This window comes from Macrobrachium rosenbergii, chromosome 12 (assembly GCF_040412425.1).
Source record: "Macrobrachium rosenbergii isolate ZJJX-2024 chromosome 12, ASM4041242v1, whole genome shotgun sequence".
In the NCBI taxonomy this organism is placed as follows: Eukaryota; Metazoa; Arthropoda; class Malacostraca; order Decapoda; family Palaemonidae; genus Macrobrachium; species Macrobrachium rosenbergii.
In genome coordinates, this window is record NC_089752.1 from 114,273,923 (window position 1) to 114,418,101 (window position 144,179).

The 144,179-nt window shown below is 37.0% G+C and overlaps 2 protein-coding genes and 1 long non-coding RNA gene across 7 annotated transcripts in view; all 3 read right to left on the reverse strand.

Annotated features, from left to right (window-relative positions):
• Positions 1-57,548: 57,548 nt before the first annotated feature.
• On the reverse strand, positions 57,549-68,749 carry LOC136843912 (uncharacterized). The gene is made up of 5 exons (XR_010854724.1): positions 68,592-68,749; positions 64,596-65,281; positions 64,069-64,261; positions 63,564-63,695; positions 57,549-59,500 (listed from the first exon to the last, which is right to left on the reverse strand). It is a non-coding gene; the product is annotated as an uncharacterized lncRNA (long non-coding RNA).
• Positions 68,750-76,808: 8,059 nt separating this feature from the next.
• LOC136843913 (sodium-coupled neutral amino acid transporter 7-like) lies at positions 76,809-106,630 on the reverse strand. 2 transcript variants are annotated; one of them, XR_010854725.1, is made up of 12 exons: positions 105,513-106,107; positions 101,927-102,048; positions 100,596-100,676; positions 99,658-99,775; positions 97,915-98,047; positions 89,012-89,123; positions 86,276-86,380; positions 83,077-83,273; positions 81,314-81,523; positions 80,444-80,525; positions 78,945-79,062; positions 76,809-77,166 (listed from the first exon to the last, which is right to left on the reverse strand). XR_010854725.1 is itself a non-coding variant. In XM_067112823.1 (11 exons), the coding sequence occupies exons 1-11, from the start codon at positions 105,832-105,834 to the stop codon at positions 76,976-76,978; spliced, it is 1,581 nt and encodes a 526-aa protein (XP_066968924.1). In that variant the 5' UTR covers positions 105,835-106,630; the 3' UTR covers positions 76,809-76,975. The 2 variants fall into 2 exon arrangements, 1 of the variants encoding a protein (XP_066968924.1); XM_067112823.1 differs by lacking the exon at positions 81,314-81,523 and having other exon boundaries at positions 105,513-106,630.
• Positions 106,631-110,431: 3,801 nt separating this feature from the next.
• The window catches only part of LOC136843914 (gametocyte-specific factor 1 homolog), a 451,321-nt gene continuing 417,573 nt past the window's right edge, over positions 110,432-144,179 (reverse strand). For 2 of the 4 annotated variants that reach the window (XM_067112826.1, XM_067112824.1), the window contains 7 exons: positions 134,964-135,073; positions 132,826-132,952; positions 131,023-131,176; positions 128,243-128,329; positions 127,914-127,999; positions 125,382-125,473; positions 110,432-110,736 (listed from right to left, as the gene is read on the reverse strand). In XM_067112826.1, the coding sequence (XP_066968927.1) occupies positions 110,524-110,736; positions 125,382-125,473; positions 127,914-127,999; positions 128,243-128,329; positions 131,023-131,176; positions 132,826-132,952; positions 134,964-135,068 (864 nt within the window). In that variant the 5' untranslated portion in view covers positions 135,069-135,073 and the 3' untranslated portion in view covers positions 110,432-110,523. Of the gene's footprint in view, positions 110,737-118,702; positions 119,317-125,381; positions 125,474-127,913; positions 128,000-128,242; positions 128,330-131,022; positions 131,177-132,825; positions 132,953-134,963; positions 135,074-140,402; positions 140,538-144,179 lie in introns of those variants that run through there. The other 2 variants (XM_067112825.1, XM_067112827.1) reach the window with 2 other exon arrangements.

Genomic DNA, 144,179 nt, shown 5'->3' on the forward strand with positions numbered 1-144,179 from the left:
AAAGTTGATCACATGACAGATTAAGTAAATAGAAATTAAATCGTAAAATACAATATTTTCTAAATCTTATCATAAGACTAACCCGGCTCGCTCTCTCTCTCTCTCTCTCTCTCTCTCTCTCTCTCTCTCTCTCTCTCTCTCTCTCTCTCTCTCTCTCTCTCTCATTTATCTATGTATGTATCTTATTTGTCAGGGAAAAAGACACATGGGAAGAAAGGGGATAATAATTTAAGAAAAGAAGAAAAATATATATAAAAAAAAAGAGGGACTATGGACAGTAATGTTGCTGAATCATCACATAATACTGTAGGCATTACTTAGGCTTCTTTGCAGCGTCCCTTAGGCCCCTAGCTGCAACCCCTTTCATTCATTTTACTGTATATCCGTTCATATTCTCTTTCTCCCATCTTACTTTCCACCCTCTTCTAACAGTTGATTCGTAGTGCAGCTGCGCGGTTTTCCTCCTGTTACACCTTTCAAACCTTTTAACTGTCAATTTCAGGTTCAGCGCTGCATGACCTCATAGGTCCCAGCGCTTGGCCTTTGGCCTAAATTTTATATTTTATCTATCTACAGACAGAGAGTAAGTGGCAGCTGATCTTGACATAGATACAAATTTCAGAGCCCAACTTGAGAGACACTGCAAAGAGAATGTGGACTGAATAATGGCCTTTGTTATTCATTTGCCACACTTTTCAATCTTTGTGTACCCCATGTATTGCTATTCATTTAATTAATTAGCGAGGTTCAGACTCAAAGCCATTAATGATTGAGACAGCGAATATAACGTATACTTCAAATGAACCCACATCAGGAAGTATGCTACAAGACAAAGAGGAGAATAATTCCATCAAAATAGTTTTGTATATTCGTTTAAGCATTCGCCAGTTCACAAAAAGTCCAATACAATCTGGAATTCCTTCTACCCCCCCCAAAATGGGGTGGGGGTGAGAGAGAGGGGGGAAGGGGACTCTGCCTGGAAAATACAAATCACTGAGACTCTAATAGGATTACAGTCAAATCTGAATCGGATGTCCGCTTGCGAGATTAAAATGCCATGCGGCAAATTTATGGAAATTGGCCAGTTGACATTTGCTGCCATGTTCCATCTGACATTCTCACAAAGGTCGTGTAGCTTTCAGTCACGTTTCCCTCTCCGGCCTTAGAGGATTCTTTCAGGCCTAAGACTGCCAGGAGGCTTTTTTTTTTTTTATTTACACTTCTTCTATGGAGCGGCGCCTGACTAACTTCAAGATACGAGTGAGAAACCATTCGGCGGTCAGGAATTAATCAAATGCCCGTTTATAAATCTTTCATTGAAAGTATTGACGTGTTTCTCCATTTAAATATGTTTTTTTTTATTCGTTATTGATTTTATAACGCTTCCCGTAATCAGAGAACCTTCCCCACATAGGGGGGGCATTGCCGTCAGTGAACCTTATACAGTGCACAGTAGGCATTACTTAAGGCTCTTTGCAGGGTACCTTCGGCCTCTTAGCTGCAACCCCTTTCGTTCCTTTGACAGTACCTCCGTTCATATTCTCTTTCTTCCATCTTACTTTCCACCCTCTCCTAACAATTGATTCATAGAGCAATTGCTAGGTTCTCCTCCTGCTAACACCTTTCAAACTGTCAGTTTCCGTTTCAGGGCTGAATGACCTCATAGGTCCCAGCGCTTGGCCTTTGGCCTAAATTCTATATCCATTTCATTTTAGTTCAGTTCAGAGAACCTTCCTTCCAAACAGGAAATGCATCTGAAGGGTTTTGGTCCTATCGTTCGATCTAGTAAAGTTGTCGATTATCATCAGATTTTTATCATCAGATCTCATCTTACTTTACCACAAATGAACTTCTCTCAGACCGGGATTTTCATGTCATACAATCTTGGAAGTAATTAGCATGCAGTTAACTGCCATGAAACTCCCAAGACCGTCTGCATTCGGCTTCATGTTACTTAGTGAGCATTGTTGCAATGACCAAATTATCCGGCAAAATTCTCAGAAACTTTAGTTGGAGCTTCAGAAGTGCAAGCGAAAATGCAATGCATTACTACCCTAATACTATTCTTCTTCTTGCATTTTAATAGATTTTTATATATTTACCTATTTATTCATTTTTCTTTTTTAATAAATGGGATCTCTTCTCTCTGTATTTCTCTTTGCTTCCTCTTACTTCTTCCTAATGAACACCTCAATATTCTTTGGAAGCTTGAATTTCAAGTCAGTGGACCCTTTGGGCGGCTTGTTCCGTATGAATAGGGTTCATCTGCTGAATAATGATAATAATAATATTAATAATAGTGGACTTTGATTCTTATGACTTTTGTTGTTTGAGGAGACAGCCATTAATATATTGGCTGTCATCGTCCCTTTAAAAAGTATATATCGTAGGTGTCATCTTCGTCAAAGATGAAAATGAAGATAACTAGAAATTCACGAGTAGCATTTTAGTCCGAAGTACGAAACCCGATCTATCGAATTACCGTTAGTTAGAATGAGGCGCAAGCAGATTAGACCACTGCTCGGGTAATCATTGAAGCAATTCATGAAGAGATAGAGCAGGTGCGATTCCACAGGTGATTTTAATTACGAAAACCTTGCGACAAATGAAATCGTATTAGACGGAATAAACGGAAGTCGAGGTCAAAGATTGAAAGCCCAGTAGGGGGTTAGTTCCGTCAGTGCACCTCATGCGGTGCACTGTAGGCACTGAGGTTCTTTTGTAGAGTCCCTTCGGCCCCTAGCTGCAGCCCCTTTCATTCCTTTTACTGTACCTCCGTTCTTGTTCTCTTTCTTCCATCGTACTTTCCACCCTCTCCTAACAATTGATTCGTAGTGCATTCCTCCAGGTACACCTTTTAGCACCATTTTACTGTGAATTTCCGTTTCAGCACTGAATGCCCCCATAGGTCCCAGCGCTTGGCTTTTGGCCTACATTCTACATTCTATTCGAATTCTAGGGAACCATTGCAAACCAGCTCTAGGATTCTTTCGCTCTTGTTTTTTTTTCACAGAAAATGAAAAAACATAAAGATGTATGTAATCAGAATCAGCTCCTATTTCTGTTATGAATTATCTGTATGTTATGATTAGATGCGTGAATAAACTTTGGCATTGAAAATCAAAGGGAGCAGTGCAGGATGAATTCGAATTGATTTGAAAGCATTCTGAAATACTTCAAAAACCAAAATCAGACCTTGTCGAGAAATGATATCAGATATCGGTTGCAGATTAGATTTCAGACCTGTTGGATACCAGATACTCTTAACGGTTTTGTCATTGAATTTATGAATTATTGTTATTATATATATATATATATATATATATATATATATATACATATATATATATATATATATATATATAAAACATATGTGTATATACATACACATATATATATATGTATGTGTGTATGTACATACATACATACATATATATATATATATATATATGTATATATATATATATATATATATATATATATATATAACCCCAATTCATAAATTCCATAACATAATCGTTAGGGTATCTATCTATCTATCTATCTATAAATATGAGCAGGCACATTTGAGTCCCCTTAAGTCTCATTTCATAGTTTACTTGTTATATCTCATGTTATTCTTGTGTATTTCCCGTATTTCGTTTATCTTTTACTTCGGTTTTTTTTTTTTCCTGTACTGGGCTGCTTTCCTCGACGGGACCCTTTGATAACATTACTCTCTCTCTCTCTCTCTCTCTCTCTCTCTCTCTCTCTCTCTCTCTCTCTCTCTCTCTTTCCCCAGGAGGCCGAAACATCACATCACGTTCTATAGGGTACAGAGTCGCTGAAAAACATAGTTTGATAGAGGCTCTGATCTCCCAGAATGTAATTTTGACGAAATCGTTTTTTTTTTTTTTTTCATTTTCCTTTGAAAAAAAGAAGTGAAATTGAGTTGGACCCCCCAGGGGGGAGCGCGTATTGCTGGCTATGCATCGTAAGGCTTCGCCTAAATCGAATATTTCCCGAAAGGAAAAAATATCGGAAATAAATTGTTTCGAAATTGTCAGCCATTTAATGTTCTTTAATCACACTGGCGTATATTTTTTTTTTTGGCAGAGTATATTTTTAGGTTGCGTATGTTGCAGGATCAAACTGAACTACCACTGAAAACATATATATATATATATATATATATATATATAGTGTGTGTGTGTGTGTGTATACATACATACACACACACATATATATATATATATATATATATATATATATATACTGTATTTATATATACATGTAACGTGTATATATATGTATATATATTTATACTTGCATATGTACAAATATATGTATAGTATATTTATATACATGTATAAAATTTGTATACATATATATTATATAATACATATGTACATAAATGGAACAAAGACTTAATCTTCGTTTCTTTATCCATCAAGTACACTTTGAAGAACGTAGAAGATTTAGAAAGTATTGTGAAACTAATAGAAAGTTGATCAACAACCAAAAAGCCACTGAATTCAACGAAATCTGCATACGAGAAAAACTTTGCCCCAAAAGCATATATTATATATATATAAACATACATACACATATATACATACAGTATATACTGTATATACATATATATATATATATATATATATATATATATACGCAAACTAAAATATTTATACATCGCGTATGAAGATGATATCCAACCGAGATGAAATGTGTACCTTTCAGGATCTCCCTCCTTCCCTTGTTTTATCTCTTCTTTTCGGTCTGCAATTCTGCAACGATTCCTGTATTATCAACCTCTCTCTCTCTCTCTCTCTCTCTCTCTCTCTCTCCTTTTGCAGATGTCCACTTTCCCACGCGTCGCTAGCCTCCAGTGTGTATCTACTGGTTTCATTAATCCTTTTCTTATCTAGGAGTCGTTATCACTCGCTCCCCCGTTTAGTCCTAACCTAATTATTTTAATCCTTCTCTCTCTCTCTCTCTCTCTCTCTCTCTCTCTCTCTCTCTCTCTCTCTCTCTCTCTCTCTCTCTGGCCAATCCTCGTGCAAAGATAAGCGTCTTAAATAACGGTTATTTCGGTCTATCTCTCATGGCGATGAAAATTCACAATAAACTACGTGGGAGACGTGGAGCGGAAAGCATTACTCAGAATTATTTTGGCGTGCGAAAGGAGGAAGACGCGAAAAGAGAACAATGTGATAAAATGGGAGGTGTATCTTGTCAAATGAAAACATGTAGTTGGAAAGTCCAGAAATATACATAAACAGATCTATAAAAGCACCTATACATAAAATTGCCTCTTAACTGTTACACCCTTTTATTGTTATACAGCAGGTTTATCAATAAATGGATAATTGGATAAATAGGTTTACAGTAAATCAACTAATTTTAGGGGGGAAAAATTTTAAAAAATTGGTGAATTACGACAAGCAGAGGTCAAGGATCTCTGATATATTGTGGAGTTTTTGTAAATAAAATCAGGAAACTAGAGAAATTCTGTGACCTCAACTTATTGATATGCAGAAACCGCCCCATATCCAATTCCAGTCTTCTGTTGGCCAAGTGGCTAAATCTGTGCACATTTCAAAAAGATTCACGTCAAATACCGTTCCCCAGTTTTCCCTAGATGGTTAAAAAGCTTCTGTCAAAATTGTTGTTGATTTTATTCAGAAGACGAACCCTATTCATACGAAACAAGCCCACCAAAGGGGCCATTGACTTGAAGTTCAAGCTTCCAAAGAATATTGTGTTCATTAGGAAGGAGTAACAGAAGGTGATGGGGAATACAGAAAAATAGCAAATAAATAAATAAATAAAAATATAAGTAAAGTATTAAAATAAAGCCAGCCGTGTGTGTGTGGCTCTTTCACAGTACGAGCAGCTACTGCGTGCAAGACCACAACATTTACAAAATCACACCTTGTGTTTGTGTAACGAAGTACAGCCAACGTCTGAAAATATAATTACGAATTGATGAATTGATTAATATATAGTAATTAGTTCCTCGCTGGGTGAGCGGGTTCCGTTCCCAGCTACCACTCTGTTGGTCGCGAGTTCGAATCTCCGACCGGCCAGTGAAGAACAAGAGGACTTTGTTTCTGGTGATAGAAATTCATTTCTCGCTATACTGTGGTTCGGATTCCACAATAAGCTGTAGGTCCCGTTGCTAGGTAACCAATTGGCTCTCAGCCACGTAAAATAAATCTAATCCTTCGGGCCAGCCCTAGGAGAGCTGTTAATCAGCTCAGTGGTCTGGTTAAACTAAGATATACTTAACTTTTCTTAGGGCATTGATGAAACACCGATCCTGAAACCTTCTTTGATAGAAAATATAATCCTTAATCGGCCTTCCTTCCCCTCTGATAAGCGAAATGATGAGAGAGAGAGAGAGAGAGAGAGAGAGAGAGAGAGAGAGAGAGAGAGAGAGAGAGAGGTTACTCAAACTTCAGTGGTCGCGTTCCTTTGCTGTCGGTTCCCACAGACGCTTTGTACTCATGCGAACCTCCAGAATTCCCTTGTACTGTATTTCCAGATCTTCATCTCCCCATTACTGAAGACGTCAGCTGCCGTATATATGTCAGAGTAAATAGCTTCATTTCGGCAGTCGTGGAACACCTGACCTCGACACATTAACGCAAATACGAACTGACATAAATCTCTGCAATTCTTTGTTGCGTTTTGGATCAGTACTGAAACTCGATTCTTCGTCAGTCGAGTTTTATCTTGCCTTGTTTGCCATAAGGATTTCAGTTACATAGCGAGCTTAAAGGTACAAGTTCTTATTTACAAGTGCACACACTCGCGTACATATATATATATATATATATGTGTGTGTGTGTGTGTGTGTGTGTGTGTGTATATGTATAACTGAATCACGAAAATATGGAACGTGATGATGAATATATAAATAAGGATAAAATCCACGAAGGAAAGGGAAACACTGGAGTGCTGCGAGGCCTTTCGACTGTCTGTCGTCCTTTACTTAGCAGACTGAAGAAATATAAAAGTAAGTTTACAAAGAAAGGTCGTACAAATGACAGATGGGGATTACAAAGGAAAAAAATGTACCTGGAATCCAACACAATTGAAGAATTAGTAGAACTGCCAAAAAAGGGTTAAATATTTATATAATATACATATACATATATAAATATGTGTGTGTATGTAATCATATTGATACATATGGACTTAATATTTAAAGATGTTGACTGCTAACTCCTGTCTTGACAGATACTCCATACGAGAGTCAAGTATACCTTAATTTAACCAGACCACTGAACTGATTAACAGCTCTCCTAGGGCTGGCCCGAAGGATTAGACTTATTTTACGTGGCTAAGAACCAATTGGTTACTTAGCAACGGGACCTACAGCTTATTGTGGAATCCAAACCACATTATAGCGAGAAATGAATTTCTACCACCGGAAATAAATTCCTCTAATTCTTCATTGGCCAGCCGGAGACTCGAACTCGGGCCTAGCGAGTGCCAGTCCACATCTCTACCAACTCACCCAACGAAGCGCTAGAGAGAGAGAGAGAGAGAGAGAGAGAGAGAGAGGGAGAGAGAGCAATATATTTAATGGACTCTCGGCGGTATATCATCTGCTTCCGATGATTGTTCTCCCCTCCTGCCATCATCGAGATTAAAAGTAGGAAAAGATAACGCGTAGAAGAAACCAGGAACTGAGAGAGAGAATAAGATGAAGGCGCCTGAACGAACCGACGAACAAACGTGTACTCAGACATTAATGTTTTTACCGTAATAACTCCAGCCGAAGACACTGGGAGGCTCTGGGGGAGGGGGTGGTCAGGTATATTGACAGGATCTACTTTAATGTCAGCAGTTACTTAACCAAGGCGGAAAATTACTAACGTATTTTGTTACTGCGTAATATCTTTTGTTAAGTCCTTATTTACTTCATCTCATTCCTGGCAGGGAGTATATTTCAGTAATGTCATTTTTACAGTCACCGGTGTGACATTTGACAGCTCTTGGGCAAAAACACAGACCAGAAATGAACAAAACAATTGGGGTTCCCTTCCTCCAAACACCTCGTGTTAGTCTGGAAATCGATGAGGGGGCTGCTTCTTGTTCCCTCCCCTGTGAGAGTTATTTAGCAGAAAACTCATAAACTCGAAGACAGGCCGTAGTGAATCGACTCTTTTTTTTTTTTTTTGGGGCGCCGCCGGGGAAATGTGGCAGGTTCATAAAGATTAGGAACACTGGGATATTGACTGGTTCCAAAAATGTGAGGTGGGTTTTGAGATTCATGTTCATGATAAATAATGTTCAGTGGAGGTCGTCGTCTAGGCTTTAATCTTGCTCTGTTACTTTTTTAATTATTACTATCGTACATCTTTGTCAGCCCAGTTTTAGTAGCGAGCCTCTGAACCCTAGTAAATCAGTTTTTAGAGAAAAAAGGTTTCCAATTCTCGCCACTAGGAGGAAAAACCCCATAAAAAAAGTAATAGCTCTGACAATACGTGTCAAAAATTCACCTGGAAAAAATTAGCACTTCAGAATATCATGTAAACCAACAGGGGCTGTCGGGACTTTCTTAAGCCCATGTGTTTTTTTTTAAATAGTCAAAGAAGTTTTCAACTGCCAAAGAATATTTCAATGCTACATGCTAATATAATGATAATGAAAATAATTAAGTAATTTTATTCGGAATTTGCGAAGTTGGTAAAGAAACGCAGCCTTTTACCGCGTCTAGAACTTCTGCATTGGTCATATCTTTTGGCTTGGTTGAGCCCAGAAGTTCACACTAGCCCTCCTAGTCCCTTTCACAGTCCGTAAGGCAATGACCAGTTTAATCTGAGCCAAACGCCATTTAACAGCAGTCAGACGTTCGTTCAGCTGTTCGTATGTATGCATAAAACAAATGCATACATTTGTGTGCGTAATGTATGAGTTTTCACTAGCTCATATGTATGAACATATTCGGAGGGTATTATCAACCAAAAAACTGACTTCTTTGAAAACATCATCATTCCAGAAAGCTGTCTTCTTTCAGAACACCATCAACAGAAAACTGTCTTCTTGGACAAAATCATCGACCAGAAAACTCATCTTTGAGAACATCATCAACAGAAAACTGTCTTCTTTGAGAACATCATCAGACAGAAAACTGTCTTCTTCTAGAACATCATCAACCAGAAAGCTGTCTTTTTTTAGAACATCATCAACAGAAAACTGTCTTCTTTGAGAACATCATCAGACAGAAAACTGTCTTCTTCTAGAACATCATCAACCAGAAAGCTGTCTTTTTTGAGAACATCATCAACAGAAAACTCTTTGAGAACGTCACCAACAGAAAGCTGTCTTCTTTGAGAACATCATCAACAGAAAACTGTCTTTTTTGAGAACATCGTCAACCAGAAAATTATCTTCTTTGAGAACATCATCGACCAGAAAACTCTTCTTTGAGAACATCATCAGACAGATGACTGTCTTCTTTGAGAACATCATCAACCATAAACCTTTATTCTTTGACAATATCATCAACAGAAAACTGTCTTCTTTGACAATATTATCAACCAGGAAACTGCCTTCTTTGAGAACACCATCAACAGAAAACTGTCTTCTTTGAGAACATCATCAACAGAAAATTGTCTTTTTTGAGAACATCATCAACTGAAAACTGTCTTCTTTGAGAACATCATCAACAGAAAATTGTCTTCTTTGAGAACATCATCAACTGAAAACTGTCTTCTTTTAGAACATCTTGAATCATAAATTGCCTTCTTTGAGTACATCAGCAGAAAACTGTCTTCTTTGAGAAAATCAACAGAAAATGTCTTCTTTGAGAACATCATCAACCAGAAAACTGTCTTCTTTGAGAACATCTTGAATCAGAAATTGCCTACTTTGAGTACATCAGCAGAAAACTGTCTTCTTTGAGAAAATCAACAGAAAATGTCTTCTTTGAGAACATCAACAACCAGAAAACTGTCTTCTTTGAAAGCATCGTCAACGGAAAACTGTTTTCTCTAAGAACATCAACAGAAGGCCCTCTTCTTTGAGAACATTATCAACAGAAAACTGTCTTCTTTGAGAACATCATCAACCAGAAAACTGTCTTCTTTGAGAACATCATCAACCAGAAAGCTTTCTTCTTTGAGAACATCAATAACCAGAAAGCTTTCTTCTTTGAGAACATCAACCAGAAAACTTTCTTCTTTGAGAACATCATCAACCAGAAAACTTTCTTCTTTGAGAACATCATCAACCAGAAAGCTGCCTTCTTTGAGAACATCATCAACCAGAAAGCTGTCTTCTTTGAGAACATCATCAACCAGAAAGCTGTCTTCTTTGACAATAGCAGCACAGAAAACTGTCTTCTTTGAGAACGTCATCAACAGAAAACTGTCTTCTTTGAGAACGTCATCAACAGAAAACTGTCTTCTTTGAGAACATCATCAACAGAAAACTGTCTTCTTTGAGAACACCATCAACAAATAAACCTGTCTTCTTTGACAATATCAGCACAGAAAACTGTCTTCTTTGAGAACACCATCAACAGAAAATGTCTTCTCTGAGAACATCGTCAACCAGAAACCTGCCTTGCTTCGGCTGACCATCAGATCGGAGTGAAAGAGGGGTCACCAGCCAAATCGAGACCAAAACGCGAATCGTTAATCAAATAACAAATAAATCGAACATTTCATTGCAGAGAAATCACCCGAACAAAATGAATCATCTCCAAATGGAAGATGATTGAAGCCGAAACTTCGTAACAAAAGGGGCGAGAGACAAGGACGGGCGTGGGGGAATATGTTATGTCATCATGGAAACTGCAATCAGCTTTGTATTCACGTATATCGGGATATGGTATTTGCATCTAAACCTTCCCATCTGTTACATGTTTACTCTGTTCTTTGATTCATTTTGTCTCTTTTTGAAGACTCGACCAGTTTCCAACATTTGGAAGATGGCCTAATGGTTTATATTTATTAATTACTGTTTTATTAAAAAGTTCATCTTAGAAGCATATTGGTCTGTGGAGAATGATATCAAAACGGTTTCTTAAAACTCTTTGCAGAAATTAAAATAACAAAATATTTCCATATGGTTTACCAATTACATACGTCTTAATGCTCCTTAAAATTTGAACGAAAAAGTTTTTTTTTTTTTTTGTTATTACTAAATTTGCAAAATCGCTAAAACAAGATATTTAAGATGGCCTAATTACTTTTAACATTTTATTAACCACCGGAAACTAATACTTAAATCAGGCGAACCATCTCAGTAATAATTATATCCGACGAACCATTGCATTTACAAATTCCTCAGTATTTGCAAACGCGTTCCTAGACTTGATTAGCCCCCGCTAATTGCTAATTAGTGCTTCTCATGACCAGCCACTAAATTTTCCAGGTGTCAGCATTTTTCCAGAAAGTGGAAAGTCAACGGCATCCCCGAGTCAGCTCACATAGCCTCGACTTAATCATTTATCAACTGTACGTTGGTTTCATTTACTTCCAACTTTTCTACTTACTTCTACGTTTGAGATGATATTAGGAGTTGAATTGAAATGAATACAGAATTTAGGCCAAAGGCCAAGCACTGGGACCTGAGGTCATTCAGCGCTGAAACGGAAATTGACAGTGAAAGGTTTGAAAGGTGTAACAGGAGGAAAACCTCGCAGATGCACTATGAATTAATTATGATAATAGACTCCAATGAAAGATTAATTAGTGAATTACTTAGTTAATTAATTAACTGAAAAGGATTATAGAGCCCCGCAGCCTAAAATTCAAGAAAAACATCCCCAGTAGGAACATTGGGTATAGTTTACGGAACGTCATAATTTTAAGAAACGAAAGATTGCCTCGAGTGTAAAGCTCATTGAATTAATAGGAGAAAGGCTTAAACAGAAAATGGAATCGTCCCAGCCATGACGGTAATTGCGTGGAAATATTCAAATTACAATTTATATATCATACGGATATTCACGATACGAAACATGATAATGTTACAAATGATATTCATAGATTTTTTTTCTAGCACTTTCATTTATTTTTTGAACTTGGTATTGTGAGGTTTTTCTATTCGAATGTTCCTTAGGAAGAATATGCAAGTCAAAAGCGGAGCAGGAAGTTGGATTAGAGCAGACAGACAGATTTCCATCCTAAATATGAGGAAAAAAATCTTTAGTATACAGATTTGGAAAGTTGCTTGATATAAAAGGCATAATGTTGACGATAAAGAACGAAGGTATATGAATATTTCTTTCCAAGATGGGTCACATATTTCCCGTTGAACCTTTCTAGTTACGAAACCTGTCGCCACGGGGCTCTTCGAGAAACAATCTCTCGCGATCTTTTAAGGATGCAGGATGCAATTGCCTGATGTCTCGGGGGATTCTCTCAGATTGCACGTGGACCTCAGGCATGGCAATGGCTTTGAGGAGTGAAAATGCCGCAATCAGATTTCTTGGAATAGAATGGCACTCTGCCTGTTTTTGTTAAAAAATGCCCTTATTCTTATCTCAAAGTCTGAAGGTGAAGCACAAATCTTTTTTTTTTATTTTTACTAAAACGTGATATGAAAATCATGGGCGGTATTTTCGTTGAAACGAATCAGTTATTTCATCCATGCTTTCAAAATCGGCATGAAATTTGTTTCAATATGCCAACTAAGTTCATGTTTTCTTGATACACAATTTGTTTCCTCTCAATTCCCCATCTTCAGTGGGACCATGCTGAAGTAATTTGCGGTTCCATTTTGTCTTTGTAAAAGCACTAGACGTACCTCCAAGCATAATTTCGATCTGACTGCTTTTGAACAGAAAAAAAAAAAAGATTTCCTCATCCTAAATGTTCATGATATATTTGTGGTAAACGGCACCGTAGAGTTTATTTGTGAGACATCTTACTTTTTGTGGTAGCCTATGTGGCAATGCGCAAGGTCTAAAGACCTTGACAATGAGTAGATTAAACTTAACAGTATATTCAGCAAAGTTATGTAAAATGGTGATATAGAAGGATATGACAGAAAGGAGGAAATAATGAATTAACGAAAAGGAGAAAGTGCACATTAGTATTAGTTTTTTTAATTTCATTTTTATATTATTTCAGCTTTCATGTTCATCTGTGTGATTTTGCATGCCGAGTCATATTTGACGGAGAAGAATAACTACTCCTTCATTCAGTAAACTAGTTCTAGTAACTAATCGTGTTAAGCGTTGTGTATTTCTCTTGCTAATCTCTGCTAATTCCATCCTTTATCTTGGAACGGTTGGCGCAACAAGCTTTTTCAAACAAAATAATTCTCCTTCTTACGGAATCGTGACATAAAAGAAAATGGGATTTTTAAATGGGGTAACTTAACAAAACCATTGGTTATAACTTCGAGATTGCTTTCTCAGAAACTTTTTTTTTTCATGGGCTTTCAAGGAGGAAGAAAGCCGTGTAAAATAATAGATCAGGGACGCCCCTGTCTTACACAATGACTAATATTTCACAGTAAGAGGACATCTAATGGCACTTAAATCTTTAACTTTACTCGTTTTCGGTAATGAATGAGTTGAAGTTGACGGTCGAGAGAGAGTACGCTGCTTGCATGAATATATACATTCATTCATAACGAGTAAGTCTCCACAAATTTTTATGCTCATGGTAAACTTTTGCATAACTCCCTGACGTACAGTATTTTACGAAAAGGAGCGGCTATTGCCGGAAGCCTTCCAGCCTACAAAGTTTGAATTTTTTCCCCTAAAAAGTCACTAGATTGAAGAGCGAGTTCATTTATTCTATCAAAAATTATGAATTTGAATGCAGGGTGGCGAAAGTTCCTGCGCAGAAATCCAGGTAAAATATTTTCGGATACATGCCTACAACGAGACAAAGTTCATGTTATACCACGCACACGTACACAAATATTATATATATATATATATATATATATATATATATATATATATATATATATATATATATATATATATATATATAGGCTATTATATATATATATATACATAGCCTATACATATATATATATATATATATATATATATATGTTTATATATATGTATATATATACTGTATATATGTCTCTCTGTGTGTACATATATACAAATATACATTCTCGCGAGGATTTGTAAACGGCTTAAACCGAAGAACCTCTCCAAGCCTCACTTATAAAATGTAGCAAATCCCAACTTATCCAGTCTCACAAATAACGAGAAGCATGAATAGCCCTCTTGAACTCTGAAAATCCTAAATCCGGGAATGAAAACCGCTATCCACGGATCTTGAGTGAGCTGGCGTTTCCTCAGTACATCAAATCTCCTGAAATCCCGAGTCTCCTATTGACCTGCTTCCCTTTGACTGAGGAAAAAACTGTCTTCAGAGTAATAGCTTAGAGTGCATTCGGGATCTTTCTCTGTATTGTAATTCAGACTGACCTTGTGATTCAGACTGACGTTGTGAAATGCTCCATTTTATGCCGTTGTATAAATTAATATTTATAGGGAAAAGTGATCAAGGGCAAGTGTAAAGTGACAGCAAATGAAGTGAATTAGTAATTAGTATTTCGATGATCGAGAAGACCTAAGGGAAGATTATGTACCAAAAGAGATATTCCCAGCTCATAAGCGTCTGCAAAAGTGATTAACTTAAACTCTTACCCTGTACCGTTCACGTTTCCTTTCGTGAATACAAAAACGCTAATGGTAAAGTTGCGAGAGTGCTTTGCATAATGTACGCTTTCTTTAACAAACAGCAGGAAACTGCCATTTTTCTTTATATTCAGTGTACATCAGCAATAATCAAATCAGTCTGAAAAAAGTTGTAAAACTCTATTTCATTATTTTTCACCTATAGCAAACACGTCATAAGAGAAAACTTGTAGAGATGAAACCGTGAAATTTGATTATATAGTCCTGAGTGCGTTATGCGAAAAATCATGAGCAAAATTGCAGTCCAGTTGTGGTCGTCAATATAATTCTAAAATGATTTAACTTCGGTCCATCCCTTGTCGCTTATTGAACATTTCCTGAATCTCTGAATTTCCGGGAACTGCATAGCAACTATTTCACGGTATTAAAATAAAAGCAGAAGTTTTATGTGACCCCGTCCTTATTGGATTAAAGAATTCCATTCACAATGGGCTAATGAATTAAAGAAGTGAATTTTAGAATAGGAAAGAATAGCATTTATTCTACAAAAGAGGTCGCCGCAAAGGTATTGCCGTATTCTTTCAAGTGTGATATATTTTCCTGCCCGATTTATTTTGCTTGCTTAATGAGTTATAATAATTTTATAAATGCGCGTACACAGTTGTATGGCATTATGCAAACGCATACACACACACACACACACACACATATATATGTGTGTGTGTGTTAGTGTGTGTATAGATAGAGAGATAGATAGACAGATATATGTGTATGGGTTTGGATAATATATATATATATATATATATATATATATATATATATATATATATATATATATATATATATATATATATATATATATATATACATACATACATACATACACACATATACACATCAAAGCTACTTTCATTTACAAATGGTGTAAGGTTGCAAACCTAACCCCTCCTCCCCTTTCATGCCCAGCGTAATGGAAGTCACTTCCCATGATTAACTGATAGCTGCTTTACATCTCTGGGAAACCCGAACCGACCTTTCGGTTGGCCTTGGGAAGCAAATGCCAAGGTCCATAGATTGGGAAGTATACGCCTTTGCGTCACTCGCTCGAGTCTCGCGTATGTCGAAAGAGTGTCTGTGATTCCCGATAAGTCAGTGGTTCTTAACCAGGGGTACTCGCACCCCTAGGGGGTACGAAGCCGGTACCTAAGGGGTGCGAGGATGACTATGAATAATTAAAGAAAAATGTATTTTTATATACGAGTGTTATTTTATTCTGCATAAAATAAAATAAATAATAATGATAATAATAGTAATAACATTATTATTATTATTATTATTATTATTATTATTATTATTATTATTATTATTATTATTATTATTATTGCTTCAGCAGTGCTCTGAGCTATAGATAAACCTACGCCTAATATCCTAATGAAGTGGCAACGTTGTATTTTAGCTTTTTTTTTCATTTCAGCAATTCAGTGGGTGCGAGAACTGACTGGTGATGGTTAAGAACCACTGCGATACGGAATAAAGATTTCAGCTCAGAGTCCCGAAGTTATGAATTCAGAATTGCTAAACGAAGAGCAACTCACTTCTGATTTAGCTGCTCCGAGGCTAATTGATCTCCTTGATGAATAGATGAAGAGCGTCATATAAGCGCATTAAATTGAAGAACTGGGTATTTCAGTGTATATTCACGTCAAATATAGAAATTAAATCCTGCTGGGATTTATTTTGAATGATTTAGTGAGATTTCGCCCTGGCAGTTGAACGGGAACTTTTGTCCAATATTCCATGCTAACCATTATCTGATGTTCCATGCTATCCATTATCCGATGTTCCATGCTGACCATTATCCAAGTTTCTATGCTAACCATTATCTGATATTTCATGCTAACCATTAGCTGATATTCCTTGCTAACCATTATCTGATATTCCATGCTAACCATTATCCGATGTTCCATGCCAACCGTTATCCGATATTCCATGCTAGCCATTATCCAATGTTCCATGCTAACCATTATCCGATGTTCCATGCTAACCATTATCCGATATTCCATGCTAACCATTATCCGATGTTCCATGCCAACCATTATCCGATATTCCATGCTCACCATTATCCGATGTTCCATGCTAACCATTATCCGATGTTCCATGCCAACCATTATCCGATATTCCATGCTAACCATTATCCGATATTCCATGCTAACCATTATCCGATGTTCCATGCTAACCATTATCTGATGTTCCATGCTAACCATTATCCGATGTTCCATCCTAATCATTGTCCAATATTCCATGCTAACCATTATCCGATGTTCCATGCTAACCATTATCCAATATTCCATGCTAACCAATATCTGATGTTCTATGCTAACCTTTGTCCAATATTTAATGCTAACCATTATCCGATATTCCATGCTAACCATTATCCGATGTTCCATGCTAACCATTGTCCAGTATTCCATGCTAACCAATATCCGATGTTCCATGCTAACCTTTGTCCAATATTCCATGCTAATCATTATCCGATGTTCCATGCTAACCATTATCCGATGTTCCATGCTAACCATTATCTCCATGCTAACCATTAGACGATGTTCCATCTTAACCATTGTCCAATATTCCTTGCTAACCATTATCCGATGTTCCATGCTAACCATTATCCAATATTCCATGCTAACCAATATCCGATGTTCCATGCTAACCTTTGTCCAATATTCAATGCTAACCATTATCCGATGTTCCATGCTAACCATTGTCCAGTATTCCATGCTAACCATTATCCGGTATTCCATGCTAACCATTCTCCAATATTCCATGCTAACCATTATCCGATGTTCCATGCTAACCATTGTCCAATATTCATCTGTGTAAAATTAAATTAAATGAAACGAATTATACCAACTTAAACCGAATCGTCGAACAGGTAAAATCACTCACGCACTTGAAAAATCAGTTGAACGATGACTTTTCTAAAGGAATACCTTCAATAAAAGATGAAAGAGAAATTTTTGACTGAGAGAGAGAGAGAGAGAGAGAGAGAGAGAGAGAGAGAGAGAGAGAGAGAGAGAGAGAGAGAGAGAGGCTTCTTTAGAATCTCGAAGATCTTGTAACTCTAAGAGCAAAGATGGAAATACTGATCTGGTCGTACTTTCATTCTTCTTCTTCCCGTAGAGTATTAATACTGTGACGTCATCGAGACATCCTCACAAATACGTTCTGAAATTATTCTTTTCTAAATTTGTGTGTTATCGACTGCTTCCTCTCTTCCACCTGAAGACTTGGAAAGTTTTTTTTTTTTTTTTTTTAATTTCATGATATCAACAACGTTCTTTGTGTGTGTGTGTGTGTGTGCGCGTGAAGAGAGTTCTGAATTTAGCTTTATTTTACTGGAAAACAACCAACATTCCCAAGTTAGCACTTTGATTTTTGCCGATTCTCAGTTTAGGAATTGCAAAAATAAAAATGTTCCACAGTGATAATTATACTGTAGAGCATAAAATTCACGCCTTTCAAGTCTCACTGTGAGACTTCGTTTTTTGTTTTATTTTATTTTATTTATTTATTTATTTATTTTGTAAACCGTGCTATATTATTTCCTCTTAAGTTACGTACTAGCGAGACCGTTGTTTGTAGCTCCAAATCTAATATAATTCACGTTTTTAGCTCTTTGTCCGCAGTATCAGATTATTGTTTTGTCTTTTAGACCATTTTCAAGATTTCTTAAAAAAGTAATTCAAGTTTATGAGGTTGGAGGATGACCCAAGGAAACAATGATTCCATTTAAGGAAAAATATTTCCAGCGGATTTAAAAATTTTATTTCATTCTTGCGTTATTTAGATTAAGTGTCGTAGTTTGCAGAAAATTCAAATTGACAATGGAGGGAGTCGGCACTTGCTGGGTATTTTATAGTTATGACTGGTAATGAATATTGTCAAGGAATTTTCGTGCGCTGAGAATGATTCATAGACTTTTAGGGATAACTTTCTGGTCCACATTTCGCCATGATATCCTTTGAATGAAACAATATTCAGCTGTCAAAGATATATTGCTCCGCTTCTAATGCTTTCGTCATATTCTTGCGTATTCATACTCAAATTATGAGTATGATTTTTACTGACGCTCGTAGGTCAAAAACAATGACCAATTATCGCAAATGTTGAGCAAAGTTAAAAGAAGAAGGTCTCTCTCTCTCTCTCTCTCTCTCTCTCTCTCTCTCTCTCTCTCTCTCTCTCTCTCTCTCATATAAAACTGTAAACTCTAATTGACAAAGCCTTTAAGCCCCAGCAAAACTGCGTTTCCGCTGACTTCTGTAAAAGTATTGTGTTCGGCTCAACACGACAGGCGTCAGAGGCCTCGCTAGGAAAAATTATAACTTGATTTGCGGTTATTTTTCAAAATACATTTCCACACACACACACACACAGCATATGCATGTATGTATGTATACACTATACACGAGCGTATATCGGAAAATCCTCTCTTTCAAATCATGATTAGCAGAGCAATCAGCATTTCATCGACAAGTATCAAAAGCAGTTTTGTCAAAGGTAAAACGGGTATTGTAGTGAATCAGGGAATTAAAAGGGCTCAAATGCAGTTATTCTACTTTATGTGACTTTCTCGCAGGGTGAGGTAAATGTATTTCTCTTTAGAATATATTTATCTTTAGTGTACTTATCCTAAACTTTATTTGTTGATGGCCATTGTATAAGGTAAGCATTATTTTGAAATCTTTCCCCGCTCCTACCACTATGAAAGGTTGGAATCTGGAGCATTTTTGTTTATTTTTTTAAATTAGAAATGAGATTTTAACCACTAGCCATGATTAAGAAATAGGTCATCCAAAAACTTTCCTCTCAACAGCGTATGGAACAGAGGGCAATATAAAAACAAGTGAGTTACCCCTGTAGAGGTGATTGGAAGAGAAAACGGCATATCTGGAGAGACAGACGAAAATATTTACAAAAAAAAATTAAGTAACGATGTTTTTGAAACCCGTCACCTGACGGGGAAAGGAACTTGTCCCATTCTGAAATCCTATCGTTCATCCATCCCGTTTTTATATCAAATACAAAGCCAAGACAAATCTAACCTAACTTAACCTACCCACAGTAAACTCGAAGTGCTAGGTATGAATTTTATGAACAAGGAAGTTTTTTTTTTTTTTATTCTAACGTTAAAATAAAAACTCGAGCGTTCTGTCATTGGTACTTGATGTCCTAGGTATGGACAGTTATGTTGTGAACAAAATATTTACTGTCATATAACGAAACTTACTGGTGCAAGTGGAATTCCTATCTTATTTCTACAGCTTTTCCCGTCTTTGGGAAGACAGTAATCTGATGTGAATGCGTTATATATATATATATATATATATATATATATATATATATATATATATATATATATATATATATATATATATATATATATATATGTGTGTGTGTGTGTGTGTGTGTGTGTGTATGAATGTAAGCACTTTTGCATGTATGCGTTTATTACCATATCGCCCGATGTATTTATCATACCTGCGGGCAAAACTGAAGGGGGTATGCCAGGAATTTATCGTTGCAAAACAAAGAGAATTTACATATGAAATGTTGCACATAATCAAGATTACCGCTTTACGAGGGGATCAGGCACAAAAAGCATTAAAGTGAAATAGCTTCGCACTACAAATACATCCCTTCGGTAATTCCTTCTTAGGTCGTTTTCCGCTGGCGTCCCGAGGCTCTGCTTTCATTACCAGTGAATATATTGACAGACTTTGGAATGTATGTCCTTTGTATATCGCGTGATTCCCTGGTGTTTTAACGATTTGGCATCCATGAACTTCTGTAAAAAAAATAAAAAATAAACATAAAAAAGTGGGCACGTTTACGAAATTACTATTGCTGTTGGTCATTTGCAGTGATCACTGTAAAATTCAAAAGTTCTGTAATCATTTTTGTTCTAGAGGTTTTAATTCATGATCGGGTCGATTATTTGTCTGAATTACTATAGCTGTGAATGATTTCCAGTGATCACTGTAAAATTGAAAAGTTTCACAATGACTTTTTTTTTAGATGTTAATTCATGATCGAGCCGATTATTTGTGTAGCATTGTGATGAAATAGTTGTCTTAGGTACCCCGACAAATTCAAATTTGGGATGAAAATATGATAAAAAGTCAGTTTTACGAATACGATTCGCACTTTTAGCCCTGAATATTTCTGTTGCTGTAATAACTCGTTCATTAGGGTAAACTCGCTTCCCACTAGCCCACATATTATAGATCCGATAACGTTATTCTTTTCCTATTAATCTAGAAAAATATGGAACCCCTTTGAATAGCGCAATCTGAGAAAAGTGCGAAATACTGTAATGGCGTTTATCAACTAAGAATGACTTTCCATGAAGAGGGGGTTACTTTGTTTTATACATTCCTCTGCTTTTTTTTTTTATTAACATTGTGTTTTATTTTTTGTTTCAAGGGATTTCAAAATGTGCTCTCTCTCTCTCTCTCTCTCTCTCTCTCTCTCTCTCTCTCTCTCTCTCTCTCTCTGTGTGTGTGTGTCATCGAATCTTCCATCAACTTTGCTGTATACAACATTATTTGATATAGGTATATGTATGTGTATATATATATGTGTATATGTATACACACACACTACATACATATACATACACGTACTCGCACTTATATATACTGTGTGTATATATATATATATATATATATATATATATATATATATATATATATATATATATATATATATATATTAATATAATATATATATATATATATATATATATATATATATATATATAGATAGATAGATAGATAGATAGATAGATAGAGATGTACGTGTAGGTGTGTGTCTGTGTGTAACCAGACAGATTGATTGACAGATAATCAAGGGAGCAAAATAATTACCTAAATCATCTCCGTTCCTCCTTTGTTGCGCGGCTGCATCACCCCTTCCCACTTCACTTACCCTCCAGAACGTGATCGGGGCGCATGAAGATGCAGCCTGACAGGTGTTACATTGATTGGACAGGTAAAGCGAAAGTTAGTGGAGACATGCATGTGGAATTTCTTTCGAGGTCCTTGCGACGGGAGTGAAATTGGGGGAAAATATTTTAGAAAATTCCCCGGCATTTTGTTTCATCAGTTGCAGGTGACCAGCCATCCATTAGGATGTCTTCTTCTTCTTCCTGACACGGTTCAGCATTATCTGTGAAAAGATGCAGGTGATTTTCTTCCCATTTACATCTTGCTGTTGTTGACGTCAGTGCTGTTGATGATACCTGACTCATAGGAGGTTGAAGGAATATGTGTTTATATATATATACGAGTATATATATATATATATATATATATATATATATATATATATATATATATATATATATATATATATTATATAAATATATGTGTGTATATATATATGTATATATATATAAATAATCAACACAGTGACGTGTGGAACAGAAATAAATTGAAAGAATTAGGTTCGATCCTGAAGTGAGTCAAATTTATTTATATACATGTGTGTGTTACCTGTGTAAGATTATGCAAGTAATGTATAATGATGATTTCATGTAACGAGTCTTATAAATCAATACAAAAGTGCAACATGCAAAGCACAAATTAGCTGTGGACATTGCATGGTACTCATAAGCCCGATTATATGTTATAATTATGATTTTATATTCCATATGTGAAACCGATCAATGCTGAACAGTGTAAAAGAGATGTTTTTCTCAACCAAGGACTGGGTCCAACCACATCCTTACTTCAAAAGTAGCATATCAGAAATTAGTGTAAGAACTTTCCCAGTATTTAGATGTTCAGTAACTCATTTCACTATGTGAATCATGGCTGCTTGATAATCCAGTGTGGTAAGATAACAGAAGGTGAGCTGGTGGTATTTGTTAATGTTTTGGCCTATCTACCTTCTTGTCGAATGTTTCCTTAACTATGAATTTTGTTTATTCTAGCTGAAAGAGCTCATATATATTCCCAGCACTTCATAAAAACCCTTTCTGAGTGAAGTGGGGTTGGTTATAGAGACTGAGGCATTCTTTTTGTCATCTTAAGGACATCTGTGTGCTTTGATGGTAACTGCCTTAATGTCTATGGTTTTGGATGACTGTGTAGTGTGAAAGTATGCTTCATAACCTTACATTCTGTGAAAGGATTCCTCAGAGGTTTTGGTGGAATTATAATTGATTAAGAAGAGCATCGTGTATGTGCATATCGAGGACTAGTAAGTTTCAAAAGCTTTGCAACTACAAAAACTACAATAAACTTATTGTTTTGTTTGTTTAAAAGCATTAGACTTACCCCTTGTAGATTTTCTGGCACTATCGTTGAACTAGAACTCTCTAGGCTCATATTTACAAGGACCAACAAATGGCTGTAAGCTTCAGTGTCTTGGTAACTCTCTGGAATGCCTCATAGATGGGTACCGCTCATAATAGTAAGCCTTGCATGTAACACTTTAGATGATACCAAATCTTAGGCTGCCATCAATATGATCTATTTGTTTCTAAACGAACACGCTCTATCTTTTGGTCTGCCACTGTAAGGCTGGAAGTGTTGGCCATTTGCTATGGCACCTGTATTAGGTTGCACAGAACTAGGTTTAGGAAGTACTGTACTTAGAAGGGTAGGTGCCGGCTGTTGTCACTTATTAGTCGGATTTTTTGACCCCACGTGGTCAAAAAATATATTGGTTCATTGGCCCGAATAAAGCTGACATATGCCAGCATAGATTCTTGCCTTAAGACACCCACAAATATGGGTAGTTTTTGAGTGTAAAGGAGGCTTGGTGTAAACCATTTCTATGCATACTGATCTCTCAATTGTGGTTATGTATCGCTATCTTATTTCTCTGTAAATTTGATATTCCTTTTATCCTATCATGAGACATAAAGAGTGAATCTATATATGACAACTCTATTTATAAAAAAAAAATCCCTGTCTGTGGGCCATATCAGAAACTGGACAGTGTGTTGTATGACGTCACTGTTGCACGCCGTATGGTTTTTATCAGTATCAGACGTTCAAAATATTTTATTTAGTAATGTGTTTACGCTCTCATTTTTCGTAAAGAGTGAGTACTGTACTAAAATAAAGTTTATGTACTTATATGTTTGGGTATCAGAACCATTGTTTAAGTTCCGTTTGAGTTGCCAAGAGCCATTTTGAAAAACTTTACTATCTATTGGATATTTAAATAATCCCGCGAAAATACGGGAAAATACATTGGAATGTAACTTGAACAAATACTTAATAATTCATTCCACTTTCAGATATGCGATCAAACAAATATTCGCGTGCGGTTTAAGTAAAAAAATTTTAAAAAACTATAAACTGGAAACTCAATTTTTTTTGCCTTGACAAATGGGAATATGGTAACCAAATCTTGAGGTCCGCTCAGCCGCCATGTCGTACTTTTCACGTGCATGAAAACGAACATTTCTTGGTAAGGACAAGCGTTATCATTATCTTTTTAAAACAATAACATTAATTTACGGTAGGCGTTTGGTTATTTAAAAGTCAGAATTATCTGAGCATTAGTAATTAACACAGTTTTGTGATTACGCCTTCCTAGAATCTCTTGTCCTTGGGACCATACCAGACCAAGTTTTCAGTCATTTCTTCCTATTTTCCCATGTCTGTTAACTCCGTCAATATTTCTACAAAGTTAATAGTGAATAGCCATCAAGTGTAAGCAACTAATACCCTAAGGGTAAGGGAAATGTCGACACTGCAGAGCTTAGGGTGTGGAAACAATGTAGGCCAGAACCTTGAATTTGCTTGAAATGTATTTTTTCAAGTAGCCCAAAATATTTTAAACTTTTTTTTTTTTTTTTTTTTGCAGACAGGCTAAGCCTACAGAAAACTTGAAAAGGTATATTTGCCCACAAATGAACTTTCCAAGAATCAGCTTTGGATTTTGCAACTAATATTGCCATTTGTTTCCCCACCAGCTTAATATTTTGGCTTTAAGGGTACAACCAGCCATATGCATAATACTGCAACCAGATTATGTACTAAATTTTGTGGCATCTGTATACTACTGCACAATTGGGTGCTTGAGTTATATCCTACCCTGGTGATGACTATTTGCTATGCCATAGGCTAGGCTCTTAGCTAGTTGGTATGTGGGTAGATCTAAGCCGGCTGTCCGCAGTGAGCTAGCCTATGGCAGTTGACGTTTTTCTGTAGAACTTTATCTGCTGAACAAGAATTCAAGGTAATAATTTGGCGGCCAAAAGTAAATGAGCTGTACTTTACCTTAGACATGTAGCCGACGGTAAGAGGGACCTGTTGGGAATCTGGGTTTTGGGTGGGTGAAAACACTTTGAAGAATAGCTAACGGTAAGGGGGACCCGTTGGGAATCCAGGGTTCTGGGTGGGGTAAATAACTTGGGAAAAGGTTTGGGCACCTTACTGTTGTGTTTCCTGTTATATATGCCATTTGGAACACAAAAAACAAGCATAAAAATAAGGCTGAATAAATTGGTAGCGGAGCCGTTCCAAAGGCACTTCACGCATGCGTTGATTTACAGGGGGCTTTCGGTTCACCCCATACCCCTAACTGAGAGAGTAGTTGGTGGGTGTTTTGGGGGTTGGGCGTACTAAACCAATCACGGTTGTAATAACTTTTTCTACAGTTTTTTGGTTGCTAATTATGAATTTACCTTTAAGTTTTGGCGCTTGAGTGTGATTAACCTGTGAAGTCCATCCAACAACGGGTTTCCATACGCGATCTTCACAAGACAGAGCAAGGGTACGTCTGTTTCAAACGGTTCATATCCCGTCCAGCAAGTGCAATAACTTGTTAATGTATGGGTAACCCCCCCTGGGCCAGTACTAAACACGGCTAAGGGACATTCCATTTGGCCGACAACAAACAGATGCACCGCCAGTATCAGAACCCCTAAAAGTGTAGAAAAAACCAGTTGAAAAGGTAGTATATATATTTACCATTGTGTTTTTTATATGGAAGCGTTATTTTTTTGGGGTAACTGTTATTTACTGCCACATCTCTACGTAAGTCCTACGTCACTTTACTAACTCGTACTTTCTGTGCAGTGCCATAACCCCATCCCCCTCTGCTGAACACATGGCTCCCTAGTGGTTACGTAACCCAAGATGGCGGCTTTGTATACCTGTTAAGTTTCTTCCCCCTGGTCACAAGCAACGAATAGTGTCCAGTTGAGCTAGACTATGGCAGTTGACGTATTTCTGTGTTGTTTTGCTTGCCTTACATGAATTTAGGGTAACATTTTGCCGGTAGACTGCTGCTAAGCTGTAATTTACCCTTGAGCTGTATGCGACCCACGCTGTAGATGTGCAGTTTTCAAGGGTCAATTACATTTTAGTTACAGCCGCCCGCCAAAATGTTATTTTAAATTCTTGTTCAGCACGTCAAATAACATAGGAAAACGTCAATTGCCATAGGCTAGCTCACCGCGGACAGCCGGCTTAGAATTACCAAACTAGTAGAAACAGTCGCTATTGAATTACCCAAAGAAAAAATTAAAACTTAACCTAATATATCAGTGGTTTATAAAATTTTCTGAACAGTAGGTAGCTGTTCATTCACCTGATGATAGTTCATTGTCTGTGACAGTTTAATTGATTGTATAAACTATTATTAACATTTCTCCATTTTATTAAATTGAAGTCATTAGTCAAGGGGGTTATGTAATCTATCTGTTGTTTCTTGTGTAATTGTTAGGAGTATCGGTAATGCTGTTTGTGGCAAATGGGTCAACTACAGTGCCATAATTAGATTAGTTATTTAATACTTGATGTGAAGACTAACTTATTTTAAATGTACCACAGCAGTCACCGTCTTGAGTTCCCACACAAGGGTAGGCTACCAGTAAGCTTTGCACTGTAAAAACTAGTCGTATCTGTTTCAGTGTATTAATTTATAAATAGTGATGCTGGTCACTGAAGTGGAAGAGAACGATGTTTAACATATATGACAACAAGTAATTTTTAACTGAATATATGAAACAAATTTCCCTCAGAACTAATTTTGGTAATTTTTCGGAAGACTCCAGCCAGCAGAAGACTCCAGCTAGCCATTTTTGCATGAAAAACCAATTTGGGTTTTTCATGGACAAATGGCTAGGAAATGATAGGGCATTAAAAGAACCTAAAAATACCAACCTAACGTAACCTAGGGGTACTTACCGGTTACAGTTTTGCTGTATTAGTTATGGAGGGGGTGGGGGGGGCAGTATTGTCTTACCTTATAAGTCGTAGTTTGGTTAGTTATTTTTCTCTGTTATTGAGCATTTGTGAAGGGTGTGTGTTTAGAAGAAATTTTTTGTTTTGGTGTGTTTTACCCAAGAAAAATATAAATTGTGATGTGGGAGGTGGCTGGAGTCTTCTGAAAAATAACCCTAATTTTGATGAAGGGAAATGATGATGACCTAGTTAATTGTTTTGAAAGTAGTTTTTAATAGTAAAACATGAAAGCATATGCAATCAAATGCTAAGGTTGTCAAGGTTATGCCTTGTCAGATGTGGGAATAAGAGGATGGTTGAGTCTACTGTTTTCCCCAGGTTTTGGTTTTTGTGTAGCAACATCACAGTGGGCCAAACATGTTGTTTTGAATCATTTTTGCTTTAGGCATGACTGATGATTGGTTTCATTAGTCTTTGGAGTGCTGGTGAACTGTGATTTCAGATGAAGAGAAATAGCCAAATTATGAAATTGGGAGCAGAAGGTGCAGGCTTTTCTACTGTGAATTTTGGCAATTTGACTCTTGAGGGATGACCTTGAAATTTCTATCTGCTTTTTTGAAGTTCAGATTATTTTCCGAAAAGGGTATGATGGAAAAGTTACAGTTGTTTGTACAGATGTGTGTAGTTGGAATGGTTTTCATCAAACTTATGTACTTTTAAGATAATTACAAATCCTAAGTAGACCAACCCATCCCCTCTCATCCTTATGGCCAAGCCTGTTAGACTTCACCAAATAGCCTAAGTGCATTTGACTCATTTTAGGTAACAGATGAAAACGTATCTGCTTCTGAACTCAACATCTTTGCTAGTGATGAGCAGCAGCAAAATTTGTTTTGTGTATAGTGTTCATCATTCATATGATTACATGGTGGCTTGGAAGAGTTCCTTCTACAGGTTAGGTTTCCTGCCATATTGTTTGAGATTTATACGTGCCAGGGAGGATAAGAGTAAAATCATGATAGGACAAAAGACGTGTAATATCTCTTCGTAAAGTGTTTTTACATTGGTATAAATCTGTTTCATGGTCTTTACTGAGACCAGCATTATCACCTAAAGCAGTTTTCTGCTCCCATAACTATCTCTGCCCAACAGTTACCATACAGAAAAGTGGCAGAATGGTTTACTCTCCAGTCTTGAGAAATTTTCAGGTGCTCATGGTAGTAAATTTTTGGTCCACCATTGCATAGTGACCATCTCATCTTGAATGCTAACAGTGGCATGTTTTTCTGAGAAAATGGATACTTAGATTCTTTGAGACATTGTTCTTATATTGTCACATCATATCTCCAGCAACAATGATAATTTTCATTGCAGTGGCAGATGGTATAAATTACTGTATAATGTTTCATAATTTGCTCAGAAGGAAACCAAGTGAGTTATGTTAATTACACAAGAATGATTTTTACTATTTTCTTTTTCTTACCAGACAGCAATAGTGAACTTTTTGTGTTTGTGTGTGCTTTGGATGTTTTTGTGTTTTGCATTACATTACTGCATTTTGGGCTGACATGCCTATTTTAAAATGTACATGACATCAGTGTACAGGTAACTGGAGGCTGAACATTGAGTTTAACATGAAAAAGGGCTCTTCATAATAGGGTATTCCTGTATGAGTTGGTTTATTTCTAACATTGATCTTTGGCTTTTAACCCCAAAATCTGTAGGCATTCTCCTCCTCATGTAGCATTATTGCAGTAAGAATGAGACTTAAATTTCAAAAGCTACTCAATATGGTATCCACAACAGTATTGTAGATTTGTGTGCGTGTATGTGTACATTTGAGTTACTATATCCTTCTCAAATTTGTTACAAAGAGGAAAAGAACTGGCTGTTTTCATTTGTTCTGGATGTTGCATCTTTCTTATTTGTGGGTGTCCTTGAATCCAATTTGTCACAGTGCCCTTGAAGCTGGTGTTTGCAAGATTAAGAGGTTGTAATTCTGCCATCAAGTACCAGGTTCCATTTCTGGTATTAATGTAAGTTTCCCGTGCTTAAATAAATCTTTTAAATTACATGGTAAGTGTAAAGTACAGGTTAGTTTAGGTTAAGAACTAGGTGGAATTGCTGTTTGCTCTAAGATATCGAGAAAAATATTCAAGTGTAGGCCATAATATAGAGTCTTTGTTACTTATCAGAAAGCAACACCATAAAGCATGTATTAAGTTGAGGTGCTACTGTATAAGGCAATATAACCAGCCCATTTAATGCTTCATTGATACTCTTTCTGCTTATTGAAATTTCTGCTTTACACATGTGGTAACAATTGACAGGTATACACAGGGTACGGGGTTTATTTGGGTTCATTTTCTGCGCCACATGTATGACTTACTTGCTAAAGGCTATAAGTAGGTGTTGGCCCTGTCATATGTTGTCTTCTTTAGAAATTGTATGAGGATTGCTTGTCTCTGCCCTGAGATTTATTAATGCAAGTTGCAAGTCATGTTTGTAGAGCGTTAGGCCTTCCTCTATAAGAAGTTGAACCTCTTGATTCTCTTGTTTAAGGAAAATTCTTCCTTTACTATGGTTAGAGTTGAAAAAAGTTCTGTTGTCACTCCATCTGACGTGTGCTCTTTCTGCCTGAATTCTGGTCGGGTGTGCTTTTCATATCTCGCCCACTTTTAAGTTCTCAAACTTCAACTTGACCCAGCTCAAAGTTTGACTACTTGGGGTGAGCCTTTTGAGAGTGAATGTGACCCTGTAGTCTTGGTAAACTATTTTGATGAGATTTATTCATCACTTCTTGAATGGAATTTAGTTGTAGAATAAAAACTGAGTGATTATCTTTGTTAATTTTGAAGGTAGTTGGTTTTCATTTCATTTTAAGATGACATAGTGTTTTCCTTTTCCATTTCAGGTGATGTCTTGCAGCAATACCTTTATGTTTTATGGACATTTGTTGGATGTGGGCAATGTCTGAAAAATCAAAATTTCTCCGTCTAGAGCATAAGAAATGAAGTTAGATAAAATTGTTTGTTACACAGCTTCAGCCATGTTGTCCATCAACAGGATGAATGGATAAAGAGAGTGAGTACATGTGTAATTGTGTTTTATAATATTTTGCTTTGAAATGTATGTCTCACTTTTCAAAAATTCATGTCGGTGGAAAGATGCACTGGTTATCTTAGACTTTTATATGTTGCTTTTTTAGTCAAGTCAAAATTGCCCTGTGCCTATACTGGAATTTTTGTCTTGGGGTCGTGGAATATGAGGAGAAGTATGAATTGCAATTGGATGTTAAGTATGGCATAGGTGTTAATTGAAAACTCCTCAGCACATACAGTATGTGTTTTGTTTTGACAAGTGATACAGTATATACTTGAAATAGTTGCAGGTAAAGAGTAGTCCATCTTAAATGTGGGATAAAGGTATACAGGTCCACTTGGTGAATGGAAGCTGTAAAATTATTTCAAGCTTTTTTCTGAGTGCTTAATTTTTATATTAATGAGTTTTCCTAAAAATTTGGTGTGCATTTTTGCAAATATTAGTGATCCTAGTTCATCTTACTATTGTGGAAGGTGACAATAATCCAATGAAAAACCTTTTGCAAACTAGAAAACTCCTCAGAATATGAGAGAGAATTTATTCATCAAAACAGCAGGATGCTCTTCTGCCTTATTCACTATTGTATAATGATGAAGATTAAAATTGTTTGCACATATGATGAGAAGTGGTTTGGGGCATTTGGTCAGGAAAGCAGTACATGAGAAATAGGTGGGCAGAGACCAAGTAGATGGCATGGTAGGTCATGTAGAAGGCTTAGATTTAGACAAAGGCCAGGCAGGAAGAAAGTGCTCAAGATAGGAGACTGTGTCTGACCCAGTGAAGTGGGTTCAGACAAAAATGTTCATGAAAATTATTTAATAAGAAATCATTTGAACTATGAGGCTAGAGAATTTATATAGTTTTAGAATTTGGGGGATGTTGTGATATTGCAATATTGTCTGTGGTGTACCTGTTATGAAATCTCTAATGTTTTTGAAATGCACCAATGGAAGGGTGTTGCCATGAAGTTGTGATTACTTGCTATGTCACATGAAAGTTTGGAGATATTGCTTCAACTGTACAGATAATAGCATTTGCCAGTGAAGAGATCTTCTGTTGCCTTGGGGCTTAACTGAGAATTACAAAGCATAAAGTGAATCAGAATAAGAGAGAAATTGATGTCCTTGGTTGAGGTCTCATCAGCAATATCTAGTATTTTGACACAGATAAGGTGTGTGAAGGGAACAGAAGTTGGTGTTATTACCCTCAGTGGAGAGATTACCTTCTCTGATAACAGTAGTTCAATGAAGGATGCTAACATCATGAGTGATTTGTAACTTACTGTATTATGAAGAAAATTTACTACTTTGAAAAGACTGAAACATTTTGTCTTTAAGTGTACCTTATAAATTTCTGCCATTATCTGGTGTTTAGTGAATTTTTGAAGTTTGGTGATGAGTTTGTGTATTTTGCTGCTGTGTAACAGGGTTTATTCACCATACTCTTTGGTTAGCAGTTTTGATTGCACAGAAGCAAATTAATTTTATTTTTAATTTTTCCAGCATTTTTTAAGTTTTGAATGTAATAAAATTCAGGTTTGAGGGTTGTTTTATGTGCTATGTGGTTAAGATAGGAATTGTATTTGTTTTGCCCTTTGGTAGAAACAGTTTATCTTTTATTGCGAGAGAATCTTGATTACTGTGTGTGTGTGTTTTTTTTTTTTTCCTCCCTGTGCAGTACTGCAGCATTCCTCAATAGAATTGAGGATACTTGGGTTTCTGCTCAACCTTCAGGGAGAGGGACAGGATGAGGTGAGATGGTCAGAGATTGATTGCACATCTTCCAGTACACTGTGAAGATCTTAGGGCAACAGATAGAAGGGGGATAAGTTCGTCTTCAACCTTCCAATCTCCTAGTGAGAATATGAGCATTGATCCTTACTTGTACTAGGTCATTGCTCTTGAGAGGATGGGAAGGTTTTCTCTCATGAAATAAGGTCAAGTCGATTAAGTCCAGTGAGCCTAAGGAATATTAAGACCAGCATACTCAGGTTTGCTTGTTCTGTGTCAAGGCTTCACACACAAATATGATAATGATTCATTCTTTGGACCTAAAAGTTAGTATCAGAACAGGGTTAAACTTTTAGAAAGTGAGAAAGATGTTTTAACTTTGAGTTTTATCTTAACATTAAAGACTAATAATGTCAGTTTCATACAGTTAAAGTTAGTGAACTTTGTTGGGATGTTCCATGAATCAGAGACTGCATGATGTAGCTTCAACTTGCTTCCACAGTGCAAACAACTTTCAAAGGTTGTGCAAGGATGTATTCAAGTGTAGATTGCACTTGTAGATTGAACTTCAGGAACTTGTAATCATATCCTTTATAAAGAAAAGTTTCTAGTGTAGACTAATTCATTTATTAAATTAGGAAACTGGCAAAGGACCCAAAGCTGTGGTTGTTAAGATTAGCAGATTTGGATTCAACCCCCTCTCTAGTATTATGGCATTTTTCATGTAATTTTGAATTCTGCACACTAATCATTTTGCCTCGTCTTCTGTGTAGCCAGCTGGGTATGGATAATTACCCCATGACCCAGTCCCCACTTGTACAGCATGAAATTTTAAGGACAGTTTAATTTATGAATTCCCTGACTGTAGCCACCAGCTTATGGCATAAGGAAATCTTGTTAATCTGTATTTTCAGTTTCTCCAATTGTTAAGATTTAATTACAGTAATTGTATTTTCCTGGATAAGGTTTTAATAATTTTGAGTCAGGCATACCCATAACTAACCCCCCAAAGACGTGTTCAGAACACATACACATGCATACTCTCTCTCTCTCTCTCTCTCTCTCCTGGAATGCTTGATTTGCCCGGATACATAAGTACGTAGCTCAGGTGGCCAAGTTAAGGTTTCTTTCAATGCCTAGTTACCCTCGAGCAGCAAGGCCACATGCCTTTTGTTGTTTCCTGTACTTGTTTTGGGCAATTGCTTTCCTCCTTGCTAGTCGACAACTTTGTTGCATTGAATACTAAAGTATGCTTTTTACTTTCCAGGCAGATTTGAGAAGGAACCTGTCACAGTATCATTGGAAGTGTCGTGACCAACAGATATCGCTCTTAAAAGTCAGAAATGGATCGGCTTTCAAGTTTTGATGATCATGAAGCTTATATTCATCTGAAAATCGGAATAATATTGGCAATTACTTTTGCCTTTTCTGGAAAAAAAAAAGAGGCGAGCATTTTGGACAGCAAAAGTGGTAAACTGATGGCCCCTGATATTCTTGAATGCGGTCATAAAGAGGATTGGATTTTTTGCTGTAGCTTTATAAATAACAGAATTATAGGCAATTTTGACATTTCCAAGTTGAAAAATACAATGTGCAGTGTACAGTATTATTATACAGTTGTTTTTGCTTCTTAGTGTCAGAGTATTTGATTACAGTACTGTATTTATTTAAAATGAGGTGATCACATGTAGTTATCTGACTAAAACATTATTAATCGTATAACATGGACATTTGGTGTGTGGTACAGTCATAACTTCACTGATTCTGCACAAGCAAGCATGGTTTAGTCACCTAGTATGCAGAGATTAGAAGTAATTTTGGAAAAGTCTCGCATTGCCTTTTGTAATAGGAAGTTGGCGAATAAGGAATATACACAGTATATGCATATTCTATGTATGGTAGTTTGGTAAATTGGTAATTCTAAAGCTAGCAGTGACTAATGGTGCTTCTAGAACAGATGATTATTATGGTACATTCCTTGTCTCTCTCCATTATGAATATTGGAATTCAGTAGACAAACATTTTATTTTTGCATGTGCTGTAATGCCTAGTCAGAACAGACACTGGTGGAATTAATTAGTACAAGTGTGATTTGCAGTGTGAGTGGTATTCTGACTTGACACTATCATTTGTCCATTTAAGGGAGCCCCAAGTTGCCTTTTTAATGTACATTTTAATCCACTGATATTAAAATGCAGTGTTCCTTTTGAAGATGTATAGGCTATATCTGTGTTACCTGAGGTTAATCACTCAAAAAAAAAAAATTCCTTTTACCAGTTTCATTTAGACATTGAACATTTCATCTACGATGCAATCTTGCATGATTAGATACTACAGTACTTTTACTTGCCCCAGCTTAAATAGTCAGGAATAGGATGTGGACTTCAGTGGCATATGAGTAAATCATGGTGAGAGTGGTGCTGCCAAGTAGTGTGCATGAGTGAGGGACATGGGTACATTCATGTAATAAGTGCCAAGTACTGTTTTTCTCTCATCAGTTGTATATAATAAGCACTTTATCATAGTCATCTTGTGCAGTATGTTTTTAGATACTGGTTTGCTATTTCACCTCTGTTTCTGTTCAACTTAAGGTCAGTATGGTTGGACAAACAAAATATTTGATGTGTCATGCATAATGGAAAGATATTACAGTTTTACTGAATTTAGGTGAATAGTGAATACCAGAAACATACCCTAGGCCAGTCCTTACAGCTCTGTTAGTCTACATTGCCTATCATTGCAAGGTACTGTGGAACACTTTTTTTTTAAACATCTGACTTACCTGGTAGTTATATATATAGCTTAAGTCCCTGACGCGCGGCAGAATTTCAAAACTCGCGGCAATCGCCGATGGGTAGTCAGGTGTACCACTAGTGCGCCCTCTACCCAGGTACCTTGAACCATTCCAACTGTTCCTCAGATCTTCCCTGCCGCCATACCGGTTGCATCGTTAAGAATTTTGCTCGTTTGGCCCGTGATTTTCACAGAGTTTTGGTGAAGTACACTTTGGCTTTGGCTTTCGCTCGTTTTTTGGATTTGATTTGGATTTTCTGGATTTGTTAGATATTGTTGATTTTGACCTTTGCTCGCTTTGGATTTTTCTTACGATTTTTTCACTTTCCAAGATGTCTGACTCTGCTTCGAGTGTGAGAATGTGTGTGAGGGGGTATAAAACCCGGCTTGCTAAAGCCGCGTTGGATCCCCACTCTATTTGTGTAAAATGCAGAGGGAAAAATTGCGAGTTAAAGGATAGATGTGATGAATGTTTTGGTTTATCAGAAAGAGAGTGGATGGATTACTACCGATATGTTTCTAAGCTTGAAAGGGATAGGATCAGAAGAGCCGGGAGTAGTAAATCTCGCTCTTCTAGAGATAGTCAGGGAATTGAAGATTCTCCTCATATCAATCCTATTATTCATTCCCCAGTAGTGGTAGTCCCAGAACCCCCCACTGATACTGATAAGGAACCAACCTTCAAGGACATGATGATGGCAATTCAAACCCTTGGACAAAAGGTAGAATCCCTCGCAAGAGACAGAGAGGATTTATGGTCGAATGTCAGAGATCTGAAACATTCAAGTGCTAATGAGAAAAATAAGAGTGCAAGTGTTGTGGAGGGTGCGGTTGCTCGGTCCTGTCGTGCTCCTAGTCCTAGACCTCTTCCAAGCTCACCAACCCCTGTGAGAAGGAATGTCGACAGACGAAGGGAGGCGAGAGGCTTTAGCTACCGAGCAGTCGTCCCCTCGAGCGTACCTGTTGACGCTTCCCAGGACGCTCACCCTCGCCATAGGAAAGGCGAGGTTAAAGTGTTTTCATCCTCGTCGGAGGACGCTGTTACTAGAAGGGACTGGCGTCATACGACCTTATCGAGACCCCTCAAAAGGAAACTTCCTTCGGTGGAGCGGCGTCGGGATTTGACACTTCCTACTCCGGGATGTAGTCACTGGAGCAGCCCAGAGCGTTCCCCTCTTAGTTCGGACAATTGCTCTCCAGTGAAAAGCAGACGTATGTTGTCGCACGGGCGGCCGTCTGCTTCCGCTGATGACGAAATAAGACCGGAGGCGTCGCCGAAACTTCATTTCCAACGTCGCATCGATGAAAATGAATTAGTAGTTGATATTGCGGCTCCCCATGTCGATCCCCAGCAACAGGTAGCTCCGCAGATCAGTCTAATTCAGGACATGCAACGGAAACTCTCTTCCCTGATGCAAGTCTTTCAGCCTGCAGATAAGACGGATGCAGACGTTTGTCCACCGATGGCTGTACGTCGCCCTGAGGAAACTTTTGACCGATGTCGCACAGGCGGCCAGCTCTCAAGTGACTTCAGGGTGCGGCGGGACAGCGAACGTGAAAATGTTTCGCCTATTCAAGAAACCTCAATCATTTTACGTCAGCCTGAGGAAGCTTTTGACAGATGTCGCACAGGCGGCCAGTTCTCAAGCGACCTTAAGGTTGGACGGAACAATGATTGTCAGAAGTCTGGACGCCAGGACGCCCGAGTAGCTCAAGAGGATGGACGCCAGGACGCCAGGCGTCAAGATCTTGGTCGCCAGGACGCCAGACGTCAAGAATCTGGACGCCAGGACGCCAGGCGTCACGAAGACACCAGACGTCACGAGACTGGACACCAGGACGCCGAGCGTCAAGGTGATACTTTGAAAGAAGTCGCTTCTTTGGTTTTTGGTCAATCAGAAGAAGAGATTGATGATATCCCTCAGTCTCCTGTGGATCTGATCGAACAAGTTTCGGAAGAAGAAGATAGTAAAGGCCTTCAACTTTCATCAGACTTCAAAAAACTTATGAAACTTTTTGCGGAGGTTTTCCCTGAAAACTTTATTCCGACGGCTCCTCGTTCCCCACCTTCAGAATTTACTCTTGGGAAGGCGCCTAAGGAGTCAGCTTTTATGAAGATGGTTTTGTCCCGCTCGTCCAAGAGAGCTCTCAAAATGATGAATGAATGGATGCTTTCAAAGAAAGAACAAGGAAAGACAGCCTTTGCTTTTCCTCCAGCCAAACTAGCTTCAAGATCGAGCGTTTGGTATCAAACGGGAGAATCGTTCGGCCTTGGAATACCTGCCTCTTCCCGAGGAGACTTCTCGAATCTTGTTGATTCATCTCGCCGAGTGGCCATGGGGAGAACGAAGTTTTGTTGGTCAACATCAGAGTTGGACCACCTCCTCAAAGGAATTTTTAGGGCCTTCGAGGTCTTTAACTTTCTGGACTGGACCCTGGGAGCGTTAGGAAGAAAGATGGGATTATTCAGCACGACCGACAAAGAAGAATTTGTACATCTTATGTCGTGTATGGATAAAGGAATCAGAGACGGTGCCAGCGAATTAGCGGCGCTTTTCTCAGCAGGAATCTTGAAGAAAAGGACCCATCTTTGCTCTTTCCTAGCTAATGGGGTCACATCCAGTCAAAAAGCGGAATTAATTTACGCCCCTTTTTCCTCTCACCTCTTCCCTCAAGACTTGGTTAAAGAGATTTCTACCTCCTTAGCTCAGAAAACCACACAAGATCTTATATCGAAGACAGCAAAGAAAGTCTTACCAACGACTTTCATGACTAAAAAGAGTAAGGCTGAGGCTTCTGTGCTTCAGGGATCTCAGCCCTTTCGTGGTCGGCCCTCAGGTAGAGGTTCCTCGAGGGCGGGTAGAAGATCTGCAGCAAGGAGTGCCTCTAGACAGGGAAGAAACAGGACTTGACGTTCCCCCCCCTTCAGGCAGCGGTAGGTGCCAGGCTGTTAAACTTCTGGCAGGTATGGGAGAAAAGAGGAGCGGATCCTTGGTCCATTCAACTACTCAAGGATGGATACAAAATCCCTTTCCTAAGAAAGCCCCCGTTGGCAGACAAACCAATAGATCTGTCTCCCAGATACAGAGACGAGTCCAAGGCACAGGCGATTCGACAGCAAGTTTCGTTATTATAGAGAAAATACAAAATCTGGATTCGCCAGGATTCTACAACCGCCTTTTCCTGGTTCCCAAGAGCTCGGGGGGTTGGAGACCAGTACTGGATGTGAGTGCCCTCAACGCCTTTGTACAAAAGACGAAGTTTTCCATGGAAACAACAAAATCAGTGTTAGCGGCAGTCAGACAACACGACTGGATGGTTTCCTTGGACCTTCAGGACGCATATCTCCACATTCCTATCCACCCGGGCTTCAAGAAATACCTGAGATTCGTCTTCAGGGAACAGGTATTCCAGTTTCGGGCTCTTTGCTTCGGCCTAAACACGGCGCCCCAAATATTCACCAGACTGATGTCGAATGTAGCGGGAATGCTGCACACGAGAGGCATCAGGGCCTCTCTGTATCTGGACGACTGGCTTCTCAGAGCTCCTTCCTTCAATCGCTGTCTGGAGGATCTTCAAACGACAGTCTGTTTATCAGAGGAACTAGGACTTCTGGTAAACAGGCAGAAGTCACATCTGACCCCATCTCAAGAGATCCTGTATCTAGGGATGAGGATTCAGTCTCGGGATTTTCGGGTTTTTCCGTCACCATCAAGGATGGAACAGACCTTAGTAAAATTAAAGGACTTTCTGGGGAAACGGATGTGCTCGGCGAGGGAATGGATGAGCCTGCTAGGGACCCTTTCCTCGCTAGAACAGTTCGTTTCCTTAGGAAGACTAAACCTTCGCCCACTCCAATTCCACCTCAATCGGTATTGGAGCAGAGAAGACGGCTAGAGAAAGAGTGTATCCCCATTTCAGAGGCGATGAAACAGTGCCTTCAGTGGTGGAACGACCCAGTCAAGCTTCAGGAGGGCCTTTCATTAAAACAGAAGAACCCAGACCTAGTGTTGTTCTCTCGGCGCGTCGGACTCGGGTGGGGGAGCAACATTGGGAAAGTTGGAAGTATCAGGATTCTGGACCAGAGAGCAAGAGAAGCTCCACATAAATCAAAAGGAGCTGACTGCAATATTTTTAGCCCTCAAAGAGTTACAACACTCAGTCCAAGACAAGGTCGTACAGGTCAACTCCGACAACACGACGGCGTTGGCCTACATCAACAAACAAGGAGGAACCCACTCCAGGTCACTGTACGAAACGTCGAGGCAACTCCTTATCTGGGCCAAGGAGAAAAATGTGACATTGTTGACATGTTTCATTCAGGGGGAAAGAAATGTGAGGGCAGACAGTCTGAGCAGGAAAGGTCAAGTCCTGGCAACAGAATGGACTCTTCACCAAGATGTCTGCAGAGAATTGTGGCGGATTTGGGGTCGTCCATGCATAGACCTCTTCGCCACAGCTCAAACGAAGAGGATGGAGACGTACTGCTCTCCTGTGCCAGACCCCGAGGCAATGCACATAGATGCGTTCCTTTTAAATTGGTCCAACCTGGACGTTTACGCCTTTCCCCCCTTCAAGATCATAAACAGAGTCATTCAGAAGTTCGTGTCCCACGAGAGCGCCAGGATGACTCTAGTGGTCCCCCTTTGGCCAACAAGAGAATGGTTCACAGAGGTGCGGGAATGGATGGTGGACACGCCGAGAAGTCTGCCCCTAAGGCCAGATCTACTCAAACAACCCCACTTGGAAAGGTATCACCAAAACCTCCAAGGTCTACAGCTAACTGCCTTCAGACTATCGAAAAACTCGCAAGAGCTAGAGGATTTTCGAAGGAGGCAGCTAGAGCGATCGCAAGAGCTAGGAGGTCATCTACCATCAGGGTATACCAATCCAAGTGGGATATTTTTAGAGGTTGGTGTAAAAACAACTCCGTGTCCTCGTCCAGTACCTCTGTGACCCAGATAGCGGATTTTCTTCTTTACCTTAAGAGGAGACGTAACTTTTCAGTCTCTACTATTAAGGGATACAGGAGCATGTTGGCAGCGGTCTTCAGACACAGAAACTTGGACTTGTCTGCCAATAAGGATCTCCAAGACCTTATCAGATCATTCGAGACTACCAAAGAGAAAAGTCAGATCTCACCAGCGTGGAACCTAGACGTGGTCCTAAAGTTCCTCATGTCAGATAGGTTCGAACCTTTGCAAGAGATTTCATTTAAAGATCTCACAATGAAGACTCTATTTTTGGTTTGCTTGGCGACAGCTAAAAGAGTCAGTGAAGTACATGCCTTCAATAAAACCGTCGGTTTTAGGAACGGCAAAGCTATCTGCTCTCTACAATTGGGGTTTTTAGCTAAGAATGAACGGCCTTCACAACCATGGCCCAAGTCCTTCGAGATTATGAATCTGGCAGAGATCGCAGGTGAGGAGTTAGAGAGAGTCCTCTGTCCGGTAAGAGCTCTGAGAGCGTACCTGCAAAGGACGAAGAATTTACGAGGCAGGTCAGAGGCGCTTTGGTGTTCAGTTAAGAAGCCCTCTCTACCAATGTCAAAGAATGCGTTATCCTTTTTCATTAGACAGTTGATAAGGGAAGCGCATTCAGAATGTAATGAAGCGGACCTTAAGCTTCTAAAGGTTAAAACCCATGAGGTCAGAGCGGTTGCAACCTCTGTAGCCTTTAGACAGAATAGGTCCCTACAAAGTATCATGGACTCTACCTTCTGGAGAAGCAAGTCAGTGTTTGCCTCACACTACTTGAAGCAAGTACAAACGCTTTATGACGACTGCTATACACTGGGACCGCTTATAGCAGCTAACTCAGTAGTGGGAGAGGGGACTACCCCTGCAATCCCATAATTCGATGCCCTTGATTCTTGCCTTGGAATAGTTGTAATCTTATGGTTGTTTGTGGAGATTGGACGCAATCTTCCGCAATCATTGATTTTAGTCAGGTAATAAGTTGGTTCCTTGGCAGCGCCCGGAACAAGGGTATTATAGGTTGTCTGTCACATAGAGGTTGGTATACCGGTTGGCAGCTCCTAGAGGTCTTCAGCCCCCTGAGTGGATCGCTGGACCTCTTAAGGAAAGCAGACATAATGAGGGGGAGTTCATTGAAGTCAGCTTCCTTAAACCAGGTAAGAACCTTAAGTTGGTTTATTAACCCTTAAGCAAAATTCCAAAGATGTTGGCTGTCTCTGACCCTCCACCAAAGGTGTCAATCAGCTATATATATAACTACCAGGTAAGTCAGATGTTTAAAAATGATATTTTCATAAAATAAATTTTTGAACATACTTACCTGGTAGTTATATATGATTAAATTCCCACCCTCCTCCCCTCTAGAGACTAGGGGCATGGAAGATCTGAGGAACAGTTGGAATGGTTCAAGGTACCTGGGTAGAGGGCGCACTAGTGGTACACCTGACTACCCATCGGCGATTGCCGCGAGTTTTGAAATTCTGCCGCGCGTCAGGGACTTAAGCTATATATATAACTACCAGGTAAGTATGTTCAAAAATTTATTTTATTATGAAAATATCATTTTATTCTATTTCTGTGTTTTGTGTCTTAAATGCAGTATTTATCAAGCCCTTGGAGACAGTAAGTTACGCTAGGAAGTCATGCCCTCTTGACCTATGAGGTGGAGGGCTGGACTAGCAGTGGTCTGGTCAGGGGGAAGAGCACCAAGTCAGGAGATGGTTGATGTCTGTGGTTTCTGCCTGCCACCTTTTTATGGGGACAAGAGATCCATACAAGTATGGTCAGGCCATGCTCTTTAGCCTAGTGGTAGACCCAGTACAAGCAGATTGCTAATAAGGTTACATAGAGTTGGTTACAATTGGTGGTAGAGGACCCTTGACACATGAAATGTGGAGTTCCATACCTTATGAAGACCCCAGTCATCAGTAACGTCTGGTTCTAGGTAGTTTAAATAGTTATTTGGTTTGTCTGTTCTTAACTAAGCATTTAGGCACAAGTAAAACTAAAAGGTTCGTTTATGTGAAACAATCCCCCTATTTTCAGAGTAGAATTGGTTGCAATAAATTCAGTACATACTTGAGATGATGATTGATTAATTGATTTATGACTACAAAAACTGGCATGAGATATGATTAAAAATGCACAACCACAGAAATTATTTTCAGTGACTCGAAAATTGCTGTCAAAGCTGTTCAGAAGTACTGTATTGTTCAGACCATTCTCTTATACAGCAAATTACTTTCCACAAATTTTATTATGTAAATGTTGAAATAGTCTTTTAGATCCCATCCCATGTCAGCATAAAGGGAAATTAGGATGCCAGTAAATTAGTCAAAGCTCTTAGGTGAATGTTCAAACTTAAACCAGCAGAGAATGACTTACGTTTTAAGAGTAAATCACTAAAAGAAATCTTGTTAGAATCTTCATTTTCAATATATTCACATCAATTTTTAAAGAATTGCAAGTTACTAGGTGAATCTAAATTATTAAAGACAAAACCTTAAGGCCATCCCTAAGAGAGAAGACTCGGTGGCCTAGTCAAATTACTTTATACAGATAATTCATGAAACAGTGAAGATGTTTTAATTTGAATGTGGATGACTGAAAATCAGGTGAATATTGAATGTGCAGTCAGATTACCGTATGAGGTAAATCATTCAAGTTTAGGAAAGTAAAGCAGAACTATAAAACATTGTAAGGATGAGAAGAATAGAACTATACGAAAGTGGCAATTTACTGAAAAATTGACACGTGTAATAATACAAGGACATGAGAAATGGTTAAGGCAGACCAAATTGGTGTGAATATAGGAGACCTGGACTTAGGACTAAGTAGTGGTTAAGGCCTTAATAAGACTGGTATGTTTCGCTCAATGATGAATATAAAGTTTGTACTTAGTGATATAAAAGGGATGATGAGGAATTACAAATAATTTAATACTAAGGTTACCTACATACCATTCCCGTGATTAGATTAGCAATGGCTAAAGTAAGCAAGCTGCTTGAAGGAATGTAGAGAAAACAAAAAGACTAAGACTCCAGCTCATAGCCACATGTAATATATACTTGATGTAATAGTTTTAATTTTTGCTACCAACATTTCTATAAATAAAACATTAAGAGATGTAATTATATTTACATGTAATAATTTATCGTACCATTAAGTTTTGGGTAACTTAATATACACAGTATATCATTATAAGTCCTCTCAGTGATTAAGGAAGTAACTGTAGAAGTATCAGTTAAAATTAATGAAAAAGTTTGTCCTACACTAAAGTTGTCTTCATTCAAAGAATAGGACTTTAAATTTATTCTCAGTTTTGACGAGTAGCCGCAAGGAAGATTGTGTATGAAGCATTTTATCATAAAAAACCTTACAGTGTAATATGAAGTATTTGCTTTCTATACAAGTTTCAAAAATCTACAAAATGTTAGCAGGTAACAAGGTCATATTAGTTACATAAGAGTAAGTTACTGGAAGGCTTAGTATTCAGAATTGGTAATAAAAGTACATATGACTGAAGAATGTGTGTGTTCATATTCTAATGCACCAGGTATTCATCATATCTGCAGCTCATCACTAAACCCTGCGAAGTATTGTCAAGTCATTGTTGGGGAGTTTACTGGTTCTTAAAGGGATTTTAAGTCAACTTAGTCATAAGTCCAGGGCAGCATAAATACAGGGTTTGATAGCTTCACTTATATAATTATGTAACAGCCACATGTTGCTAAATTGCTGTAATAAATGTTTTATTGTTGTACATTCATATGATTTAAAGGTTTCATTGCATAGTGTTACTGTAAATAAAAGTGTGTTTTGGCCATATTTCGAAATGTTAGTAAAGTGCTGTGTTCACTAAACAAGATTTCCAAAGATTTTATATTTATACATATTCAATCCTTGAACGAGTGTTAAAGTAAAAATCATTTTTTGTGATGTACATGGTTGACTTACATGCAAACAGACCAAGTTTTTAGGTTGCATATATATAAGTTCCCTCCAACATATCAGTTTTAAGATAATCTAGCTTTATGCATTCTATCAGTTATTGTGTCCTGTCCTTTTTGTATCTTCCACTTTACTCTCACCATCATTCTCATTACATATCCAGACCATACCTTTTGGTATTTATCAGTTTCCCAGCCTCTGAATACCCTCTTTCTCTATAACTTTATTTTGGGGTACAGTCTTCTCAGCTTAGTCTAGCAGAGAATCGCAATTTTCTTTTCATCCATGTGTCTGTATGCAGTAGAGGAACACAGCTCTTATACATACAGTCCAGTTTTTGCTGTTGCAAACAGAAAAGTGCACTAATCTACCAGCATTCCACTGAACCCTCTCAACTTTTTCCTGATTGCTGATGCTAGTCTCTTGAATTGCTGTACTGTAATCTAAATTCCAGCCCATTTAGCAGGAGAGTGCCATTATTGCATCTCATGTTGTGCATTATAGAGATTACTAAAGGGTGTTTGCAGTCCTTCTGGTCCCTGGTTGCATCTGATTTTTAGCCTTGTACTGTACTCTGCTTTCATTCCGGTTACCTTTCTTCTGTCATGCTGTCTAACCTATCTATTAATTGCATCTTGGTGCATTGTGAGGTTTTATCCAAGTTTACCATTTAGTTAGTTTTGCTTCATCTCATTTTTATTTCTGGATCTCGAGTTGTGCTGTCCAACCACTCAACTCCCTCTTTTTACTGTGAAGCAATGATGAATGGCTGAAAGTGCCTCAGTGCTTACCCTTAAACCTAAATGTCATGATTCTCTCTCAGTTCTATTCCCACAGCCCAAAATGTTATCGAGATAACTGAAAAGTTCATTTGATTTATTCAGACTAAGTTATGTTGTATAGTAAATGAATGGCTAAAATACGTGCAACACTTGATTGAATGGTTACATAAATTGTAAAGTGAATACTGACCTCATTAAGATGCATTATAAGAAATCAAAGCAAAACTAGCTAAGCTGGAGAGGACTTGTGTAATGTAATAACATGATTTATTCTTACAGTTCACAGAATTTACAGTAAAGTATTACAGTGAAGCAGAAAGTGGCAAATTCATCAAAATTGTTGCATTATTTAATTATGAGTACTGCACTATGTTCATGTATTTTTGAACCATGACAGAAGGAGAAAGGAAACAGTTGTATAGCTTTCTATGGTTATTCATTCTTTCCAAGCATGTTTGAAAAGGAAGCCTCAATGTACAGTAGCACGTTTGAAAAGTCAGATGAATGTGCAGGACTTCTGGGTTTGCTCCTTTTGTGACCACGAAATTGATTTTACTTTTTATTTGGGAACTGTGCCAAAGATTTTTTGAATCAAGTGCTTTGTGTGCAGTTTGTTTAAATAAATTTTTTGTGGCGTTTTGTTAACCCTTAAAATTCTCTCTCTCTCTCTCTCTCTCTCTCTCTCTCTCTCTCTCTCTCTCTCTCTCTCTCTCTCTCTCTCTCTCTCTCTCTCTCTCTCTGATATTCATACAAAAATGAACCTGTCATTTCCTGGAAGTTTTATTGTTAATTTATATTGAACTGAGTTCTAAATCAGGAAAAATAATTAAAGCCATAATTTGACAACAGATAAACTATTTTTCCCCTTTTATGGGTCCATCTGTTGGCATAGTTTGGTAATTCCTTTGATTGTCAGTCGTCTTTTTGGTGGTTTTGTACAAGGTACAAACTTCATGTGTTGTTCACATCCTGCAAGGAGGGGGGAAATCGTGAAGAAAGCCGCGTCTTTCCAAAGTTTTATAGGAGGTGCACCTTGACAGAGGTTTGACTACCATTCCTTCACATTTTTCAGTGCTCTTCAGGTTCCGTAATTATCTTTGTTTTTCACTATCAGAACATAAGGTTTCCCATGACTCGGCCGTTAAATAGTTATTGGTCGTTGAGTAAATTCATCTTTGTTGTCTCCTTTCATAGCGGTAATATGTCTTTCAAGCTCGGGTCGTTCTTGTAAGTAGTCTGTTTTCATTGTTTGGTGGATCTAACCTGTTACCCAACTTGAGGGCATAAAGTTACCCATATTTTGCATTGATGTAGTCCATACTGTGTTCATTAAAATTTCGTGCAGGGTGGTAGCCATTACTAAATGGTGTTGGCAGTTCCATTCAACCCTTGCTGCATCCACTTTTTAGTCTTTTTACTTTCATTCCCGCTTTCTATCTTCCATCCTGGTCACCAGTCACTCCAACTCCAATTTCCGTATCTTAAGCACCGAATAGCTGAGTGCCTCAGTGCATGGCTTTGTAGCCTAATTTTCATAAATCTCATGAAATTCCAGAGATGGAGGCCTCAAGGCAGACCCTCGCATCGAATTTCTTTTTCGAGAGACTCGGAAACAGGGGACATGCTAAGCTGTCTAATTTTTTGTACTATGTTCAGAGAGCTGGAGGAAAATAGTAACGAGCGAACAGTTTGTCCAGCCCAAAACCTCCTATGCTGTTGGAATGTTATTTCAGGATGACTTTGCTTTTATTGTCTACAAAACCACCACCTAGACAATTTTTGTTGAGAATCGGTATAACTATATCAGTGAGGGAAAAAAATCCTGCAAGTCTGTTTTGTTGGAGATGCTAAAATGGTGGCTGCCAGCAAAACCACCTGATCAAATCTGGATGTTTGCATTCTTGTTCTAGTTTACTAGTTCTTGGCTTTATATTGTAATTTCATCATTCATTCAAGGAGGGTACCTTCCCTTGATGTTGCCAAGTTTGGTTGTGTGGCAGTTATAGTAACCATCGTCAGTACAGCTGCTGGTTCATGAAGTGCCTTCTTAATGGAAGACTAGGCTTTAATCCAGCACTTGATCTTTGGCCTAAATATTATTCTATATTCTGTACTCATCATGTGTATGGAGTGAAGCCATTGATATCTCAATTTAGTACCTGAAAAGAGGATATAACTGAAGCAATGTTGGTTAGGTATTTCCCTTAATAACAACCCCATGAGGCTACTGCTGTCAGTGCACTTCAATACGGTGTACTATAGGCATTACTTAGGCTCTGCACCGTCTAATTGTCCCATAGCTGCAACCCCTTTCATTGAGTTTCCTGTACCTACACATTCTCTTTTGCACCCTCTCTCGTCAATTGTTTCATAGTGCAACTGCGAGGTTTTCCTTCTGTTACACCTTTCAGACCTTTCTACTCTCTATTTTCACTTTCACTTTGGTTTGGTTTTATGTTCAGCCCTCCACAGGGTTGATTCTCCCTCCGGTGGTCCCCTGTTTGTTTGCAAAGTAAGGTGCTGCTTATATATTTTATAATTGTCTTTTAGTGTTTTCTCGTCAGTATCGTAGCTCCTGCAGAATAGACGAGTCTATAGTTTTTTTTTTTTTTTTTTCCCTCTTATATGATCTTCACCTCAGGAGGTATTTTGTTGTATGACCTCAGGTCCCAGCATTGGCCCTGGGCCTAAATCCTATATTCATGCTGACATCAGTTTTTGTAGAAGCTACACCAATTCTTGCTAACTTTGGAAGTCTTGCATTAATAACTTTTTAAAATTCATCAATATATCGCTGGCTTCTTTTTGAGGACCACGTTTTCCATTCATACTGACTGGCTGGAGAAGGAAGTCTTGTGTTGCAGGTGCTAGTTGCAAGAAGTTTTAGGTCTGCTAATCTTAGGTCGTTTTAGAAGTCAAACATTTATTTGTTAGTAAGGTTGGCCAAAAGAAAGCCATTATTGACTGATAGGTTTGGAGTCTTGACACTTTGAAAAGGCTCTCTCTCTCTTTTTTTTTTTTCTTCTTCTTCTTCTTCTTCTTCTTCTTCTTCTTCTTCTTCTTCTTCTTCTTCTCCCCAACAATTGCTTCACAGTGCAACTACGAGGTTTTCCTCCGGTTTCGCCATTCAAACCTTTTACCGCCAATTTCCGTTTCAGCGCCGAATGAACTCGTAGGTCCCAGAAAAGCCAAATTCCATATTCACTTCACATCAATTCTCTCTCTCTCTCTCTCTCTCTCTCTCTCTCTCTCTCTCTCTCTCTCTCTCTCTCTCTCTCTCTCTCTCTCTCTCTCTCTCTCTCTCTCTCTCATGAAAATATATAAATGAAGCAAAAGTTTAGACAGTGCTAAAGGAGCCGATACAAAGTTATAAAGGTTAGTACTAGTATGAGGAATATGAAATTTAAAATTCGAAAAAAATCTTGAATTACACCGTGTAAATTACGGTTGAAAAAAAATGGTAAATGCCCACTATAAAAAAAATAGTATCGCTTATTGGGTAGGGAAACCCTGAAGAAAGTTTGTCTCGAGAATTTCAAGACTAAGGAAGGTAGCCTATACGGTCTCTGGTCTGTTTGGAAGTTCCTGAAACTACCAAAGTAATGAGGTAGAATGGGAGCTATAAAAATGCTGTTATAAAAAGACTACAATGTACGGGAAATATCTACATGGTGCAAGTAAAGTCCCCATGTTTCTCGTTCGTTCCTGAATTTCTCTGATGTAAAGGGGTTGTCATATAACAACAACAGTATGTGCAGAAGAGGAAAATCTATGTAAAGCGTTAACTTTTTATATGAACGTGAATTCTTGGGTCAAAATATCTCTAATGACGTCATTTGTATAAGCAAGGTTTATGTAATAAAGGAAGGAAATAAAAACCCAATTAATTGCTGGTTTATTTTATTCAAATCCAAAAAAGTACAAAGGGAATGATGCTCTATAAAACAAAAATATCCTTAGAGCCAACACTGCAATTACCCCGAGGAGGGAGTGTCCTCAGCAGGAAGCATTCTTACCAGCTTCGAAGTCGACTCAAGGCGCCATTTTCTAAGCTGACTGCTGAGATAAGTGTCCTTGAACTTTCCTAGTATTTTCCCAAATGTATCGTTTTCTTTTTCATTGCTGAAGCGTTCGTCCCTTTCAACCAGAGAAAACTTGTGTATAAGGAGTCCAAAGGAGGTGTGGGGTAAAGTTTATACCACCAAGCCCCTAATGTCCTCATTCTTATGACTATAGACTTCGTACTGAAGCCCGTGGCTTGACTTATGAAACATGGAGTAGAAATTCCGTAGATTTCTTCGACCAGAATTTCCTTCTGATGTTAAAAATGGCCAAAAAATTCTCTAGTCCAGTTCTACGAACATGTGAGAAAATCTTCGGGATTTCAACGAACATTTTAAACATTCCTTTTTCGTCGAGATTTTCCAACCTCTCTCTCTTCCAGCTGTTACAGAAAACGGGTCTTTCATTCAGACTTCATAGAAACCGAGAATCATATGTGAGAGACAAACTACGATAATATATTCTCGCGTGTTAGCCATTTCGATATTGCCGTTGCAGCCGACTGAATTCTAGTCCTAAAGCCTCAATGGATTCTAGTCCTAAAGCCTTATAAATATTAATGAATCATGGAATTTATCCTTATTTTCTGGGATTTTTATATGGAAAACTGACTTAGATTTTCAATATGGAATTGACTAAACACTATATTTTGGGGCTAACCACAGCCTAACTGTCATCTTCAAGCATTTTGTATACTGTGTCCACAGTAGTAACAAAATTTAAGCCCAAATCATGTTTAAAAACATGAGAACACTTTATTTTACCACCAGCACTCGCAATTGATGTTAATTGTCACGGTGAATTGCCAAAGACAGAAAATGCGTTGGTGTTACCCTCTCCAGATGTAGAAATACATTATATAATTGACTTCAGGAATTTTTAATTTCCTTTAGAAACAATCTCACAGAACTTCTTAAAACTGAACTAACAAATTTTGACCTTGATAGTTTCATTAGATTTTGTTCTTCTTTTTCCTACCTTTCATCAATGTTGATTTACCAATAAACTTAATCTATTTATGGTCAGACACCAATTACCGGATTACGATTCATTAACTTAAGCAAACCGTTATTAAGTTTCATTTTACACAAACTCTAATACATTTTTTGCTATTTTAGTGGTCCGTTACTGGGAAAAGAAAGTTTTGGCTGAACTAAATTTTTTACCAGTGTCACAGACATACTAATTTTCAATATTTTATAAAATAGCACCTTATGAAGACGTGCAGTTATGAACTTATACCAAGATGTGTAAGAAAATTTTATGCCCTTTCAAACTGAAGCATGTTATGTTTTAGTTATATACCTAATTAGATGATACCTTTGTTAACATTAGTTTACATGACTTTTCACTTTTGTCTACAACATTTAAAATATATAAATACAAATATTCAACTATATCCCTCTCTCAGATGTCTCTTAGAAAGATTTACTCGAAATTCAGAAACTAATTACAAAATTTAGTTAACTTTAATTTATATCACCCTCCAGTCTCTGTTACAACAAATGCAATTAATTACATCAAGACATATGTAGTCCTCCCAAAAGCAGACAAGTGACAAAAATGCCTAAATTGTCTTATGGCCAGACACCATTCAATGTAAATGATTGAGTCGGGTAAATGGTCAGAGACGTGCAAAGCTACTGTCCTCCTGCCCCATTCTTCCTCCCCCAGCAGGGCAGCAGGTCGGACTAACGTCAACCTTCACCGTACACGTGGACCACCAAGCCACTTTAGGTCTGTGCAGTAACACCTTACAAAGTCATCTCGTTGCCAGGTAATTAGGGAGAAATGTCCAGTACCTAATTGGGCCATTCCTTTGAGTGTTTTGAAGCCCTCAAATTTTTAAGCAGCCAGATTTCACAAAACTATAAAAATGACGTTTTGGTTTTGCTTAAAGCAGGGCTATAGGAACAATAATTTCTCATAAAATAGAAGACTATAAAAATTGTCATTGTATGCTGAAGAGAGACAGAAGTCTATGAAAAATGCCATTCCAAAATGGTCACTGCAACAGGGTTATAAAACTAGGAAAACTGCTATTTCATACAATTCACTAGAATAGGACTATGAATTAAAATTCAAGCTCCATATGTTCACTAGAGTACGCCTAGAGGAGAAGACATTCATTACCAAAACATACTGGTTAACAAATACCGTACTTCATGGAAAGTTTACTGATCTTAACTAAGACACTGTCCCTCAAGACTTGCCTTTAAAATGCTAATACCAAACTGCTGACAAGGTTCATGTTCCCTGTACTTTAACCTGTTTTTTTCATTCAGCATTTCACATATATTCTTGACCTCTTATCTGGTTTTTTTGAGACTTTTTTTTTTACCTCTCTTGCTTTTTTTTCCAAGAACAATAACCTGCACCTTAAAAACTTTAATGAACTGACTCTCTAGATACAAAAATTTTCTGAACTGACACGCATTTGGAGTACAAAATATCATCAAAACTGACACTTTTTGGGTACAAAATTCTCCCCAACCAAAGCACACTTCAAGCAAAACACTCCCAAACAGACACTTTTCAAGTATGAAATTCTCCTAAGCAGACATTTTTTTTTTTAGAATACAGTATAGTCCTCTCATAGGCTAAATAGACTTCTTTCCTTACCTATCAAACTTTAGCTCGACAAACTAAAATACTTGAAAAATAAAACTCACTGAGAGTTAATGAGCAAAACAGTTCACCTTTTTAAGAGGAAAGCCAACTCTTTCAACTTTTAAAATTACAAAGAAACAAGATTTTCCAGTGAAAAATGCTCCCTTGAATTAACATGCTTTTTATACAAACACCTTTCCCCTAACACACCCTAACTCCTAAAAAACACTACTAACTAATGTACTTTCTAGGTAAACACACTCCCAAACATACTTTCTGGGTTAAAAAAAATCCAAAATTAATATTATTTCTAAACAAAACCCTGTCTGTTGCTGTCACTTTCTTGACAAGAGAACAGCACAAACACACTTTCTTGAAGAAAAAAAAGTTTCTTCCAAACCAAAATACTTCCTACACACATCTGCACTTTCAAGCCAAAAAAAAAAACTCAAGAACAGAATATTCAGGGAGAAAACAGAGTTGCAAGATACCCTATGCCAAAGAATAACACACCGGTTACCAGAGTCTCACAAACTGACAAAATTTCTAGGCTATATATCATTTGTTACAGAATGCCTAGACAAAAGCTTACAAATTCAAACATCTTGAATGCAAATGCATCAAAGCTAATACATATTCTGAACCAAGTAATTTTTTTTAGTTTAATACTAAAGTACTGTACTCAGTTCGCTTTAAGATTATTTTGGCTGCAACTGAAATGGTTTGCTCAGTGTAATTGCGGAGTCTTCCAGACTCCAAATGTTTAGGTGAAGAGCAAATTCATTCCTGCTTTCTGATGCCATCTGAATTCAGGTGTATCCATTTTATTTTCTATTCTCCATCCATTTATTTATACCCTTTCATACAACTAGTCTCTCTTTGCAAGGTGATCTCCATTTGAAGTCCATTTGGGTTTATAATCTGTTAACTCTACCCATAAAGACAGACAGAAAGGCATTTGGGAAGAAAAACACAAACTAACTACCACAAAACAACAGATTTCCTGAATGAACAAGCATAAATATGCAGACTTTCTCAATGGAAAGTATTATGAAGAAATATAATTCCTGAGTACATAATTATCTCAGTTTAAGAGAATATCTAAGAGTATCTAACAATAAAAAAACTTAATATAAAATTTAGGCCAAATGACAAACTCTGGGACCTATGAGGTCATCTACAATAAGAAACTTCCAGAATGTAGAAATGTCACTCCATAAACCTCCTGAATGTAAAAGATCAGAAATTTCCTGAAATGTCAAAGTATCTTAGATTAACAGACATTCTTAACTCAACACTCATATACTAAGAGACTTTCTAAGCCATTAACTAGTTAGAACAAAGACCTGAATTCTGACTATTGAATTGAATTGAACATAGAATTTAGGTCAAAGGCCAAGCACTGGAACCTATGAGGTCATTCAGCACTGAAATAGAAATCGACAGTAAAAGGAACAAAAAGGGTTGTAGCTAGGGGCCGAAGGCATGCTGCAAAGAACCTTAAGTAATGCCTACAGTGCACCGCATGAGATGCACTGACAGCACTAACCCCCTATGGGGTGAATTCCGACTAAACATAAATGTTTTCTGAATCTCGGCTATCATCCAAACATCAACTGACAAATTGGCACAGTAAACTTTTTAATCATGAACTCAAATGATACTGATGATGACAAATACTGAATTCTATCATTGTGCACTAACAAGACAATCCCAAATTATCACTTGGAGCCCAGATTGCGAGAAACTGCACACAAACTGAAGCTCAAACTCAAAATCACAAAGTGACACAAAATCAAACTCTACTGTTGCAAACACATGCTGAATGACAAACTACACTATCAAGAATTAATATCTGAACACCAAACTCAACTGTCATCAACTTATATATATGAATACTAAACTTAAGTCACCAAGTGATTTGTCAATACCAAATCCACCACTCCACGTGACATCTTAATACCAAATCCACTGTCACCAAATAAGTAGCATCTGAATACCAGACTATCATAAAAAAACAGTCTGATTGTCAAATAAAACTAGAAACTAATTCCTTCACATACTGCATACTCCACTATCATGAAACCAAAATTTTTCATGGTCCAAAACCAGATAGTCATGAAAAAACGATTTATATGAATACTGTACTGTACCTCACTCCTTGAATAAGAAAAATTCCACCACGATCTACCTTTTTCAGTCCCAAACTAGACATGATAAAGATTTCCCATACACTAACATTTACTATCATGAATTAAGATAACATAGCACTGATCACAACAATTCACTAAAGCTTCTAGCCATTGTACTACTGTTAAGAATACTGTACTTACATAAACTTTATTCTAACTTCTCTCACTCTACGGTATCACAAGCAAGGAACTGCTTAAAACCTACACTATCATCATGAAAAAATGACAAAATTTTAATTAATTTGTATTTTCCATAGCTAACAAACCTGAGGTCTTAACATTAGGATAAACTTCTGCCGCCAGCTGGAAACCGGATTAAAAACAATAAAAAATTGTATATGCAAGGAATCTGTGGCATCTGATACACAGATACTATGGAGTGGGTCAGAGACCCGCTGGAACCTCGTGACGCATTCAGTCTTTCTTCAGCTGCCTTGGAGAGTGGACGTTCACTTTCGCTCTCCTTACCCCAAGTTGGTTTTCGTCCAAAGCCTGTGTTACCTTCCAACTGGTTGTGCTGTGTTTTTGGGTGGGTGTGTGCGTTTCGTGGTGTTATCATGCTTTCCACTAATCAATCTAAGCAGCCCTGTGAGAGCCAACGCATGTGTCCCCATGTGCGAGGGTTCCCATGTTCCCACTTCCTAGCTTCTTCAGAGATAGAACCCCACTCTTCTTGCAGTAGGTGCCGTTCTAATTTTTTTAATGTCTATAGTGTAGTAGGTTTCCTGAATTCCACTACTTTACTAAAACCAAAGATCAAAATTTGGAAAATATCTACACAATTCCAATGTCATCTTGAAAAATTAAGCTTAATATCTGTGCAAACCTGAGAAATTCACTGCATACAGATTGACCCCTGCATTAAATCAAATTACTATTGATCTTGTCTGTAAAAACCATTGTCTTACACCAGGGAATTTACATGTTACTAAATCACAGTAAGGTTAGATTAGTCTCATAGTTGCATATCACAGACAAAGCTTGAAAATTAAATCTCATATCACATACTCCAAACAGCACCACCATTAACTAACCAAATCATATCACATCACTTCAGGGGCATGTGTCCCAATTCTGAGGCCAGTTAACCATTTCAGCACCTTCATTTCCAAATAACCTTCAAAGAAACCATCGCTTGATTTCAGTCATCCATTACCAACTGAAGTACAAATCTCTAAAATAGGCTTTCAAAATCTGAGTAAATTCTGTAAGGAAGGGAAACTAATTCATCCACAATTTCTATGCTAACCAAATTTGACATATCCTTTCATGGGAATTATTTCATACCAATTATATCTGTATGCTAACCAAATCTGACATATCCTTTCATGGGAATTATTTCATACCAATTATATCTGTAATTTAAAAGATAACTGAGATGAGAACAGTTTCCTAACTCTATTAAGTAATAGGGAAAATCATTGTTCTAGAAATCAGTCTTCAGTCAAAGTGCAATAACCTTTCCAACACACCAAATACAACCTGTAAATACATTTGTTTCTGTCCATTCTAGGACAAACATTTATCAAAACTCCATGATTAAAACTTATTCACTCATTTTTGTCTAATTACTGACAACGTTATCAGTTTGTAAGGTTTCCTGCACATTCTCTAAAACGTGGCCATCGTGGTATCTATCCCTCCTTTATGTCAGGTACACAAATGAAATGTAGGCCTCATACAAGAAGGTGTTTAAGTCACAAGCTGGTACCCCCTTTTAAAATGACGCCATATTTCCAAAATATATTTAAAAGTATTATGCTGTATGCTTGACGAAAAGGGTAACTTTTAACTTTATAAATGCTATGGTACACTATTTCATAACTTTTACAACATCTGGAGGGATATAAATCATACTCAGTACTTATAAATAATTTTGTGAGACCAAGTTGCATGTAAACCACAGTAAGAAAAAACTGGCATGTAATACAGCTGATCAAATCAAGCATCAGCAAAAAATAACAAATTCTGATCATGAAAATAAATTTCTAATCTCAGTAAATGATACACTCCAAGTTAGTATCTTCCATATTACATCAAGTACACATGAACTTGGCCAAGAAATGGTAATTTCAAGAGCAGAACCCATTACCTAACCTCTCAGTAAATTATAACTATTCAGCATTAAACTTTCCTCAACAGACTATATTTCTAAAAAATAATCAATGAAGTTGAAGTCAATCATATAGCGTAATTTTACATCTAACTACACAAAGTCATTTTAGTCAATTACCCATAGCGAAAATCTGCCAGTCTTAAATATAAAAACCTCTAAAGACACACCAAATGACCTTATCCACAGAGCTCTAGGGTAAGAGTATTATCAGCTTTAAAGCAAATTATACGAAGACTAACACGATCAACAATATATAAACCATAACAGTCGTGTTTTGCTTAATGAATCTCACTTTCTACAAAAATCAAATAAAAAACTCAAGTTTGGTAACAAGGGAGAAAATTATGTGAAATCTCAAAGGAAACTAAAACTGGAATGTCAAAATGTATGAAATCATAGCTTTTCTAACATGTTATTCATATAAAAATGAATTAGGGGTTTTCTTGCCATTATTGTATACATCTGTTTGGTTTAAAATTCTGGCTGTAAAAATCTACAGGCTCCCTACAACAGATCATAAGACATTACTTATCAAGGAAGCATAAGCTGAGGCTGGGCTTAGTGGTAGTTTTACCATAACCTCCTCAGGACTCCCTGTACATAAGTTCTTCTTTTACACTTGAAAGGGAATACCTTCTTCAGCAGTGACAGAGAAAATGGTAATATATCTGGGAAAGCACATGGAATGCATAGGTCAGGTCTTTTCCCATCTCAGCAAGCAGCTGTCAGCTTACAAAACAGCCCTTTGAGTAGACTTCGAAGCTGACACCAGACTGGTATAATATCTTCTACTGAGAACACTCCCTCCTTGGGACACTGCAATGCTGACCCCATGGAGTCCTTTATTTCAAGTATTTCAAACCTTTTTATCTACATATACCTTTCCAGTTTTCTAGCTCCACTGTTTATAAATATAAGGACTTCTATACTTCAACTTACATCACTTAATAATGAACAATAACATACAATTTTCTTTACACTGTTTACGTTAATACATTAGTTTTCACAGACACTGCTCTAATTCTCACTTGCCCTCAGTACTAAAAGCAAGAGGCATTCCTTCTCAAAAATTAAGACAAGATGAAACTCACAAATCATGTTACAAAACATAAACTACACAAAGTTCACAAAAAAAAAATTCTTAATATTTGGAGATGAACACATATAACTGACACTCAAAGATTTAATGCAGTTTCATACAACAACCTAGGACAATGAACCAAATGTACAGCTAAAGCTGTCAAGGGAAATGTTCTTAACAGTGAACTTGAACAAAAATATCAAGAGTCTGTGTGGGGTTGAATCAGCAAAAACACTTTAATAGTACATACTGTGCATAAGGAGCTTCTGCAAAGCACAGAGTGTGCACAACTCCTCTGGCAAAATGTGCATAATGTGTAGTGATGATTCTCAGCATGTACAATGAACATAAGTAGACTTAAGCAAAGCACAAAAGATGCAGTCTGATTCATCACTGCAATAAAGGAAACTTCAAAGTGCATAAAGTGTAGAAGAGAGAGAGAGAGAGAGAGAGAGAGAGAGAGAGAGAGAGAGAGAGAGAGAGAGAGAGAGAGAGAGAGAGAGAGAGATTATTATGACTGCTTCTGCAAACTGGAAGATGAGCAGGACTGCTGCTATAGTGGAAAAATAAAGTGTGCAACTCCGCAGCTCCCAATCTGTGGAGTATATTTGCAAGTATTTATCCTTGAATGAGTAGCATGTGTCTTCATGTTCACAAAGAGAGAATACTATCCAGTCTGAATAGAAGGGCAAGGGGGTTCTAAACTCTTGATGCTAAGAATTGTGTCAATGGCTAACACTACCAAGGAATATTACTATTTCAGATTATTGCACACTTGGGACCATGAGGATAATTTATATAGATCATTGTCCTAAGTTTCTCGACTTCTCATACCTAGATTACAAAGGCTATAATATATATGCAAGGAGTGACCAGATGATGTTAAATTTTTGGAACTGTTTTTGGTGCAATTAACTTGACTTTATCTTATTCCTGCTTGACTGTTTTACATAACATAAATGACCCTTTTTACCTCTAACAGTTAAATAGTTTTAACACTGAGAAATGAGCAAAAATCTGAATTATAGAAGTCCTTGTACACCAAAATGTAAAATGTATTATAATATTTTCCTATTCCTCAACTTTTCAAGATAATTTTTTGACAGAATTAGAGCTTCCGGCAATGTGACTGTGTTACTGAAATTCAATGGGAATTGTGTAACTCAAAAAAATAAAGTACAATTTTATAACTTTAACTTGACAAAATAGAATTCCATTTGTTAAGGCACTGTTGCTTAGAGTCTATAAATAAATCAACTCTTTTGAGTTCATTTATTCAGAGGCCTAAGATGACACTGGTAACAATACCCAACTTCCTTTTCATCCATTTTTTGCGTTTTAGTTCATTTACTTAAATTATCCACACAATAATGCATTCAGTTTGAGTAACAACTGATTTATTTACTTAAAATACCTTTGTCCGTAATGCCAAACTCCTGTTAAAGCAACATTTGCAATCTGAGTTGCTTATTAAAAATTCATCTAGGATACAATGGTCTTAAAATATGCAGATTCCATGATAAGTTTCTTTTTAAGCTAATCAACAATACTTAGTATTGACTTTCAATTCATTTGTGCTTAATGTTTGGCAAGATGCATTATTTTCATGGCAAACTTTGTGCAAATATAAGAGAAATCATTCAATCACTTGAAATTTAAGGTTAATTCTCCATTTGTCAATGAATTAGAGACAAATATTAATAGATAAAATTCTGAAATATCTCTATCCTAGAATTTAAACATGTAAATAAATAATACTGTACAACAACAGACACAGAATTCACCAATTAATTGATTTGAAATTAATTCTGATACTCTTCAATAATTCATACAAACTAGGGATTGTAGCTAGTATAAAAGCAGCTTTACCTCCAAGCCCCCTACTATGATGGATCCTAGTACAGTACCTGCAAGACATGGCACTATTTATAAAAAATACCTGACAGATTCTAACCACTAAATGAAGACATTTTTATAAGACCTAGCCTTCATATTTGCTACTAAGCAGGTAAGAACACAAGGAAAACTCTTAAAAATAATTGAAATTACCTCCACTTAAAAGAACATGACCTCTAAGTAAAAATCCATGTCCTAATAGTGTAATGACAATTATTGACCATGTACACACTTGGCAAAAAGTATATTCAGAATAATGAATTAAAAGATTCCTTTGGTGATATGAATCCTGGAATTGTGAATTACCTGATATCCAATTGCACAGTAGAAAATGCTTGTATCCTATTATGTATGACTGCCTGATGATAATCCTGGCACTAATAGAACATCTGAAGTCTGTCAACCAGCCTTTGTAAACCCTGTTTGCTCAAATTCCAAAGCTCTTATAAGTGATATTTTACTCTGTACACTGCCTGGGATGTTGTTTATCATGCTAAGGTACTCAACCTGGTGTCAGTCAAAAACATATTCTGAATGCACCTGACAGCTAATATTAATCGGAAAAGAAATTTACCATACCTCATACTGTGGTGTGATAAATTCCACTGAACACAAGAAATATTAATGGGCAGCATAAGCCAAGGTATGACGGAACTTCATCTGAGACTACCCTATTGTCATCTTTATTATTATCATTATTTAATATGATCCTGTCAAAAATTGAACTACCCAATGGCTGACATAAGCAATAAACTATACATCCTGAACATAAGTGAACTACTTTATATGCAAGGAGCTGTGAAGTTTTTTCTTTAAAGTGACAATATGGAATGCTGAACCCTAGTGAATTTTTTGCCAAGCAGCAGTGTTATAACTTTGATAAACTATCTCTAGCACCTTACTAAAATCATAACCCTACATCAGTACTATCCCATTTGTAAAAATATTGCCTAAATTTCTCACTCAAACTTACTAAAACTTATATGCCACTGGCATCTGCTTCCTGCCAGCAGGTAATGCTTAAAATCTTTCCTTGCCAACTGGTAAGGTTTGAAAATTTCACAAATTTCATTTTAAAAAGAAGTTGTTTCTTGGAGTTATGGTCTTTCACTCTGGAACCTTCTGCATCTACATTAGTTTGGTGGTTTTGCCAGCAACTTCTCACTCTTGTGGTACCATGCTCAGATCTTGGCAGATTTTCACAAGCAGAAAATTTTCCTGTCCTTGTGAGCTATGGATATGGGGTTTGGGAATGCATATTAATCAATCTCTGGAGCTATACCAATACTGTACTGGTAATGTGTGGTTGATTAATTTTGAGGGTTTTTTCCACTAGCACCTTTGAACTACTGGAGCTCTGCATTGCCAGTTGCAGATGATTTTCTGAAAAGACTGGAACAAATTAATTAAATCATGCAACATTCAGGTCTTCTGGCTTACAGAGTAATGAAATAAGACAATTAACATTAAGGTTCCAGACATCCTATACCTAGGTCCCAAATTACAAAGAAGGGCAAAAATGGAACTGGCACTTCTTAACCAGAGTTGACCATTTTTTGTTTTACTCAGGACATCTTAGGGCAATCTTAGTTAAAGTTGCAATAAATAAAAATGTAAATAAGATTTTGACTGCAAATGTAAATTTAGATAAAATGAAAGATGATCTGTAGTGTAAATTTCAATATACAAAATAAAACGTTAGTCCTAAATGTGTGAATTATTAATGGGGATGAAACCTTCTTCAAGGGCAGTATCGGTAAATATAAAGGCAGTTTTTATGGCATTTAATTTGTAGAACCTTCTCTGTGCCCCTTATAACCTTCTCATCAATGCATAGCTAGTCTATTAGGCTTCTTACAGTCATGTTTAGATGTTCCACTGTAATGGTTTCAACTCGTGCTCTAGTGGTCAACTACTTGATAAATGTGAATGAATTAAGATACAAGGTACAGAGGTATTTATAGCAGACAGGTGGGTTGCTCTTAGCAAGTGGGCTGGTTTGCTTCATTCGGATTACCTTACAAGGTAATACACAGGCCTCACTATGATGTCATTTTTTTTTTTTTTTGAAAGACAGCATGTCTACCCTTAGAGTGCTAAGTGATGCAGTAGCTGTAACTTATTGTAAATGTTCTATTTTCACTGCCTCTGCATAACTTTTGGCCTTTAATAATCTGTTAGCATGTCCTACATGCACCTGGCTGGTGTGAGTGTGTGTGTTTTTTTTAGGCTGGTGTATCCTCGTTTAATGGAGCTGCTATTAAGAAGTTTGATGTGGCAGTAACTACTGTATTTACAGCCATTTTGCTCCAAGAGGATAACACTAAAGTTTACTGTTATTACATATAGCCCATTCGTCCTTCTTATAAAGGTTTGATTTTACATCTGCATTCTCTGAACTCTGAATAGCTTTTACACGTGTTGTAGTCTTACTCTTTGAACTCTCAAAATCCATTCCACACCCAGAGTCCTATACCACTGTATTAATCATTGTAATTCATTCATTCATTCATTCAGCCTCTTAAATACCTTCAAATTCTAAATTTCTCTTATCTCTCAGAAATTCCATTTGCAATGGATTTGCTCTGAACAGTTAATACCACATTTAAATTCTTAATTTTTTGTAGTCCAACCACTTGGTCTACTATTGATTCCTAAATCTCTATTTTGTGTGCATATTCAGTGGCTAAAAAAGTTTAAAATGATGCACCCTATTATAATACATCTCCTAAGATGCTGGAGAAGGATTTTATGTTACTCAACACTTCAACAGTCACCCACAATAACATAGGTTTCATTGGTTATATGACATTAGATATATCTCTTCATTTTTATTTTTTGAGGCGCTCCTACCGGACCTCATTTGGTCCCTCTGTTGGTTCCTTCTCTTAATTTTCATTTGTTTTTCTTCAAAAACTAGTTCCTCGTTAGGTAAGTCGATATAGTTGTGGACTAGCACTCGCTAGGCCCTAGTTCGAGTCTCCGGCCGTCTAATGAAGAATTAGGGGAATTTATTTCTGGTGATAGAAATTAATTTCTCGCTATAACGTGGTTCAGATTCCACAATAAGCTGTAGGTGCCGTTGTCAAGTAACCAACTGGTTCTTAGCCACGTAAAATAAGTCTAATCCTTCGGGCCAGCCCTAGGAGAGCTGTTAATCAGCTCAGTGGTCTGGTAAAACTAAGGTATACTTAACTTTTTCTTCAAAAACTAGACTTCCTGTGCCATGATCTATTTTAAGATCTCTGTTTACATATCTTCTTAAGCTCTACAAGCAACTTATTGGACAGTCCTGTGCGCAAACAGACTTGACTAATATCTCTGTTGAAATCTGGCTCCATTAATCCATCTTCGCCCAAGCTCCCATGTATACACTCCCTCAATAATAGATACTTTCTTACTCACATTTTCACTTGCTTCATACTTCCTAATTGCCTGAGACGAATTCCTATTCTATCACCTGTTATTTCTGTTATTCTAACCATGAAGCATAATAAAATTCATGGGTGGCCCACATCATGAAGTTACTTTTTCCATATCTTTTTTGTCCTTATTTAAACAGGTCTCCACTAACTGACAAACAAGAGACTTACATTTCAACATTAACAAATGAAGATAATTCACACTCCAAAATGCCCTCCCTTTTTTATACAAGCTTCACAGAAGTGCAAGACCTTTAACTCTTGAGGAAGGAGCTCAATGTAATTACAGATATGCTTGGTGACTTGGATATTCTGTTACAAAAACCAGCTTATCAGGTTGGGCCAATAACAATCTGTAATTACTAAAGACATTATAGCTATTCAGACATTTTCCTCAATAGTTTTTTTGGTGCCTTAGTCATGTGCAAACAATTGGTAGGTACTTGGTCACAGGCAGATAGAGCAAGACGTTAAATGTTACCACTGGTGTTGAAGAGATGCTGACTGGTGACTGGTAGACAGTGAAGGTCAATGTTGATCTTACTGCTTGCAAAAATGAACTGTTGGATGATCAACCCCCTGATCAGAGGATCAAGCACAGTCAAAAAAGTTCTGTAAGGTGAGGGCTGTTCCGATAATGCCAATCACAGTAAGGGGACTCCTGTTGAAGAGTACATTTTGCCAAATATGAAAGTAAGTCTTCCCATCCTCAGTCAAGAAGCCAGATGATGACTTTATGCCAAGAGTGTGTTCAACAATGTAGAGCCTTCTGTTGACAGGCAAAAATAGAACTCCAGTTGTCTGAATGAATGCATAAAGGTAAAAGGGAAGATGTAAAGAAAGAAGTATTGTTGAAAGCAACCTGGAGTGAAATGAAAGATTGAGCAAAAGATCCGGTTTACCATCCTCTCCATTCTGTGAATTTATGGAACTCACCCAAAACCTTTCTTTTGTCCATTTATTGGTAGGCCTACTTAGAAAATTCACACTTTACTGAATATCAACGAGAGATATTTTCATTCTAATTGTAACTTTTGACTCTTGATTGTTAGTGGAAAAGTCACCCCTTAGACTTACAGCATACAATGTGCACACATGCATGTGATCTTTGATGCATGTTGCATTATACAATGAGATTACTGTACCTATCAGCAAATCAAATATAGTCTCAGACTTTTAGTCAACCTAGGTATGATTTGAGATAACACATATGGACCATCCTCACAGGAATCAAACTTTATATATGCCAAATACATCCATAAAACCCTTTGTTGTCGTTGGTCTTAGTCACACTGACAGAGTAAGAAAAAGTAAATCCAGTTTGTTCTTGGGCAGACCAAGAACAAACAGTGCCATCTGTCAAGATGATTCATTTCCAAATGCTAATGAGATCCAATTAGTCAATTATCTTAGATGCCAGTCTGTAATCAAATTTTATAAAAACCAGCATGCCCTAAAGGCTTAAGTTTTTCAGTATAACCTATAATCCCAGTAGTTCAAACCTTCCATTGTTTTATGCCTATTTACTGGAATTGGAATAAATTACTTAGGCCAAAGGCCAACCACTGAGACCTAGGAGGTCATTCAGCGCTGAAGGAGAAATTGAGAGTACAGAACATTTTAAAGGTATAACAGGAGGAAGCCCTCACACTTGTACAATGAAGCAATTGTTAGGAGAGGGTGCAAAAGTAAGATGGAAGAAAGATAATACACAGATAATATGAACAGAGGTAGAGTAAAAGGGAAGAAAGGGGTTGCAGCTAGGGGCCGAAGGGATGCTGCAAAGAACCTTAAGTAATGCCTACAGCACTGCATGAGGTGCACTGATGGCACTATCCCCCTATGGGGTTCTTTGAGGCCATACTGTATTTACTTGGTTATCTCATGACCTAAGAGACTGACATTACCCATTCAACAGCTGCAGAACTGAGGTGAACATATTATTAATAAGATTCACATAAAATAATTCTGGCCATCACATTCTATTCCACAAGGTAACACTTTCTTTTATGATAAAAACTCACCATTTACAAGTGAAACTAAACACTTCCAGGGTTTGCTTCATTCTCCATCAAGTAATGCCATTACTCCATCATAGTTTGCTGTAGCTTTTGTTGATTGTACATCAGTGTGTTCTCAGTTTAGAATCAACATATCTGTAAAAGAAATTGAATAGTTAATTACCTCCAGAAATTGGTCAAGTTTTTACTTTATGTACATTACGTACATTGGGTATTTAATTTTAATGGATAGTTTTTAACATATGGGTTTTGGGGTAAACATTTACAATAGCTATTTTTACATTTAGTACATGGCATTTTTCTTACATACGCAAAACTAAAACTAGTATTTCTTTGACGCAAATTACTTTCATATATTGTACAATGGTTTGTATATTTTGTGAGAACTAATATTTTATTTTGCAAGGCAGACTTTGAATCAAATGAGAATCAGATTATACATGAGATCAATAAGAAGAGTATCCTTTGAAAAATAAAAATTTTACATAATCAAGTATTTTTCCATCACCTTCACTTCCAACACCGTGGAAATCTCCAGCCTCCTCTCTTCTTATAATCACCATCCACGTAGCTCTGGGTCTTCCAAATCTTCTGGCCCCTGAGGAGGCCACCCGATTAAATCACATCCCATTCTCCGAAGGGTTTTGGTTGGACTACCCCTTTTCTAGGCTGCATGATTAGCCTGTATGTTCAGAAAATTCCTACAAAGAAGGCAGATTCTGGCTATAATCATATCTGTACCATTTAATATAACATTTCTGTAATAGGTACCATAACAATGAACTTCAGTACTGTATTAATAAACTTTAGTAACCTATTCCCATCTCAAGTTTCATATACAGTGCCTGTAAAGTATATACAAAACATTCAGTATCATCAATGTTGATGACATGATGATATACTTATTGCTATTAAATACTTCTGCTTTTATATTAGCCTTTTGGTTGTCAATGGATTTAAGAAGTCTTGATATTCCAGTTTTTCAAAAATTATCAAACCAGAATTAACACCAATATTCATCATTCATAAACTTACATATTTCAATGTTCATTGGTTGACTCCTGTCTTGTCATGCATGTGTTGGCCTATTTTGATGCTGAAGTTTGAGTGTTTCATTACATACTGAAGGGATTTCAATATGTCTAAAAAGGCAATTCGATACAACCCAAATCATTTTGATACACATACTTTAAAAACAAGAAATTAAGTTCTTCTAACATCTAGTACAAGTATTTTTATCAAAACTGCTGTTTGCATAATATGATAATACAGTACTTTAATTAACTAATTGATTTCTTATTCTTTAATTCAAAAGCAATGAACGTAATAACATGCTTAAGAGTGGCTTCTACAAACTTCATGGAAGGTTACTTAGCTTTGTACAGTTATAGATGAGTGACATTCTATGACAATATAATAAAAAAGTTGAATACCTGTACTTCAAGCAGTCAAAATTTTCGCCTTACCATTATTATCCAAAAAGCATAGGCTCATAATTGAACACCATAAAAGCAGTATACTTTGTTGAGGAGCATTTTTTAGTCTCCAGTCAGTCAGGTGGTTGGGTTTATAAGTTTAAATAGTTAATATCCAGCAATAAAAAATTTATTTTTTTTACATAACTAGAGAACTGACTGATGTTTGAAAGAACTACTGAGTTGTATCAGATTGTCTTTTTAGATGTATTGAAGAAACTGTAGACCTTGAAGTCAAAGCCTTGCCTGAAAAAAGGAATCTACATTATTCAATAGGAAAAAACGTTTAATAAAAATATTCAACAGAAGCATAAGTCATCAATTACAAAGAAACTGGAATACAGCATAAGGAAAATCAATAGTAGCCGTTTCTTATATTAACATTTCATAAAGTTGTAAAGCCTAATAACCAACCTTTTTGAAGCATATTTATTTTGGCACTGGTTCTACATGTTTCTATTCCTTATATCTTTCCGATATTAATAATAGTATTGTAATAGGACAAATTTTAACATTTTTCTTCAATTACTTTCAATTCATGTGAAAAAATTGTCCAATTGTCAATTTCCAATATTAAACTCGATCTTGAATTTATCTGTTAATAATGAGTCTGATTACAAGAACTACAAATCCTAATATTGATGACGACGACTCAAAAAGTCTGAGCACCATTTATTTCAACTCCTTTAAACGTAAACATATAAAAGGCTAAGTAAAATTTTGCACTCAAATAAAATTCTTACATTAATGATTGTGCATTCATCCAACCTATGAACAGAGCATGGAAATCTAAAAGCAATGTTACATTTGAAGTTTTGGCAACATTTACTCAATCAATCACTGACATTCTGTAGTATATTTCCTTCCCTGGCCAACAAATACTGATGGGAAATCTAGAATAAATGCAGAATTTGAACAGTTTAATTTGGATAACAAATAAAAATTCCCGTACACATCAAATTCCATTACCTATTATGATTCACAAAATACAACTGAGTGCTCAGTCCTGAAAAGTATTTCTTTATAAGTAGTTTTTCAACGCACTGAATGTCATACAAAATCATATAGGCATATCAAAATGACAGGTCCTTCTAAACAAGTTACTTCCACTGGTATTGTAAAAATTTGCAAATTTTGATGCTCTGATAAATCTAACAAGTAACCAGATCAGGACAGCTGGTAACCTTGTGGTTTCATATAACAACTAAGTAAAACCAAGTATCCTACTACAAATCAAATATCTACTCTAGCATGGTCCCAACACAATTTAAGCATCCGAAATTAACTGTTAAACTATAGGCCAATACCTTTGCTAAGAGGGCTTCTCCTTAAATAACATTTCTAAATTTGACTTTTAGCTCCCTATCATTTGTGCTGCAAGAAACTGTTCCATTACCTTATGAGAAATTCCTACCTATTATCACTAACAACTAATATTCTAACCACAAATTATCAATACTATAATTTCTTATACCATCTTAATATTTTTCTTGTAATAATTATTTGCACCATAGCAACAAGTTGCTAGAGGAACTAGTATCACACAGCATACTTTAAAAAATACATAGTCAATTAGCTTACAACTACATTACAAGATGCTACAACTCAGTACAAGATCCTAACCAGCAAAAGTGCATCGCTCCCGGTAGCAGGATCTATAGATCTGGTTTAACAAGAAATAACGTCATAAATAATGTTAATACTGAGAGAAACATTAGACTAATAGGTTAAGATTAACCTGTTTAACCTAATACAGTATGCTCAAAAACTGGAAATGACCCATTACTTGCTTTGAAAGTGAAAAGCAATATCAGTACAGTATATTATTACCCACCTGATTATAACCTCTTCCAATACAACTTCCCAGATTCAGCTTCCATTATATTTGTTACATGTATAGGGTTCAGAAAATATGTTTATAACACACTTGGTTGAGTGTGCACATAACCAGCTGATGGAGATCAAGTCTATTCTAAACTTAAACACCACAATTTATGGTTTGTGAATAAGGGTAAAATATCACCCATGACACACATCGATCGCTGAATTTTCACCTTTTCACTTGATATTTAATTGGTGAAAAAAAATCAAACCTTTAAGAACACCTTTCAAAAGATTTAAAGGTTCATTAACAAAATGAGCTATAAGAAACTGCCATACAAATTAAAATAAGCATGTGAAGTCTTCGAAAAACAAGTGTTCATGGCAATTTTGAATCCAATATGGCATCCTACCGAATGATGATGCACCTTGAACAACCGTGAAACACTTCCTTCCCAGTACTCAATTAATGGTGTACTGAACACAAATTGTGTATACACCTATGTAATGTTTATCGCTATCACTCAAGATTTTGCTTCTAATCAGCATGAAAGAACAACATTTTGTTGTCTATAGCCTTTTTTTAGCTAGGAAGCTCAGAAACAAGTGTAAGGTTGATACTGTATTAAATAGGGTGTAGCATAGCTTGCAGAAAGACAGACAAGGGTATATTTTTTTTTACAATGCCTCCAAATGGAACAAATTCTAGAATAAAAGTTAATCAACGTAGTTTTAAACCTCCGTAAAAACCACTAAGTCTATGTGGTTGATTTTTGCCACAATGTTGACTGCCAATTTTATGGCAAAAAGTAAATTTTTCTAAGTTAAGAGGTGGGATCTTTAGACACTGGCACTGCCATTCTGCACAGGCTTCCTTAATCAGTTTAGCCACGACTTAGACAAGTTGTTGAATGAAAGCATTGGTAAAATTTAATAATAAAGCACAAAACTGAAATGTGAGTTGTTAGGCATTAGGGATAGAAATGGGCAAGAATTGAAGGTGGTAGGCTACATGGCTGCTACACACAAAAGTGTAAGGTATACACAGGAGTTTGAAGGTAAAGTAAGATTGATACAATAGGTTAAGGATTAGGTATAACACGTAGTATATGTGGTAAAACTTTACTTTACCTGCTCAGCCTGATTCCCGCACTTCGCCAACCAGGACAGGTTCCTCACACATAAATACCCATAACCTTTCCTACAATGCTAGGTCCTGACCTTACCAGATCTTACCTACCTAACCTAACTGGTGGGAATCAGGGCATACAACTAAAGTAACCTTTTACCATATATATTTTTTGTGTTTTGGGTTTACCAGGACCAAGGAGTCATTTTCACTTACCATAGACATTGATGCTCAACAGCACCATATTTGTATTTAACAGCACTAGTATTTAGAATGCTGGACCCTTGTCAGTAGGCTATGTTAAGATTTATGGCCTGGTAGTTTTCGGTTAGACAAGTATAAAATGTATTTAGGCTAGGTTAATACTGCTGAGGATTTCACCCACTAATTGTACCATTCATGTCATCGAAACTTCGCATCCTCAGTCTCACAAAAATAAACACCAATTCAGCGTCACATTTCATACAACTGGCATCAGCATGGCAGCCTGACATGAGACTGAAAGACTCACAGGCTTACCTCCTCCTCAACCTGCAAATCTTAAGCTAAATGTCATTGTTTAGGCTACCATAAGGTATTCTTGAATTTTAATGGACAGACACTTACACTATAACTTAAAACAACACGAAGTTTCATTATGAAAACACTTTGCACTTGAGGGGTAGGATTTCATAAAGCACTTTGATCTACCTGGACGGCTTCATCCGAAACTTAATTTTAGGTTTGACATTTCTCGACAACGCCATTATGGCCATCTATTGATACTTATTCGAACTGTAATATAAAAACAAGCAATAAACAGTAAATGACAACTTTGTGCTTTTACATCGAAGATTTAACCTTCAATTTTACGTTAAATATCGGAAATTTCGTAAAATTAATATGATAATTAGTTTAAATATTAATGTTTATGTTCTTTGAATGTAATTAATGCTTCTTATTCCTGCATAAATCGCTAAAATAATTAAAATTAAAATATTTACGTAGCAACTATCGTTATGCTGGGTTTTATTTATTATATAACTATGGTCTAATATTTAAAATTTTCATTATAAAAATAAATTATTTTAAATAATTAAATAAAAAACTAAAATATAGATAATTAAACTATCTAACTTTAATAAATACAAGTCAGTGAGTGTTTTTAATATAAAATCATGAGGCATCTTAAAGATATTCTGCCATAAGCATTTGGTAACAGGTTGGCAGATGAGCTTCAAAAGTTGACCCATGAGAAAAAGTTAAACACGATATAATATTAAAATTAAAGCTTTACAGAGATAATTTACGAATATAAACTAAACAAAATTAAGTATCAATAAACCATAAGTAATAAAAACGCTATATAGCAATAAAAATAAGACATTTTTGGAACTCTGGGTAAGTCGTTTTGTAAAACAATTTGCAGACATCGTTTTAAATGGGAAACAGAACTAAAAAGTAAACATAACATTGAAAAAACCATATATCTTATGATTGATCAGAAATTAAAATTAATGACTAGTTATCATATATATAAGCAAATAAATTAGTCAGAGCCAGGTAATTTGAGAGCTTTTACTTAAAATAATGCTATACATAGTAATAGGCAATCTTACAAATATAGTCTATGATTTTATGAGTGATGTGGGAGGATTTTCTCTTTCCAATGTACAGTATTGATTAAAAATAAATAACGACTAAGTAGCTATTGATGCTCGTCATTGGAGGTTGTGGAAATTATTTAGATAATTTTATTGGAATATAATGCCTGGCAACTTTTTAAAACAAGGTAACTTGAAGGCTTTTGATATAAGATAATTTACCGCTAAGCCCATGCAGGATAAAATGTATTAAAGTATAATATACCAAAACTGTAATAATACAGTTAATAATTTGTGAATTATTATCTTTTAACAATTTCATCGTATTGTCATATTTTCATTTTAGGCCTGTTTCCCTGCAGTAAATTCGTCTACTCTTTCGGGTCTGCGGCTATTTTTTGGTAAAGGACTGTTGTATTTTGTGATCAAGAGCACTGTTAAAAATACTTATATGTATATATTTCTAATAGAAATATAAATAAATTAATAAATTAATTAATATTTATGTCGATATTTTCATACTGTAAAGTAAAAGAAATAATTTTTGAGGCTTTCTGCATTACGATTTTTGGCAAAGGAAACCATTCAGACGAATTATTTGAAAAGAAACTAGAATGCTTAACTTTTAGAATTCTCAGTTCACGTTAAACAAAATAATGCAATGGAAAAAGCAGTGTTTTAATACATACATACATACCAAAATCAAGCAACCACCGTCTGGTCAGTATCTTCGGAGGAGACTATCATGATATATCACAACATTAAATCACCAAAATATACAGAAATCGTTATTTGAGGGAATCCATTAAATGTTCCGTCTCCGCTGTATTACATTATAAATTACAAGTTATGTCTTCAATATATTAGTTATCCAATTATTTAACAACTTCACCACATTTCCTGATTTAATTTTATTTAAAGATAAATGGAAAACGAATAACTAACTGTACGTGTCTGGCCATAGCCATTCCTAGATATGGCCTGTTTTCTATATGCACTTAAAAATCTAAGTTATTTACAAAAAAAAGAAAAAAAAATTATTTTGCTGTGAAAGATAATACTTGATGGTCATCGGTAAATCACCTTCAGAGGTACCGTGTGTAGATACAAGATGGGTATACAAACCTAAGGGCTGAGAGAGAGAGAGAGAGAGAGAGAGAGAGAGAGAGAGAGAGAGAGAGAGAGACCTTTAAACTCGCCCAACCCCTGATTAATTATCCGAGGTGAAGCTTAAGCCTATTTTTATCTATCCTTCAGTATTATCCTAAAACCACTTCAATTATTCAAAAATAAAATTGTGCAATCATAGACAATTTGTTATAAGAATATATTCTAGTAATGATCATGCATGCACAATTTTTTCAGCTCATATTAAACAACAAACCTAGACTCATTCGGTAATCAATTTATAATAAATACTGCGAAGCAAGACAATGCTATAAGGCAATACAGCATGAATCACTACTGTTTGAAATCCCAGAGAAAAGCAATGGAATTAGGGAACAAGAAAAGGGTATAAGTCTTGTGCTCTTCAAAAATACATCTGGTTGAAAATCTCTGGAGAAAGTCATGTGGTAGGCTAAACGACGTCCTGAATCCTGATGGTGGTCACTTGCGTGTCTGGTTGAAATATGAAGAGTTGTGTGTGACTGCAAATTGAGTAAGTTCGATTACAGATATTTTTAAGGGAAGTAAGAGATCAGGTGAAATCGTAATATTAAGCGCATATTATATTTGGTTTTATGTAATCTTTAGATTGTATATATTCAAAATTGTAGAAGAATTTATAGAAATCACATCTTAGTAATTTCTTGTGGGTTTCCTCTGGCTGCCACAACAGAAGGTGCTTTTGTGCGTACGCTAGTGTGCACAATAATTCAACTTTATTTCTCATAACTCTCTCTCTCTCTCTCTCTCTCTCTCTCTCTCTCTCTCTCTCTGTAACCCTACAGCACAGAGATACAGTTGAAATGAAAAGTTGATGACAAAGATAAAGGATTAGAATTACATTCCCATTGACCTTATAGTTTATGGAAAATAAAACAAAATCCGCAAATTATTCATTGCAGCTAAATACAAAAGTTCTGAAAATTACATAGTAAGCAAAATGCCAAGTAATTCTATAAGTTATATATATACAAGCTATGCAATGCTCTATATATGTATATTTTTTATCTACATCTGTTCCATTTATAATTTTATGCGTTTCCGAATTTATACGATATTTTCACATACTTCCAAAACTGTAAAAAAGTTAGGTGAAATTTTTAATCAGTGCCACTCAGGTTTGAACGTAGGAATATGAAACTACAAAAACAAAAACAAAAAAAGCAAAACGAACGGTGTAAAACCCAAAGCTAGACGACATACGAATGATTTTGGAGACGAACGCTAGCCCAAAGGTGGGTCAATATGGCTCCAGGCTGTTTTCCGTTTGTACGATGTTTCTTCTACCACAGAAACACGATCAAGAAGCACTATGGATCAAGGAAAGTACGAAGGGAATGCTGATAAGGGAAGAGGAAGGAGCAATTCAGAAGCTGAAACCGAATCATGAGTGATATACAAGATGGATGGACTATTCTCTCTCTCTCTCTCTGTTCATATATACCATCATACACGAATATCAGCAATGACACACCTCACAAAATCTACACAAATCTGACAGCATTCAAAAACGACCCTCTATTGCTTCAAGATATCACGTCTGGGTCAACCTGGGTCACTATGCATTAAAAAGAATCAAGTTCCTTCTTTCCTTCGTACTCCTGTACACACAGAGTATTATCACATTCAACTAAACGATATTCTTAAACGACCTTTCCTACCTTCTGCCGATGATCCCAGGTGAAATGAGCACAAGAACTTCGTACGTGTCACTCGGAGTCTAATGTCAGACTGAAAAGAAGTCGTGAAGAGAACTGCGAGGCAGTCTCCGTTTCTTGGGGGTAAAATTAACACCTCCATTTCCTCCCCCCCCCCCCACAACTATCTCCCTACCCTCCATCGCCCAACTTCTTTGAGTACGTCGAGATTAAAGCACCCTGTGGGTCGACTTCCAGGGTTGTCTTTCTTCATGAAAAAGGTTCATAGAGACTTGAAAAGACGTCTCGATAATAATAATAATAATAATAATAATAATAATAATAATAAATGTTTTCGTTATTCCAGATGAACAAATATTTTTAAGAACCAAGTCTGCAGTATAATGTTTTGATCATCCACCAAAAAAATGTTCTGCAAATGAGTACTGGCCTAAAATCAAACTTTACTATAAACAAACGAGTAGTCCTCACACCAAAACCCAAACACAACTCAGTATGATACTATATCTCGTCGAGAGAGAGAGAGAGAGAGAGAGAGAGAGAGAGAGAGAGAGAGAGAGAGAGAGAGAAATTAAACATCTGAAACAAAACAAAAAAAGTCCAATATATTCTGAAAACTTCGAATAAAGGCATAATTTCTACCTTGTAAGTAAACTAAAAAAATAATTACCATCCTCTCTATTTTACTAATCTCTTTTCACGATAATTCAGCCAATGCCTTGAGTAGACTTCTAGGATATGTGTTAAGTTAGCACAGAGAATATACATTGCAGGTAATTGAGATCTGGCAACTCAAAGTGAAAACTCTTCAAAAAATCAGTAACTCTGCTACAAACCCTAAGAGTAAGACTAGGAAAACTGCTAGTATAATATATATATATATATATATATATATATATATATATATATATATATATATATATATATATATATATAAACATGGAAATATGTAAAGTAAACCTTTTCGAGTTTGATAAAAAAATAGTTTCAGTACCTTTCGTGAACTCTGATGCCAAGGTCACGGCCGATCTTAAAACAGAGATCGAACGTAACACCAGAACTAAAGCTCTTACCGTATTCAGACTTCCACATCCATAATATATGATCTGATTTTATGAAATCTGGACTATCACGCCAATCACCGGGGCACTTTCGGCCATTCAGGGCTTAAGACAGTGAAAAGAGGGAGTTGGGCTAATTAAACAGAAAGATAAACAGGTCTAGAAAATAAAGGAGACCAGGCGCTGGGACCTATGAGGTCATTCAGAGCTGAAAGGGAAATTAGCAGTATGAAGGTCTGAAAGGTGTAACAGGAGGAAAACCTCGCAGCTTCACTATAAAACAATTGTTAGAGAGGGTGGAAAGTCAGATAGAAGAAAGAGAATATGAATGGAGGTACAGTAAAAGGAATGAAAGAGGTTGCAGCTGGGGGCGTAATAGTTCTGGAGGTTGGAGAGCAAGACTGAAGAAACAGGAATGGAATGGAACAGAATAGAGTATAGAATTTTGGCCAAAGGCCAAGCACTGGGACCAACGAGGTCATTCAACGGTGAACTGAACTGAATATAACATGTAGGCCACTGGCCAAGCACTGGGGTCATTCAGCACTGAAAATTATGTTAAAATAATTGTAAAGAGAGGGTGGAAAGTAAGATGGAAGAAAGAGAATATGAACAGAGGTATAGTAAAAGGAATGAAAGGGGTTGCAGCTAGGGGCCGAAGGGATGCTGCAAAGAACTTTAATGCCTACAGTGCACTGCATAAGGCGCACTGATGGCAATAACCCCTACGGGGAAAACTCCATTTATGGATTCATATTTTTCATTTCATGTGAATACCTTACCATACTCTCTGAGATTAGTTTTCTTTATTATTTGGTTAAAAAGCTATATTGCATTTCCTCTTTGTGGTATTACTGTACATGACGTTATAACAGACTTATTTTCCATCATCACGACTGCCTTTACTGGGCCAACTAAAATGTTTTTTCATGGTGCTCTAAAGTATGTCATCATATTCAAGGCAGTTCACAGATGTGCTACATAGAAAGACAAGTCCTTTTGTATTTATCAAAGATTTGTGGAATTGGAAAATAACATATAGGCCAAAGGCCAAGTGCTGGGACTTATGAGGTCATTCAGCAGTGAAAGGAATGGAATGGAATAGAATATAATTTAGGCCCAAGGCCAAGCACCGGGACCTGTGAGGTCATTCAGCGCTGGAAAGGAAATTGAGAGTAGGCAGGTTTGAAAGGTGTAACACGAGGAAAACCTCACAGTTGCACTATGAAATAATGGTAGGGAGAGGGTGGATAGCAAGATGGAAGAAAGATAAAATGAATGGAGGTACAGTAAAAGAAACGAAAGGGTTGCAGCTAGGGGCCGAAGTGATGCTGCAAAGGACCTTAAGTAATGCCTACAGTGCACTCCGTAAGGTGCACTGACAGCACTAGCCCCCTACGGGGTTCAGCAGTGAAGGGGAAATTGAGAGTAAAGGAGGCTTTAAAGGTGTAACAGGGAGAAAACCTCTCAGTTGCACTATGAAACAGTTGTTAGAAGTGGGTAGAAAGGAAGATGAATTGATTTGAATATAGAATTTAGGCTGTTTCTTCAGGATATGAAGGGAGGTACAGAAAAAGGAGTGAAAGGAATTGCAGCTAGGGGCCGAGGGCATGCCGCAAAGAACCTTATGTAGTGTCTATAGTGCACCATGACAGGTACTCTGATGGCACTACCGCGCTACAGGCAAAGATTTCGTGGATTTCTGTATGATCCCAATCTCTGATTGCCTTTGACTATAATCTAAATGTAAAGAACTATTTTAGTAGCAAACCACTCAGTTTTTAAAGAAACTATAGTAATCACAATACTAACCAATAGCTCGATATACAAACCACAGCATCCTATTATGTTGCTTAATACCATGAAAGGGTCAATTAAGAACCAGAATGTTACAAAAATACTTTATTCTATACAAAGTCAGTGTTAAAAAACAATAGCAGCTCAGGATTAGAGACATCAGGGATTTGAGATTTATTGAACAATTCTTTGAAAACCTGCACAAGAAAATATTACGAATAAATGTTGGTGTTAAGCTAAGGCAACGTGGCCAAATTCAGCAATTTAAGGCCTGTCTTCACTACCCCTCATGGTGCAAATTGAGGCCGATGTAAGAATGAAAACCAAGGATTTTCATTGCCACAAACTTCATTTAGGCAACATTTGGCAAAGAACACTTGGTACCAACTGTCTGTAAGGCCTCGTACTTGTTTAGTTACCGACTAGTTTTTCTAGTATATAAATGTCTTTTTATTAATCCATTTATTACTACATACTGTACCTGGTACAATACATGTACACAAAACTGGGGTCTAAGCGATGTCAGGCAGGGCAGCCAATTGGGACTACAAAGTCTACCCCAAAGCCAAATCAAAGTCCTTCAACAGAAGGCATCACGGCGACCCCATATAAAAATGGGAACAAGCTGGGAAGAAGAAGACTGTATCTTGTTTCCCCAGATGACAAGAACTGATGAATGGCAGGCGCTGTGTTTAGCAGTAATTATTTAAATGCAATTGATGGCATTAAAGTATAATTTCTAAAGTTATTCACATCAAAAATTGGTTTGTGTAAAATCATTACAAATCCTCCTTTTTTGCTTTACATTTTCATTTTCTTCTTGTAAGAGCATAAAACTACAACACTTCACAAAAGTGGATTGTTTTCCTTGCTGTTCATTTTGCCTCTATCAGTCTACTTTTCCACAAGTGACATGGGGAAGTTGGGACTTATCTTGATAATGATTTTGATGATTTTTGCTGTCCTTGCAACATTGCCATTTTGCAAGCAGTTACAACATCACATTCATGTTTGTCAATTAATGCACCAACAGGCTGCATTTTATCTAGTTTGAAGGAAGGGCCCGATTAGTTCCTGAAAAATTTTGGTTCTTGGCAATTACTGCCTTGCTTGCATCATTACCGTATCACGTGAATTACCACATATTGTACTTTTACTTTCATCTTTGCCAATAATGATCCAACAAGACTGCATTTTATCCACTCTAAACAAAGTCTGGTAGACAAATTAAAAATCCTAGGGCTATACTGGCAATTTTTGGGTTTCTTGCAAAATTACTGTATTGCAAGCATATTCAACATTAGCAGCCCAATAAACATTTTATCCTGTTTGCAAGAAAATTCTAAGGCTTGTACAATGTAATTTCCCATTCACATTCATCATAAGTGTCCCAAATAGACTCCATTTTATCCAATCTGTAGAAAAATCCAGTAGCCTCCTTCCCCAAAACTACCTAGATATAGCCAGGCTATTTTTGTTTTCCTTGTAACATCTGTATTGCAAACAACTACACTTTGCTATAGAACACTGATGATGAAAAGGAACGAAAATGAAGAATTTTAAATTTAAAAATTTATTGCATAAGTAGTATAAAATATCAATGTATAGTGTTTAAAATCTGCAAAATTAAAAAAAATTTAAGATGTATCACCAGAAAAAGATCGTCACGTCTTTCATAATAAAAATATCTTCTGACTAAATAATCTCGTCTAATTTCAAAGCAACTATTCACATAGTGGCCTAGATTCGTCTGGATCAATCATATTTTCTACCCCTAACACAAAAGCCAGACCAAACGTGAACATTCCTAGCATCACATATAATATACCTACTACACACAATCCAATTTCACGCCAGGTTTTTGTAGAACTGTTCATTTCACTTTCAAATAACACGAGCTGTAGCAAACTCATACCTGAAAGTAAAGACATAATTTTAAAATTTCAATACATAATTGTAATTTTCACTTAAAAGTGTATGATACAGATAGAAGAATTCAGGCTTTTTATGGTTCATTCTTAAAGCAAATGATGATTAACATTCTCAGCTGCAAATCATACTAATAAGCACTAATGGTTTAAGCTTGACTGTTCAGCACATTAGAATATCTAACAGTACACTAAGATCCAATACATACGTATAAACACTGTGCAAAATTAAGATCTAAGTGATTTCAGTTACCCAATACTGAGGAATATGACCACTAATAATGATTAAAAATGACATTTTTATGATAAAATGATGTTAATTACTGGTAGATTACCAATTATAACTACAAGAGGTGAACTTGACTGAAATGGAGAGGCCATTTACCACTCACTATTAGTAGATAATATTACTATCTCACGAACACAGTCTAAAAAGGATCGAATTTATGGCTACAAGCAAAATTTTTTAATATACACTGGAGCATCGAGTCCCTTTTGACAATTTAGGTGTGATTAAAGATAATTATGTACACAATATATTTTACATTAGATAAACAGCAGACTGAGGTGGAAAATGATAAACTTCTGCACTGTGATGTAAACAGTGATACAGCAAAAAATTTGTGAGAGGAATACCAAGAATCCCCTCGTCCAATAATCAATAAAAAGCTTTACTCTTGCATTGCTGAATGTGTGCTTCAACTGAATGGAAGGTTGAGCCCTTCAATACATGGCAATGGTTTCTAGCTACAACAAATTTCATTATCATCTTCATAAACTTTTTCCCATTTGCTTTTCTTGTAAGAGGTTTAGACATGAAAGGGGTTCTCTTCGCTTTTTTTATTATGTCTGGGAGGTGAGGCAACAGTGATTCAGAGCTGAGCTGGAGGCAGACTTTCATGAAAAGCTTCATAGAAGTCACATTAACAATTCTGTCAAGATACTGCACATAGGAAGTTCACCCCTAAAATAATAAGCCACAGCTGGAACATGAACAATGTTACATTATGAATTACAGATTGCTCATCAAAACTACGTATGAGACGAAAAATTTTGGATAATAAATTCATGCTATAACTGGACAAAGGGCAATGACGGTTAAGGAAATCTGTACTAAAACCTCTTACACTCTAATAAAGTATGTTGTATTTATTTTACCAATACTAATTACAAGGCTAGGGTTCAATTCACCCTTTCCAGAAAGAATAAAATCTTAAGAGCTTTGCGATAGAAAAGGAAGGTAAACAAAAAATCAACAAAGAAATAACAATGGTATAAACACTACTGATGATTATAAATTACTCTGCCTCTATTTTTTTTTATTGCCCTTGAAAGGTTTTCTTGTTCTGCCACTTTGATGCACCCCTAGAATACTGAGTCCATATAAGTTAATCTTTTAACAAACAAAACAAAAACTACATCAAATGAAAACTGCTATGTTCAAACTCACTAATATCTTAACTTATTTGGCACTAACTGAAGAAATGAAAATGTGCAATACCATAATACTTAAGAGGCATTTTCATAAAATAATCAGGATATGTTGAAGGATATAAAATAAGTACATTAACCTTTTTGGCTAAAATATGGGTATATATATTTACCAGAAGAGGACATTAAAATAAAGGTTACAGGAAAATCTTAGAATGCAGAGGACATTTCATGCTCTTAAGTGAGAATCCGAAAACTACCCTGAAGATTTTTCAAGAGCATACAACCAATGTGAATTTCCATTTATAAACTTGATCTAGAGACAGAACCTCACCTGGAAAAACAAATATGAAGAATGCAGCTAAGCTTCCAAGAAGTTTTACCACAATATCAATATTGGGCGTAAAGGCTGCCATTAATATTGATGACACCCACAGTACTATGGCGATAATCTGTAAGATAAACAGAATCACTGGATATGTGACTGATATAAATTCTGAATAAAAACAACAGTAGAGACTGATAACATTAACACCAAAGTAAATATTGCCTAAAATAAATGATCACCGTTTTACATAAAATTTTTCCTTCAGTACTGGGCAAGAAATAAGTTCTCTTCAGTATCTACTAAGCACTTTCTGGTTCAAGCTTTGTCTTATTTAAATCCCCCATCTATGCTCTTTCTCCAAGATTTTCTGGGCCTTCTTTCATTCTTCATTCTGCTACTTCTGTATCTACTGCTTGTCATACTAACTGCTTATCTATCTTTCCTGTCACATACTCAAACCATCCCTGTTTTAAGATCTGTCCATTTTCTGGTTTCTGGACACTTCATTCTTAGGAACATCCTCTTTTGTCATGTAATCTTGTGACCACACTTCAACTATAAGACTTAGCATTTGGTAGACACACTTCTTAAGTCTCTTCTACCACCTTCATGAGTCCCTAAACCCCTGCTGTTTATTCATAAAGCACACTTCTCAAACTTACCTTGCTTTTGCAAGTCTTTTTGAAGCAACTTATGAAAAGTATAAAATTATAAATCACAAAACCTCCAACTTCCTTCCTCTTGGTACAGTTCAAGATCCATTATGAAAGCCAACACTTTACTAACAGAATATATGAGTCATGGGCAGTCCAGAATGCCAAGTTCTAAAAAACAAAATTCAACCAATGTATAAACAACAGAAACAGTATTCCACTTGAAATACTCAGGCATTAATGTGTTGCTTTTAGGTAGATGCTAAAGAATTCTACCTCAACAAACTGGTTGTTTCTTGAGGCTTAAAGGAATTTTCTTCTCATCAAAACATGCAAATCTAACTTTGAAAATTAAGATTATCATGCATTAATGGAGTTTATTTTCATTCCTTTATTAAGAGATGCATTGTAATCTATTTCATTCAAGTTACTGTATATATTTCACTACTTATTGTGTATATTTCACTACTTATTTTCTTGAGAAAGCAACTGATCCCCAAAATCATAATTCTACAGTGAAATCTTTCTATCTAGCTTGCATTATTCAAAGTATTTTATTCTAATTTCCCACTACTATGTGGAGACTACAGGATACAATTAATGCAAATTTATTGTCACTTCTTAATTCATTCACTTACCTAAATATATATTATGGCTGACCCTTAGTTCCTTACATTAAAACAAAATAAGACAGTATAATACATACGAAATCAGGCATTTCACATTAAGATACATAAAAATAAAACTTTTATTTCAAGCAAAACCCCAGAATAACTCAATGGTCAAGGAACTTAAGTTGCAATTGCTGAAATTAAATGGGAGACATTCTGACAAAATTCTCGAAGTACTAACCCTTCTTCGAGCAGGTTCATTGAGCGATGCTTCGACAGGAGATAAGGATTTCATTTGTATGTAAAGGTCACTTACTGCCTCCCTGTGAAATAAAAAAAAAAACTGCATTTATCACTATCAATGTAAACAAAAAATTTACATAGAAAGTAAAATTTAACCATGAAAACTTACATACTTTTAAAAATTGTAATACTCAAAATTTACCATGAACAGAATGATTCCTAAAAAACTGTTAAAGAAAGACAGAACAAACAATACTACAATTATCAGTAAAAAAACAGTGTAGACCATGCAAACTGCAAACATTTTTTACATTAAATACAATAATTTTCTGGATATTTACTTTATATATTTTGCAGAAATAGCCTTTTATTCAAAATGTAACAGTAAAATCAGTTCTTAATATTCAGTAGATGTCTTCATCATAACACTTGTATCCTAAAACAAGGAGTGAACTGGTAGTTGGGAGCTTGTTTTTTGTTCTAAATTGAGAACATTTTGAGTTATTATTCTTGAATTTACTGTGGTATGTTTGTGGACATGAACGATTTGTTTGCCATGATTTCTATATTATTTTTGGCAACAGTAATTATATATACAGTACTTTAGGATACCATGATTTTTGCATGTTTTTAAGTTATATTTATGGAGTTATGCAGAAGCCACATATATTTTTACATTAATCTTGAATTTTACATGAAATGTCATATTAAAATAGACCACTGAGAAATGATCTATACACCACTATTACGTTTTTAAAGAACGTAACGCATTACTTAAAACTCTTGTTGCTTTTCTATTTTTCAAGGAACATTTGTTAACAGCTTGCCTGTACTTTGTTTTGGTATTAAAGATGTATGGAGACCATACCTGTGCGTGGCAGAGCCTTATGTAACAGCAAATTCAATTCTTAATATTCAGTAGAGATATCTTCATCATAACACTTAAAAGCACGTATCCTGAAACAAGGAGTGAACTGGTGGTCGGGAGCTTGTTTTCTTTTCTAAAATGAGAACGTTGGTGTTTTTCTGCTTAGTGGAAGAACTGTTGTAAATGCAGCTGTACACAGTGACACAATTTCTGCAAAGTACACAATACCTCGTACAGTCACCCTTGAGCTCTCATGCCCAACTTCGGCTTATAGACAGAGCCGTGGAAAGACATTACTATGTCATCACATGATCGGAAATATACTCGTATGTAACGGAATACCACATATGTTTAAAACAATTATGAAAATTATGTAAATGATTCTGGCATGATATTTTGATCATATCTTATTTATACAGTACTAGTATCACTTTTGCTATAAAGAGTATTGCTATTCTAATATTTTATGCTAATTTACAATGCAATACTGTACTTGGTAACCCTACCTTCATGGGTTCCATATAAGGGTACCAGTTGTGTGTGTGAGAGAGAGAGAGAGAGAGAGAGAGAGAGAGAGAGAGAGAGAGAGAGAGAGAGAGAGAGAGAGAGATTCAAGGGGGAACTCTGCCTGATCAGATCCCCGTGCTGTTGTTTTTTATAATAAAGCCAAGAAAACTACAAAATGGGTCTTTTCTTTACAATGACCATCAGGACAAAAATACTATTGCCTTGTCAAGGAAAGAATACTGTAAGTTGAATGATTAACATAGAGGAAAAAAAGTTACATGTTGGCCTTTCAGGATAAGAACCACCCTTGTTTCACCTTGTAAAACAGCAACTTTGTTTTTTTTTTATATATACCAATCAATGTTAGGAGAACAGCAAAAGTTGTAACAGTTTTCTATGAAAAAATAATTATGCAAATTATCAGACTGTGCTGAACAGCTTCTCACATAGGAAGCACTCAACCTGAACATTTCAGATGCGGTTATTTGATTTAAATTTACTAACATTGTTTTTGTTCCATGAGCTGGCATCTCGAGACCCCATTTTGGCTTTTCCCCATATACTTGTAGGTTAAGGCTGGCTTAACCTACAACAACCAAGTACTGTAGTTCATAATGTGTGGCAGAAGTGAGCTATAAGTCTGTAAAATCTAATTCAATCATTATATCTGAACAAATGCTGCTTGAGCAAACTTTTAAGGAAATGAAGGCCAGTTAGACATCTGACTGGGCATGTCCCAAAAGAGCCAGGAAATTCTGCCCTTGTGACGGACCCTAGTTTATGCATCTCAAGACCAAGAATCAATCCTCCAGCCTAGCCTTTGTGTACTCAGGGACAAACTCTAATTGAAACATAAAATGGGATTTCTGCAAAGAACCTTTAGTACTGTATATAGTATGCCATGCCAGAAACTACCAATGGTACTTCCTTTCAACCACTGCTTCTCAAGTTTCAGCTAATAATCTGAACCTTGGCAAATATTTTCTGACCATGTGTAATTGCATTAGAGTTTATATTTCACATGAACAAGCTGATTATAAAACAGCAGCCATAAAGATTTTTTTTGTTGCTTACAACAAAAACATTATGTATTTTACAGTAAAAAAAGTCAATATACCTTTAAATATAACTTCAACAGAGAATAAAAAAGAATTTACATACAAAAGTAGATACTACAAAGCATATTTAGTTATAAATATTCAAGTAGCCCAATAAAATGCAAACACAGTGATAAATAAATATAACTATAAACTCACCTAACACAAAACAGGAGAATTGGGTAAGTTGTCCATGATTTGATTCCTAAAAGAATAACTGCAACAAAGACGTGTACCTTTCTAGCATCGTATGACAAGAGAACATCACCATTCACAAGTGACCCAAACGTGAGATACCCGTAATTTGCTGATATTGTGTAAATAGTCAAGCAAACAAAAATTGCTGACATGCAGGCCTGGAAAAAAATGTAAATTTTGGCATTTGGACAGTTTCTGAGAGGAAAGGAATCTGATGTAAATTTGCATTAGGGGAGGGAGGGAATTACTAATACCGTACTGCAATCCTAGCAGCTCGTACCATTGCTCTTAAATGACAAGAGTCATAATGCTTTTCAATCTGATTAGGTCATTCTGACCCCAGTGATGTGGTTTGACCTCCAGTTTCTATCTGGTCATTGTTCATTACATGAACATTGACCTTTCAACAACTGTTTTAAATGGTTTTCCAAACAATACTGTTTAACCAGGTAACCCTCATATAACAGGTTTTACTGAATCTTTCCCCATTAAATATTTGTATTAACAATTTCAACCCTGGCTTTTAAGATTATTCACTTCAGTAGTTTCATACTAAAGGCAACTTTAGGCTTCCTTCCACTCTGAAATAACTACATAACATTAAATTTTATTGCATTATAGCTTTCTTCATCCCCATATGACAAAGAAGCCCTTACTGAATGAGTGTTCCTGTTGTATATTTTGCCCTTGTTATAGTTTGGACATAAAGAAACCATTTCTTTACAATCTTACTTTTCTTTTCCTTTCTTCTGCCTTATCTGCTCTTACTAATATCTTCCTAGATATACAGGCTTTACATAAAACCTTAGGTAGTTACACTTATCCTCTACACGTATTTCCTTTATTCAAGCGACCAAGTAGGAATCAGGTTCCAAGTGACCAATCTTCCATTTTTCATATTCATATCACTTCTTTAGAAATCATTGTACAGTCTCTTACCCAAGACCATTTAAAAGCTTTCCTGACTTATCAGTGCTAGAAACCCATAGGTATGGGTTTGACTGTTATCAAACATCAGATTCAATTCCCTCACATGGGATTGGTATTGTGTAGTTGGCTGAACTGCCAGTTCTGTTTGCGGCTTGTCTTCATCAATGATTATTCTATAATTCCCTGTTATTCTCTGTCCATGGTGGTAGATTTAGGATTTGCAGGTTTGGCATAAGTGGACTTGAGACATTTCTTCATTTCTGAAATTCTAATCTATTGATCTAGTTTGATTTATCTCTAACACTTGTGGTTAGCTGCATGAAATCAATCTTAATACTTTTAAAATTCTTCTCTTTCCTACAGAATCCACATACAGTACTCATTTTTTAGCTAATCTATCTCTACATGCGTATCTACAGAGACGACTTAACCTAATACCTCTGTACCTACACCAATGGCATTCTTACATGTACGATATTTACACAGAAGGGAGAGTCACTGATTTTCAGCAAGGACTGGCTACATTTAAAGTTTCCTTTTAAATGCAGTGTTCGTAAGTTTCTAGCGACAAACTTACGAGACCACCAGATGATAAGGATTTTCACTTATAGTTTCACAACTGGGTCAGATATATTTAGTTAGCACACTTTGTGAAGAACTCCCACGTAACATGGCATGTTATTAATTAAAAGCAGGCAAAATCTGTGTGGCTTATAGAGTTTGCCTGGCTAATTGTATCTTTTTTTTTTCAGGTAACTCTCCTTCTCAATGTTCCTTATTTTAAAATTATGGAGTCAGGTTTGGTAAGTATGATTTTATACTGTTAATTTCTGAATGTTTTGAAAAATATGAGAATGATCTCTTCTGGCATTTACCAAATTGTCTAAAAGACATCTTTTGCATTAGACATTCCCTTGTAACTATTCTAAAACTGGATAAAAACATGAAATCTTGGCCTTTTTCTATTTCGAATAAAATGTTGAAGTGCATAAGAGGCCGAGTTGGATAAGCCTGTGAAAACTTGTATTTCTTCTTCCAGAGTTCTTTTACTTTTCAGACTGTGGTTTTGACCCTGGACTCTTTTATTTTTGTTGGGTATCTGTACACACAGCCATTGCCTGTCCATTATTTTTCAAGTTTTATCTTTTATAGTTTCAAAACTCATTCAGAACGCACTCCACCTTCCAGATGAACTATAACAGAGAGGAACAATACAGCTATTTTTCTTAAATAGATTTCCTTCAAGAACCACTTGACCCTCGATGTCTACAGAACCATCATTCTGTTTAGATCATATTTAAAAGTGGATGCAAAATCTAGTATGAGTTGCTTCACTTGATCACATCAGCCACTTGAACTGAAGTTGAATGACAGGGCATGTCATTCAACTTCACCCTATTCCTAACTCAGTGTATCATCCAGATATCAGGGTTATTCCAGCTGGTCATCAAATGGTACAGTTCAGTGAAAGTTTGAAATGAAGGTAGGGCTAAAGACACTGGGCAGCAACTGGAGAATTACTTGAATATAAAAATTACAAAAACAAAAAAGGAAGACAGGCAGGGATGACAAAAGTTCTTCCATGGTGTGCCACATGAGGAACACTGGAACCTCAGCCCCCATAGGGTTTCAGTTCTTAAATTCCTGTGTAATACAAGGCACATTACGAAATGAAAATTCCCTATACAAGATGTGGCAATTACTTTTGAACTTGATTTATGGAGTCCCTAAATATGGTCAGTGAAACATATAACAATTCACTGGTGCATACAACCATAAAAAAATTGGACAAAAACTGATGATTTATCTAACTTTTACATAATAAAAATTGAAGGTCTCAATAACCTGTAAAAAGTTATTTGTAATATACAATACTGTACATTATTGGAAGTCACAACAAAATTTACCAAGCTCTAAACAAATATACGGTAATTATGAGTCAATATAGTATTAAAACCAATGAATACAGAAAAACTGCCTAAAAGGTGCAGGTACTTAAATGTTAGCATCTTATCATCAGAGTAAAAAACCTTTAACATTCACAAGGTGTAGGTACTCTAAGTAATGGCATCTTATCAACTAACCAATAAAAGATTACAAATGTCTTAAACATTATGTATATTTCAAATAATATTCAAAGTCATAAAATCAATCAAAGTCTGTCCATCAGGTAAGGATGCTTAAGTAAATTAAGCTAAGGATGAAATATGGTCTGTAATTATTAACTTACCTTTGCAAAAGTTGGCCCATCTTGTTTTTTCAAACATGAGTATATTGGAACACTGCTTACATGACACTGGTAGCCAAAGCATATGGTAGGTAACACATTAACAACCTATAATGAATATAGAAGTTTAGTATCAAAAACTAATCGCTATATCATCATGGCTGTACAAGTTACCAAAATTATAGTTAACAAAATATATATAACTAAGATAAGTACTTGAATTACAGTACTTTAATCTTGCTAAACAAACAATGTGCACAGCCAAACTTCGTATTCATGGCTTAAGTATTTCTGAGCTCCCTTGCAGAAGTATGACAAAAACATATTTAGCCATGAGCCAAGAGAGCTTAAAGGGAAAAACATGAATATGTTGATATTTGATGCTTAAAAAGTATTGACAATCCTTTTTGAAGTCTTAATAAAAGTGCCTTTACTTATCAGATTAGATTCATAAAAACTGAATAAAGGGATAGACTCAGTTACAGGGATTCTATTTACAGAGATCCAAAAGGAATCTGACATGTATAATTACAGAAATTCTTCAAAACCTGACATGTAAAATTACAGAAATTCTTCAAAAGATAAGAACATCTTGCACTTCCTTGGCTTAAAGTTTGACAAATCAATGGAATTATACCTTCATACTATGATGAAAATTATGAATTTTAAACATTCATTTTATGGATATAGGATATGGTGAAAGAAACCTGGAATTGATGTTAGCATCAGAGGGCTCATCCTTTTGACGCATAAAGGAGTTGTGAAAGACGGAAACCCTGATGCCTGTATGTCCAGTACCCAAGGAGGTAAGAAGTTGAATAATATATATTTCAAATTTATACATCAGGGATAAACAGGGAATGACAAATACTTTTCCTTGGGGAAAATCTGTGAAGTCTACATCAATGGGAATTTCATAATGGAAATGAAATAAATCACTGAAGTCTACATCAATGGGAATTTCATAATGGAAATGAAATAAATAATGTGAAAACTAAGGAACCTACAAAGCTGACAACCTTACCTACAGTGGGACTTACTGTCCTATTCTTCAACAGATCCAAAGATTACAAGTCTATCCCCCCCTTGTGTCACATCCATGAGAACAAGGTTGTAATAAACTGCTCGATAGGTTTCATCTTGTGGACAAAGAACAAAATTTTGCCATGAATTTAAACTGTGCTTCAAAACCACTTCATGAGCCAGAATGGAGGAAAAGTTGTAAGGCATCAAGAGACACAAGAAATTTATGAATTCCCTCAACCATGGTGATACAGAAGAACTGTTCTGGCAGAGCAAGGAAAAGGCACTCCCCTTTCTTAGCCTGGAAAAATAACAAACTAGCAAACTGTGTAGTGGTTAGTCCCAACATTTGTAAAAACTGTGTCCTTGCTGGCTGCAAGAGTAGTGTTTGTCCTTAATTCTGAGAGATGTGCCGCTAACTCATCAAACTCAGAGCTGCAGAGATAAAATAACAGTGAATACTATCAGGAAACTATCAGGTCTACTGTGTTCTCACATGAGAAAAAAAAGAGATCTATGAACTCCTCAGAATGAGGGTGATAATTCCCTACAAAAAGCTGGCTACTAATAAAATAATACCAACCATTGCAGTAAAAGCAAAATAAGTTTAAATTAGCTATACAGTAGATGTAGAGGGGAGGTCTGCATTGTTTGCAAATATCTTTGGGTAAACATAAAATATTGTCTATGATACTACTGGACAGGGTCAATGTGTGAAATTCAACTTTCAGGATTTCTGTGGAAACTGTTGGAATGTATGAGAGGCACAGGAGCTGTTCCCACTTGGTGAGCCTTCTGGTAACATCCATTAGGAACATCCAAGAGTGGCAAACCACTCATGATGTGATCAAATGGAGCTGCCATGGCAAATGACCGGCTCTTGGATATTGGGACTTCATCTCAAACTGGCTTAATCAGGCCAAATAATAGTAGGCATGGACTTTCCAGCTATCCCAGGAAAAATATATGGCAGATTTTTTTCCAAGCTACATGGATAGGAAGAGAGAAAAAATGTTGAGAACTTATCACTGATCAGAGAAGAAATAAGCAACGAAATACTGACTCAAATACACAACAAAGGACTCAGCATGCAAGGAAGGAGCAACTGATCCAAGGTCAGAACTAGTCTTCCACCTGAGGCCGATTGTGACAATGGTATTCACATTTGGAATGAACCTTGAGACTGTAGACACCTTACTGCCTTTCTAAAGGGAAAGTAATAGTAAGCTCTCAGCCAGCCATACAAGGCATACTGCAAGTGTTAACCCCCTACATAGAATTGAAAGTTTTCACAAACATGGGACCAAAAAGTGGAATATGGAAACCACTCGAAGGCATAATACAAAAGATAATAGAGGTGTGATGTGACAATGCGGAAGGGATATATATTCTACATGATGGTAAAATAATGACACAGAGACCAAAGATTAGTCACATAAGAGTAATGAAATCTATAATGGAATATAAAATTTAGGCCAAGGGCCAAGCACTGGGACCTATGATATCATTCAGCACTGAAATCTTGAATAAAGGAAAGGAAAAAAAGGATGGTTTTGAGAATCTGGCATGACTTGCTTTGAGATGTAATCACTTTTGAAGTGTTCAATTCTTCATTTAAAAGTTCCTATTGTAAAACAAAAGCTTGTATTTTAGTTCAAATGTCTTTGAGTTTGTAAATTTTTGTTTTGATCTGCACATGGACATCATGATACTAACCTCTGACCAATGAGAATCATATATTATCACAGGACCCTTTGGGTAGTTCCCCATATAAAACTCTTCTACAATGATAGCCATCAGATAAAATATGGACAAAACACCAACATAACTGAAAATAAACATACAAAATACATGAAATGCTTCCATTACATCAATAGGGAACAAAATTCCACTCTCTCAAAGTAAAAATAAAATGTTACAATAATGTGCATCGTCAATCAAAAATACTGTAATACACTGTTCGAGCACTGAAACTATCCAAAGTTTGGACATAGGTTCTGTAGTACATTATCACATATGCAAACTAATAAAAATTACATCACTAATAAAAGTAAGAGGCCTAACTAAAACAGTAGAAAAATTACATCACTAATAAAAGTAAGAGGCCTACCTAAAACAGTAGTCTGAGTCATAGAAAAAAATTATACAAACACTATTATTATAAAAAAATAATTCAGGTGCAAAAATATACTATGAAACTTCATAAAACTGCCAAAAAAAGTGATAAAATGCAACTGTGACTTGGAAAAGTTTAACAAGATCACAAACACTTTTCTAGGTAATAAGACCCATCCAAAAAACTCATGTTTAAATGAGCGGTGACAACTGGAGGAGGTACAATAAAAAAGACTGGATAATCAGGCAGAACAACAAAGGGAATACTGTAGATCAAAAGTAAGAAGCAAGAGGCCATGTAGCTGAGGGGTAAAGGATTAATAGTAAGCTGTATTAGCCCATTCCCCAATGGAGCTTTTCTTCAGCCCACAGCTGCAGTGCTTTTTCCCATTTACTTTCTGTCTATTAATTTCACTTCCTTTCTTTTCCTCTTCTAATTTTTTTGCTATTTCTGCCAGTATAGAACTCTGACTGAGTGGCAGCATTATATAATTTTATAACAAGACAAGCAAGCCTTTTTTATTACTCCATGAATAACTCTAATGCAGAGTCTTTATGCACAAAGGGAAATACTGTACAGTATATATTATTTAGAAAACTTACCCAGTAAATAGGCAAGTGACACTGTAGATTTTGTAATGAAAAGGAAATAAACAATCATGATCCAATTACAGACAGCATGGCATGATGCATACACATTCTCCAAGAAATACTTTTAATGAATAATAAAAGAAAGCCATGACTACTATATGCACATAAGGAAAATTTTTCATCTAAGTGCTTGGATTCCATGATAAATTATGCACGTTCAGTAACATAACGGTGCCTTCATGATCAAATCATTCACAATAAAACCACCTCAGTCTTTGAAAATGATCAAAAAGGGTCATACAAAAGTCTAGTACAGTACCTGTATTTCCCTTACCTGAAACAAATAATTTTGCCAAATAAAGTACTCATCATTGAGAGATAACAAAGATATATAGAGAAATTAAACAGGAACAGTATTTGTTCAGGAATAGTATTTGTTAAGTACAAAATAAGCCCGTATGACATCAGATTGTAATGATCACATCAGCCCTCTAATACTGTAGAATGATGACCTGGATTTTTTTCAGAACTAAAATGATATTTTTATGATAAAATAAAGTTTTGTACATACTTACCCGGCAGATATATACTTAGCTATAGTCTCCGACGTTCCCGACAGAATTTCAAAACTCGCGGCACACGCACAGGTAGGTCAGGTGATCAACCATACCCGCCGCTGGGTGGCGGAATAGGAACCATTCCCGTTTTCTAATCAGATTTTCTCTTCCACCTGTCTCCTGAGGGGAGGCTGGGCGGGCCATCAATCGTATATATCTGCCGGGTAAGTATGTACAAAACTTTATTTTATTATAAAAATATCATTTTTGTACATGCAACTTACCCGTCAGATATATACTTAGCTGAATGGCACCCTTGGAGGAGGGCAAGAGACAGAAAATAACTAAAAACGGGAAACAACATATGTTGTAGGATAAACAAAAACCATGGTTCTTACCTGATTGGGCAGAAGACTTCATGGATACTGTCTATGAGTCTGCTTGCCTCAGGAGCTTCAGCGAGGATGTGACCTGTGACTGACAGCCCTTCTGGATCGTGCCAATGGGGATGACCCACTAACATGGCCGAGCCTATAGCGGATCGTGTCAAAGGGGGCTGACCCACTTACATGACCGAGCCTACACCTGAATCGTATCAATGGGGCTATCCTCTTTACATGACAGAGCTAGGTGTCCATACAAATTACAAGGAACATGACAACCAATCCCGACCACCTGACCAATCCTAACCTTGTTAGTGATAAGAATTGAAAGGGAAGCATAATTCCATCACCCTCTTTCAACCAACCATAAAAACACACACCACCAAGCCTAAAAACAACTAAATTAACTAAACTAAATAGGATTGGATTCAGCTCCTGTCCCAGCACCGAATCCGAGATACGTGCGCTCCTAGAGAGAAGCACTTATCATACGTTACTCTAATATCTCGTAAGTAATGAGATGCGAACGTTGAATTACACCTCCAATAGGTTGCCTCTAAAATAGACTGGAGAGACAACGTCTTGTGAAAAGCCAAGGAAGTAGCAATGGCTCTCACTTCGTGTGCTTTCACTCTAAGGAGCTTAAAGTGCTCATCCTCACATGAGATATGCGCTTCCTTGATGACGTCCTTAATAAAAAAGGACAGCGCATTCTTTGAGATCGCCCGTGAAGGATTCCTGACAGAGCACCAAAGACTTTCAACCGATCCTCCCAGAGATTTCTTCTTTTCTAAGTAGAATTTAAGGCTCCTGACAGGGCATAGAGTCCTCTCCAACTCATGTCCCGTCACAGAAGAAAGATCTTTTAATTCAAAGGTTCTTGGCCACGGTTTAGAAGGATTCTCATTCTTCGCTAGAAAGAATGGTTTAAAGGAGCATATAGCCGAACCTCCCTTAAAACCAACTTTGCCGTCTAAGGCTTGTATTTCACTTATTCTCTTAGCTGAGGCAAGGGCAAAGAGGAAAAGTGACTTCCTGGTGAGATCCCTGAAGGAAGCTTGATGAGGAGGTTCGAATTTTTTAGACATTAAGAATTTCAAAACTATGTCTAGAATCCAACTGGGAGGTTTCGAAGTCATGAATTTTGACGTTTCAAAAGACCTTATAAGGTCATGAAGGTCTCTGTTTTCCGAGATATTCAGATCTCTGTGTCTGAAAACCGAAGATAACATACTCCTGTATCCCTTAATTGTGGATACAGCGAGGTTGCAATGTTCCCTCAGGAAGATAAAGAAATCAGCAATGTTTGTCACAGAGGTACTGGAAGAGGATATCTTATTGGTCCTGCACCATCTTCTAAAGACCTCCCACTTCGACTGGTAGACGCGAAGGGTTGAGGATCTCCTGGCTCTTGCAATAGCCTTTGCAGCTTTGTGCGAAAAACCCTTCGCTCTGACCAGACCTTCGATAGTCTGAAGGCAGTTAGACTGAGAGCGGGGAGATTCTTGTGGAATCTGTTGAAGTGGGGCTGTTTGAGAAGATTGTTCCTGTGTGGAAGCGATCTTGGAAAATCTACTATCCATTCCAGTACCTCTGTGAACCAGTCTTGAGCTGGCCAAAACGGAGCTACCAGTGTCAGTCTCGCGCCTTCCGATGATGCAAACTTTCTTACCACTTCTCCTAGGATCTTGAATGGGGGAAAGGCATATCCGTCTAATCCTGTCCAATCTAGGAGAAGACTGTCTATTGCAACTGCTCTCGGGTCCGATATCGGAGAGCAGTAGTTTTCAAGCCTTGCATTCCAGTGGGTTGCAAAAGGTCGATATTCGGCCTTCCCCACAGGTTCCACAGTCTTTCGCAGACTTCTGAATGGAGAGTCCACTCTGTGGGAAGGACCTGATCCTTCCTGCTGAGAAGGTCGGCCCTCACATTCCTCTCTCCCTGTACAAATCTGGTGAGGAGTCTGATCCTCCTCTCCTGAGCCCATAACAGCAACGTTTTTGCCGTTTCGTAAAGGGAGAAGGAGTGTGTTCCTCCCTGTTTCCTTATATAAGCCAGGGCAGTAGTGTTGTCTGAGTTCACTTGGACTACTTGTCCTGCGACAAGGAACTCGAACTTGATGAGAGCCAAATGAACTGCTGATAGCTCTTTCTTGTTGATGTGCCAGTTCACCTGGTCTCCTCCCAGGTGCCTGACACTTCTCTCGACCCTAGTGTTGCCCCCATCCCGACTCGAGGGCGTCTGAGAACAACACTAGGGTAGGGCTCGGTAACTGAAGAGACAGTCCTTGGCATAATTTTCGAGGGTCTAACCACCAGTTGAGATCCTCTTTTATCTTGTCCGAAATTTGGAACAAAGTTGCTAAGTCCTGAGACTTCTGGTCCCAACTCTCCTTTAGGAAAAACTGAAGAGGTCTCAGATGAAGTTTTCCTAAGGAGACGAACTGTTCCAGCGAGGAAATGGTCCCCAGCAGACTCATCCACTCCCTCGCTGAACAATGTTTTCTCCTTAGAAAAACTGTCACCTTTTCTATGCAGCGATCTATTCTCTCTTGGGATGGAAAGGCTAGAAAATCCCGAGAATCCATCAGAATCCCCAGGTAAACAATGCTCTGCTGCGGAACAACCTGGGATTTCTGTAGGTTTACTAATAGTCCAAGGGACTGTGTCATATTTAGGTGATCGACAAGTACTCCAGACAACTGTCCTTTGATTGAGCTCGAATCAGCCAATCGTCGAGATACATTGATATCCTCACTCCCTCTAAGTGAAGCCAGCGTGCCACATTCCTTAAGATGCCCGTGAACACTTGTGGGGCCGTCGAAAGACCGAAGCACAGGGACCTGAATTGAAAAACTTTTCCCCGAATCACGAACCTCAGGAACTTTCTTGACGAGGGATGAATGGGAATGTGGAAGTAAGCGTCCTGCAGGTCCAGGGAGACCATCCAATCCCCTGGACGAAGAGCTGCAAGAACCGAAGAGGTAGTCTCCATTTTGAATTTCGTCTTGATTATGAAGAAATTCAGGGCGCTTACATCCAGAACCGGTCTCCAACCCCCCGAGGATTTCGGAACCAGAAAAAGACGGTTGTAAAACCGGGGAATGGAGGTCTTGAACTGGTTCTATTGCTTCCTTTTCTAACATTTGTTCCACTGCTAGAAAAAGAGCCTGGTTCTTGATGGGATCCCTGTAGCTGGCGGATAACTCCTGGGAGTTGATGTTAAAGGAGGACTTTCCTGAAGGGGATAAGGTAGCCTCTTCTTAAAATGGAGAGGGACCAGTCGTCCGCCCCTCTCTGTGCCCAGACCTCGGCGAATTGTAGCAGTCTGGCACCCACTGTCGTCTGGAGTACTCGTTCTTCATTTGGTCCTTCTGATAGAGCGAGAGGAAGACCTTCCTCTTCTCTCTGGTCTTTTGCTCCTGAAGGAGGGTCTGGACGAAGGACCACCTCGAAAGGGCTCCTGAAAGGGAGCCTTCTCCTTCTTGGCGAAAGGGACGGCAGGTCTGACCCTCTTCGAAGACTGGGCCAAAAGGTCCTGTGTCGCCTTTTCAGATAACGAGCGAGAAATCTCCTTCACCAAGTTTTGAGGAAAAAGGTGAGGAGAAAAAGGAGCAAACAGAAGAGAGGATCTCTGAAGAGGAGACACAGACTTCGTGAGGAAAGAGCTGAATACTGACCTCTTCTTCAGAATAGCAGCTCCGAATAAGGCAGCGACTTCCAGAAGAACTGTCCCTCACTGCTTTGTCCAAGCAAGACAAAACACTCACGAAGTCATCCAAACACAGGAATTCGGGATCCCGAGTCCTGTTGGCCAAAGCTCCAAGAGACCAATCCATAAAGTTGAAGACTTCCACAACTCTAAAAAGACCCTTGAGGAGATGATCCATTTCACTCATTCCCCAAGTCGCCTTCGCTGAAGAAAGGGAAAGTCTCCTGGAGGAGTCAACCAGATTAGAGAAATCTGCGTCAGCAGATGTGGGGAGCCCCAACCCCATAGGCTCCTTGGTCTCATACCACATTCCTGATTTTCCCAAAAGTTTCAAAGGAGGGAAAGAGAAAACCGTCTTGCTTGCATCCTTCTTAGATTGCATCCACTCCCCGACTCCTTTAAAGGCCTTCCTCATCGAAATCGTAGGGCGCATCTTGACAAACGAAGAGGGTCTAGTTGACTTGGTGCTGTCCCACAAAGATCCCGGAGAAGGAGGGGCAGCATGACAAAGAGAATCTCCAAACTCCTGAATTAAAACCGAAGCCAACCGTTTGTAATCCGAAACTCCAGCGTCCTTAGGAGAATCCTCTTCTGAAACTTCCTCCAAAGCAGCAGGCGGAGAGGAAGGCTTAAGAGAAGAAGAGCGCCTATTGGGAGAAGCGAGCCTGGAAGGAGAAGCACTCCTGTCCAACGAAGAGCGCCTACCAGGAGAATGGCGCCTGACCCCGGACGGGCGCCTGTCAGGAGAGGGGGTCCTGTCCACTGATGAGAGCCTTCCAGGAGAGGAGGCCCTAAAACGAGGGCGCTTGGTAGGAGGAGAATGCGTCTGCCGGAAGGAGGGAGCTTGGAAGACGACGAGCGCCTGCCCAAAGGAGAAGTACAGTGAGGCGAAGTGCGCCTGGAAGGAGAGGCGCTTCTCTCCGATGACGAGCGCCTGGAAGAAGTGCGCCTGCTGGGAGACTGGCGCCTGTTCGGCGAAGAGCGTCTACGAGACGAAGAAAACTTGCTGGAAGAAGGAAGCTTGGCAGGAGAAGAGCGACGAGTTGAAGACGAGAGCTTCCTGGAACTCTTGACAGGAAGAAAGTCATCCTTCCTACGAGAAGAGGAGTCCTTAGAAAGAGATCCAACAAGCGCCGATAACTGCTCCTGGAGGCCGATCAAAATCTTCTTCGTCGAATCCTTCACCCCTGATGGAGAGGAGGAGGGGATCTACGAGCTCTCTTCCTGACAATAGGAGAATCCTCGGGAAGCGCTCAGGGCTCGAGTCCAAACGCTCTACTCTAGGAGCCTTCCAAGATCTCTTCAAAGGGCGCGACTCCTCAGCCGAACTCCAACCACGTCTCGGAGAAGACGCGTCAGACGACGAGAAACACTTTTTCAGGATGCCTTTTCTATGGCGATCCAAGGCAGCCTGGGACGCAACAACAGGATCTGCCGAAGGGACGCCTGATCGTTGGGGATGCTCTACATCCTCCCTGCGGCTTTCGACATTCCTCCTCCACTGGTCCTGGGAGTTTGGAAGAGGTCTGAGGCCTAGGAGCAATGCGGGCCGATCAGACGCCCCTCCACTACACTGGGGACACTGCACATATCACTGTCACTCTTACCTTCCTTCATCAGCGGCAGCCAGTTGCGATTTCACACGAAGAAGTTCCGCTTTCATCGCAGCCATTTCAGAGGACGAATCCACAGGTTCGATGAAGGGAGAAGGGGCTGAAACCAAAGGATTAGGAGAGTCTACTGGGTTAATTTCTAAATCATGCTCAGCAGAGCGAGACCTACTCGAGCTTCTGGAGGAAGCCTTCCTAACTCTATCCTTTTCAAGCTTCTTCAGATAAGAAGACAAAACCTTCCATTCCTGATCAGACAATTTCTCACACTCCTTGCACCTATTGTCCAAAGAACAATCATTCCCCTACACCTCATACATACAGTGTGAGGGTCTACCGAAGCTTTCGGCAACCTCACCTTACATTCTTGCCTAGCACACACACGGAACACAGGCGAAACATTAACGTCAGACATCTTAATGAACAATCCAAAAGCAAATCCAAAAAACAGTCCACAATAGCGTATGCCAAACCAAAGATCCAATACGTCACCAAAATCAGGCCAAATAGATCCTCAGCAAGCGAGAAAAACGAAAATCAAAGCAGGAGGAACCAACAACAGATGTTGCCGGAACCAGCGACAGAGAAAATCTGATTAGAAAACGGGAATGGTTCCTATTCCCGCCACCCAGCGGCGGGTATGGTTGATCACCTGACCTACCTGTGCGTGTGCCGCGAGTTTTGAAATTCTGTCGGGAACGTCGGAGACTATAGCTAAGTATATATCTGACGGGTAAGTTGCATGTACAAAAACATATAGTGCAACTGGTCCTTCAAATTTCAACTGCTGCCCAATACAACTGAATCACTACTGCTCAGCTTTTAAATAATCACCTTTCCATGTTAACACACTGCAAAGCTGAAGTTTGAATGTGAGGTTTGAGCAAGTTTCCAGGTATTCTTTTTATTTTAGGCTGGTTTCCTTTACAACACAGAATAAGCCAGCAAGTAATTTGATCGATGAAGATTGTAGTGTTAAGCTCTTGGCAAAAAGAAATAAAGTAACTTTAATTATGATATGGATGGTAGAATCTGTCAATAATTTGAGGCAGCAGGACTGGACACTGACTCCTCATCTTTATAAAGTGACTGGGTGTGGCAAGTCAGATGGGGAACTCGCCCTAGCAATGGACACCTCAACCAGTGTTAACCAGTGCTATTTTTGTTTTGCTGTTTCCAATCAGCACTACGTTAAGCAGGCTAACTGGGCACCAAGGCAAAAATTAATAAAAACTAGTTTATTGCAAAAATTACTTTTGAATTCAGAAATGATTTCACAATGAAATATTTTTACCAGCATTACATCAAGTGGTGTGTGTCATCAGTTGTAATATTTAAAACAGATGACAGGAAGTTATTATTGTTAATTTGGATATAACAGTCTACATGAGATTTATTACTCATACATTACTATATATATATATATATTAAAAATTATATATATATACTAAAAAATATAAAAGATGATTGTTTGTATCCCCACAGGAAAAATTACAGATTTATTCAACTTCAACACTGGGATGATCGTTTGTACCTACCATTTGCACTGTATTTATGAAAACCCTTACCCTGTCACCTAAAAATTTTAGTTTCCATTACTTAAAATTCTTCAGTGTCCAATAAATATGTCAATTCCTCCCAAAATTACTCACCTCATAAATCTAAGGCCATCAATTCGTTTGAAACAAGATGGAAAAATAAGTGGTAAAGAAGAGATTGTCATTGTGAACTTTCTGTGGAGATACCATCGATGGCAGAAATCCATTCCAATGTAAGAAGCAAATACTGAAAAAAATAAATAAATAATTAAGCAATCTACTGTTTTACAATACTGTACTGCAATTTCAATTACTAAAATAAAAGCAAATTAATTTGCTGAATAAACAATTAGGAGCATATAAATCATCATTTTATGCAAATGTATCCCTAAATTTCTAACTTTATGCTTCAATCTGTCGTCTGAAATTGGCAGCTTTTCAGAGTGGATTTCAACCTTTGGATCAAAAAGACATCTGATCTCTTTTAGCACTTCATCAAAAGGCCAAGGAAAGGAATGGCGAGTGAGCAAGGTTGTTGCATCACAACAATGCACCAGGGTTACTTGTTAATCCTTCTCTGTGACTTCTTGGTCAGGCAGATGACTCTCATTTCCCAACTGCCTTACTCTACTGATCTAGCCCCTGCAGGCTTTCCTTGCTCTGAGAGACAAAAGCCAGCTTGAAAAGAAACTGATTTCAGACATCAGGAAAGACAGAAGCATATTGGCTACAGGACCTGTGCACTCTCCCTACAAAAGAATTTCCGGATGTATTCTAAAACTAGAAAGTCTTTGGAAGCAGTGTATTCATTATGGAAAAAACTATTTTGAAGGAGAAAAGTCTGAACAAGCTTTAAGTAGGAAATAAATTTTTGTAAAAGGCTTGGTTTCTTTTTCGATAGGCTTCAGATTTGTGTACAACCAAAGTACCTATGAGTATGCCAAGATCGATTACACTTGAATATTTCCAAACCTTCAAACTTTTCCCTCACAGGTGGGATCTTGAAGGCTGTCAAGACTATGTGACAGCACATATCAAGTTTTAAATGTTGATGTTGATCTTGATTCAGATGGTCACTGAAATGATTTGAGGATTTAAGCACAGGTCTCTAAGGCATCACTAGATATAAAACAATACACTAAAATAAAGGCATGAAACCTTAGATGCAGGAACCTAACACAGAAGCCCAAGAAAAACAGAAGCAGAACACAGTGAGTATGCCCATGAGACAAGTAACTAAAGATACAGAACTTGGGACTCATGAGTGGGATAAAGCCACTCACACCAAAGTATGTGGAACAGGGGGAATCAATGTTCCAGCTCCAATTGTACTACAAATTTTAAAATGTGGAGAATCTATCCACATATGTGGACTCTACACAAGGAGTTTGCTACAGTGGCTGGGTCACAAAAGAAAAAGTAGTGATATGCCTTCCTTCAGCACAAAAAACTATACACTACACAGAGATAATAAACAGGGTTACTGGGGAAGGAGAGGCACTGGAAGGGTATGACTCCAGCAATGAAAAAGAACAAGGGCACGAACATGTGACACACACAAAAGCAAATCTCAACTAACACAAGACGAATGTCAGCAATGAACCGCACGCTAAGGCGGCCGAGAAAAAAATGGTCACAGGTGACACATAGGCCTACCTGATAGGCTTTTGTTTTCTATTGAAATCAGAGACAGCCACAGGACTTTGCGCTCAGTACTCCATTCTATGAAAGTGTATGTTTGTATTCCAGTTGGAACAAATACCATTTACATCTTAGGTAAAATAAGGTCTGCACTGGTAAACAAACAATCCAAGATAGTATCAGCAGAAAATACAAAAAAATAACACTTTAGCTTACCTCTGTCAAACTGATCGCCAATAATGATGATGAAAGTTATACAAGTGATGAAACAGTACAAGGAGATGAACATTGAAGCCACAACACTCCAACATGGGTTGCACATATGTAGAATCAACTGTCAGAAAATTAGGAAAATGTCACTTGTATCAAATCATGCCAGAGAATCAAAATATAAAATACTTTAAAATGTTAATCTCTCATACACTTTTTCTTTCCTCTTCTTCTTCTTGTTACCCAAAAATTATTTGAAAGCATCACATCATTCTCACGACATGACCTATTACAGGAATGCACATGCAGTAGCTGCATATCTCACATAAAGTATTACATATGATCCGTATGCAAAGGAAGAACAAAGCTGTAAATCCTACCACAGAATCCATATACACCTGATCTATTGAACTGTGGCTATGCAAATTTTATTTGAAAGAGTGAAAAAGTTATTCAACCAGCATCATCATCAAATACTAAAGAACAGGATTCACTTACAGCATTTTATGTTGCAAAGTATCTACTTTACAGGTTATTGTAAATTGCAATGGCACCACAGTACTGGTTAATTTTATTCACACATCAACAGTACACCACAGAAACAGAACATAATTAAAAGATCTTAACATACTACTAAATTTCAGCATTAAGTAAAAAGTTTGATATATTTAATTTGATAATTGGATATCATGCACTATAGCTTCACTCATCGTGATTTTGGATAGCTTCTTTTTATCTATGAAAAATTGGAATGAGCAAACTATAAACAGTTTGTCAACCTCCAATGAACAAATAGAACAGATATGAATTGAATGATAGCAAACAAGGATGTATAATTTACATAAAACTGAGCTGCTTGAAAAAAGATGTGAGTAACAAGTGAATGTGATGTAGAAAACTATTTTTTTTTAAATACAGTACTTGAACAATGATTTTAATTTTACCTCTTGATATGTTTTACAGTTCCTTTCACTTGCACAACGACCAATTATAAGAAGAGATCCTAAGGCACAAGCTGTAAATATCTGTAATGAAAAATATAAAGTGAAAAACTGTTAAAAAGTCCCAATATCACAGAACCTCTAATTTAGCATAACAGTTCTAAACAAACCATTTCAAACTAAATTACACAATGAATCGGTACTAAAACAAGCAAGTTTCCTGACAGGTGGAGCCAATCTTCTGACACAGTTTGATTCAAAGTCTTGGAATGCATGAACTTCACATCAATTAAATTTATAAGCCATTTTCGTAATGCCATACCTCCAAGTTTGCACAGCCAAATCTCAAGTTGCATTCCAGAACATAAAAGTGAAATGAAGCAGTCAGACAACAGGCAAGACCACCCTTCCCCTAAGTCGAGGTGATATTTATCATCACTCAACTCAGACATGAGTAGATCAGTATAATATAGTGTTCCTTATTACAGTACATCATTTGTTTCAGCTTTGTTCTTAGATATCTACAGTAATTTCCCTAATAGAAAATTGTAATAAAGTGATGTAAATGAAATGTTATTTATAGTAATGTATATTTACAACATACACTTAATATGCACTATAACAAAGCTCAACTCTGAGTATATTAACTTAACTGGCAATAGTCCTGTTGTCGGACCAATACGAACATTCTGGAAATTACTTCACTTCCCTCAACCACAAGATACCAAAGTACTTTTGCTGATTGTTATGTATAAAATGTTAATGAAGATGAGACAGGAGCAGGAATGTTTTCAGGCTCCAATTCCCTTTCTGAGTGAAGATGAAAAAACTTGAAATTGTCTATACCCCTCTAATCCAACAAAAGAGACTACTGTTGACATGAATGCAAGATTACTTTTCCACTTGAACAGCCTCCCGTCTTACATAATCTTTATTTGAAAGTAAAATATATACAGATGAATCCATTTACATACCTAAGAAGCTACGCCTAAATAGAGATACAAAGCTTCCCTTTGCAGTTTGTCAAGAAAAATCTTAGTCCTTTTCCTTTTTGAATGTCTACATTTTTTAAATGGAAAAATGCATAAGCATATCTGCATTGGATTAAAATCTCATCTGAACTGCTCAGTATCAGATAATAATACCAAGAAACAAAATAATAATAATACTAATAATACTGTAACAATAATATACCAAGTAATGCATATCTACGAAACTAATCACCATACAAAAGGTAAGATATGGTGATGTATCTTATCTTCAAATAACACCCCCATTGAAACTTATGTAACGCACAGTCCACAAACAACTAAACGTACTACAGTTGCACCTACCACATGAATGACATTTCCAAGAACTATTCCACCTGCTTTATGAAATGCTTCTGGAAAATTTAAAAGCCCTGCTCCCAATCCAGCATTTACTATGAGGAACATGGCCTTCACCCAACTAATACCTGAAAAGCATTAAATCTGATTAGAGCACACTGAGGGAGGTGAGGTTTCAAATGCAAGAGCAAAATGAAAAGACTTAAACATGAACATACAGTAACATTAAAAACAATTATGCGATAATGATACAAGAAAAAAATGACTCCTTATTCAATCTGTTCAATAAATATTTGTAACAATTAATGCAAAAAGAATGTAGTGTACTGTCTTCTCACAATAAGAGTAAACATTTTTAAAGTTTTACATTTTATATTTCACAAATGCAAATCTCTAAATATGTGAGCAATGTTTCTTAGTATAACACAACCTACCCAACTACGCAGCTGATACAACAGTCACATCAGCACTAAACTAAGGCCTAAAAATTTTATGAAAATGAAGCTATAGCTAAGTTACAGTGCCGTATTTTTTAGTGTAATACCTAGAGACAGCCCACTTCAGCAGCATTTGTCAAGTACATTTGGAAGTCTTAAGATCAAGATTAGGTTCTGAGTCTAGAAATAATTCTGATATGCAAGAATTGTTGATAATACTGAAGACATTTTTTTGTTTCAGCATTACCTTCTTGTACTGGAGGATGCTGGAGTTAGTGTACTGTACTGTACTGTAATTTTTACAATGTCTGCCTACAATCCAACCAACTTTAACTCCACTCTTTATAAGAAAATGAAAACCATACATACATAGTGGATTATGACAGATCAAGGTCGACAGAAAGGGTATCCACAGTCCGCAAATTACTTTTGAGAAATGGAAATGTCAACACTGCTGGGTGATTGGGGCCCTCTTTTTTACTACAGTAATCTTCATCCATAATTAGTTTCAACCTTCATTTTTACTTATCAATCAATATGATGTTTATTAATATTTATGCTTTCATTTAGTAAATACCTGTCAGTGATATGATTAAATTTTCTGTAGGTGTTATTTAATCATAAAATGCCTTAATGTTATGTATGTTGTCATTTTTTTACACCTTTTTTAAAAAATTCTATTCCCAAACATGAATATTCAAAATATCACATTACAAAACAAATATGATTGATACTTTGCTATATGCAAGGAATAAACTGTGAAGGATTACCTGAAATTAAATTAGTCAAAGATTAATAGGCTAGGCCCCCCAAACTCATAGCCTAAGGTAAGTTATGTATATAATGTCAAGGGAGTATGGTAACTATTATGGAAAGTTATAAATGTTTTAAAGGTGATGATACTAAAGTAATTGGCTGAGTTTTTGGGTGCATTCTTCAGTTCATCTCTGACCTCTTAACCTCCGCTTATGACCGATTCCAACAAGTTTTCTCCCCTTTAACTGACCACACATTTCATTTGCACTTAACTACTGGCACCAAAACCATCATCAGGCAAATGCACAAACCTTTTCTTTTATCCTTTTGGAATCAGAAATTGTTTGCTTGGCTCATACATATGCTTCTGCATGTGTTATGGAGTTAATACTTATGAAATTGGACCATTGCTAATTTAACACCTTACTAGTACAGGCAGAACAAAGATACTAAATGGTCAATCCAAAATTTTGTCCATACCAGATGACAGCTGAATTAACAGGTTGCTCACATCACACTGCAGTGAGTGATAGCCCAAACATGGATTGAATCAGCATGTAAAAATACTAAAATTCAAAAAAAGAAAGTGTGTGCAAATATGACATGGTCATGTGTTACTTTCTTTTTTTTTTAATTTTAGTATTTTTACATGCTTATTCAATCTATGAGTTATTCAATATATTGCAAAAGTAAACATGTTTAAGAGGAACACTTTTTACTTCAACCTATTTTCATATTTCAGTGTATAAGCTATGGCATTTCAGCAAATACTTATATTTTCAACTTCAAAAAAATGGCATACATTCATTTACTGTACACTGCAATTTCAGTGCATTTTATATTTCATTCAATACCTGATCAGATTTTTAGCCTGATCCAAAACATTTATGAATAGCAGGTGGCTAAATGTATTTTCAACTTGAGCACCCCTTTAAAATTCTAGATGAATGAACCTGTGGCTAGAGGTCATATTGTAAGTTCATTCTCCTTCAAATGAGTTTTACAAACTCAACTGACTTTTGTAGATCTTAGAATGATTTAAAAATATTTTCAGCTAATTCAAATAAACTCTGGTTGAACACACAAACATGAGCCCGTGCGTGAACGTAGACTAGCCTAATCAGATTTTTCCCTGGGTGCAGGAGCAGCTAAATTTTGGAAGTAAACAATTTCTGGACATGCACAATAGTGTGTCCTTTTGCTAAATGCAGAACATGCATGCACAATTCAAATACCTTTAGCCAATTAATTAAAAAATGGTTGATTTCCAGAGATAAAAGCTAAAATTAAGTTTAATCAAAATGCTAAAATATATCTGAAACCAAACTTGGTACTGTCCTAAACTAACCTAAGCATTGCTTAGCCAAAGGCTTTGCTCACAGACCTCTCCCACTAATCACAGGCCAGTATACAGGGTATGCAAAACCCATTGCCCAAGTATGGTCAATCTTCTATATGTAGATCAGTGTGGGTAAAGGTGCACAAGATATGTGTACTGTACTAAGTCTGTGGGTCACTTACTGAAAACACACCAAAATCAACTCTTTTGGTGTATTTACAGTCAACACCATATTAAGCTTATACTTCAACATGAATAAATCCTAGCCTAACCTTAACCCTCAGCAATGACCTAGCCTGAAGGGAGGGCAGTACAAGTTTGTTTCCGGTCCGAACTCCAATTCCACATGAGGGGTAGTACTAAACACAGCAAAACAGTGACTCACCTACACTGTTTCGCCATGTTTAGTACTAGCCCCTGAGGGGTCAAATGTATTTCGCCGAGTTTAGTACTAGCCCCTTGGGGATCAAATGTCTCTTCAAATGTCCCTAAGTGAATTTTGCTAATTTGAAACTTAGAAAAAACTCTCAATTATTTACATATATTTTACTTTTTATTGTGATAAATATTAGTTTGTAAGAATTATGTATATAAATATTTTTTTTTATTTTTTATGAAGATTCGAAAGATACAAAAAATCGAGTAGGGATGTTCGGACTGGAAACGAACATTATTCAGGAGAGCAGCTTTGCCACCCTTGAGCAACCCAACCCGTCAGATTTTGTTGTTTTCTCTGCTTACCATAAACAAAGTGCCATCATGCAAATCAGTAAGACACGTATGCGAGTAAATTATTCAGCACGAGTACCAATACTTTTCATACATCAGTAAGACATGCATGTGAGTAAACTATTCAGTTCGAATACCAATACTTTTCGTAAATCAGTAAGACATGTATGTGAGTAAACTATTCAGCACGACTACCAATTCTTTTCGTACATCAGTAAGACATGCGTGTGAGTAAACTATTAGGCACGACTGCCAATACTTTTCGCAGACTACCCTAGCCGACTACAAATATACAAGAGCTACTCTTGGCTGGCTAGCCTAGGATACTCACCGACATCATCATCATCCCCATAAGCGCTATCAAGCAGGCACGACTGCAGGATATCGCCCCCGCCATCATCAGGTAAGGACATCTGCTCATGATTCTGCCCCAGCAAACTGTTTGTGTCGTCGTCGTCGTCGTAATCAATCCCTTCGTGATCGACATGTGGCGTGACAAGCCCAACGACATAGCGGTCAGAAGAAGGTCGCTGTCTCGGTCCTGACCTGTTTCTCCGCGATCTCCTCGCAGCCTCTGTACTCACCACTGATATGGGAACGATAGTATCTGCGTTATCCACGAAGGGCAATGGCTCCACTCCTTCGGACGACATAGCGAGGGCGAAACTTGTCACACTAGGATAGGATTGGGTATGCCGAGTTCATTCATAGATCCTGCGTCTCGCGATTCAAAGCAGAGATATTCGGGTTACAGCTCTATTTCGGTCATTGTGGGTGCTTTTTGAAAGGTAACGATGTTATAGTGGCAGAATTTACCCGCTTAATGGGGCCAATTAGGCGTCCCGAAGTCAGTCACGGGAGCAGAAAGTTACTCCGTCGGAATCAGCTGATGTGTGCACCACAGACTCAGTAACCAGAGCAACATTGTTTACAATTGTTCCGCCTCCGATTACGTTCCCGAGTGACCAACATACAACTGTTTTCAAAAGTTTATTTTTACATCTAAACTTCATTTTAAAATACACAGTCCATGAATGACATTATTGAAGTTTAATTATAATTCAAAGAAAGCAATAAAATCGTTTTATATACTCCACAACATACAGTTACCAATTCCAATACGATTCCTTAGGTTTGTAGCCCTTCCAATCAGCTGATGCCTCAGTGAAATTAATGCTCGATGATCAGTTTCACTCGTCCTGATCCGCCCATTTGACAACTTTGAGTTTCATAACAACTGTTTCAATAAATATTACCAAGGAGTATGCCTAGAAGTGGGCCGTTTGCTTTTTACGTGTAAATCTGATCATCAGTAAGATTTTCGGATACATATGACGCATAAACAACAAACAAACAAAACACTTTATATTAAGAGACGTCCTGACACTAGAAATGAAATGCACAAAACACTTGACTTTATCTTAAGAGACGTCCTCTAACACTAGAAATGAAGTGCACATTAATTTTATCAAATAAAATAAAATTACCCTCTGTTAGCGTGCCTTGGCTTTACTTGTGCCAATAGGGTTTGATCTTGGTGACATATAATTTTCACTATGCCTGTAACCATTACTGAAGTAGTTTGAGTTCATACAGTTCGTTTTTTTCTAAAAGTTACATTTACTTTTTGTTTCTTCCTTTCCTTTCTAAGACCCCATTCCGCAGAGGACGTTCTGATACCGGTAAATGCGCTCGTCATTACACACATTTGAAACATTATCAAAGAGTTACAGCTTTGTTTATAATAATCATTTCGGTTACTTGTACATTTGCATGGGAAAGTAAATAAGCAACGTACTGTTATTCAGCCTTTGAGACACATTAAGGCAGGTTAATCTGTCCGGTGCAATCCTTTTATGAATTATTGACAAAGATGCTGGAAAATTTCACTCCCACTATACTTATATAATTCTTTTGGTGTAAATTACAATGAACTTGACAGAGCAAGGGGTTCAACTATCTTCTTACATCGTTTGTAGAATTCTGGTAACTTCGATTGTAAAGCAGAACGATTTGATAGCTTACCTAGTTGTGCAGTCTGCAGATTTTAACTCCACGCATCCGCATCCTCATCCTCATATGTCTTCAGTGTGAAAATCACGATAGATAACAAGAAGGCTTATTCTCAAAATTAGCCGAAGTCATCATTTTACATCATTATCATGTAAAACCGGGTGCAATAGATTCATAATGTTTTATTCTGCACAGCCACCTGCTATGCAGTAGTTGTTATCGGTTATTAAGCCATTCAATTTGAATACCTCTCGGAACAGTATGATATCATTTCAAAGCAGCACGTGTTCTATTTCACTTACTAGAATTGCCCTTTCGCAATGTGGATTGTCCACTGTTTGGAATGAATGAGAGAATGAACTACGAAATTTAAGCCATAGATGGAGCAGAAATATGAAATTTAGGCCAAATGCCAAGCACTAGGATCTGTCATTTTACTGAAAGGGAAACTGATAGTAAAGAGGTTTGAAAGGCCTAACAGGAGGAAACCCTCGCAGTTGCACTCTGAAATAACTGTTAAGAGAGGGTGGAAAGTAAGATGGAAGAAGGAGAATAAGAGCGGAGGTACAGAAGGAATGAAAAGGGTTGCAGCTACGGGCAAAAAGAGATGCTGCAAAGACCCTTACGTAATGCCTACAGTGCGTCGTTAAAGGTGCACTGACAGCACCATCCCCCTACGGGTTTTTGGTCATAAAGCCAAGAAAGAACTGGAAAGGTTGGCCAGCAAGATTATGGGAGCCAGAAAATATTACGTACTTCAAGACAAAAATCAGAATAGGATAGAATTTAGGCCTATGGCCAAGCGCTGGGACCTATAAGGTCATCCAGTGCTGAAAGGGAAACTGAGAGAGAAGGTGGTTTGGAAGGTGTAACAGGACGAAAACTCATAGTTGCACAATGAATCAATTGTCAGGGACAGGTGGAAAGTCAGATGGAAGAAAGAGAGTATGAACGGAGATACAGCAAAAGGAGTACGTCGTATAAATCTCAGAATGTCTCCGCACTATTGTGTATATGACAAGTAAGTTTGGATTTCACAGCGTGTTTTCGTGGAGTGGACCTACAGAGAAAAGGAGGCACACCAATCTCTCAAGGTAAAATATAAAAAAGCGGGTGCAGCTACAACCAGAGGGGCACTGCAAACACCCTTTGGTAATGGCTTCAGTGCAAAAAGCATGGCAGGATGGCTCCTACGGGCCAAATTACTTGGAAAAAGTTACCAAAAAAGTATGAAACTTTTACCATCCCAGTTTCTAGGATTATAAGTCGATGATTGCTGCTATCCTTTCAGCTTATCATTGTGAATACTGACATTCCTGCATCTGATCACAAACTTATCTTAAACAAAAAATTTGTTCAATTTTCTTTTATGATTCCAATCACTGCCATATGCATTTACTTGAAAATAACAAAAACCATGCAGTAAGAGATCAGATATCTAAATTCCAAGAAAAACAACAACTTCAGTCAAATAATATCTTGCACTCCAAAATCTTGCGGGTCAGCAATTGACGATAACAAACAGATTATGAGAATTGGTCTCTCTTGTTTTTATGTGGTTCTGTTTCAGCTTAAGTCCTTATGGTATAATGAATTTGTGTAGTTACCAATAGTACTAGTAAAATTACAGCTGTGGCCTTTCTTTATTCATGATTGACAGGCTGGTAAGGATGTTTAAATATGAACCATAACCATGATTAAAAATGAAAACGAGGATTTGCTGAGGAAAGTACACATCTCTCCATAAGGTACTTTTGTTTTTGCTCTCTCTCTCATTTTGGTAGGAATTCCATCTTTCATTTTATAACTGTCTCCCAAGTCATCAGTATTCCAGAATTAAGAGTAATTCATTGCAACTGTTTGGATTCAATCTGTGTTTAGTTATTAAAAAAAAAAAAAAAAAAAAAAAAAAAAAAAGTTCTCAATTAATTTTAACCATATTTTTGTGAGCAATCTGGTTCTTTGTATCTCTCTGGAAAACCATTAAAAGATGTTCCACATCTCATACAATATACACACATAAATGTAAATGAAGAGACAAACAGCAGGGCAATGATAGGTTTTTGTTCCATCGTCATAAATGTGCAGCAGTAACAAACTGGTTTACTCTTTGACTGAACCAACATAGACTTTCAGCAAATCATGCAGATCTGACAATCTATGACTGAAACATGCAATTCAAGAGTAGATATTTCCCCCTTAACAATAATAAATAATATTTGTGATCAATAAGAAACATTAAATAGAGAAACTTTCCCAACCTAAAAATAATTTGTGATCAAGAAATAAGAAACATTAAAAAGTTCAGTATAAAGCCAGACACTGAGGCACTTTCAGCCATTCACCATTTTAGACAGGGCCCATGGTAGTTACAGGGGTAAATCCTAATCAAGCCTACCTTGAGGGATTCAGCCCTGGACCCCATCCTCCCTACCCCATAACCTAAGCTTCCTCAAAATTCATGCGAAATTTTAATAGCCAAAAAAAGGTTCTCATGCAATGAAACATGTCTCTACAGCAGACTCAACCATCATTATCTATCAATTTTCATACATCACTGTTGCTGATAATTGGGTGTCAGATACTTGAAAGTTCTTGTAAAACCAAGGTTTTGCATTTAGTGAAAAACTTTTCAAGCATGAGGGGCATTACTATTATTTTTATAGAGCAACAATATGACGCAAAATAAGAATCACTACATCCACACAAAAATAAATCAGATCTGACATTCATGGCTGAATCCCACTTCTGGCCAAAATACAAATCACATGACTGGTTGAATAATGAAAACGTTTCAGATAGCAACATATGTAAACACTACATCAGTGTACTTTATACATGAGTACGTGTGTGTACACATGCATTTGCAAAAGAGGTCACGTGGAAACGATATTTTCCAATGCAATACTCATAGAATTAGACCAAATATATATTTTACAACTCTGAAACTAAATGATGTGAAAGTTAATAGATATTGCAAATTTTGACTACCAATAACTTCGTACAATACAGTACAGCACTTGGTGGTAAAAACCATATATAAATCTCATGAGATTTACTTAGCATTAATTGGCTAATTGTTGTACCATTCAAAACAATTCAAATGTTACAAAAACTTTTAAATGTATCATTACAAATTTTGTAACTGCTGGTTACAGCATCAATTATCCAAAAACTACTGTGCATACTTTCATTTTTTCTCAATAGGATAATCAAAAGTAATGCTTTGCACATAGCAAAAACTGAGGGTATATTTATTAAAATTTTGGAATGCGTACAATGAAAGCAACTGCAGACCTTTAGCAAGACGTCTCAATAAGCATGATTCTTCATTTCCCTAAATCAGTTCCCTCCAGTAATCTGGTTAGCTCTACCTCTGTCTCTTGTTTCCTGCCAATTTTAATCTTTTCTTCACTTGTTAAATGATGCCCCTCTTTTACTTTGTCCTCCAACCTTTTTATTCCAATGAGACGTTTCTCTAATATTCGCTTCTGTTTTATGATCATCTTCAAATCCTCACCTTCAGACTGCCTTTTCTCCTCCTGAAATTTGAAAAAGACTGTGTTTCAGTAGTGCTATTCTTATTAACCCTACGACCTAAAATGAATGTCATGATGTACAAACAGTACTTAAGTGTAGTAAATTTATCATCATGAGGACATCTTTACCTGAGAATTTTTTTCAAAGAGATTGTAGAAAAAAAGAGAGTTGGAGAGGTTGGACAGCGAGATAAGAGAGACCCAGACAACAGAGGAGATCAAGCTCAAGGATCTAAAGGGAACTGGGAGAAAACCTCCAAGGTGCACTGAATACAAATAGTTAAGAGGTGCTGGACACCAAGAATGAAGAAAGGCGGCAAGGAAGCAAGAAAGGTTCAAGTGAAAATGATTGCAGCTAAATAAACAAAGTATCTTTGGAGGAAAACATATTTACAAAATTTTTTTTAAGACAAAATGATAAATATTATGCTGAGAATTTAATCTTTGTTACTGCTATATATGAACAAATAAAATGAATTAAAAAATTTAATTGGAAATAAAAAATTCAAATAAAAATTCACCAGTAAACTTGATTATCAAACCAACAAAAGAACTAAATGAACTGGAAAGCTACAGACCAGAAACTACAATGTTCATGCCACTAACATACTGTCTGTAGCATATTAAGGAATAAAGCTAAAATACAGAAATCTGAAGAACTATGTCGCTGAACAACAAAAGCTGGTGAGAAAATAAAAGGAAGAGAAGAACTCTACATTTTTCGAATTATACACTAGATAGCATGAGGAAACAAGAATGAATTCACTAAAATTATGAATAAAAAATACTATAAGAAAGGCCTTTCATTGAAGTTCTCCTTGACTGTACACATACATCGCATAGCCTCATTTAAATTTGTGAAATGCAAACTAGTGACAAATGTAACTTGAGAGAGAGAGAGAGAGCGAGCATATGCTGATCATATTTTTGTGAGCAATCTGGTTCTTTGTATCTCTCTGGAAAACCATTAAAAGATGTTCCACACATATAATATACACACAAAAATGTAAATGAAGAGACAAACAGCACGGAAATGATAGGTTTTCGTTCCATCGCCATAAACAGCACCACAAGAATATTGCAACTGAATCTAATATGAACTAGCCTTGTTCCTGAATAAAATCAAGTGCGAGAGATTTTTATATCCTACAAATAAGGTTAAACAGAAAAAATAGACATGAAGGTAAATAGATGAATACTATTTACCTTCATGTCCATTTTTTCTGTTTAACCTTATTGTAGAATATTTTTCAAATATTAGTCTCTCTTTACTTCTTGTTGCTGCAGCTATTGTTCTGGACTTTTTCCTCTCTTGCAGAAAGTATGTGCCTGGTGTGTCAAGGGTGTATGTGCTCAATAAGGGGGCATTGGAATGGGGTTAGTTATCTTATCCCTTTATCTGTCTACATGAAATTAAAGTTGTACTCAAAATGAATGGACACATGTTGCATTCTAATACAGAGTTAGATTGTTACTATTAATGATAATACAAAAAATATGGTAAAGAAATTAATAGTGTACATGCAGAGAAATCTGAAGCATCTACATTAAGATACCTACAGGTTTACTAAATCTGGCTAGGGTAAATACCTTACAAAAACTCACACCAACATAAGTTCTCACTAAATTCATTGGACTCTTCACCTTCTTCATTGATCACAACCATCACTTATTGTTGTTCATAAATTTATATTCACCTCTACAGTATGCTGTGAGTTTAAAAACACATTTTTTATCAAAAACAGTAATCGCATTATGAAGAATTGTGCACTGTATACATAACTGTTCATACATTGTTGTTCTTTATTTACTATATATTTTTTTACTCGTATCTCACCATCATCATATGTTTGCAAAATCATTTGAGAGCTCACAACCACCACTTTTGTCTTCTTTCTGCAACTGTCTATGCATGTACCATATTAACTTCTTGACCCTACTTTTTGTATTACTTTATCATTAGTAGTAACAATCTAACTCTTGTATTAAAATACAGTGTGTCCTTACATTTTTTGGGTTTCAACTAACATTCTATCATAAACCACTTTTAAAGTGTCATTGTCCACTCCAGGGCAGGCTATATATTAAGAATGCAAAACATGGGTACCCTGGTTCTAGATTAAGGACAGTACATTACATTCCTAGACAAACATTTATACACCATACCTTCCTGATGGTATGGGTAAATTGGCTGATATACATGTCACTAATAAAATACATAAGTAATTGTATACACATACACGTCACTAATGAGAGGCATAATTAATTGTAAAAGCAAGACATAACCATTAAAATCAAAGTGTGAGAACTTTATCTTATTTAACTTTTTTGGTTCTAAAAGTGTGCATATTTGTAGTGTGTAATTTATGATGTAACACAAACCCTCCATCTTTTCTTTTCACTCCAACCAACTAGCTCTCTATTTTTCACTCGTTTCATATGTTACATGTAAGGAAATTTTTTTACAGTATTTTGTGACTTTAAACATATGGCAAAGAGTACAGTACAATACACACATGCCAGGAGGGGGCCCCTCATTGAAATATCATGATACATGTACTATACGTTACATTGTGTTGCACCATTACAAGGCTGTGGGCAATGGACATGTGTTAAGAACTTTTTTTTTCTTTTACAAATCTGTTTTAGGCTTATCAGAAGGACAGTGGGCTGAATTCCTCAGGTAATGAAGATACCTACTGTGTTTAAACACTACTTTTTGGATAAATGCAAGGAAAACTAGGAAATAATTCTGAACAAACAAGGAAATCAGAAACTTGATAAAAACTACGCAAGAACACTGCTATTCTACAAACACAGCATTTGGGCAGATAAATATAAACTAAATACGTATGAACGTTGTTACTAAAAACTCACAAAACTACAGTGTTGTAGGGTATAGAAATAACTATAAAAAAAAAGAGGATTTTCTCATATACTACAATACAGTACTACTAAGTACATTTAGATGTGCAACAGGACAGTGAGCTAGAATAACTAACCTACACCATGCACAATATTTCATTACTGTATTTACAAACCTTAAGTTTTACGTGGTCTAGTTGACCGGCATTCTCTGCACAAAGGGACTGGGTCTTGTGTGCTACTCATAAAGCATCCATGAGTCAAAAAACCAATTACAAGACAAAGTGAAATTACAGTACTGTACTTAAATGTGGCAGTTTTCTTAGCATGAAGAATGTCACAATCTAGTCGTGACTTCTTCCACTCTCATTAGGTATCAAATTCAATATTTCATAAGCCTCTTGTTTATTAATGATACTCTGTTTTTGATATGGTAAATCACTAAGATTTTTATCTGGTCACATAAATTTTTACAATAAAACCAGTTTCCCATAATTTGTGGAATGATGAACATTTCTTTTACAACAGAATTTTTTTAACTACAATCTTGAAGGGCTTTTATAACACTTTTAGAGTACTTAAAATGTAAAATTTTCTGTTGCAGACCTTTTTCGATACTTTCTGAGCTTACTACATGTGGCTGCACTGTGAAATCAGTATTGTTATACAGAGAACCTATTTGTTTTACTGGATAATCTAGTGCAAAATAAATTGAAAATGAATTTGCATTTTTCCTAACATACAAACCTACACCTTCACATATAGGAGATTTCCATCGCGCTTTGCGTGCCTTGGCTTAATGTAGACTTCTGACTTGTTCTACTGAAATCCACTTCCTGCTTGTCCTAGTCTGATACCACCACACATGGTCAATTGCTGAACCAGCCTTTGCAGGAGTGAGAGACTGGGCTATGAGGGGTGGAACGAGGAGGGTAACTTTATCTGTATGAAGGTGTAGGCTTGTATGTTAGGAAAAATACAAATTTAATTTTAATTTGTTATTTGTTCCAATATGAATCCCTCCCTACACCTTCACATATAGGAGGCTTACCTCTAGACAGGAGGCTGATCCCTCTTCTAAAAAACGTATCATGGTATGACCCATTATTATCTAAATCTGTAAAATGACATTCTCTAGATTTCCATGATGCAATACATTTCGTGACAGAGCTACCGTTCCAGCTCTACGTCTTGTGATGAAGCTGTGGAGTCACTCTATGCCACTTACTCCCTGCCACCACCGAACCCAAGGTGAATATGTCCAACGACTTGTGTGTTAAGTCCTTTAGGTAGAAAGAGATAAAGGCCTCTTCCAAACCCCACCACACAGGATTTGTCCTACCGAGTAATTTTTCTTGAAGGCTACATTAGCTGGTCTGTGGGAGGCTGTCCGTTTCAGGTAGGCTTTCAAAGCTCTGACTGGACATATTGGCATTCCCTCTTGTTTGCTCCCCACGAAGTCCTTGAGAGAGGGAATGGAGAAACCACCAAGCCTTGGGTCATGTGTGGAGGGGTTCTGTGTCTTCGCTACAAACTCCAGGAGGAAGGTAAACCCCAATTCTGTCCAATCATGGGTGTGAGTGACCTTGTATGAAAGGGTGTGTATTTCTCCTACCCTCTTTGCCAATGCCAATGCCAAGAGGAACACTGTTTTAAAGTCAAGTCTCGGTACGAGGCAGTCCTGATCGATTCATAGGGAGACTTTGTCAGTGAAGCTAGGACTTTAGTGACACTCCACTCAGGAAGTTTTAATACTCTGGGTGAGCAACTCTTTTCAAAATGTTTCACCATATTTGACAGTTCCCATGATATTGACAAGTCAATGCCCCTTGCTTTGAACGCCTTAAGAGAGGGCAGCCCTGTAGCCTTTAAATGATAACACCGAGAGGTGTTTTTTAAGCTGCAGAGCTGTTTTGAGGAGATGTATATTCCTCTCACTGCACCAACCCAGGAAGACCTTCCACTTTCCTTGATGCATGTTGAGGGAGGACTGTCTAACAGAACTGGCAATGACTGCTACAACTTCTCTTGAAAAGCCTTTCTTTCTAAGCAGTTGCTGGATAGCCTCCATCTGTGGAGTTGGAGGGAGGCTACTACTTTATGTACTCTGCCACTGTGCTCTTGTCTCCTCTCAACAGATTTGGGTTAGAGGCAGCTGTCTTGGAATGTCTACTAGCAGGTGGAGATCTGTGTACCACTCTGCTTTGGCCACTCTGGAGCTACCAATGTCATCCTCAGACTCTGGGTGATGAATAACCTGTACACGTATATGTACATCCATGTTGTCCCACTGATGTTGGAATGCGTCTTGCAGGACGGCTCTTTCGTCGGGGACTGGAAAGCAGTACAGGGGCAGTTTGTGATTTTTCGATGTTGCAAACAGATCCAATGTGGGACCCTCCCACAACTTAAATAGTCTGTCTGCCAGCCACTGCTTGTTCCAATGACCATTCTGTCTCTCTCTTCTTTGTTACTGTTATCAGGTCCTTCACTAGTCTTGCTTGATACTTACCCATTTCCTTTAAATTCCACTGCAATGAATGGATGTAGGTCCTGCCCCTTGGTACCAGTTTCTCCAAGGGCACCAGATGATGTATTAGAATTTGCCATTTCTTATTTGGTTGGAGAGGACTGGACAGGAACAGGTTCAATACTTCCAGGAACTTGTCTATACTCTCCTGTTACAGGTAGGCGTTTGACTTCTCTGTCTATTATCATACCCAAGTACCTGAGCTTTTGTGTTGGTATGAGGTCCAACTTCTTGGGGTTGATCAGAATTCCTAGAGTCTTGGACAAATTTAACACCAAGTCTCTCCCCCTCTCGGCTTGTTCTGCTGTCTGTACCAGAATGAGCCAATCATCCAAGTATCTGCATAAACGAATTCCTCTCCTGTGGGCCCTCCTGATGCTAGCTGAAAGACTCTGGTAAATACTTGGGGAGCTGTTGCTTGGCCAAAGCAGAGAGCCTTGAACTGGTAAGTGACTTTTCCAGAGAAAAACCATAGGAATTTCCTAGAGGATGGATGTATCAGGATGTGAAGATATGTCTTGTAGATCCGAGACCATGAAGCCTCCTTCCCTGATCGCTACTAGGATTGACTGGGGCATCTCAATCTTGAACGGAGTTAGGCTCGGGTAGCTGTTCAAAGTTGACAGATCTATGACAGGTCTCCAACCCCCTGATGCTTTCTCTAGTTGTAAAAACCTGGTATCTTGTCTTTCACTATTTCTACAAGCCCCTTGTCTAGCATGTCCCAAACTTCTCTCATGCAAATGCGAGTGTAACACCTAACCTAGGTGAGTAGTTCACACATACACATTTTGTATCTCATGTATGGTAATACAATACGGAAACAAATGGTATGAAAGTTGCTGTATAAAAACACATTAATGGTGATAAAACCATGGTAGGCTGTGGGTAAACATAGGTAGGCTGTCTACCTACCGAACTGTGTAATTTATGAGAGCGCGCGAAAAAGAATGGGTTACATTTTATTTTCAAAGTGTATTCATGCAGTATATTTTGTTACAAATGTGGGGGGAAAAGGTAGATAACTGCCTTTGGTATAAAGTTTTTAGTTTAAAGTGTGATGATTACTGTTTATAAGCATACTGTTTACACTTATGTGGTACTGACAAGGTTAGATGAGGAAGGGTATGGAGTTGCCATTGAACACCCATTAATTATTTTACTCCCCATTATCCAGATTTTGCCATTACCTGACTGGGCCTAGTCTCTATTAATGTAGATAACTGGGGTATTACTGTACACAATTTGATGATTGATTAAAGAATCAAGACACACTATTGTAGTGCAACGAGATCCTCATTTTAACAGCTTGGAGATTGTGCAGTAATGTGTCACATATAAGGACTAACCCGATAAGAGGACAGTATCTTCAAACAGTTCACTATCTAGGACCTGTTCCCAATAGTTACTAATAAAAATACAGCCTCTTCATCTGTCACTCCCTTCCCTTTGCCTGCAATGACCTTGATCCTGCATGGGCCTTTCAATTTCAAGATCCTTTGGTGTCAAGTGTTGCCTCTGAATCGGATGGCTCTGAGCATGAGGCAACTCTTGCCCTAGGATACTCAACAATTTGGAAGTTGTTTGTTCAGAGACTGTGGGTTGTTGATCTACTGTCTCTGCAGCCTATAGCAGAGCTTCTATTGCTATGGATTCCTTATTTTCATATGCATTAGTCTCCAGGAATACTGCCTTCAAACCCTTACTTTTGTGAACCTCAGTCTCCAACACATTTTTTTATATGTGGTAAGAGTGATATCACAGCCACCAGGCTCTTAGAGAGAAGTATACTCTAACAACCCTGCCCCATCATTACGATGGCAAGCAAGAAGCAAACCAAGTTAGGAGTACAAACACTAATACTGTACACATTTACCAACATCAACATAATTCAATTTTAAAAGGTCCAATAAGAATAGACCAAGTTACAAAATAGGTGGTACAAAAAGATTTCATCAGGTGTTGGAAAAATACTAATGAGAAATGTTGAGCTAACCCTCCCTTATGAAAATGAAGAGAAAAGACTGGAGGTACGAATTATTGAAAGGGTGAGAAATATTAAACTGAAGAAAAGGTAAGAAGGTTAGCATGGTGAAAAGATGAATCACTGTATTTAGAGATGGTGTGGGTATGTGGAGAGAATGAAAGGCAACAGGTAAGAGAAAAACATAAAATTAGGGAGTGATGGCAGTAGAACAGAGCAATAAAAAAAAAAAAAAACCTAGGAGCAGCTGGATAGGGAGAGTGGAAAAGTATAGGAAGGGAAGGGTCTTATTATCAAGGAGATGAGTGTGTATTTAAGATATAATGTGAATTGTACAATATCTGTAGAGAGACCTGACATGCTGCTGAGAAGCCTTCTGTTTCAATATGAACAAGAGAATGTAATTGAAGTTATATGCACATGAAGTTCTTTCACAATTCAATGGTTAAACATCAATGTTGCAGACAACACTGGTTTGTTTTTTCATTGGAGCCACCCAACCTTTTAAGAGAAAACTGCTTAATGTTGACAAAAATACATGAATAAAAAACTCTATGGAAACAATGAAAAGGAACCAGAAAAACACAAGGGACAAATCCATTTTTAAAGATACCTTGAGCAACATGATTGGCAGTACTTACAACTAAAAACTTATAAATGATTTAGCAGTCATGGAAAGAAATCTTTTTCAGTAAAAATGGAAAACTAAAATTTCTCTATAACAACCTAAAAATTAGGATTATCGTCTCGTGCCGCAAATCCAAGGGAATGAAAATGCTAAATGATATACTTTAAGCCAATGTTCTTAGGTAATTAATAAGAGTTAAAGGATCAGAAAAATATTCTTAATGATATGAGAACCAATTATCAATACAAATAAACTAATGAAAACAACTTCCTTATCCTTAATGACTACCAAAAAAAAAAACAAAAAAAAAAAAAAAGTTCTCTGACAGACATTTAACAATTGAAAATACTGTAGTTACCTGAAGAGCCAAACACAACACTGTTTAAATCACATTTAAAACAAAACAAAACTCATCCAAAGCTGGTTGGAAAAAAATTAATGTTTTATTCTTCTCACTGACATAAGGAATCCATCATAGCCCTTGGATGTCCTTTGATAAAAATTTTCCAGTTAAGAAATTTTCTTGAAAACTCATCGCTATACAGCTGCTAGTAGTATCCTGTAGTCTGCTGCTCACTGTATGAAACCAAAAGCATACTATAATAATATCCACTGCTTAAAACAATTATGCTTTTATTATAAAAAATACTTTTCAACAGATACCCATTAATCACAGATTGCCTCCAATGCGATGTAATCCCAGTACCACCAACTTGTACCATTCATGATTGAGAGGCCCCAGCTGTGGATGCCTAGACCGACATATGATTATGGGTTTGTATGAAAACATGCTTTACCAAAAGCTTGTTTGCTCACTATACTGCCTTTAACCATGGACTACCTGAATAACTTTTCAGAAGGGAGAAAAAATAAACATCTGAAAAGATGTCAGATGAATGCACAGAAGAAAGAGGGTAAGATCAGAAGTCAATCCTCTGGGACTGAGAAGCAAAGGTGGGTATCAAGGAAAATCATCCCTCCAAGGTGCCAATAATGAGATGATCATCACAATGCAGGTGAGAAAAAAAACCACACAATCCATCCCCATTTTTAATCCAATATTACAATGCAGGTGAGGAAGAAACCACACACTCTATTCCTTTTTTTAATATTATTACTGGCTAAGCTGCAACCCAAGTGAGAACACTGCAACGCAAAAACTCTGAGTTACAGGATACAGCAGCACAGTCAAGAGTCTCCACATCTCTGCAGAATGGTTCTATGACCTTGTAGGGTAGAAGAATGACAATAACTACAGCATCATCCCAAAAACTCACACCTTCATTGGAGGCATTTAGAAAGAGTGACATGGAGCCAATGATCCAGTCCAATAGCCACAAGTTCTCCACATCAACTGGAGAGAACACTGCCGGTCCCAATAGGATGGGTAGAGGAGATGGTGTTCTTTGTCAAGGAAAGACATGAATGAACTCCAAGTCCAGCCATGCAAAGTCTGCCAAACAGTGGGTTATGGTAAACAAAGCATGAAGACATTATTTAAGAATACAGTTCATATGAATTTGAAGTCAATATTGAATGTATACAGAGAATCAAAGTTATTAATGAAGCTAAGCAGCCAGAGCAAAAGCAATATAATTACAAGGCTAGCTTGGAAACAGTCATGAAAAAAACTAAAATTTTCTCAGCCTAACAGGAAAATAATGACACAGGCAAAATCCTGAAAAAACAAAATTAGGTTACTAAAAAAAAGAGTCAATGCACAAGCAAAGTGTAAAGCTGGCTTCCACATACACACTATACAGTAAAGCTACTGTATTTCCCAGTGTCAAAGACACACCAACCTTGAAGATATACCTCAAAAGATAAATCATAAAAATAAGGTTGCTTTATCTTGAGAAGATGTGTTAGTTTTGGTTGGTGTGCTGCGCACACTTGACTGTCTCATTACACTGAAGTATTGTGACTCTGACTGCTACATATTATTGATGAATGCAGTTTTGCAATTTATTTATTTCAAAAACACTTTTGCTTTATGTTTTTACCCAGTCATTTATTTTTATATTTGATAACATTTTCTGATACTGACTTACCAGCCGAGTGAAACACCCTAACATGTTATCAAGTAATGAATTAGGCATAAAGTGTCCAGTCTTGTTTCATTACAAATTTTCTTGGCTAACAGTGTGTCAGCATGCGCAAATGCATGTGGCTATAGAAGGTGCAGCATTCCAAGATTTTGATAGTTTTGGGTGTAGGATTACGTAGCAATTTTTAAAATCTTAGATAAAGGAACCACCACAACAGAAAATATTAGACATATAAACTAACAATGTACTAAGCAGTTATACTATAGAAATACCACATAAACAAAACAGCACAGAATCGAGAGACAGCTATGTACAGACAAATGAGAAGTGAAGTGTCATTTGTAGGTCTGAGGATGCAGAGAGAGGTCTCTCAGTCATGAAGAGTATGATTTGGCGAGACTGGGGTTCTGAGATTAATGGGGGTTGTAATGAACAAACTTGCACAGAAATGTTAGTATTGGGCTCATAATCAATCCTGATCTGAGGTTTCTTATCAAAGTACTTTAACCAAACCACCAAGTAACACCTCTTAAGACTCACATGAGACTGGACTGCATGTTTTGGCATGAGAAGAATGGGTCTATGAAACTTCTTAAAATTTACAAAATTAGATCATACCTGAACATACCAAAGAATGTAAACGATTTTCATTCCCAATAACAAGCTGAAGCACAAGAAAACCACAAATAATAGATACTTAAGCACCTAAAAATTTAATAACTTGTTACATGGATGAATCCTGTACAGTAAACCCTCCGTATTCGCGTTCTCATAGTTGGCGGACTCACGCATTCGCGGGTTTCTCTGTGGAACATATCTAGCCATTTTTCAGTCTGTGTGTGTGTCACATTAAAATACATTCCATCACTTACGCCACCTGACTGCAAGGGTGGTTCTTACTTAATGCATGATATTTTGTAGAGTAGAAAATATCATCATACAATATAAAAAAAGAGAAGGACCATATACCCACCATCTTTGTTTCTGTTTATAAGTAATGAAACATCATCTTACTAATTGCATATTTTATAGAGTACAAAATATCATGCAATATAAAAAAGAGAGAAAGACCATAAATATCTTTGTCTCTGTTTATAAGTAATGAGACATTTTGCACTTACTGCACCCCCACTTGCTGTAGCCAATAGCAGTAGTTATACTTAAAGGGTAAGCTCAAGTAAAATACTAAATATCATACACAAGAGAAAAAACTTTGCGTAAGTTTTAAAATAAATAAAATAGGAAACAATCTGCACTTACCATGCACACTTCCAGTACTCTCTCTCTCTCTCTCTCTTGTACAGTATTTTTATTGACATTCAATGCACTACAATGCTGCATTTAACACACAGAAATGAAGTGTTACATACAAACATCTTTCAAGTCTGTGTATGTATGCATGTATGCACATACATCTGTGCATCACATTAAGATGAACTACCTTTACTATGCGTTTGCTCTCTTGGTTACTCTTTATAAAAAAAAACTACCAAATCTTGACAGAGAGAGAAGAGCAAATGAAAAATTACTGTTGAATGATCTATGAAAATTCAGCTTCAAAGCAAAGCACTGGGGTCCTTTCAGCCTTTCACTGAAAAGGAGTAGTTGGAATGGTTGAACAGAAAGACTGAACCTGTCCTGCATTAAATGTCAATAAACAACACTGTAAGAGAGAGAGAGAGAGAGAGAGAGAGAGAGAGAGAGAGAGAGAGAGAGAGAGAGAGAGAGAGAGAGAGAGAGAGAGAGAGATGCACAGTAAATGTGAAGCATTTTGTAATACAGTAAAGCAGAGATAAAATGGTATTATGGGCATTTTTTATACATTGCAGGGAAGCTTTTGTATCCTGAAGTTGGGCAACTGTCGAAGATTTTATAAATCTTTATTTTATTATTTTGTGAGATAATGGCTTCTTATGATCATGATGCTGATTCATTATCATCAAATAGTGATTTCAAAATAGACATTACCATGACAGTAATGATGGTAATATTGGTATTAAGGACAGTGTGCGTATGATGGTTAAAATACACACACATATATACCTATTCAGCCTATTAACAGTCATTGTATATTTTTTGTATTTTTTCAGGTTTCTTCAATAGCTAGAGTAATTTTTGGCACAAAAAAAATTGGAATTATCTTAGAAAGTACCGTATGAAGCATTCCAAAAATAACAAGTTTTTGAAAATGTAGCTTATTGATCTGCAACAAGAGGAGATTCCAACCATATATAACATTAAGTGATAAATTAAAAAATGAGTGAGAAAATATTGGTTCTATTACTGGAAGTTGCAAATACATAATACTACAGGCAGTCCCCGGTTATCAGGAGGTTCAGTTTCTGAGGATGTGATGATAACCGAAAATCAGTGATTTCGGCGCTTTTTCAGCGATTTTCGGCGCCTCTGTTAGGTATGTATAAACAACAATACCCAATTATCGGCGCCGATAAGCGGAAATCGGCAATTTTTGGCACTGAAAATTGCCGATTTTCATCGCTAGACAAGCCTGCTGTTAACTGGGGACTGCCAGTACTGTCATCCTTTAGCAGCATCTTATGGGTTAACAAGATGTCTGTCACATCAGTCGGAGCAGAGGCTACCTCAAAATGTGTGGCTAAGAGTGAGGAGTGGACCACAGGAGAATCTCTGGATGCCTTGACCAGAAGAGTTACCAGATCATGGAGCCAATGAGCTATCAAGGTCATCCGAGACCCAGAGTGACAACATTTGGTTGATCACTGCAAATCAGACTGACAGGAGGAAAAGTGGAGATATGCAGAAGTCCAAGGGGTTGCTGGAAGGTGTTTTTCCAAGGCAGTCCAGGGTCTGGAATGGAAGCGCATAAAACCAGCAGCTTCCAATACAACTGTGTGGCTAACGGGTTCATCACCCGAGTTCACCAAAGCTTGAAAAGACTTTCCCACCCAAGAAAGTAAGGGACCAAACTATCATGAATAACTCCTGAAAGATGGCGGTGGAGAACAACCGCCGTTCAGGGGCTCTCCTGGAGAATGGTCCAAATGATGATTCTGAGATGAAATCATATTTAGAAGTGATCTAGAAATTGCCATTTGAGTGGCTGTTGTGGAGAGCACTACTACACAGGCCACAAAGGTACTTTGGAGTTAAAAATTACACTAAGGTGTCAGCCAATTTAATGGTTGGTGTGTTTATAAATATTTTGTCTACTTTGCTCATAATTCTCATTGAATCTAAACCCAAGACTGTTGGTGAAGTGGTTACCACTGCTAACCACTGCTATAATCAGTATTTCCAAACACAATTGTAAAATGTGAAGTTAGATATTGAAAATAAGATGGAAAGTCTGGAAAACTTGAGATCAGAAACCCAGATGCAATGTTTTGAGCTGGATAGGCTAGAGAAGTAAAGGAAAACATTAAGTGTGTATGGTATTTATGAAGCAGATGATGAGAAAACAAGTCACCTAGTAGTCAATTTAGCCAAAGATATTGGGATAGAGATACGTGAATCAGATATCAGTATTAGTTATAGGCTACCTGGCAGAAGGTCCCCGGCAAAAGTGTGTTCTCTCAATCTAGGCTAATTATTGCCAAATTTGTTAGGTGTGAAACAAAAAAAGCAGGATTATGCAAAACAAGAAGCTGAAGGATCCACAAGAAACTAGGAAATTTGCCTACAGAGAGGATGACTTCACTCCCCTTTGCAGTAAGTTAATCTGCAAGACAAAAAAAAGGATCATAATGTGAAGGCTCGAAGGTCTGCTGATGGAAGGGTCCTGTGTTATGGTGGAAAATGGACAAGAGGTAAAGAAGTATATAGACTTTCCTGATGATCTACAACCTAAGTTAGGCTGGAGCAAGGACAAAGTGACTGATCTTGGCTTTTTTTTTTGAAGCCTTTGGTAAGGCTTGACCGTTTTCAGTAAGTGGCATAGATCATGGTTATGCACACGGAGCCAGAAAACACATCATTATCAGTATAGCAGGTTTAAATGTTTGTTGAAGGTTGGGCATATAAAAGAATTTGCACAAGAATTTTATATCTTGTGTCTTTCCGAAACCAGATATAACCTAATAGATGAAGATGGTATCCCTGGCTAGTGTTCACTTGTCATCCTTAAAAGATTCTCATAGATAGGGAGGTGTTCACACTTTATGTATAATTGCCATAGAAAGTTGTGTAAATCAAATAAAGGTTCTAGAGTTTACAATGAAATTTTTATCCTTGGCTGTTCTGGTTCAACAAAGCATTCCTTCTAGCCAGAATGTACCTACCGGACAGCTTAGAAGGCATGGCATCCCTTCAGCCTGTCTTCATTGCAATGCATTCTACCTATTACTTATTGTCTGTCCCCTTTGGTCTCTTCCTAGTAATTTTCACTTCTCATTCATGAATGAATACTTCAGGCATGCTCTGCGAGTCCTGAGATGAGACTTGGTGGTCTTGATAATAGTGATCCTCTTACAATAACAAGATACTCCAAACTTTAAATCATGTAGCAACTATGATGGATAACATTTAAAAGGGTAGCTTTAACCAAGAGGGTACATAACATCTATAAAAGGTTTAAAACAGCTACAGAAAACTTGACCAATAGAGAGATCTTACTTTTTCAGTATATAAACCAATGTTGGCGGCAATTCTTGGCAGTCTTTGTTTCTGGCCCTGCGTAAAAGAGCTATCCACTGTAGCTGTCATCCCTGAAAAATCAAAAGTTTATGTCATACTGAGAGTAAGAACAAATTGCTTAGCATGCGAAATATAATTTCTCCTTCAAACTATTTAGTGATCTTACAAATTTCCTCTGACCTCTCAATTTTAGTGATCTTATATCCTTCCTTTGACCTCTCAATCACGACACAATTTTGGGTTATCACAACACAATTTTGGTACTACAGGTAGTGCTCGAGTTACGATAATTCGACTTACGATAATTCGCTTTCACGACGGGATTAGCAATTAATATCGATACGACAATATTTTGAAAATACGTATTTTTAAATTTCGCGGGCGACTGGCACAGGCAACAACGTACAATCAGGCAGCGTACGGTGTACGATACGTTGGCCCGAGAGGCTGGAATAGGTACTGTACATTAATTCAATGAGCTGACCTCACTTGCTCTCGTTGTGTCGGAAGTTAAAATAGGTCATTGTTCGTTTGCAATTTTTGTGCGTTTGTAAATACAGGTAGTGCATGAGTGACGATAATTCGTCTTACGATAATTCGAGCTTGTGATGGAGTTAGCAATTAATACCGGTACGACAATACTTAGAAAATATTTTTAAATTTCGAGCAGGCACAGGCAACAGCGTACACTACAATTGCCATAGAATCAGGCAGCAAGAGAGACCAACTTACAATAGACCAACTTCTTTTTCTCCATCTCTTTATTCCATCTTCTAGATAAAAAAGTAAGAGAATAATAAAAGCATTGTTAGTAACCTTATACTCTTGCGAAAATGCGTACAGCCATAAACAACCGAACGAGACTGTTGTTTTGCTAATAACCGAATCGGATAACAACTGTTTTGCTTGTATTTCAACCATCGTACGGTTAAACAATTATCGTAGTTATGTTAAAAATGACGTTAAGTACTGATATGTTTTTACACTACCCTTATCCGCTTTGGAGAAAAGATCGGCAAGGAAATATACTGCTGCAGTAAATTTAAGCTGCAAGTTGTAGCTGACGCTGAGAAAAGAATGTTCAAGCTGCTAATGACTATAAATTATCGTACATTGGCAACATGGATGAAACTCAACCGCAAATAAAATTGGAAAGTATTTTAATCAAAACTACTGGACATGAAAGAACACATATTACTGCTGTTTTCACGCCGATAAAAGATACATACGAAAAGCTCGTAGTATGATGATGAAATCAAGAGAAAATAGCGAACGGAATCTTGATTTTTTTTTTTACACAAAACAAACGGCCAGCCGCCAACGTCATCTACTAACGAAAAAATGGCTAAAATAATTTCACAACGAGACATATTTAAGTTATATTTCGGCATAAAAACACTTCATATAACGAAAAATACATATGTCCCTTATAAATAAAGTATCTAGAGATTCATTTACGCTAACTAGAGGCAAGAAATGCCCTCTGAACCGAGTTAAATGCATCGAAATAAAGACCGCGTGATCGATTCTGAAACCAAAACATTTGATCGCTATGATCGGAATTTATAATGCAAAAGCAATATAATATTTACGATTGGATACAGTGTAGTAAAGCATAACTTTTTAAAAGATCCATGGAAAAGATGCACATTCGTTATTTTGATGTTTGTATAATACGGCGGTGTTATGTGAAAATAGAATACAGTATAATGTAGGCTAGGCTACCGTATATGATATACGAAAGTGCAGGCCAGGCCTTGTTTGTTATTCAATTTCTCTTTATACTGACTTATCATGTCAATCTGCATTGAACCTGCAGAATTCGCTGACACTAATAATTACTATACCATATATGTATAAAGTATACTGTGTAGTGTAGGCTAGGCTACCATATATGTATAGATGGTACTGATTACCATAGTGTAGGCTAGGCCATATTCGAGTTACGATTTTTTCAACAAACGATGGGTTTTTTGGAACCTAACCCCATCGTAAGTAGGTGGAATGCCTGTATAACCCAAAAATGTTTTGCATAACAACTCATTGATTACTTGCTCTAGTAAGTCTAAGGAGGGTTTGAAGACCCACAAAGTGTGGTTTTATTAATATTAACCGTGCTACCCCAGGCTAAGCTACTTCTAGGCTACCTCAAAATTCGAGCTTAATCCTAGCTTAAAAACACAATATCTTAAAAAACTGTTTAAAATCAAAATAAGAATTTATAGTCTTTCCATAATAATGCACATTATACACAACACCAAAATATACAATACTCTAGCAGGCAATCTTTCAAAACTTCATTGAAATAGCCGAGTCTATTAAAACTTCAGATTCATGATCAAACATCAAAAAGTACTGTATTGTATGCATAATGAATGCTGAGTATGTACTGTATAAATGTATAAAGAAGGTTTAAAAAAATGAATAAACCCACATCAATTCTTACTGGGCCATTCAAGTATTGTATTTCCAATTACTGAATGCCATGCTAAAACAGAGACAGACACTTACCACTCTGCTGCAACACCTCAGCACTCATACCATTTTCTTGTGCTGTGCCACCTGAAGTTTCACTGCCGATCAAGTGAAAGATGGGCCTGTAAAATTATGTGATTATTAACTAAAACTCCTTGTACAAACAAAGGCTAACATCTCTTGAATATAAATTTCAAAACCAACTGACCAAGTGCTAAAACTTGTGCTCTGTGCAAAACTAAATTTAATTCAAAATCCTGCAATTATGGAAAACACAACAGATATCACATTTCTGTGATGACCGTACAGCTAGAGAAAGATATTTCAATGAAACACACATCTTACCAACTAAAATAAATTCATACCTCCCCTCCCTTATGCACTTCACGCGTTCCATCTCTCTTTCTCGCCACTCTCGTCTAGCTGCTTTCCCCATGCCTGGTGGCGGTGGACTGTAAGATTGGGAAGAATTCACATCATGAGATGAAACGTAACTGGACATGATTATAAGCCTGCTCCTAAAGGGAAAAAGCTAGTTCTTAATTCAGGAATGATCTAACCACATACTACAGTACAGTACCGACACAATGGCAGCTAACAACAAACATGAATCACGTCCTCTCATGGTCCTGGTTCTGTCAATGGGGGCACTTGGAGAATTGAATGTTTTCTGCATGTCATCATTATCTCCATCTCCTCCAATGCCATGCAATGCAAAGGACCTCCGAGAAATTCTGCCATGTGTCTGTCCTGTGCTTTATCTATTTGCCAGTCATCTCCAGCCCCGTCCCAATTCTTATCCAAGCAAGTCTGGGTCTCCCAAATCTTTTGGGGCCCAAAGGAGCCCAGCTGACGTTATCAGACACTATTCTCATCTGCAAACGGAACTTCAGTACTTTCCCATATGGTATCATTTCTAAATCTATCCTGCCATCTGGCTCCTAATACAGTATTCTTCTTAAAGCGTTCAATTCAAATCCACAAAATCTTTCATATATAGTTTCATTGTCAGGCCACAATTTGTCTGTATACTGGTACAGATTCTATAAGGCTAAATTTAATCTTACTTTCGTATCCAAGTTCAGCCAATTTGATTTCCAAATCTTTTTCATCCTGCCCACTGTCTGAGTTGGCTTTTTTTTTTTTTTTTAAACACAATAAACTCCAACTTCAGAGAACCTCCATGGATATCAAAGATTAAACCTTGATAATCCTTTCTCCACTAGATATATATATATATATGTATATATAAACTCGAGGCAGTTTGTAAGGTCATCATAACGATTTGCTGTATTATAAATAACGAAGTTACCATAAATAAAACGAACAACAGTGTACCAAAATAAGCACTAGTGTTATTCATCCTCTTGTGCTTACTGTTCCCATTTCTGTTTCTTAGATTTATCCCGAGTCCTATCTCTCTCTCTATATATGGTGCATTCACTAAGCATAGTCAGAAAATTTTGTGGGGTTTTTGCTGATTAAAACAACACCATCTCTATATTCTAGATCTGCCATTTCTATCTTTACTCCACTCTTAACTCTTCTCTTCCATCTCCTACCACTTTTTCATTCTTGAGCAGAGCAAACAGCAAAATGTAACATTAATGTATATCATACCTTTGTATTATACAGGCATTTCCCAATTTACGGTGGGGTTAGGTTACAAAAACCCCATCGTTTCTTGAAAAAAATCTAACTTGAAATTAGCTTAGCCTAAACTAGGGTACACAGTACAATCTATACTATACATATAAGGTAGCCTAGCCTATACTATACAGTACCCACAGCATACCACGGTTTTGTGACCATTAATGCATTTTTATACACCAACTTCCTTTATCAGTTGTTACCATATTGTATTACCATACATGAGATAAAAATGTGTAGACTGTGTGTGTGTGAACTATAGACCTAGGCTAGCACAGGTGTTACACTCATAGTATCCATTTGCAGAAGTCAAACAGGCTATTACAGCTGTATTTAAGATAAAGGTGATAGTACTGAAACTATTATTTGACTTACAGAATCCATTTACACTGTATTATTATATTGATATATTATCATCGTAATATGTATAAAAAAGAATCATCCCACCTGTGGCGAAAAAGTGATTCTCAGAATCAGCTGTTTCAGCTGAAAGAATTCGGAAATAATTTTTTTAGTTGCTAAAAGAATCAAATGTATTAATGGAATTATTATTGTTATTTTTGAAAATAAATGTAAAATAAGTGTACAAAGGTAAACTAACATACTGTACTTTATATTAAAAGTAAAATCAGTAAAATCTCTCATAATCACAAAACAGCTGTTTCCTACCAATTCATTTGTTTACCAATGTAAATCTCTCTCTCTCTCTCTCTCTCTCAGTACTGTACATATCCTTTAATGAAATATGAATTACTATACCATAAATATAAAACTCCAAGAAGTTCATGACACCATCGTACGCTGCCTGTTGTGCACATAATTTAAAATATTTTCAGTATTGGCTTATCAAAACTGCTTCATAACTTCGAAACCATCGGAACTGCTAATCCCATCGCAAACTTGATTTATCATAAGATGAAACATCATAAATGGGGAAATGCCTGTGCCGTACTGTATATCTAACGTGAATACTAGTGTGACACAAAAACTTTCATGCTGGTCTGTAGACACACTCAGATGAAGGAGAGATTAAAAGAATATGAAGAGGACACAATTGGCCTTGAATACAGAACAGATAAAGGGCACAGGGTACAAAAAGCAGCAATATGTACAGTATAAAAATGAAAAACCTAAGGTGAGATGAATGGAAAATGACTGACCATGAAATAAAAAAATATATAAGCAACAACTAACGTGCAAAACAGATTGTTGGGAAAAGGCAAATAATCAGAATTGAAATTCATGTTACATAGGTTTGCCAGACAAATCACAGTATAATGGCAATGAAGGGAAAGGCTAGATAAGCAGTTTTGGTTCAATATTTTAGCCTTTCTCAAAGTATCAAAAGAAGCCAAAACTGTAGTCGACCTCAGGTTGGGTTGTTTCAACAGTTAAGGGATCTACTTCAAGTACTTTCAAAAGAGTGAAATATATGTTCATATTTACTCAACCAATAAAAATAATGTAAGCCTATGCCTATGTCTATTTAACTTACCGGACAATATCACGGTGAATCAAATGCTCTTCTGGCTTGTATGTGGAAACTGGCAACTCTGAATCCCAGTCTTCACCACAAGTAGACAAAGGAGACTCTGTAACTTCATTCATTTTCTTCTTCTTTTTTAGCTGCTGATCATGAACTGTTTTAGCTGTAAAATTCAACAGGAATAACTGAGTCTTCAAATCCTCAAGATAACTTCTAAATTTATACCACGGACAAAATACTTGTGCTGCAAACCAGAAGTTATACAAATTTTCATAATAAAATTTATTACTTTAATAATTACCACCTATTAAGATAGCTACTAAAACTTGCACCCATGTGTGTCTAGTAATTACTTACTAACAATTTCTTGCCTCGGCAACAGTTGATTTCGAGGACATGATAGAAGACACAGATTGGGAGAAAGCAATCAGATGGGAAAAAGTACCACTGGAATTCTGACAGAGCCATGGGTTAAAGTTGCTTAGAGAAATGGTACAAACAACAACAGACCACTATAAGGTGATTCGACAGAGAAGGGAAAAAACGCAAAAGAACAGAAACATAGATACAGTACTGGGAATGAAGAAATCAAAAAGGATTATGAAGCAGAGTAATAAATATATTAGATGTGGTTGAATCAAGATGTACAAGCAGGGAAGATGACAGGGATACATACAGGAATATCAACAGGGCTAAAAAACCTGGTAGCAAGGGCTACTAAGAGGAGCAGGGAAGATAGACAAAGAACCTCAAAATGGCAAATGTATTAGCTAAGTAGTCGAGTTGAAAAATTACGACTGACGTAATATCTGAAAATTATCCAAATGAATTCAGAGATCCTGAAATAAGGTAACAATAGAGTAGAAAACTCTGTATAGCAACTGGAGATTATGAAAGGGCCCTCAGAAAGAAGAAAAAGGAAGAGACCAAGAAAAACTCATTCAGCTAGTGGCGTTACCTTACCAGAAAGCAAGATAAGAAGTCAAAACAGGAGCAGTTTTAAGAGAATTTGCAATAAATTTGGTGCATGTTATGAACCAGCCCTGACCCATTTGTTGTTTATCATAATAATGGAAGAAGCTAGAAAGGAGTGTGGAAAAGAGGCACCAGGGACCTGCTATATGCAAAGACCTAGTGATAAGAGCAGAACAGCAGAAGAGGCTCTAGAAATGTTTGAAAGCTATGAAAGGGATACAGAAAAGGAGTAAAAATCACAGCAAGCAAAACAAAGACCATTTCTGGCAGAAAGGGTATCACTAATAGCTCCCTGGGACTTTGGAATTAAGACATAATTTATCATTCCCAAAACCTACCATCAAGACTCCTTTAGATAACTTGAATTTCCCAGCCTACAGGTATACTCTATTATGGTCTAACAAGTTATGGAAGCTCCCTTTCCTTGAAGCTGATTCTTGTGGAGTCATACAGCTTTCCAAATTTAAAGACAGAGTTGACACTGCTGTGTAGTAAAGGCCTCATGCAAAAAGAGTTCATGCATATCAACAAAACCATGGCAAAACACAAATGCAGAGCCATACAAAGTTTGAGAAATGTGATAAATCTTCAAAATAAATTGTATTTTTCCTAGGTATTTCTTCTATGGGTAATCATGAAAATTTTTCTTAAACCACCACCAAAATGCAACATTTTCAAGTTTAATTTTATGATGGATCAATTTTGTAAAAACATTTAACTCAACTTTGTTGATGCTTTATACTGAATATGCTTGTCAAAAGCAAGAGGCATTAAGATCACTGACAAAACCAGCACAAACAGGTTAAATTACTACTCAGTCTTGTCAAAATTACTTACATAGATAGATGTCTCGTTCAACAATGGCGCGTTCAGGACAAGACACAATATGAGACTGGAAAAGTGGCGTTTTTATAATGTGAGTTGCATTAAAAGGGCACACCTTCACATCAGCATCTCTGTGATTCTGGAAAAATGAGATTACAGTATACTAGATAAACTATATAAGTTCATTTTTTCTGGCACCTACCTGTTCAGCAAACCTGCTGATATGGCTATTAGGTTATGTCCCCTTCCATAAGGCAGCTACGCAATTAATGATGCCTTATCCCATCGTAAACACCAGATAAAAACAAACTACTGTACATACTAATGCTAAATTGATTATGTATTAGTCACAATACATTTTGAATATTTATGAGGTTCAGTAATAAAAAATCATCAGCAAAACTGGCAGAAACATTTGATCTATACCATCCAGTCAACTTAGAAAGTAAAGCTCACATTACATAAATATGAAAAGACTTATTCCATACTGAAACCTTTTTTCTGACAAAGAATTATAATTCTATAATATTACACTCCATGCAAAGTTTGAATCTAGATTTTCAAAGTACCTACTCTGTATTCAGGCCAGGTTATGTTATGCTATGATTCACACACATTATAGTATTGTTACCATTTAAATTATATGCTGTACAGAAGCATACCTTTGCAATTAAAAACAAAATAAAATGTGAAATTAATGTAACAAACAGTATTTCCAAATGCATAGAATATTTTACTTGTCAACTCCAGGTAATCAAAAATAAATAGTGGTACCTTAGTACTCAGACTTAATATGTTCCAGAAGGATGTCGGAATGCTGATTTGTCCAAGTACAGTACTAAACTGACTTTTCCCATAGGGAATAATATAAACTGGATTAACCTGTTCCAGACCCAAAACAAGTCACTACAATGGAATAGTGCTTTGGTGTAGAGTTTCTTGATACTGGAGATGACCTGCTGGTCCATGGGCTTAACTTCTATTCCCTCATACAGTATTTATTTATCTATCACATTCTCCTATAGCTTGTTTTTCTGCAGGCTGATTTCCCTTTGGAGACCTCTTGGGATTAGAGTCTTTGGCTTTGTCCATAAGGGTTTTCAGCTGGGATTTAAAGATAGAAAAAAGTCATGTAGAGGAAAGGAACTCCTGTTTAGAAATTATACTCTTCCAGCAACTTGGCCCCCAAGCCTGAAAGGTGAGCTGAAACAACACCTTGAGGTATTTTTTGCATTAGAGCCAACCACTTCTTTCATCCACTCCCAGTTGCCCAAGCTATACTACAGTATCAGCCACCTGCACCACAATTACCTTACTCTTGAGAACATTATCTTTCTGAAAAACTCTTGGGCTCTGAGCAGCAGACAAGAGGAGGCTACAACTTGCATTTCAACAGAGCAGGTCTGTCCTGCACTGGCTTGAGTTTTGGACAATCTTTTTTCACCAAAGTCATGCTCCATGTCTCTGCAAGAGAGAGAGAGAGAGAGAGAGAGAGAGAGAGAGAGAGAGAGAGAGAGAGAGAGAGAGAGAGAGAGAGTGTGTGTGTGTGTGTGTGTTTAGCAGAGTTGTGCACTGACCAAGAACTACAAACTGCCCGCTAGCCCTTTTTTACAGCTGGGAACCACTCACGCATGCACACATACGCGATGCACTTAATCCCATACACATTTCTGGCTGGTTGTCTCTGTTAATCCAAGAGCTGAGCAAATGGACAAAAACGAAGCCTCTTTTACTTGGACAAAACATCCGATAACCATACTGTACGAGCTAAGAGCCTCCCAAGTATCAAGGTACCACTGTATGGAATTACGTTTCCTATCTTATTTATAACATTACATACTAGACTTCTTCCTTTGCTATCCCAAGAGAGCTTATCTAAACATATATTTCCTTAGAAATGAATGTATTTCTTTACAAATTAATAAATGAGAATTGTACTGTATACACCAATCAAAAAAAGAAAAGGAAATATCCATTAATATGAACATCATTTATCAAATAATTGGCAGTAAATTCTAGAAGGAAATGGAGGTAGAATATTACCTCTGATATCCTAGCTATTAGATTAATTTTAGATGTTATGCACTGTACAGACAACTCTCAAATACCCAAGAAGTTAAAATAATTTTACTAAATAAATTTCAATTTACCTTCCAACATTTTGTTATGTGACGTGTCATGCGATGAGGAAGTATCCTGTGGACGGGATCAAATGGACAGTCTAGCAACTCTTCTGTTGCTCTGTAATTTGACATGATTTCTGCAAAAACAATAAGTGATACGATTCTATGAGCAGCAAAAAGGAAAATTACTATGTCTATTTGACTGGTTCTGTACAAGGATTAAATGATTGCAGTTAAAATCTAAACAAGACTACAGATGAAGGAATATGAAAAGCTTTTCAAGTATGCCCCTTAATGCCTGAAAAGTAATTTGGAAAGTAAAATGATATAATAAAAGTTAATCATATTTTGTATAGAATATTGTGTTTCATAAATAAATGAGCAATTATTTCAACAACATCAGATAATGGCAAAAAACACAATGAGAGATGATGACTATAAAAAGTATATTGTTTGGAACAAAGCGCTTTTACTTAATACTTGCAGGGATAAAATTATTGCTGGGGGTTTGAGAATAGATACAAAGAGTTATGTGATATTTAGTCTTAAAGCACTATAGTGTATATTTATGTGTAAAGTAGCACAAGATGGAAAAATTCTTTATTATTTCAAAACCAGACATATAATACCACTCCAGTTTGTGCTCAGTACAATAATCAATATTCTCCCAAGGAGAAGACCAGCACACCTTAAGATTAAATTTTCTACAAAACATTTACTGCTGATCTAAAATTTGAATCGGTCAGTCAGTCATATTAAGGGATTTCAAAGACAACCCAAATGAAAATCATAATTGACATATTATATACAGTACACGGATTCTTCAAGAACAATGGTGCGAGTAGAAAAGTAGTTTTTTTGCAACAGCCTTTCCCCCAACAAGAATACAGAACCTCTTCTTTGAGCTACATGAACTTTCATAAAATCTACATACAGGCAGTCCCCGGTTTATGACGGGTCCGGCTTACAACGTTCCGAGGTTGCGACGCTTTTCAAATATATTCATCAGAAATTATTTCCCGGTTTATGACGCATGTTCCAGGGTTACGACGCATCGTATGCTGATCCGACGGAAGAAATATGGCTCCAAAACGGCAGAATAAAAAAATATTTTTTTTTTATGAAAAACTCAATAAAAATGCAGTTTACATCGTTTTCAATGCACCCAAAGCATTAAAAGTAAGGTTTTCTTAGGATTTTTGACGATTTTTCGGTTTACGACACGGCGTAAAAACGGAACCCCCGTCGTAAACCGGGGACTGCCTGTATAGGCTATTGCCTAAATTTATTAAAAAAAATATTTACATATACAAAATGAACTTGTGCTTATTTTTAGATATTTAGTGTAGCGGAGTATAGAGCATCCAGACAATCTGGCCCATTGTCAAAAATAAGAAAACTATCACATTAACATTTTATTTGAAATTATTCGAGTAAGATGCACTAAACAAATGACAAGTGTCTATTTAAAGTGAACCAATAGTTAAAAGTTGAAACCAATTTCAAAATACTGATCTAATTTGCTGATTACAACAAAATTACTCAAGATTTCATTGACCAATTTTTAACTGATTTGATCAAATTCGACAATTCTCATTTTGGGATGTTTTCAGCAATAGCTGTTCCAGTCATTGAAGCTTTGTTAGAAAGTAGTTAACTGGCAGCAAAGAGAAGGGATGAGGGGACTATCAGAAGGGTAGCATCAGCATCACTTTTGTCTTCAGCAATAGGCAACTGCAGGGTTGGTTAGCACTGTACAGTGTACCCATGAAAAATGTAAATTTATCTAAAATATTGTCTGTTTGTTTCTACAAGAATGCAAACCTTTGTCTTTTATAAAAAGACTCACGCCTTAGGCAAGACTGACTTGTGGCTATTAAAACTGTCATCCCTCAGGCAAGAGGAATTATCTTGAGATCACAACTGGTGTGGATCTCCAATCCAGAGATATCTGCTTCCTGGTCAAGTAAGCAGGGTAAGGATGATCCTATACATCCTGGCACGTATAATGTTGAGGATAACAAGGCTCTGCACCAGAGTGTGGATAGTTTGTAACCTCACTCGAAGGAAAAAAACCAAGGAATTACGTTTTCCACATAAGGGATGAGCAGCCCACAGGTTAGCGTAAGAAGGTGAAAAATCCCTGATGTATAACATATTGACACAGATATTGCAATTGTGATGTATATCTGGGAGGTGAAGAGAACAATCAAAGAGATATGCAAGAATTTGCTACAGCAGAACTTACTATCTCCAATTAACAAGATACCCTGAGTTTACGTAAAAGAAACAACTTATATAGGCTATGTAAGCTTGCTAAAATCTATATCTTGTACAGAACTTTAGGCATAATTGTCTCTTTAGCTGGTGCTCGAAAGTCATTCAGCAGACTAGAATTGACTAAAAATATTCTCATTTTCTCTGAGTTTTCATGCCTGATATATCCAGTTTATTAATCTAATATAAAATAAGATGTAACAACTAATCATCCACCTAAAAGTGATCCTGTTGATAAATGCCTCTCCTTCAAAAAAACACACTATCTGGCTAGCTTAAGTGAATTATGGAGATTGGGGCAAGAGCAAGTGTTTGCCTTTTACCCATACCCTTCAATCCATGGACAATGCATATAAAATGGGAGCCAATAAAGAGAAAGGTGGTATGCTAGGTTGGAATGAATTGTATTTCTGTATTTCATGTTTACGATTTATGGTATTACAGGTCAGGTTAGGATGAGGTGGGGGGGAAGGAGTAGCTTCCAGGTCACACAGGTTAGCCCTTAATAGACGGGAATACCCATATGAATATCTATAACAGGTTTTGGGTGACGGAACGGGAATCCTCATGTAAGTATTAATGTTACATGCCATACATTTGGCTGTATCGAGCGGGAAAGAGTTTCCATCACTTCAATGGCCCACAAATGACTGGTGGCAACTTTCGACTCAGCTCAGCTCAGTTAGTGGACATCTCAGGGAGATCAGTATTGTTCTTGATGGGGAGACGTCTTTTTCCTCTCTCTCTCCCATGACATCTTTTTATTTATTTGCTCATAAATATACCCAGGGATTGCTGTTGGTTTTAGTTCTTGTCTTTTATGAAATGATGTCAGTTATAATTGTCATTTTGCAAAGAAAGCGCAAAGAAATATTAAAAAAACATACCCCCAAAAAAGTTACTGCTTCTCCCGATCTCAGTAAATTTACGTAAATATTTTACAACAAATATTCTCAGAATTTGTTACCAATTCTAGTTCTTATCTGTTATGATACTGTGTGAGCTGTAATTATAATTTAAAATTTTAGAAAATACAATAAATTATTAGAAAAAACATGTATAACTTGGTAAAATTTGCGAGTGTTTTGTAAAAGAGGCCTCCCACAGGGTGATAAATGGTCACTTTCAACTTCCCATGGAAGATAGCAAAAATTAAAAAAATTTATTTTTACACCATGGGCATTTGCATATCTTCCGCTTTCCATTGATGTGTTATTTCCTTAAAATGGCCAATCTTGGGGTGTGGATGATATATAATTAGCCCGTCCTTTAAGGGCTAGCCTAGGGCTTGATGCCCTTGATCACATAAGGGATGGTATGAGTCAGGATGCGTAACTGTAATATACTTTACGACTTACAGCACCTTCGGTCAGTTTCAGTGAGGCTTATCCTGCAGGTCAGGTAAGACCTGGCATCCTACGGTAGGTCTAGGTGTTAAATTCAGTAGGGAAAGGTCAGGATCAAGAGTAGCAGCTTCCCTGTAATTGGCCTGGTGACGAAAGTTCTGTATCGTGTCTTGCCATTAACAGGCTAGCCTACTGTCAATAAACATGGAGTAAAAATTTTACATGCTGCTTTAAACTCATCTTTTGGTTTATACATCAGCCTACAGACCATTCCTGTTGGTGCATTTCTTAAAAAATGAAGGTCATAAATGCTTAGGCCTAAATTTAACTTGAGCAATAAAAAATGAAGGTTACCTATATGGTTTAGGTGTTTGGGTAAAACTATAGAACAGCTATGCACGGTCTATTACCGTGGAAATTGGTTTTTCCTATACCGTGCTTTTAGTGATGCTGATGAAGGAGGTGGTGTTGTTTATTGTCCATCAATTATTATTACCCTCATATCTACCCAACATGGTTGAGAACCGTTTGGGAACGCAGGGTTTTAGGTGGGGGGGGGGCCATTGGGAGAAAGGCCGTACTGTCATGTTGTTATGGAATGGTTCTGGGTAATTCTAAGCCGGCTGTCCGCGGTTAGCCAGACTATGGCAATTGACGTTTTCCTATGTTATTTTACTTGCTTTACAAGAATTTAAAGTAATATTTTGTCAGCTGGCTGTAACTAAGCTGTCATTGACCTTTGCAGACTACGCGACTTGAATTGCCTAACGCAGAGTAGGTCTAAGCCAGCATTCACGGCAAGCCCCCACCCTCCATAGCTAATACGGCAAATTGTAACCAGTAAACACCCCTAAAAATACCAACATAACGTACCCTAGAGGTGTTTACTGGTTACAATTTTGCCGTATTAGCTATGGAGGTTGGGGGGGGGGGGCCGGCTTGCCGCGGAATGCTGGCTTAGACCTACCCTGGGTTAGGTAATTCAAGTCGTGTAGTCTTCAAAGGTCAATTACAGTTTAATTACAACCGGCCGACAAAATATTACTTTAAATTCTTGTAAAGCAAGTAAAATAACATAGATAAACGCCAATTGCCACAGTCTAGCTCACCGCGGACAGCCGGCTTAGAATTACCTGGTTCTGCGCAACAGCAAGTCATCAGACAGCCATATGTTCAAGAATGGATTGGCTAAGGAAACCTATTACGAAAGGAACTAGACTAATCCAACATATCCTAACCTAACCTAGCAGGCCATGTTACTTAGCCCCCTGGTGTAGGAAACTCCATTTTTTACCAAAAGCTCCACCATACCGCTGTGCATGTGCACTAGCATTCCAGGAAGGCCAGCATACAACTTCCGAGGTTAATTACAGGTTAATTATGGTCGACCGGCAAAAAATAACGGTAAATTCTTGATAGGCACCCAAAATACTATAGAAAAAATCAATTTCAAAAGTAATAACCACACAGAACGACTGCTTAGTTCTGAATAAAGGTATTGGGTCAGAAATTAAAAGTAATTCGGCGTGTCAAATGGCCTACACGGCGTTTACCCAAAAACCACTGATCAGAAATGCTTCAAATGTAAAGCAGTCGGCAAATATGGGCCAGCTTAGGCTCAGGCCATGCTTCATACGGTTGACATGTCAATTTGTCATCTATTAACCAAATTTAGGCATGCCTCCAGTCTACAAATCTAAATGATGGCCAAACATTTGTCATTTTTCCCATATCTCGCTTATGCTTCTAGAAATGTTGCCTTAGGCTATAGCTAGAAAGCCATGAGAGACTAGACTACCATAGGTCTTTTATCCTACAATCGGAAATATAAAATAAAAATTACCTGTAAATAAGTCAGAAGATTCGATCTAAACAAGTAAGAGCAGTAAATAGAAGTTAACGTTTACAGCAGGAGCAGAACGACGATCGAAACGTCGTGGCCGAGAAGGAAACTACTTTGGAATCAGGGTTGCCAATCTAAAATTTCATTTCCCCACGTCTAGCTCATTTTCCCCTACGTCTATCACCCAGCTCAGCCTACCCCAAAAATTATGATTTTTTTTTTTTATTCTTTTACATGAGTTCAGAATAAGATATCCCCATACAGCCTAAATATTGGAGTTATTGCACCAATGATCCCAAATTCCCAATGCTTTTTAACAAGGATGATTTGAGTAAAAGTACTTTTTTTATATATTTAAATTTTATTCATTTTTAATAGCAAAATAATGTGGAGAAAAATATATTTTCCCTAAGAAAATAAACGTATGTGATAAGCAAATAAAGAATATTTTTTGCAATAGAAGAAAACGCAAACTTAATCGATTCTTTGGTATCTCTGAACAATAAATCAAATATGTAATAAACAAATAAAAATGATCTTTTCTTTTGACATAAGAAGTAAAGGAAAATTTAATCTTTGGTATTCTTTTCAATTGTCATTTCTTAATAGCGGGTGTTATTTTGGTTAAATTATTAGTTAAAGCAATATATTCTACCAATTATAATGCATAATACAATTAATTCAAACAAAATCCTCAGCCTCTGTATCATTATGGATCTGATCATTTTCCTTTATGCCCATACTTGTCCGTGCAGATTTTCTTGCATTGGTATACAAGTGAGCAAGCCTTGGCTTCATATCAGCTTGAGAGGGAGAGGTTTCTGCGGTTTTGATAAATTGCCTCTAAGGTGTGTACGGCAAGATAATTCCTGAGCTTCGTTTTGTTTGCATTAAATCTGGAAAAAGTCCTTTCTACTTCTGCAATGCTTTGAGGTAAAGAGGTCATCTGAAGCATGAAAATGGCAACGTCTTCATATTCAGGAAGACGGCTGAGACTGCAAAAATTCCACAATAGGTTTGTTCTTCCACCCTCCCTTTCTTACAGTTTCATCAATCAAAATAGAACGCCACTGTCGATCAGTGTCCTGCACTTTTGATAAACTGATCCTAGGAAATGCAGTAGCAAGAATTCTCCCTGATCTAACATCAGAACTGCCATCCAGTATTTTTGCATGACTGACGTCTTACAGTGCATGCAAGACTGGGTGGGTCCATGAGGTTAATCATTAGGAGAATTTAGCAGACAGCTTCCCTACGCCAGTCTCTTTATCTTGCTTCCTTCTCATGTGGAAGCATGGAAGTCAAGGTTTCCTGTGCCATTATCCCCGGATATACTTTGTCAGGGGCAACCACTGCGATCCGTCATCACTGATGTCACTCAGATTCTTGACTGGCTTCCTGAAGTTTTGGCAAAGCATCCTTACAACACGCTCAACCTCTGGAATAAGGCGATGAAGCTGAAATGCATTTGATTGGAAGATAACATTTAAACCAGTCAAGTCTCCAAGGACATAATCACAAAACTCTAGAGATGCACTGACATATTTGGATTTTAGTGCATCAAGTATCATTTCAGGCTGCAGGGAGTTCTTCTTACTTACCTCTGCAGTAAAATACAAGAGAAGAGCTGGCCATTGTTCTAAAATCCGTCCAATGCACTGGGCCACAGATAACCAACGTGTCTGACATGGTTTTAGAATTTGGTGGGCATGGACATCAGCATAATTTTGAAAGTCAGCATGACTTTTCTGTCGATTAGGAGACATTTTGAAGTGATTGTATATATCATGGATTAGTTGGTCAGCTGTCTTCGACAATACCTTACAAGCATGCTCTGCAACTCAATGGAAAGTATGACAGTAACACTTTAGTACAAAGTTATTTGGTGCAGCAGTTTCTATTCTTGTCAAAAGAGTTGTTGGCTTCTTGCATCAAATATTCTCCATCTGATACGTATCCCATTACATTGTTCCAGTTAAGACCATCCTTCTCCAAAGCACTTTCCATTGATGCAAAAAGTCCACTGGCATCCCCTTCTTCAATGAAAATAAGGCGGTAAAATCGTGTAATGGGGTCTTTGTCAGGATTAAGGTAATGGACATTTACACAGATGATTTCATCCATAGTTTCATCAGTTGCCTCACACTGTAGTCGTATGCGATGGTGCTGGTGGGCTGGGTGGGGTGGCGCCTCTAATGGCTGATGAAGGAAAAAGACATCAACTCTAGTTCCTCTTGCCAAAAAAAAAGGAAATACAAGTTTTTTTTATGAATATATATATATATATATATATATATATATATATATATATATATATATATATATATATATATATATATATTTTATATATAAATCTTATTTATTTAGTTTTTACTAGATATCAAAATCCCCTACTTTCCTCCTATATAATACAGTTTTCCCCGTAGGTATCCCCTAACCCTACTTTTGGCTAATATCCCCTACTGTAGGGGATTTCCCCCTACGAGTGGCAGCCTTGTTTGGAATTGCAAATTGGAACAAAGTGGAGAACTAAAATTCGACTCGAAATACAAATTCTTTATAAAAAAATACAATTTGAAATGTCAGCATGGGTAAGTCTGGTATGAAAACTATCTGATCTCAATTTTAATTTTTCGTCCAGGATGAATTTGAATCAATTAGAGGATACAGTTTTTATAGATCACTGATTGGGCAAATTCGAGGTTTGAAAAATAAAATATGTTCCGCTTTCTTCCTGTGGACCTGATTTTACATTTAACAAGCGTGGCCTTTTTTTTTTTTTATTAGTTTCTCATTTGCAATACTTTTCAGACCATCGCACATAATGTAGTTTGATCACTGACATGTACTCATCTTCATGGTTGTTCAATAGAATGCAATAACAGCTAAGATCCGCCATATTAGCGCTCTCAATGGGTTCGAAACGATGAATTTCATTCGTTTTCTTTTACGTTCCTTTTGGGTGCCATTTTATTGGCTATAACTTTGTCTGAAGGGTAGGTCCCTCTTTATTTGTTAGTTACAGTTTATAGGCTTCTCATAAAATGCTTGCTTCTAGTACCTTTTTTCTGTAAAGATCTCTGGTGTGATCGTTATGACGTTATCAATAATCCAGACTCAACCTTCGCATTATTTATACACGTGTGATCATAGTGCCTTCATTATTATCTACTGTATAATGTGTCATCTACAAAGAATAAAAAAAATGACAATTCAAGTTTTTAACAATCCACGATAGCTCGATAGTTTAGTGTAATTTGTAAAGGACATTCTCTCACCTCTACGTAGGCAAGACGTCATGATGCTGAGCGTGACTGTTATCGATAACCGGGTTGAACAAACTGCTGATCTTAAGATGCCGAATTGAACTTCCCTCGGGTTAATGACTCAGTGAAAATATGACGCAGCAGAAGGAAATGGTAAGAGCTACAGTGAAGAAGATGGCAGCTCTTAGCACATTCAGGAAACTTATCATGAGCAGACCTGCTTGTATTGTCAGAATGACAATAGACGTCTGGGGCAACTGTGGTGGCAATCACGTAACAAAGGAATGCAACTCGAAAAGATTTTGGTGCGGTAACAACCATAGCAGCAGCAAATGCTGATCATGGGTATAACTGTGGATTCGTAAACACTCAGTCTGGCGGTAATAAAACACTGCAGATTAGGGAGCTGATAAATGAAAAGTCTTCTGATATATTAGCGGTTGATGGAACGTGGTCAAATGATTTTGATTACTGCTGACATAAATCAAATGGCGCCTGGTGGCCACACTTT

What these genes read in the sequence shown, in the direction of transcription:
- LOC136843913 (XM_067112823.1), bottom strand. Translation starts at nt 105,834, where the DNA reads ATGTCGTCCGAAGGAGTGGAGCCATTGCCCTTCGTGGATAACGCAGAT. An exon ending in ATTCTCCTGTTTTGTGTTAG is followed by an intron (nt 80,526 to 83,076) that starts GTGAGTTTATAG and finishes TTTATTTCACAG; the next exon opens with GGAGGCAGTAAGTGACCTTT. An exon ending in CTTCATATTTGTTTTTCCAG is followed by an intron (nt 77,167 to 78,944) that starts GTGAGGTTCTGT and finishes CTTTACTTTCAG; the next exon opens with GTATGAGTTTGCTACAGCTC.